Here is a 144,179-nt window from a genome sequence, read left to right as displayed (position 1 = left end):
ATAGTAAATAATATATTTTATAATATCTATGGCAATCGTTAATTGTCGAAATTCGTCGGTGACGGTTAACAATTCTAATAATTTCAGCAAATACTATTGTATTATAAATATAATATATTGTATATTTTGATTTCAGTGAACAAAAAAATAATATGCCACCAATATAAACGGACAGTTTGTTAAACCGTACATATTATAATGTAAGTTTTAAAACAAACTCGCAAATTTCATTATGATCAGGTTATTTTCATAAAATATTTCGATACTTTCAAGTTTCAGCTCATCGGAGTGAGATGATTAGATAAAGATGGATGAAGATAGCTGTTTCTTCGGCGATGGCGGCACTCTAGCTACGTTTCACCGGAAGAGTAGATGTTTACGAGTAAGTTTGTTTTCATATTATTACCTACTATTTTACATTTACTTTTTAGACTTAAATTAAATATTTATTGCCACGGACAATCTGTTAACTGGGAGACGTAGAAGCATTTATACGTTTACTCCCAAAAGTGCAATGTATAAAATACGCGAGCCCGAACCGTCCAAACCCGTCTTCGTTTCTCCACGCCAAGTTTAATACACGTACCTTTTTGCATATACTATACGTCGGGTATTAACTTAGATTTGCGCTAAGTATTTAAAACAATATAATATTATTAATATTTATATTTTATATACATTATACACCTCATATATTTTATTAGCATACTTACACATTTTTTAGTACAGTTTATACCCTCTTATAGAAATAGGTACCTATTAAATATTTTGAAATTATATATTATAACCATACACTTTAATATAAATTCGTTGTTATCAAGACTCATCGTCTTAAAACGTAGGTACTCTTTTAGCGAGGGAGCTTCGATCCACAAAAATTAAAATTGAGGGGATTGGCGGTTGTATATACTTCATAAATCTTTTTCGATTGAAATCGTGTAAATAATTTAATTAAACAATCGGGTATCACTAGTATCAATTGTATTATATTACGTGCAACGGTATAAGATCACCGGAACAAGATGGCAGAATGAAAATCGATTAAATAAAATATGAAATAATGTTGTAGTAGAAGATGGAAACTTCAGTTTATTCTAATTTATAATCCGAGTATTGTAATAACTATTAAATTCATCATTGAACGATTATTCAGTGGTCACTTGGGGATAAATTCCAAAAGTATAAATGTAAATTAAATTAAGAATCATTAAAAACAATTTTGTGAAAGGAACAACATTATTTCTAATATTAATGTCTTAATTATTATTAACAAATAAATACAAATACTGGATATTTTAATAGCTTTTAACTAATAACATTCAGTGTAAATAGTTTCTGATCGACGTACCTATATGTAAGTAACTTCTATAAAATGATTATTCACGAAAAAAAATCCTAACAATGTAATGCAAAGATTCTCATAAATTGATCTTAACAGCAGCCTAAAAACAGCAAAAATACATTTGTACAACATTTATATTTTATGCATCACACCTACCAAATTGAAATGTTGACAACATTTTAATTCCCTATTATGGTGTAGGTACCTACTAATACAAACAATAAATTATTATTCGAAAACACAATTTTGTATATTATTATATATTAAAATACTAAATACCTACAATGAAACTAAAAATAAACAAATTATTGCGTCATACTGAGTGCCTTTGGTATATTATATATGAAAATAGAATCTTTATTACGAATTCTTATCGATTACACCGACACAAAAAATATACCTAATTATAAAAATTAAAAAATTAAACAACACACATTATTGTAAAATCAATACAGTCATTCGATCGATCCGCTCAAAATCTAAAATCTAAAATACATCCGATACAATTAAACTTAACATATATTAGGTAAATCATTATTATACATTTTGTGTTCGGCAGTATTGGGAGAAAATGTTAGACTTGGAATTTTACAAATCTAGTTGCAGGTATTAAAGTCGGTACTGTACATTTGACTGTATACCTTTATGTTAACTCTTGGTTAACTCTATAAACCAGAAATCACATTTTTATTTAATGATTTATTAAAAAAACAATATGCTTTTATAAAAATATGCTTGTGCTTCTAATATCTATTCACCACCTTAATCAATACCTAGTTAAATTAATATGAAAACGAAAATAATAATTTAAATAATATATTTTATTATTATAATTTAAATTATAAATATTAAATTGTAAACTATTTTGGTTATATTGTCATATAAAATTTCAATGAACAAATTGTTCCTTAACACGGAACTCTTTGACATAAAAAGTTGTATTATATTATATCTATGGATTCATCATATTGACGTAATATAATATCTACCTATCATGTATATTCTATGGCAATTCTCAAAGTCGTTGCAGAAGACACAGTCGATTAAAAATTCTAAAATGTCAATTAACAAAACAGACATGAACAGAACAAAAAACATACTGCGTTCCGTATGGTTTTATTTTTTATAAATCAAAATAGTTTTAGTTCTGTATCTGGAGCATTTTCACATCGGCATCGCAGTGAACACACGTCACGGATTCAGTCGAAAGAGTCGATATTAAAAGTAAATTTGTTTTCATATTCTTTCGGGGCTTAAATATTTACTTTTAAGATTTAAAATAAATATTTAATGTCACGAAAAATGTGCTATCCAAGTAACGCACTACGCATATTTTAGACCCGAGCTGGAAATGTATAAAATACGCGAGATCGAATAATACAAACGCCGCACAGTGTTCCAAAAAGGATTTTTAGCAGGACAAAATGATTTCTTTTTCGGATGCTTAGTTTATTTTTTAACTTAGTTTTTGCAGTGTGCATCCATAAAGTCCGTAAACAAATTTCTGAAGTCTTATGATAAATTTTTTTTTAATTAAACAAATGTTTAGGTATTTGTCTTAATGATAAAACTAAACTATTAAGTTAAAACATAAAGTATGTTTTTTTGTCATTTGGTTTTATTGAGAGTTATAATAATTGTTCTCTAATTCTAAAGTTTATATTAATATAAAATTATACAATTATAATAGGTTCTATATATTGTATTAAGTATTGTGCTGAAACTTGCCGCAATCAAATTATGTAATAACGTTTAGATGACAAGTTAAGCTAATTGAAAACACTAATTTCTTCAAATTTCTACTATCCACTACTTTTTTTCCGTATCCATTAATAATATAAAATAATATATTTTAACATTTCTATATACATATATATTATTTAAAAACTTAACAAAAAAAAATATACCTTCCACTAGGATATCCATGATATTAAAGTAAAATAAACGATCTAACTTTATTCAACGAACAACGCTAACCATAAAATAACTATACGCTCAATCAATTTAGTTTGTTTTTAAAAATCTTATTTCCGACTATTAGTGTATTCAGTAGGTACCTAGTACCTACACTATAACAATAGCTATATACTACCTATCCTGACCACCCCGTGTATAGTCGTATAGCTCGGTATAGGTACCTATATAAATAGTGTAAATGTAAATACATATTACATACACGAATGCGTTAGGTACCTATTATTATGTCCCTAACATTTATTTTATTTTCTTGAACACAATGTTTCAAAATTTATTAACTAATATATAATTAATTGTCATATTATTTATAAATTATTGAAATACAATTAATACACCTACTATAATTATAAATTAGTAATAAGAATAAATTCGTGGATAAACTATTAAAATACAAACGAATAAACATTAAAGGGTACAATGTATTTCCGGTAGTCGGTTGGGTATAAAACTAATAAATCCTTGAATACAATATTAAAAAATACAAACTTACACATAATAGTTATAATAGGTATAATACAAATTAAACATTACACTTATAATATATAATATCTGTAACGCATTGGTCATAACTCATAACTATATTGTTGAACATTTTACTGAATGCTACGTATTATTACAGAGATGGTATTCGTCATTGAACATTTGCCAACTGGGGTCTGGAAATAATATATCATATTAAGCAGAGGGAAATGAGCAGTTAGCGGTGCAGAGTTTCAAAGACTAAGTTTTATAGCAGATTTCGATTAGGACACGGTGAATGTATTTTCTTATTTTTCAGTATGTTTATTTTTAGTATTATTAATTGATCAGGGGATGTATTGCCCGCAACTTTTAAATTATTTTTTACAGTAACTACTAGTATAACACTATGCCAGATATCAATAAAGTTGTAATAAAAATTAGGAAATTGGTCAGGTATGATATTTTTTTAAATAATTATTTTGAGTAGGTAATTCGCTCAATGATATTTAAATATTTTTACCGATAATCAAGTACGATGATTTGTAAGTAACTAGAGACTGAGTGAATAGGAAATGTATGGTATGGCGAAGATAAGGGGAAAGAGGTCAACAGGATTTCAGAATGTTTGACGTATGAAAGGGAAAGACGAAAAAGAAATGTAAGGTTAGGCTAGGCTACTGGAGTGTGTGTAGCAGATATGAGAATGTTAAGTTAGGTGTGTAATGGCCAATAAGGATGATAGAATAGAAAATTAATTAATTAAAGGTAGTGTAGTGTTGTGTAGTGGCATATATTGTATATTGTAATTTGTAGTGAAAACAAGAGAGATTGGATTGAGGTAGTTCGGTCACTGTATGATAAGGGTATAGTGAGAGTGAATAAAGAAATTAATAGGTGAATAGAGAGGTGAGAAGATTGAAGAAGAGGTGGATATATAGAATACTGATCTTATGGAGGCGTGAAAAGAGGGTAGCTATACCTGTATAGTTGTGTGAGAAGGGGGAAGAAGAAGTCTGAAAGGTCCCGGTGCCAATTTTTCAAATTTTCAAATTTTCCACAATTCTATAAAATATGAAAATTAAATTTTATATTTTAGTTGCCACCTCAATTATTAGACTTTTCCACTAATCTACTACCCGATAACTATTTAGGGAATTGATAGGGTGTATTTTATCTAAAAAATTACTTTACGGGAATAACTCTCAAGCTTTGTGGAATTGTCGGATTTTGATGACTATTTTTTTATCTGAAAGAAGAAGACTTCCTACAGCTCGCATCAATCTCTGATTTTGTATTTTATTTCAAATAGTTGTATTAAAAAATTTGTAAAAAAATGCTTTTTATCTTATATTTTGTTTAGATATATTATAAGTTTTGAGAATAAAATATTGAAAAACAGAGATCAATGCGGGCTATAGAATATTTCCCTCTAGCAATTCAAAATTTTTGAAATTTCGTTGATTTTACAAAGCGGTATTGTTATTCCCGCAGAGTCTATTTTTGAGGACAAAATGGCATCGGCACCGGGCGCCTGAAGGTAGAATAGTTAGGTTAAAAATGTCGAATACGTAGGTAAGGATCTTGAATTGCAAAGGCCACTCGACTCTTTGGCTGAAACTATACTGGTAACAACCTTGACTTATGGGATAGAATAAAAAGATCGGTGGCCGGTTGTGATGTCAGCGCACAATTTTTTTTCCCACTTTGACACACACTAGGGCTAAAATATCGGAAGGGAGGCTCTAGTCATCACCAGCTAATATTACATGAAAAGTAACCCGTGAGGGCGTTGCCCCCACACCACCATACAAATATTCGTTTGAAAATATAAAAATATAAAAGAATTTTTTTTATTTACTCGAATTTAATTTTTCACAATAATAATATACTGTTTGTACATATATAATATAGTTAAATGTAAATGTAATTAAAATTCAAAAAAAAAAATTAAGAATTACAGTTGAATTTTAAAAAAGTTTATTAATATATTAGCAAATATTAAAGATATCAATACGGGACAGTCAATGTTAAAATGTTACGACGTATGATCCTCCAAAAATCGTAGTATTTGGCGGTTGCCTATAAGAGAAATCCTTCGGCGTAGTCAAACAAATGAAAGGACCTATGATATGTTTGAAGGTAGGCCAAACCCATATGTTTTCGGGGGGACAAATGTATCGCGGTTTTTTAATCGAACTATCCCGTATCTATATTTTATCTATAGTATTTCAACCAACAATTACTCCCCGCTACAAACAACCAAAAAACAAAAAAAAACAGCTAATGGTCACAGTTGCTGGGCTTTAACACGGTCTTAAAGACTGCAAGCTAGAGTTGTACCAGTATAATTAAAAACTTAAATACAGCCAACCTTAATTAATGATTTTTTTACCACAACAAATTATAAAATGTCACAAAATATTATTTTATTAGGGTTTTATGAGGTTTTCAATCCTTATAAGTTGCTGTAAATAGAAAATGTAGAAAACAATAGTTTTAATTTAAAATATGGTTTTGTGTTTTAATATCCTGTTGTGAAATAATTCTCAAGGTTTCCTTCCCACATTTTTTTACATTGTACTAAATCTAATTTTTTTCTGCACATATTTACGAAGACTAAAACAGATATCTGACCGTTTTTATTTGTATTTATTTTAGACTTTATAGTTTGTAATTTAAAATTGACTGTAGACCCAGCTTAAACACAATATTATTTTAAATTAAACATTATTAATTTATGTCCTTCATACATGACTATCACATACTAGAGTCCATGCAGGACCTCTTCCCATTTAACTTTTTGCATCCTTTATCAATTTTATTCATTTTTATACATTTTCTAATACATATATATTACGGTGATACACCTCTGATCATAATAACTGTTCGTTTATTTTAATGTAAACAATACCTAGTTTTTGATTTGTAGTTAAAATGTACTGCGGTATTAAGCTTCCTGCATATTCTTTTGTTTAGTATTATTTCGCCCAGGTTCCTCATACAATATTTTTTTTGATTCATTTAACTATATAATTTAAAAACAGACTGGTTACCTATGTGCTTTCACGTTACCATTCAATTTATTTTTTCATTTATTTAACTCAAAGTAATTATTTATAAAAATAATTCAAACTTTTTTTTAACTATTTTAAATGCATTTTTGGTGGGTGCCAACGTTTTTTTAATTTTTTTTTATGAAGCAAACAGTTTTTGATCCTTGTATAGGTTTTTTAAAACTGACAACCAGTTGCCATCTGATTTTTTAAAAAGAAATTTTTTAGACAATTCCTTGATTTTAGCCTGCTTCTATAATTCACGAATCTAGGAATTCCCAGATTTCTAGACAATGTCTAGATTTCTCAAATTTGAAAAATCTAGGAATTTGCCTGAAACTAGGAATCGTCTAGAAATCTGGGAATTCCTAGATTCGTGAAATATAGGAGCAGGTAAAATCGAAGAATTGCCTGAATCTTGGAAATATACAAAAATTTTTTTAAATATCCGATAGCATCTGAATCTAGGAATTCCCAGATTTCTAGGAAAAGCCTAGATTCGGCAAATTAATTTTATAAATCTAGGAATTCACGATCCAGGAATTCCTAGATTCTTCAAATTTGCTAAATCTAGGCATTGCCTAGAAATCTGGGAATTCCTAGATTCGTGAATTATAGAAGCAGGCTAAAAAATCGAGGAAATGCCTGAATCTAGGAAATATACAATAATTTTTTTAAATATCTGATGGCATCTGAATCTAGGAATTCCCAGATTTCTGATAATTTCCCATTTTTTTAAAATCTAGCCAATTCCTCGAATTTTTACCCTGCTCCTATATTTCACGAATCTAGGAATTCCCAGATTTCTAGGCAATGCCTAGATTTAGCAAATTTGAAAAAAATCTAGGAATTCCAAGATTTCTAGTATATTCCTGGTTTCAGACAAATTTGAAATATCTGGGAATTTTCCTCAATCTTGAAATTATCTGGAAATCTTGGAATTTGAAAAATTTGAAACTTCTAATTCCTAGATTTTTCAAATTTTTTTAAATCTAGGCACTGCCTAGAAATCTGGGAATTCCTAGATTCGTGAATTATAGAAGCAGGCTAAAAAATCGAGGAAATGCCTGAATCTAGGAAATATACAATAATTTTTTTAAATATCTGATGGCATCTGAATCTAGGAATTCCCAGATTTCTGATAATTTCCCATTTTTGTAAAATTTAGCCAATTCTTCGATTTTACCTGCTCCTATATTTCACGAATCTAGGAATTCCCAGATTTCTAGGCAGTGCCTAGATTTAAAAAAATTTGAAAAATCTAGGAATTAGAAGTTTCAAATTTTTCAAATTCCAAGATTTCCAGATAATTTCAAGATTGAGGAAAATTCCCAGATATTTCAAATATGCCTGAAACCAGGAATATACTAGAAATCTTGGAATTCCTAGATTTTTTCAAATTTGCTAAATCTAGGCATTGCCTAGAAATCTGGGAATTCCTAGATTCGTGAATTGTTGAGGCCGGCTAATATACTAGAAATCTTGGAATTCCTAGATTTTTTCAAATTTGCTAAATCTAGGCATTGCCTAGAAATCTGGGAATTCCTAGATTCGTGAAATATAGGAGCAGGTAAAATCGAAGAATTGGCTAGATTTTACAAAAATGGGAAATTATCAGAAATCTGGGAATTCCTAGATTCAGATGCCATCAGATATTTAAAAAAATTATTGTATATTTCCTAGATTCAGGCATTTCCTCGATTTTTTAGCCTGCTTCTATAATTCACGAATCTAGGAATTCCCAGATTTCTAGGCAATGCCTAGATTTAGCAAATTTGAAGAATCTAGGAATTCCTGGATCGTGAATTCCTAGATTTATAAAATTAATTTGCCGAATCTAGGCTTTTCCTAGAAATCTGGGAATTCCTAGATTCGTGAAATATAGGAGCAGGTAAAATCGAAGAATTGGCTGAATCTTGGAAATATACAAAAAATTTTTTAAATATCCGATAGCATCTGAATCTAGGAATTCCCAGATTTCTAGGAAAAGCCTAGATTCGGCAAATTAATTTTATAAATCTAGGAATTCACGATCCAGGAATTCCTAGATTCTTCAAATTTGCTAAATCTAGGCATTGCCTAGAAATCTGGGAATTCCTAGATTCGTGAATTATAGAAGCAGGCTAAAAAATCGAGGAAATGCCTGAATCTAGGAAATATACAATAATTTTTTTAAATATCTGATGGCATCTGAATCTAGGAATTCCCAGATTTCTGATAATTTCCCATTTTTGTAAAATCTAGCCAATTCTTCGATTTGACCTGCTCCTATATTTCACGAATCTAGGAATTCCCAGATTTCTAGGCAATGCCTAGATTTAGCAAATTTGAAAAAATCTAGGAATTCCAAGATTTCTAGTATATTCCTGGTTTCAGGCATATTTGAAATATCTGGGAATTTTCCTCAATCTTGAAATTATCTGGAAATCTTGGAATTTGAAAAATTTGAAACTTCTAATTCCTAGATTTTTCAAATTTTTTTAAATCTAGGCACTGCCTAGAAATCTGGGAATTCCTAGATTCGTGAATTATAGAAGCAGGCTAAAAAATCGAGGAAATGCCTGAATCTAGGAAATATACAATAATTTTTTTAAATATCTGATGGCATCTGAATCTAGGAATTCCCAGATTTCTGATAATTTCCCATTTTTGTAAAATCTAGCCAATTCTTCGATTTTACCTGCTCCTATATTTCACGAATCTAGGAATTCCCAGATTTCTAGGCAATGCCTAGATTTAGCAAATTTGAAAAAATCTAGGAATTCCAAGATTTCTAGTATATTAGCCGGCCTCAACAATTCACGAATCTAGGAATTCCCAGATTTCTAGGCAATGCCTAGATTTAGCAAATTTGAAAAATCTAGGAATTTGCCTGAAACTAGGAAATCCTAGATTTGTGAATTTCTAGATTTTTCAAATTAATTTTATAAATCTAGGAATTCACGATCCAGGAATTCCTAGATTCTTCAAATTTGCTAAATCTAGGCATTGCCTAGAAATCTGGGAATTCCTAGATTCGTGAATTATAGAAGCAGGCTAAAAAATCGAGGAAATCGCTGAATCTAGGAAATATACAATTTTTTTACATATCTGATGGCATCTGAATCTAGGAATTCGTGAATTATAGAAGCAGGCTAAAAAATCGAGGAAATGCCTGAATCTAGGAAATATACAATAATTTTTTTAAATATCTGATGGCATCTGAATCTAGGAATTCCCAGATTTCTAGGCAGTGCCTGGAAATCTGGGAATTCCTAGATTCGTGAATTGTCGAAGCCGGCTAAAATCGAGGAAATGCCTGAATCTAGGAAATATACAAAAATTTTTTTAAATATCCGATAGCATCTGAATCTAGGAATTCCCAGATTTCTAGGCAGTGCCTAGATTTAAAAAAATTTGAAAAATCTAGGAATTTGAAGTTTCAAATTTTTCAAATTCCAAGATTTCCAGATAATTTCAAGATTGAGGAAAATTCCCAGATATTTCAAATATGCCTGAAACCAGGAATATACTAGAAATCTTGGAATTCCTAGATTTTTTCAAATTTGCTAAATCTAGGCATTGCCTAGAAATCTGGGAATTCCTAGATTCGTGAAATATAGGAGCAGGGTAAAAAATCGAGGAATTGGCTAGATTTTACAAAAATGGGAAATTATCAGAAATCTGGGAATTCCTAGATTCAGATGCCATCAGATATGTAAAAAAATTGTATATTTCCTAGATTCAGGCATTTCCTCGATTTTTTAGCCTGCTTCTATAATTCACGAATCTAGGAATTCCCAGATTTCTAGGCAATGCCTAGATTTAGCAAATTTGAAGAATCTAGGAATTCCTGGATCGTGAATTCCTAGATTTATAAAATTAATTTGCCGAATCTAGGCTTTTCCTAGAAATCTGGGAATTCCTAGATTCAGATGCTATCGGATATTTAAAAAAATTTTTGTATATTTCCAAGATTCAGGCAATTCTTCGATTTTACCTGCTCCTATATTTCACGAATCTAGGAATTCCCAGATTTCTAGACGATTCCTAGTTTCAGGCAAATTCCTAGATTTTTCAAATTTGAGAAATCTAGACATTGTCTAGAAATCTGGGAATTCCTAGATTCGTGAATTATAGAAGCAGGCTAAAATCAAGGAATTGTCTAAAAAATTTCTTTTTAAAAAATCAGATGGCAACTGGTTGTCAGTTTTAAAAAACCTATACAAGGATCAAAAACTGTTTGCTTCATAAAAAAAAATTAAAAAAACGTTGGCACCCACCAAAAATGCATTTAAAATAGTTAAAAAAAAGTTTGAATTATTTTTATAAATAATTACTTTGAGTTAAATAAATGAAAAAATAAATTGAATGGTAACGTGAAAGCACATAGGTAACCAGTCTGTTTTTAAATTATATAGTTAAATGAATCAAAAAAAATATTGTATGAGGAACCTGGGCGAAATAATACTAAACAAAAGAATATGCAGGAAGCTTAATACCGCAGTACATTTTAACTACAAATCAAAAACTAGGTATTGTTTACATTAAAATAAACGAACAGTTATTATGATCAGAGGTGTATCACCGTAATATATATGTATTAGAAAATGTATAAAAATGAATAAAATTGATAAAGGATGCAAAAAGTTAAATGGGAAGAGGTCCTGCATGGACTCTAGTATGTGATAGTCATGTATGAAGGACATAAATTAATAATGTTTAATTTAAAATAATATTGTGTTTAAGCTGGGTCTACAGTCAATTTTAAATTACAAACTATAAAGTCTAAAATAAATACAAATAAAAACGGTCAGATATCTGTTTTAGTCTTCGTAAATATGTGCAGAAAAAAATTAGATTTAGTACAATGTAAAAAAATGTGGGAAGGAAACCTTGAGAATTATTTCACAACAGGATATTAAAACACAAAACCATATTTTAAATTAAAACTATTGTTTTCTACATTTTCTATTTACAGCAACTTATAAGGATTGAAAACCTCATAAAACCCTAATAAAATAATATTTTGTGACATTTTATAATTTGTTGTGGTAAAAAAATCATTAATTAAGGTTGGCTGTATTTAAGTTTTTAATTATACTGGTACAACTCTAGCTTGCAGTCTTTAAGACCGTGTTAAAGCCCAGCAACTGTGACCATTAGCTGTTTTTTTTTGTTTTTTGGTTGTTTGTAGCGGGGAGTAATTGTTGGTTGAAATACTATAGATAAAATATAGATACGGGATAGTTCGATTAAAAAACCGCGATACATTTGTCCCCCCGAAAACATATGGGTTTGGCCTACCTTCAAACATATCATAGGTCCTTTCATTTGTTTGACTACGCCGAAGGATTTCTCTTATAGGCAACCGCCAAATACTACGATTTTTGGAGGATCATACGTCGTAACATTTTAACATTGACTGTCCCGTATTGATATCTTTAATATTTGCTAATATATTAATAAACTTTTTTAAAATTCAACTGTAATTCTTAATTTTTTTTTTTGAATTTTAATTACATTTACATTTAACTATATTATATATGTACAAACAGTATATTATTATTGTGAAAAATTAAATTCGAGTAAATAAAAAAAATTCTTTTATATTTTTATATTTTCAAACGAATATTTGTATGGTGGTGTGGGGGCAACGCCCTCACGGGTTACTTTTCATGTAATATCAGCTGGTGATGACTAGAGCCTCCCTTCCGATATTTTAGCCCTAGTGTGTGTCAAAGTGGGAAAAAAAATTGTGCGCTGACATCACAACCGGCCACCGATCTTTTTATTCTATCCCATAAGTCAAGGTTGTTACCAGTATAGTTTCAGCCAAAGAGTCGAGTGGCCTTTGCAATTCAAGATCCTTACCTACGTATTCGACATTTTTAACCTAACTATTCTACCTTCAGGCGCCCGGTGCCGATGCCATTTTGTCCTCAAAAATAGACTCTGCGGGAATAACAATACCGCTTTGTAAAATCAACGAAATTTCAAAAATTTTGAATTGCTAGAGGGAAATATTCTATAGCCCGCATTGATCTCTGTTTTTCAATATTTTATTCTCAAAACTTATAATATATCTAAACAAAATATAAGATAAAAAGCATTTTTTTACAAATTTTTTAATACAACTATTTGAAATAAAATACAAAATCAGAGATTGATGCGAGCTGTAGGAAGTCTTCTTCTTTCAGATAAAAAAATAGTCATCAAAATCCGACAATTCCACAAAGCTTGAGAGTTATTCCCGTAAAGTAATTTTTTAGATAAAATACACCCTATCAATTCCCTAAATAGTTATCGGGTAGTAGATTAGTGGAAAAGTCTAATAATTGAGGTGGCAACTAAAATATAAAATTTAATTTTCATATTTTATAGAATTGTGGAAAATTTGAAAATTTGAAAAATTGGCACCGGGACCTTTCAGACTTCTTCTTCCCCCTTCTCACACAACTATACAGGTATAGCTACCCTCTTTTCACGCCTCCATAAGATCAGTATTCTATATATCCACCTCTTCTTCAATCTTCTCACCTCTCTATTCACCTATTAATTTCTTTATTCACTCTCACTATACCCTTATCATACAGTGACCGAACTACCTCAATCCAATCTCTCTTGTTTTCACTACAAATTACAATATACAATATATGCCACTACACAACACTACACTACCTTTAATTAATTAATTTTCTATTCTATCATCCTTATTGGCCATTACACACCTAACTTAACATTCTCATATCTGCTACACACACTCCAGTAGCCTAGCCTAACCTTACATTTCTTTTTCGTCTTTCCCTTTCATACGTCAAACATTCTGAAATCCTGTTGACCTCTTTCCCCTTATCTTCGCCATACCATACATTTCCTATTCACTCAGTCTCTAGTTACTTACAAATCATCGTACTTGATTATCGGTAAAAATATTTAAATATCATTGAGCGAATTACCTACTCAAAATAATTATTTAAAAAAATATCATACCTGACCAATTTCCTAATTTTTATTACAACTTTATTGATATCTGGCATAGTGTTATACTAGTAGTTACTGTAAAAAATAATTTAAAAGTTGCGGGCAATACATCCCCTGATCAATTAATAATACTAAAAATAAACATACTGAAAAATAAGAAAATACATTCACCGTGTCCTAATCGAAATCTGCTATAAAACTTAGTCTTTGAAACTCTGCACCGCTAACTGCTCATTTCCCTCTGCTTAATATGATATATTATTTCCAGACCCCAGTTGGCAAATGTTCAATGACGAATACCATCTCTGTAATAATACGTAGCATTCAGTAAAATGTTCAACAATATAGTTATGAGTTATGACCAATGCGTTACAGATATTATATATTATAAGTGTAATGTTTAATTTGTATTATACCTATTATAACTATTATGTGTAAGTTTGTATTTTTTAATATTGTATTCAAGGATTTATTAGTTTTATACCCAACCGACTACCGGAAATACATTGTACCCTTTAATGTTTATTCGTTTGTATTTTAATAGTTTATCCACGAATTTATTCTTATTACTAATTTATAATTATAGTAGGTGTATTAATTGTATTTCAATAATTTATAAATAATATGACAATTAATTATATATTAGTTAATAAATTTTGAAACATTGTGTTCAAGAAAATAAAATAAATGTTAGGGACATAATAATAGGTACCTAACGCATTCGTGTATGTAATATGTATTTACATTTACACTATTTATATAGGTACCTATACCGAGCTATACGACTATACACGGGGTGGTCAGGATAGGTAGTATATAGCTATTGTTATAGTGTAGGTACTAGGTACCTACTGAATACACTAATAGTCGGAAATAAGATTTTTAAAAACAAACTAAATTGATTGAGCGTATAGTTATTTTATGGTTAGCGTTGTTCGTTGAATAAAGTTAGATCGTTTATTTTACTTTAATATCATGGATATCCTAGTGGAAGGTATATTTTTTTTTGTTAAGTTTTTAAATAATATATATGTATATAGAAATGTTAAAATATATTATTTTATATTATTAATGGATACGGAAAAAAAGTAGTGGATAGTAGAAATTTGAAGAAATTAGTGTTTTCAATTAGCTTAACTTGTCATCTAAACGTTATTACATAATTTGATTGCGGCAAGTTTCAGCACAATACTTAATACAATATATAGAACCTATTATAATTGTATAATTTTATATTAATATAAACTTTAGAATTAGAGAACAATTATTATAACTCTCAATAAAACCAAATGACAAAAAAACATACTTTATGTTTTAACTTAATAGTTTAGTTTTATCATTAAGACAAATACCTAAACATTTGTTTAATTAAAAAAAAATTTATCATAAGACTTCAGAAATTTGTTTACGGACTTTATGGATGCACACTGCAAAAACTAAGTTAAAAAATAAACTAAGCATCCGAAAAAGAAATCATTTTGTCCTGCTAAAAATCCTTTTTGGAACACTGTGCGGCGTTTGTATTATTCGATCTCGCGTATTTTATACATTTCCAGCTCGGGTCTAAAATATGCGTAGTGCGTTACTTGGATAGCACATTTTTCGTGACATTAAATATTTATTTTAAATCTTAAAAGTAAATATTTAAGCCCCGAAAGAATATGAAAACAAATTTACTTTTAATATCGACTCTTTCGACTGAATCCGTGACGTGTGTTCACTGCGATGCCGATGTGAAAATGCTCCAGATACAGAACTAAAACTATTTTGATTTATAAAAAATAAAACCATACGGAACGCAGTATGTTTTTTGTTCTGTTCATGTCTGTTTTGTTAATTGACATTTTAGAATTTTTAATCGACTGTGTCTTCTGCAACGACTTTGAGAATTGCCATAGAATATACATGATAGGTAGATATTATATTACGTCAATATGATGAATCCATAGATATAATATAATACAACTTTTTATGTCAAAGAGTTCCGTGTTAAGGAACAATTTGTTCATTGAAATTTTATATGACAATATAACCAAAATAGTTTACAATTTAATATTTATAATTTAACCCTTTCAGTCCCCAATGTCATTATAATGGCATTACAATAAAAATAAATGTAGAAATTATAATTGTGTGTATAACTGGACGGAAATTGGTTTATTTTGTCAACGAATATTTATAGATAATAATAAGAATTATGGTTATATATTTTATAACTAAACAATGGTCAAAATAAATTATGTAAAAAAAAAAAAAAAATTTGCCGGGATTTTTTTTTTTTTTTTTTCTTGTAATAAATATTAATTATTGATAATCAATTGGGAAAAATCCCATATTTTTTTTCCCGTGTCAACACTGATGTTATTGTATTATGCCGGTATTAAAATGTGGTTATTATCTTTTATCAGTGAGTGGTATCGTCTTAAGTAATATGCCATTATAATGGCAGTTGGGCCTTGGGCGTTTACAACATTTTGTGATAACCGATAATATTATTATTCATGTGCACGTGCATTTTGCCGCTGTAATTAGTTATCATTTACCGTTATTCTCCGAATCTCGTCCGGTACTCGAACGAGTAACTCGTTGTTACGTTACGAATTCTGTTTCTATTGCTTAGTGAAGAATATCAACTATATTAGTAAGTATTCTTTTAATTAAACCACATAGGTAGATAGTTTTAATCAGTTGATTCAATTTAATTTATGTTATAAACTCTAGTTTGTAATGTTAAAAAAGCAGCAGCAACTGCCCTACGGAGACATCATCGAATTGCTAGGTGATGGGAGAGATTCAGAACTATCATCATTGTCAGGCGACGACGATGATTTTGTTGATGACAATGAATACCCTCGTTCAGAAATCGAAAAGTCTAGCAAAGAACAAATGTTTGAAAATGTACTTGATGATTTTGAACTGTTTGATTTCGAAGATGATGAAGATTTCAACGTTTTTGGCATAAATAATGGTATGTAAAATATTATTTTATATTATTTATTTTTTTGTTTCTAATTATTTAAATTTTCTTTATGAAACAATTACACTGTATATTTTAGAAACAGTTGAAGATGAATATGAAGTATTTAATCTACCAATGCATCAACTTGAACAGCAATCAGATAATAATGTTAATGGTATGTAAAATATTATTTTATATTATTTATTTTTTTGTTTCTAGTAATTTTAATTTTTCTTATGAAACAATAAATTACACTAAATATTTTAGAAACAGTTGAAGATGAACATGAACCACTGCAACAAGGTGAACAGCAATCAGATAACAATGCTTATGGTATATAAAATATTATTTTGAATTATTTTTATTTGGTTTCTTTTTAAATTTTAATTGTTTTAATAGCTAGGCCAAGTACACCTGCAATACCACCACATCATATAGCAATAAGACCTGTAGTTGAACACGGACTACACCTCAATAACCTACCATATTACACAAAAAATGAAATTAAATGGTCAAATAGACCATTTGTCAGTAGTTTCTTAAAGATTTCGCCACCAGCTCCAGAATTATCAACTACTTATAGGACTCTATCACCAATAGAATATTTCAGTAAATATTTTCCTGAGGAAGAGTTTGAAAATATGGCCAAGTACACAAATATTTATGCCAAACAAAATAATTTCATAAATTATGTAGATACTACACCTTCAGAAATGAAGGTGTTTGTGGGTATACATTTGAAAATTGGTTGTCAAAAACCTAGTAGAATAAGATTATGTTGGACTAATGACGACAGAGTAAATATAATTGCTGATAATATGTCTCGAAATCGTTTTTTTCAGTTGAGGTCTTGTTTTCATGTAATGAATAATGATGACATTCCTGAAAACAATGTTGATAAATTTATAAAAGTTAGACCACTTTATAATTCTTTTTTAAAACGTTGTAAAGAATTGCCAGTAGAAACTAATCTAGCTGTAGATGAGCAAATGGTCAAATTTAAAGGGAAATTAGGTGTCAAACAATATATGAAAGGCAAACCCTGCCCTTGGGGTATTAAAAATTTTTTACTCTGCTCTGCTAATGGTATGGTTTACAATATGATTTTATACCAGGGCAGTTCAACTGAAATAAATCATGAAATACAAAAAAAATATGGCCTCGGGGGTTCCATAGTTTTACAATTAGTTGAACACATAGATAAAAATGAACATTATTTATATTTTGATAATTATTTTAGTTCTTACAATCTATTTACATCACTTGATTGTTTGGGAATTAAAGCAGCTGGGACAATTAGACTTAATCGTTTTGCTAATCCTCCAGTTGTGAGCGATAAAGAGCTAAATACATTAGGAAGAGGAGCCTCATATGAAGTTACCTCAACAGATGGAAAAGTTGGTCTGATTAAATGGTTGGATAACAAATCTGTTACTCTCGCTTCTAACTTTGTGACTTCAGGCAGCCCAGATATTATTAAACGATATGATAAAAAAAATAAATCTTATGTTGAAGTATGTCGCCCTGAAATTGTAAAATTGTATAATGATTCAATGGGTGGGGTGGATTTGCATGATCAACTCATTAGCTACTACAGAGTATTTATAAAATCTAGAAAATGGACTTTGCGTATGCTCTTTCATTCCTTTGATATGGCCACTTGTAATTCATGGTTAGAATATAGAAATGATGCTGAAGCAATAAATTTACCAAAAAAAAAAGTAATGGACTTATTAGGCTTTAAGCAAAATTTAGCTTCAACATTAATTTCTATAGGGAGTTCTGTAGTAACACCTTCCAGAAAACGAGGGCGCCCGTCGTCATCTAACAAAATTATAGTTCAACCTAAACCTCGCACAAAAAATCGTTTAATTGATAGATACCCTACTGATGTGATAAGAAAAGATAACATTGGCCATTATGTATACATAGATAACTTGAGAGATGCCACATTCTGTAAATTAGAGGGGTGTAAAAAAAGAACCCATATGGCATGCAAAAAATGCAATGTCCATTTATGTATTACTAAGACAAGGAATTGTTTTTTTGATTATCATAATTAAATATTTAAATCTTATTATAATTATGTACCTAAGTTTATATATATAATTATTAACAATGTAACAGATGATCTTTTATTTTATATTTATTTACCTAATGTTATTACTACTTAGAAGGATGTTTTTTATTTGTTTTATCGTTTTATGTAACTGCAAAGACTGCCACAGTATAACCATTGTGATAATGATTATAAACTTTATTTTTTATTGTCTTATTTAATTTTATATTAATTGTTCTAATTTTTAATTTTTAAAAATTGTTATTTATATTTTGTTTTTACGAATAAAGATTATTCATATGATGTAGTGCGTTATACGTTAAAGCCCAATTGCCATTAAAATGGTAATGTAAGTTATTATATTTAACGCCCAAATGCTATTATAATGACAAGTCACCAAAACTGAAGTTTGGGTAGTCAAAAAATTTCAAAATTCGAAATTTCTCTTAATTTAAGTATGTTTTATGTAAAGAACACATAAATTATTTTTTTTTATCATCAGATCATAATTCGGGCCTGAAAGGGTTAAATTATAATAATAAAATATATTATTTAAATTATTATTTTCGTTTTCATATTAATTTAACTAGGTATTGATTAAGGTGGTGAATAGATATTAGAAGCACAAGCATATTTTTATAAAAGCATATTGTTTTTTTAATAAATCATTAAATAAAAATGTGATTTCTGGTTTATAGAGTTAACCAAGAGTTAACATAAAGGTATACAGTCAAATGTACAGTACCGACTTTAATACCTGCAACTAGATTTGTAAAATTCCAAGTCTAACATTTTCTCCCAATACTGCCGAACACAAAATGTATAATAATGATTTACCTAATATATGTTAAGTTTAATTGTATCGGATGTATTTTAGATTTTAGATTTTGAGCGGATCGATCGAATGACTGTATTGATTTTACAATAATGTGTGTTGTTTAATTTTTTAATTTTTATAATTAGGTATATTTTTTGTGTCGGTGTAATCGATAAGAATTCGTAATAAAGATTCTATTTTCATATATAATATACCAAAGGCACTCAGTATGACGCAATAATTTGTTTATTTTTAGTTTCATTGTAGGTATTTAGTATTTTAATATATAATAATATACAAAATTGTGTTTTCGAATAATAATTTATTGTTTGTATTAGTAGGTACCTACACCATAATAGGGAATTAAAATGTTGTCAACATTTCAATTTGGTAGGTGTGATGCATAAAATATAAATGTTGTACAAATGTATTTTTGCTGTTTTTAGGCTGCTGTTAAGATCAATTTATGAGAATCTTTGCATTACATTGTTAGGATTTTTTTTCGTGAATAATCATTTTATAGAAGTTACTTACATATAGGTACGTCGATCAGAAACTATTTACACTGAATGTTATTAGTTAAAAGCTATTAAAATATCCAGTATTTGTATTTATTTGTTAATAATAATTAAGACATTAATATTAGAAATAATGTTGTTCCTTTCACAAAATTGTTTTTAATGATTCTTAATTTAATTTACATTTATACTTTTGGAATTTATCCCCAAGTGACCACTGAATAATCGTTCAATGATGAATTTAATAGTTATTACAATACTCGGATTATAAATTAGAATAAACTGAAGTTTCCATCTTCTACTACAACATTATTTCATATTTTATTTAATCGATTTTCATTCTGCCATCTTGTTCCGGTGATCTTATACCGTTGCACGTAATATAATACAATTGATACTAGTGATACCCGATTGTTTAATTAAATTATTTACACGATTTCAATCGAAAAAGATTTATGAAGTATATACAACCGCCAATCCCCTCAATTTTAATTTTTGTGGATCGAAGCTCCCTCGCTAAAAGAGTACCTACGTTTTAAGACGATGAGTCTTGATAACAACGAATTTATATTAAAGTGTATGGTTATAATATATAATTTCAAAATATTTAATAGGTACCTATTTCTATAAGAGGGTATAAACTGTACTAAAAAATGTGTAAGTATGCTAATAAAATATATGAGGTGTATAATGTATATAAAATATAAATATTAATAATATTATATTGTTTTAAATACTTAGCGCAAATCTAAGTTAATACCCGACGTATAGTATATGCAAAAAGGTACGTGTATTAAACTTGGCGTGGAGAAACGAAGACGGGTTTGGACGGTTCGGGCTCGCGTATTTTATACATTGCACTTTTGGGAGTAAACGTATAAATGCTTCTACGTCTCCCAGTTAACAGATTGTCCGTGGCAATAAATATTTAATTTAAGTCTAAAAAGTAAATGTAAAATAGTAGGTAATAATATGAAAACAAACTTACTCGTAAACATCTACTCTTCCGGTGAAACGTAGCTAGAGTGCCGCCATCGCCGAAGAAACAGCTATCTTCATCCATCTTTATCTAATCATCTCACTCCGATGAGCTGAAACTTGAAAGTATCGAAATATTTTATGAAAATAACCTGATCATAATGAAATTTGCGAGTTTGTTTTAAAACTTACATTATAATATGTACGGTTTAACAAACTGTCCGTTTATATTGGTGGCATATTATTTTTTTGTTCACTGAAATCAAAATATACAATATATTATATTTATAATACAATAGTATTTGCTGAAATTATTAGAATTGTTAACCGTCGCCGACGAATTTCGACAATTAACGATTGCCATAGATATTATAAAATATATTATTTACTATGATAAATCCATAGAACTTATATATTATAGTATTATACTCAGTACCTAAACGGTATATTGATAAATCGTATGTTATTTTACAGAAATCTTTATCATCTGCAATGCACCTATTCTGGTTTTCTATTTCAATTATAGTTTGCATGCCAAATTTAACTATACAAACTGGTCCGCAAGTTTATAGACATTCTAATACATTCTCCCACCAGTGCCAATAGACACAGTGTTTGAGAAGTTATATTTTTTTGGTACCTAATTAAAAAACAATATGAATTATTATAAATTACTTATGTAGGTACTTGTCCAAAACTCTACTACAGGGAAATCATTGGTTTTTATGGTATAGCCTTACGAAGTTCACGATTTTCGGTGTCTTACGCACCCGTACAACGCTTAAAGTTTACCGAGCTTAAGTATAACAAATTAATTTTTTTTTTAATCTAGGTAAATCAACGTTTTAAAATTGATGATGCAAAAATAATTCTTTTTTTGACCTCTCAAAGTATCAACTAGATTCACTTTCCTATCAGAAAAGTTACTGTTGAAAAAAATCCCAGGACTTTACTACTGTCCTAAAAGGTGATGACAGACACAAAAATAAAAAATAAAATAAAAAATAAAAATAAAAAAATAAAATAAAAAAAAACACACATCATTGTAAAATCAATACATTCATCGCTTCGCTCAGAATCTAAAATTGAAAGAGGGTGTTGGCGCCCGCAGGCAAATGCATTTTAGAAAACCAAAAAAAATGTGGAAAAAAAGTTACTGCAGGAATACACATTACAAAGTACAAACTAAAACGTCCAGAATCTTAAACAGAAAAAAACTATTAGAAATATATAGTTCATTAAAGAAGGATTATTCATAGGGTACGAAGTTATCAATGTTCAAGTCTATACGAAAAATTCAACTAGTCACATTACTAAAAAAAAATTGAAGGAGGGTGTGGGCGCCCGCAGGCAAATGCATTTTAGAAAACAAAAAAAAATTGAAATTAATTATATTGTGTGAATACACATTACAAACTTCAAACTAAAATGTCCAGAATCTTAAACAGGAAAAACTATTAAATATATTTAGATTATTAATGATGGATTATTCAGAGGGCACCAAGTTATCAATGTTCAAGTCTCTACAAAAAATTCAACTCGTCACATTACTAAAAAAAAAATTGAAAGAGGGTGTTGGCGCCCGCAAGCAAATGCATTCTAGAAAACAAAAAAAAAATTGAAATTGATTATATTGTAGGAATACACATTACAAACTTCAAACTAAAATGTCCAGAATCTTAAACAGAAAAAAACTATTCAAAATATTTAGTTCATTAATGATGGATTATTCAAAGTGCACCATGTTATCAATGTTCAAAAAGTAAATACAAAAATTTCAACTAGTCACATCATGACTAAAAAAAAATTGAAGGATGGTGTGAGCGCCCGAAGGCAAATGCATTTTAGAAAACAAAAAAAAATTGAAATTAATTATATTGTGTGAATACACATTACAAACTTCAAACTAAAATGTCCAGAATCTTAAACAGAAAAAACTATTAAATATATTTAGATAACAAAAAAAAAATGTGGAAAAAAAGTTACTGCAGGAATACACATTACAAAGTACAAACTAAAATGCCCAGAATCAAAAAGAAAAAAAAAATTAGTTCATTAAAGATGGATTATTCGTATGGCACCAAGTTATCAATATTTAAAAAAATTGGCAAATGTTAAAATCATGAAAAAAAAATTGAAGGATGGTGTGGGCGCCCGCAGGCAAATGCATTTTAGAAAACAAATAAAAAAATTAAAAACAAATATTATTGTAGGAATACACATTACAAAGTTCAACCTAAAACGTCTAGAATCTTAAAGAGAAAAAACTATTCAAAATATTTAGTTCATTAAAGAAGGATTTTTCATAGGGCACCAGGTTGCCAATGTTTAAAAAATGTATACAATTTCATTACCTAAAGATAAATTCATAAAAAAAAAATTGAAAAGCGCCAGCGGGCAAAAAAAATTTTAGATGGCACTGGCTTGTTTAGTTTAAAATATATGATATAATATAATCTTTATGATCTGTAATATATTCTGGTGTTCGATGAAAAATATTGAAATAAGCTAAAAATACATATTTTTTGGTTTTGAATATGAAAGCTGTGAGATGATCGATATGAATTTCGTGAGAAATCTAGAGGTACTAGAAAACTGAGACGAGTGTGTCGAATGAAATAAATAAAAAAATTGATTAACACAACAATTGGTTAAAAATTAATTTAATTCAAATAATGAGATGAACCTTATTAGATCATTTAAATTGTCCAGAACAAGCCCCCGGTTGATGGTCGCATGCCAATTTTAACCATATACTAGACCACAAGTTTATAGACATTCTATAATGTATTCTCCTGCCGGTGACACTGTTGGGGAAAATATATTTTTTTAGTAATTAAATTACGATACGAATTATAAATTACGTAGGTACTTGTCCAATACTCGACTACCAGAATTCAATTTAAAGAATGTGATATACCTAGGTAACCTATCGATCGATTCTAAAACAGAAACTTAACCTAGGCACAAATAATATCACAATATAAAATAGTGAAATGTGAAAATTTGAAGAAAATTTCCCTTAGGTATATCCCGTAAAACCCCCCCAAAAAAACGTACGTTTGAGGTGTTCTCTTAAAACCCAAATGTTTAATGCCCGTATCCCGTATGCATAGAAAATGCATGTTTCACATTTACGAAAACTAAAACTATCGTGACGGAACGGAATTACGAAGAACGTATAAGACAAAAATAATCGTCACCAAGTGGTAGGTATCTGCCAAGTGATCTGCTATGTACTTACAAATTATATTAAATAACATTAATCATTATGTATTTTCTTATTTTATTAGGTAGGTATAAAAACCTACCTTCCTACTTATAAAAGCATTACTTAATCATTGATTTAAAATTTTAAAAATTATTCTACTATAACAATAAATTAACAGTTGTAGGCAAAGTATTATAATTTAAGGTATTTTTCATAATTTTTGCACACCTATAACAACTGGGTTTTAAAAATTACTCTACGTCTAGCGGTTATATAAGTTTGTCTGACAATAAATATTTACATTAGGTCTACCGCTTCAACAGAGTAGAAGGACAAAACTTACGTAATTATTTATTCTTCCGGCGAAACGCGTTCCCTTCGAGTGTATATAATATTGTCTAGTGTCAGAGCTGTGCATCTCCGCCAAGGAAAATGCAGCGCGCGTCTTCATATATCCGATCCAAAAGTTCAGTCTGGAAGTATTGAGATTAATGGCATTTATAAAAATAGCCAATAGGCACCTAGTTCAAATAGTTCAATAACCAGAATGGAACGAAATATGTGAGTACGTATTGAAATCGCTGTTCGTCTCAGACGATTGTCATTTGCCATAGATTATTTATAATTATAACCTCACCGTCCTAATCATAGAAAATATATATAATATGGTCCTAACCGATGGATGATGGATATTTTTACATTGTCTTCAAAAAAACATTTATTTGTTTCTACTAGATGCAAATGCGGAAAATTGAATTCAAACTTATAATGTAGATAACGGTTTTTTTACTTGGTAACCATTCATTTATTACTTGGTTTATTAACAAATTCTAATTGATATAAAATAGTAATTGAATAAAAATAGTTTTATTGATCCCAATATTTAAAAATAATGTTTCGAATAAAATAATAAAAAAATTTTAAGAAATACCTATTAATTAATATGTATTACCTTAATAACAAAATAACTAAATAAATTCGTAGCTTAATAAAATGTCCAGAAAAATTAAAAGTCCAATTTAAACGAATATAAAATAGAATTTAGATAGGTGTATAGGTAGTGTATTCGTTATATTTTGAGTTTCATTATAGCACATCAGTCAATCAGATGCTATTTAATATTTTAAAATAAAAAACTTCGACAGTAATTCCATATTGGCAAGTGTTAACTGAAGACCGAAGTTATAGTATCGAACATAATGGGTACGTAAAAAAATAGAAATATAATTTAAAAAAATTACCTTTATTTAATTGTATTTAATTTTTTTTTAATAAGTTTTTATAATATTGACTTCAACCCATATAAATGTTCTTATTTCATTTTTCAATTCGTTGATAATATATGAAACGAATTCTTTGCTTGGAAAGCAATGTTTAGAAAATTCAGAAAATGCAGTTTATATTTAAATCCGTGGCCTAATTATAAATAATAATTTCTGATGCATTGATGCTGAAGAGTGAGGGAGGTGCACAATCAGCCGAACCTGAAATCTAACGTCTTAAACACTTAATATAAACAATTTTTCACACACGCGTCATGGTATGAAAATAAAAAATATTTATAATTCATATTTATACCGATTTTCTACCGATTTATACCGATCTTCTATATTAATAATAATTATAAATATATAGCAATAACAAATCATTTTTGAGTAGCGGCCCACCGCCGAAAGTTCCCAGTATCCCGCCGGCCCAGTCCGCCCCTGGTTCATATTGTAACCGAAAAATCTAAATAATCTATTATAAACACAGTTACTTTTTACAGATATTATAAGTTAAAATTTGGACGAAATTACATATTAAAACCAAAAATAACGATTTTAGTTATTTTGTTGTAATTTAAAAATAGTAAGTGTTCGCGGATTTATGAAACTTTTAGAGTATATTATTATAATTTATAGACACGATGACACTTTCAAATGTTATTATTTGGGCAAAAATGACTTTAACCTACTATTGTAGGTGCTGATGTCTAATAGTAAAATAAATTACTTTAATCTCAATATTATTTATTAGTTAACGATGTCTTTGTTCAGAATCGTTTTTCGTTTGTTCGTTTTGTATTTTAATAATTTATACATAGATATATTATTATTACTAATAATTATAGTAGGTATGTTTGTTTTATTTCATTAATTAATTTAATACTATACCAATAAATTATATATTAAATAATAGTTTTTGAAACGATGTGTTCGAAAAAATAAAAATAAATGTGATTTTAAACAGTGAAAAATGTATATGAAGTTTTTAAATTGAAATGCAACATTACAAACATGATTGTTTACTGGGACCGCTAGTTATATATATTTAGATATTTTACAGTATAATCTAGTACAGTTATTCTCAATTTTTTTTTGTCAAGAGGCTCCCTAAATTTAATGTAAAACTGTCAAGGCTAACTTAATCAAAATTATTAATGATTTTTTCTAGATTAGGTATATACTAAAATTACATGTACTTTTTCACACAGATAAATTATTATAATGTATAGTAAATTAATGTTTCAATATACTTTTGAAAAATATTAATAATAGTATTAAAATTTAAGCATTTAAACTTTTTCCATAAACGCTTAAAGTCTAAAGAAAAAGAGCACTGATCTAGGATGACCATATAAATCTATCAACCATTTAGCATATAGATATGTTTCTATCCCCAGGATCTCTGTTAATAATATATAATAATATATAGGTAATAGTAATACTATAAATACTATGAATATATTATAAAATCAATGGTGATAGGTACAACTGAGTAATAAATGCTTATAAAAAGGTATTCAAAATATATGCATTTTGGTAACACATAGGTAATATGAATACTAGTATTAACCTCAACATCAACATATTATGAATTGTATTTAAAATCCATATATTAATTAATAATTAATAATTATTATTTGTTAATTGTAACACTTTGAAAGCATTATGTATGATAATTTAGTGAATTAACTCTCACAGTTTTTATATATTTTTTTTTTAATAGGAAATTTAAAAATGACAGTATTTAATAATATTAATAATTGTTTTTGATTAAAAGAAAGTATTTAAATACATGCATATAAATAATTTAGAACATAGAATTAATTATGCAATGAAAAATTTTGAATTTTATTCCGTAAATCATGATATATTTTCAATTTTCTATAGCTTTGGTGAACTAAACTGTTCATTCATCTTCATTCGCTCCCGGTGGTGACGACTGTCTGTAGTAAAATTTTCAATCAAATTTTCAACGAATGGATCATAGCAGGAAAAAATTTTTCCTGCTATGATCCATTCGTGATTTTAATCGTTCTTATAACGCTGATAATACAATCTGTCGACCGTGGCGTGTTGTGATTAGAATTGATATTACCGTGATATCACCACAATATTACTCTATGATCTATGTATTAAACTCATGGATGTTCATGTTGTATCTCCGATAATTAGTAAATAGTAAGAACTATCAGGAAAAAACAATTAAACAATACATTAGATTATTGAAGTAATGAAGTACAGTATTATAAATTACAATTTATTACACTCAACAATAATTGCAAAGTTCCTAATGTAGGTACTACACTACTATAATACACTTTGAATATTATAATTTAGAAAAGTGAAACGAATCCTATGTCGTCATGAAAATGTGTTTTGAGAAACGTTAATACAACGTTACGCATTGATTTCAAAAATAATAACAACAATTATTATTCAATATTCTGCATTTTTTTCAAGGCGGTTTGTAACAGTGGGTAACGTGACTTGTTCCTACTCCGCGGCACCTAATATTTATACCTACCTACATCTACATAATAATATTATTGCCTACTTACCCCACCTCAAAATCGACAATCAGAGTACCTAATATGTCAAAGTTTTGTTTTTTGTTATAATTTTACTTGATTGTTGCGTGTTTTCCTAAAGAACCCGACTCGTCACATACTTGCAATGACTGGATATAGAAAGGTAATGTTGATAATCTCACTTTTTTTTTTTAAATATAATTTTAGTACTGGTAGTTATCCAAAAAATATACCTAGGTAAAACAGTACTTATGAATTTAATGCATTAGGTTTTAAACAGTAGTTTCTCTAATGCGTATGTACAGTAAATAGTAATTATGTTTTGTTGTCATAACAAAGTTATGCAGACCTGCTAAAAATATCATGAAATACCTATAAGTAGTCAATTTTATAATTGTTGGTATTAATGTATTATACATTTTATGTAATTTATAATTATCAAGTTGTAGGTGTACAAAAAATATGTCTGAGAAATAAAAGTATTAAGTCTAAAAAAATAGTTAACATATTCTAAAACTTTTTGTAAAAAAAATTCTATAGTTATAAATTATATACTATCAACAGAAGCAGTGACGTTGGCGTTCACAGAAATTTCCAATAGAAAGTTTGAACACCCAAATAACCCCTCCCCTGTGTATGCCACTAGTCAGAAGCTATAACTAAAACCTACAAATGTTTACATGTAGTACGTTTCTAAATTTTAGTTGTGTGAATACAATTTAATTTCTCAAACTTTTCTGGTTTTAAAATATATTTTAATATTTTATGATCCTATGATTTTCAATTAAAGATAAAGTATTATTCTAGACTATAAAAAAAATGTACTCATCCAATGTTTGTATATATTTTTAGGAAAAACAGGGAAAGGTTCACTTGAAGAAAACCCGTCCACCAAAAAAATCAAAAACATCAAATCCTTGTAACTGTTTGTCATATGTAATTTCATTTATTCGATTTATCTATGACTTTATTGTGTCATTAATATTTTACTATGTTTATAAAAATACACCATCAAAAACATTGCCCCCAGTAGAAGATCTATTGGTTCTCGACAGTTGTACAACTATTGTCAATAAAATTAAAAATAAAGAAGTTACATGTCGCCTTGTTGTTGAATGTTTTATCAAACGAATTGAACAAGTGAACCCAACATTAAATGCTGTGGTTGACACGCGGTTTGACAAAGCTTTAGTTGAAGCAGATGAATATGATAAACTTATTGAACTAGCTAACACAGAAGAAAAAATTAATTTAATTTTTGATGGCAAACCTTTATTTGGAATTCCATTTACATCTAAAGAAAGTACAGGAGCAAAAGGAATGGCTTGGACTTTAGGCCTAGTATCTAGAACTGGCATGAAAAGCAAAGAAGATGCAGAAGTTGTTAAATCATTAAAGACTGCTGGTGCAATACTCTTAGGCGTTACAAATGTCCCAGAAATAAACCTATGGTGTGAAACTAGAAATAAAGTTTATGGACAAACAAATAACCCTTACAACACAAATCATTCAGCCGGTGGTTCTTCTGGTGGAGAAGTATGTTTAAAATAATAAAATATGACCCAAAATATAATTTTTTATAAAAAATATGTATTTTATCATAGGCCAGTATAGTATCAGCTTGCGGTAGTCCCTTAGGTCTTGGAACAGATATTGGAGGATCTGCTCGTATACCTGCATTCAATTGTGGTTTATTTGGGCATAAGTTGACTACAGGTAAGGAAAATATTTATTTTTTACTATAGTATTAGATTGAGATTTTTTAATTTGTTTGATATAATATATATTGACAGCAAAATTCTTCCAGAGCAGCTAATGTTCATAGTATTATTATTTATAATGTTTATTAAAAATTCCAAAATTATTGCAGAGTCCATTGGTATAAATTATATTTTCTAGCTACAAATAATATTATGATCTTTAGTTTTGCCAAGACTGGATTGACTTAGATTTACTTTTAGTTAGGTTAGATTTACAGTTATTTAATTAATCATCTTACCTTCTACATGCACTAGAAGTGTTGTAGCCATCTTGTTCCATTGTTTCTCAACATTATTTTTTTTTTATTGCATTGTAATAACTGTCCTAAATATTTTATTGTGTTACCTAAATCACTTATGACTATTGTATGTAAAAATTTTTCTTATTTCATCAACAGCATTATGCGTACAATGTGAAACACAATAATTTATTTTATTTTGTTGACATCCACCAATCAATATTGTTTTTTTTTCATAATCGTTTTTACCATTTTTTAGGCTTTATAAATACAAAAGGTATGACATTTAGAAAAGGTACGGAAAAACAAACCATGGTCAGTGTAGGACCTATAACTAAATATGCTGAAGATCTAACTCCAGTAATTAAAGCTTTCCTGGGACCGGAAAAATCTTTGGAATTGAAAATTGGCCAAGAAGTAAGCATATAATATTTAATATTACAAAAAAATTCTAAAATTAATAATATAATTCATTATTTTAATGTTTTTTTTTAGGTTGATTTGTCTAGTTTGAAGTATTACTATGTTGATAAGCCCAATGATCCACGTGTTAGTCCCATTAGCGATGAATTACAAATAGTTTTAGATCACGTTATAGAGGATATAACGTCTATCACTGAACTACCTCCGCTCAAAGTCAAATTTTCAGGTACTCGTTATAGCTATAGCTTGTGGAGACATTCTATGACAAAGGAAGAATCAGATTTTTGTGCAACATTGGGAAACAATCAAGTAATTAATTTAAAACTACTTTAAAAATAATAATATAAATTTCTCTATAATTACAGATTAGAGTTTCTGTATGGTCAGAAATCCTAAAAACAGTTGTAGGACGTTCAAATCATTCTTTGGCTGCAGTATTAAAATTAATTGATCTACAATTACCAAAAGTAAATGCAGTTTGGGCTGATGCTGAGATTGAAAAACTTTCAAATGAAATATCGGTAAATGTATAGATATTTTAGTTTTAAATTTCTTAAATATAAGGCTGAGCTTTTTTTTATAGCTAAGATAAATTTGTTGGAGGAGGGGGTAAAGCAATTCCTTAACGGCAAGTCTTTCCTCCCAGCATATAAAAATACAAATAAAAAGACAATTGTTATAGTTTTATCAAATCATTATGACTTTTGATTTCTATATTTAGAGCTATAAGGTCACAGTTAAGCGGTATTCACAACTCGTTGTGTTGCATCGCGTACTGTACTACTGTATAATATTCAGTATGTATGTGTATGATATGATATATCATATATGATGTTACTTTCATGTTCAATATATTCATCTTAACCGCAACATAATGAGTTGTGTGCAGCAGCTTTAAAATATAATTCTATAATTTTAAACTCTTATAAATAAAAAATTAAACCATATGGCATATATCTATAAATAAAAATATTATGTCTATGAATTAGACTTATTCATAGAAGTTTTTTTAGTGTTCTTCAATTAAATGAAGGAATGATTGAGAGCAGTACTGTAGATCAGTGGTGTGAACCCATGCATGAATTTGCCTATGAATATACTACATAATTAATTTTTTAGTTTATCTTAATTAAAGGTTAATTTTTTTTTAAATTTTGTGAGCCATTGTTAGAATAATAGGCGCACAGTTTGAACTTGTACGAAGGTTCAATTACATCATGCTACTATACTAATTGAGATATTATGCTTAGTTTAATTTTAAATATTATATTATGTAAGAAAAACATTTACTAATAAAGTAATATTCACATTTTAGACATTGTTGGGTGATGATAGCGTGTTATTTTTCCCTTCGTCTCCAACCACAGCAAAACGTCATTGTGAGCCATTCTTGCATCCCTACAATTTCGCTTATTGGGCTATTTTCAACGTACTGAAGCTACCAGTCACCCAAGTGCCACTCGGTTTAGGTCTAAATGGTTTACCATTAGGAATACAGGTATCTCTTATTTTATAAAACTTATACTTGATAGAATAATATGAATACCCAACAATATTATCAATATAATCCAATTATTATGTAATAGGTGGTTGCTGGAATAAATCAAGATCGATTGTGTGTAGCCGTCGCAAAACACTTAGAATTAACATTTGGTGGATGGAAACCTCCTTTTGCAACAAGTACCATGATAAATTAAAAATACATTGTAGAATTTTTGATTATATTGGTTTTATTTTTTGGTTAGAGGAAATATTTTTATATAATGTTACACTTATAAGTTAGTTATTTGCTAATTTTTGGTTACCAATATTATTGTGATATTTATGTGAAATAATACTTCTTAATGTTGTGATGATTTTATATAACTATGTTCGTCGTTATAATATTATATTTATTTTACATAGTATACATTCCAAACAATAAATGGTGAACTTTTTCTTGTATTAATAATTTTAACTGTTTTTACTTGTATGATATATTAAACAGTAAAACTTCGATTTACAGATACCATCACGCTGAAAACTTCACAATGGACAGTTTTTAATTCCTTTACAGTAAAAAATATGTGTATTTTAATCTGTTATTAATGGTTGCTTTTGTGTGGCAAACATAATCTCAAATATTTTTTTCTTTATTTGTATGGAGGTGTTACTGTTAATATATATTTTTTTGAACATGGGCCAAGGCTATTACTACAATACTGAATACATTATTATATTATTTTATATAACCATACAATGTTATCTTAATCTGGATGTTTTTCAATTTTTCTGCTAATTTTAAACCTATAATACTATTTGTATTGGCATCAGATATACTTATTACTTATATAAATATAATACATTAAATTACTTTTTACAAGGTATTTAAAGACTGTTAACAAACTTAATATAATATGTAATGCAATGATATAATATATTATTATTTGGTATTAAAAGCAATATTATATGATGTTTGAAATTAAAATTATGTTTTTGTCTTTTAATATTCAGTAGTCAATGAATTTATAACAAACCCACAATGAAAACCGATTTTTGATCTTGTAAAAAATGCATGATTAATTTTTAAAAAGTTTATTTTTAACTACAATAATATAATAAAACATTGGTATAACACAATAAATATTGTTTAAAAAAAAATCCAAGTATAAAATAATTAAAATATAATTTAATAATCTTAAAATTGTAATAAAAAACAAATATAAGTATTGATATAGTTGTAGCAATATTATTTCTATTACAAATGTAGAAGATATTGAGCATGACCATTATTTTGAAACATTAACATTTATGAACTTATTATCAAGTATAAAATAAGTAAGTAGTAATTTGATAAAATGTGTAAGTTATTCCATAAATGTATATAAACACAATTAACAATAACTATATGAAATTATAACATTATTAAAATGTGTTGATAAGATGGAGACTTCTGTTAAATGCCAAATATTAATAAACAATGAGTATATAAATATAATATTATAAACCATTTTTGTTGTTTTAAATGGAATTATTGAGTCTTCAAAGGGTTTTAAAATTATCCATTAGAATAAAAATAATAAACCACATCTTATAGTAAGTTGAGAGCATAAACTAAAACGGGACTGACGTTGAAGCCATCAATTGACTCCAGAAGCCAAAGTTTCGAGCAATGTACAACTATACAAGCCAACAAATGAGCCATTAGATACTTTTATTTCAAACGATAAATCAAATTAAAAATATAAGTTGAATTTGGATCATACTATTTATATTTTATTGTTTATCGTTAAGACAGCCAGGATTTGTTTGATTAAGATTTCTCATTGCATTGGTAACAAGATGAACATTGCCAAAAGCATTGTGTAATGCAATCAAGGGTTTTATCCGCAAAACTATATTCTAAATTATAAAAATGAAAATGAAAACCAAACAAGAGGCTTGATGAAAATATATAGAATTTACTCACGTCTACTTTTATTCCGTTCTTGTGGGTCAATGGGGTTATAGATTGAAGCCTCCGATACTAAACCATAATAACATATTACTTCCATAAATATTTTATTATTATTAAAATTACTTGTTTATTACATACAGGTTTTTTGACGTCCATAAATTTTCCTTTTATATGTTGTAGGCGTAGGACTGTCATGATTTTCCTCTGATTCAAATTTTTCAAATTTATTATTAGTAATATCCATAAAAATAAAAATAAACTTACACCTCAACAAATATAAACCTTTCTTTAAAATGTGTATAAACAACTGAACCAAAAGTATAGGTGTAACATATAACTGTACAAGTAGCACAATTACAGTGGAATCAAATAGAGCGTTAAAAGCCATAGTAAAACAACAGTTAGTTTTCTACCATAAGGTTTCACTGACCCATTTAATAAGGTGTACAGTCACATTTCACTAAGCTTGGGTACCCAATTTCCTATTATGATTCCAAAAAAGTAATAATTGACAAGTAGATTCTCTGAAGTACATTGCAATTTGGTAACAGTTCAATTTATTTATATTTTTAAATATATACAATTTAAATCATACAAAAATAGCATGAATGTTTCAATTTAAAAATAATATTTAATTTAATGATAAAATAAATTAATTGTTATGACAAATAATAGTGAATAGTGAATAATTTATAAATCATGAATAATCTGTCTCAGTCTTACATTTGTTCAAAGGGGTTCACTTGTGATAAATTTGGTATTGACTAATGAGTTATAACTAATGTTATTAATTTTTCCACTTCATATTCTGAAAAAAATAATGTTCATTATTTTTAACTTTCATTACTCATAACATAATTTGATTCATTATATGCTATTTGCACATAAATCAAAAGCATATTTTTATAAGTTTATATATAATCTATACAATACAAGTCTCAGGACAAAATAAAATATTCATTTCAAATAGACTTTCAATATTATTGGATACTAGATAGTGGATAAGAAAAAAATAATGTTTAGTAATATTCAACAATTTCATAAAAACATTTTTAAATTGACTATTACCATATTCAATAAAAGTAATGAGAAAAAAAATATAAATAAATATGATATACTATATTCAACAAAAGAAGCGACCAGGGCGGCAACCGATTTTTGATGGTGCTAAACAACTGACTACCATACCACTAGTAGCCAATACATAGATGATGCCATACCCTGGTTGCTTCTTATGTTTTATTAGGGCAAATAAATAAATAAAATTTATAATTGACATGGTTAGTTGTTTTAATTAAATATATTAATTGTTGAATTGTATTAGACACAAAAATGTAAGATTCCAAGTGAAACTAGTGTACAATATGGGAAATAAAAAAGTTAATATTAATTACTTACTGGACTCTTTAAAATTACATCGGCATAATAATAGCTTTCAGATTGTTTTTGTAAAGTTGTCTTGTATACTAATAATCCCCTACGATCTTTTTTGAATGCAAAATCCTGAAAAAACAAATAAATAATAAATTACAAACTGATATTCTTTATAGTTAATAATTGTTACCATACATCAATTATTATATGGTGACAATTGAATTTCTTAGCCAATTCTAAACGTTCATCTGAATCTTTAATTATTTTTATATAACGGGTTAATGAAGATGATGGAGCACCATTATTGTGTAATAGTTTAACGGTTTCACCGATAGGTAATGATAAAGCCAATTTATCCTTTCCAAGCCAATTCTAAAATTAAATATAATATTATTTAAATTTTAATAATGTAGTTTTAAACAACAATAGTTTTAAGTAAAAGTTGTTATAATAACTAATTCAAACTTCAGTTACATGAAATACACCAAGAGCATAATATTGTGTAGTATATAAAAATAATTTTAATTATAAATAATGTATTTTAGACCAATATTTACAACTTTAAATCGGTAATTTATCATTTTTAAAGTTGATTTATTGTATACAATTACATAACTTAGTTAATACATAACATAAGAAGATTTAGTTGTTATAAGTTGAAACATAACAAACTAAATTACTTTGTTTAACAACATGTCATCCACAAGAATCCAATTTTGTAGTTGACAAAAAGTCATCAGCAATGTTGCTTCCAACTGTTTAGCACTCAGATTATATTCATTAGCCACCATACGACATGATTGTACATTTTGTTGCTCCTTACATTTGTCAGTTACTAACGAAACAACTGACACAAATTGTCCACTTTTTCCTAAAACATAATTGAATATTTAATTATTAAAAAAATTAAATAATTGGTTCTTCATATTTATTTAATTACCAACTAAATGAATAAGTTGTGATATAATTTGCTTATCATATTGTTCGTCTGATAGATTGGCACATACATTGAATCTTTGCAGACAGTTTTGTGGATTTCGACATCCAAATTTAAATAGCATCATCTAAATAAATAAAATATTTACAAATTATAATATATTTGAAAAGTATATCATAAAAAATATATACCATCGTAAAGGGGTTTTACAAAATAAGGTTTATTTTCAGAAAAATAAAAATGTATTTACAATAAAATACTGTACTAAAAAATCTAATTATATTTTTAAGATACAAAATAACAATATTTTTCTAAACTACTTTAATTTTAAGTGATTTTTTAATACATTTCCAAGAAACTTTAACCTTTTAAAATCTTTTTCATATACAGCCACACAGGCTTTTTAAAAGACATTTGTAAATTGGCCATTCATCCTAAATAATTGTATCTTACCATTGCATCTTTTGTTCGTCCCAACATTCTGTAAAAAAATATGTTTCACAATATTATATATTTGTTTAATTGTTTAGTAACATGAACATACTCTAAAGTGTCGACTAATTCGTCAATATATTGTTTAGAGTATAAATATTGAACATAATGAGAAGCAGCAATAGGATTATCACGTAATATACGCTGGAAAATACCTTTCTTCAAAGTGTTTGTCAAAAATATAACAACCTGAAACAGTACATCAATTATGAAAATATTTATATATTTATTTTAAGTTGAAATTCTATACAGTTAATATTGCATTTCCATCTTCTGTATCCAAAGCTTCTTTTAACAACATTATTTTTTCTTCTAAGCTGTGATATGGTTCTAGTGTATATGTATGAGACATTACAATATTTTCTATTGTAGATTTGACACCCTTCAATTTTTTCTATAAAAAGAAAAAAAATTTAAATTGTATGTAAATAATAAATATTAATACAATTTTAACCTACTTGAGTTGAATTTATTTTATTTGACTTTGAATCTTGCTTTATAAATACTGTAAAGTATAATAATAATTAATAAATATACAAAATATGATTCAGAAAAAAATACCTACTTACTTTTATCTAAAATTTCTTTTGAAAGTAGTGTATCCAATGATTCAACATTTTGTAATTTAGCTTTTGTTGATCCAATCTGTAAACCTAATTTATTTATTTTTATTAATAGGTTTAAACCGACAAAATAATAATAATAATAATAAAAATGCATATTAATAAATTATTATCATACATTTTATAATTTATTACCTTCACTTTCGGGTGGAATTTTCTGAATTAAATTCAATTCTTTTTCCTAAATGAAAATAATATTTCCATAATTAGTATTAATTAATAAATAAATACAATTCTTATTCACTTTCAATAAATATCTAACTGATTAAACACATTTATTATTTAAAATATATATAATTCTAATAGGTAATAACTAGATTAGTATGTTTATGTGTGATTACCTTCAACTTTTATGTGAACTATAGAATATTTCACTAAGTAGGTAATTTAATCAAACGTCAATTTCAACATAACATTAAGAATATATTAGTATATAAATCATGTAATACATTAATTACCTAATACCTTAACATTATTTGTATATAAATATATAATTAGATTATGAGGACATAAAACACACATGTGTTGTCTCCATCTTACAACACACCTAGCAAATTTACATTCAGCATAACTAATTTTGTGTTGTTACTAATTGTTAGCTCTAAAATTAGAGTAGATTTTTCAATTGACTTATTATCAAAGTAAAATGTAAGAGTATTGAATAGGTAGAGTACCTTGTAACATTGGTGCAAATAATGCGGGAGCTTGAGTCCCCCCAAATGTCAGTCAAGTCCCCCCAGTTCAAAATCTAGTAATTAGTACTAATTTTTATATCCTGTGGTACTAAGCAATATGGCCTATGGAGAGGGGGGCTTGACTCCTCCCAAAAAAATTAGTCAATTTGTGCTTATGCCTTGTAGGCATTTAATAATATTAAAGTTTTAAAAATTGTAATAATAATATTATACCAAGTGATTTGTTATAACTTATAACTAACTTTAAAATAAATTTCTCTAAGGTCCCAAGATAAATATTCCTACTTTCAACTTTGATAATAGGCCAATTCGCTCTATAATAAATTATAATAATATAACAAACCAATATAAGAAAATCTGCAGAACACAAAATATTTGTTAAGTTGTAGGTAGGTACATTTTTAAGATGGAGATAATACAAAGGATTTGTTGTCCTCTTAATAATAGGTAATAAGTTTGAACATTTTAGTAAATAAATTATGCACTAATAGGTACCTCATCTTCAAAGCTAAATCCTTCAAAACTTTTTTCATTCCAATATTCATCGTCCGTGGAGTTCATTGTAGTAACAAATCACAGGACTAAGTGATAATGTCCAAACAATACAAAAATAAATCAAATGACAAAATGTGTATGAACATACACACTTATCAAATATTTAAGTAGAACAGATTAACTCCCTAACTGAAACACACATCAAAGCCACTTGTGGTTAATCCTCCAACATTTCCAATCAACAATTATAGGTATCTGTTGATTAATAATAACCAGTAAATAAAATAAGAGTCTTCTGATGGCTACTGCTCAACCTAACTTTAAATGAAAAATAAATAAGAAGCTTCGATATGGGAAACAACGGTAATAGTAGCAATACGAAGTTCACGTAAAAATAAAAACACACGTAGATATTATATAAATAATAAGAATTAACAATGTTGAAACGCAAAATGATTAACAGAAGGACCGTCAATTGATGTAAGTTGGGCGTTTTTTTTTTTTTCGTCGCACTAGCGTCAAGAGATAAATCTCAATAAATAATCTTCATTTTAGTCACTATATTTTAGAAGACACGTCGACCTCCAGTTCCGAAAAGTGAACATTGAAAAAGGGTACAACACCACAAACGCAAGAGTATTTACCGTTTTGACGCTGGCTCTATAGGCCCGACCGGGCACGTTTGGGTTTGTTATTGCGAAAAGTTTGATAACAAACAAGTGCCGCCGATAACGATAATGGCACGCGGAAGGAATACGGATAGCGTTGAATTCTGTACTTCTGCACCGAACGCAGCTGATAATACGAGAAGAGATCGCTAGCGCGTGAGTGTGTCGACCGGTGCGTGTACGTGGGCGAGTGTGGATACACGGGGCCAACAACACAGCTGTATATTATAGTGTATACTATGGGTATATATATCATACACGACCGACCATCCACGCGCTCACGTTTTCTCCGCCATCCCCTCCCAAAAGACCGCGGCCGCGACTCACCCCGTCCGCGAATGTCGCGTGCGTGTGCGCGAGTGCGTGTGCACGCTCGTGGAGCGCAGACCCGCGCGCGTGTGTGCGTGTGTGAATATTTTGCCATTCTTCTCGCCAACTATCGTATACAATATAGGTATATAATATTATGTATACGTTGCATGCGTACTACCGCCGCCGTCGTCGCCGTCGTCGCCGTGCCAGTCAGCCGCCCGAGTACTGCGCTACTGCCCGAGCCCGAACAATCGTCTCGTGAATTCGGCCGAGTGCACACGCGCGTCACTCTCTCATAGTCCTGGCCCCGTGTCTCGTCGCCGACCCTCCCCGCCCCCCCGAAATTTCGTCAAAAATTCGAGATTGACGACGATCGTAATTTCACGGCGGGGCTACAAGAGTGCGGACGTCGAATTCGCGAACGTGAATATAGGCACGCCGAATACACCTAAAATACTACCCCCGGTCCCATACTACACCTGCAGTCATCACACTATCTGCCCGCCAACAACATTAATATATTTCCGGCCACCTACTCTCTGCACAGGTATATTGTAATAATAATTGTACTACAGCGTTATACTCTATAATTTCATCAGCGATGATCGCGCATCATGCGCCCCCCTCCCCCACCAAGCACGTCTGTTATAACTTAATATATTGTTTTCTACCCGCAGTGAATAGGGAAATACTCTTGATTTGATAATTTTTCGACGTGATTCCAGTAATATAGAACGACTTTAATACCTTGATTTTTAATTTATTATTTATAAACAGTATAATACCTTATAAAAAAAACCATTTCTATCGTTTTTCTGTGTTTTGACTGTTTTTAATTATTTTCATAATAATATTTAGTATACATACACCTAGTATAATAATATATCATAATATAAACCCACGTTTCGCGGTATCAGCACGCGGTGCACGCACATGCACGCGTGACCATATTTGATAATACAATATTGTATTGTTTTAATTAATTAATTTTATATAATATACCTCTAATGTTGTATTTCGACGTAATCGGGTTTCGCAAAAAAAAGAAGAAATAATTCGAAAAAAGTTTTTACAAATTATGTTATGAAATATCAATAGCGATACAGCAGAACGTTTAGTTATAAAATATCCACGCTTTTGTATAGTATCTATATTATAATATGACTTATAGTAGCTTATATTATAAATCTACCTACATTTAATCTATGTACCAATACAGTATTTCGATTTCATAAATGACTTATTTCAGAATGACACCCACAATACAATGTTTTGAAGACCAATCAATGCAAATACCACCTGCTTCGGTTCTACACAATAATTTATTTTTTCAAGAAAACCACCACCAGCTGACATCCGCCACCGATAGAACGAACTCAAGGCCTGGTAAGTTCATAATAGATCTGTACTATAGCGTCAACTTAGAATATTTAATAATTATTTGAATTATAATTATAATTTCCTAATTTTTAATATTTAGTTGCGTATTTTAAGTGTTGTAATTTAATATATGTACTATTATTATTATTATTTTCGAAATCATTGGTCAGCATTTATTTCAATAGAGCTATCTCTCAGTAGAGACGCAAACTTTTTTTTTAAACCATATTTTATTAGGTATACATCGCGAAAGTAATGCGAATACTAAAAGATTTAGGTATGATAGCCGATAGGTACCTATATAATATTGCTAACAAATAAGGGCCGAGATGGTACTCATAACCTTGATTGCAAACACATAATCGTAATTCGTAACAAATGTATGATAGTAACAAATTATTAAAAATGAATAGCCAATTTTGTTCGCATTTTATCATTGTTTTTCTTTGTGTTTATGATATATATAATATATACCTATGATTTATAATGTACCTAATCAATAACTTTATATAATACTTATGGCTATATCTAATTAACTGTAAAGAATATGACGTAAACAAATGCACTTAAATATAAAAATATTAATTATAATTTTTGCAAACCAATAACATACATTTGTATTGATTATGTATACGAATATTGTAATACGGAGTGATCCACTTAACATAAGACACTCTTTATTTCAGAAAACACTAACGTTTTTGAAAACATTTCTTCTACATAACTTTTAAATGGTTACAAAATAACATTTATGAAAAAGGTTAATATTTTTTATCTTTATAACTTAAGTTTTACTCTTTTGAATAAAAATTTACATTTTTAGTTTTATGTTTCAAAACAGTATATTATTCGGAGTATTTCAATCTATCGAAATCAAATTTCAAACAAGTAGTTTATTAGTTATGCCATTAGACATTTAACCTTTTAATACATTATATGTATTTAATGTGTTGACGAGCGGAGTAGTGGACTAACATTTTGCAAGGTAACCGTTCACCACTCCACTCCGCTCATCAACACTTTTTTTTTCTTTATTAATAAAATACACAATCTGTACGCAATAAGGCACAATAAGAATATGGGCTATAATACAAAAGGAAGAAAATCTTGAATGAAGAAGCCACCCACTGATGACACTTTCGTATCGACACTTCAAAATTTAAATACGTATAAGTTATAACTCATAAAACACTTTACAAAACTCGATATATTGGTACATATTTATACATCGAAATAATTCAAATTATATTTTGCTTTGGAATAAGCAATTAAAAATACACGTTGCTTTAAAAAAAAAAAGGGTCTTAGAAAATATTGGTTTTGAAATAATGAGTGTCTTACGTTAAATGGATCACCATTGTTGGGTAGTCCTACTTCTATTATTTGTCTTGTAGATTACAAAATACTCAGACACAAGTATAATATTTAAGAACCTTTTGTTAGTTTTTACCACAGAATAATTTGTGATGAATTTTGTAAAAGTTTCAATTTTAAACGCTTATAAAATTAAATTGTGGTAGGTATGTTGTACATACTTAGTCCCAATACTAAACTGCTACAAGACCAACTTACGTGGGATCTTGTATTACATTGTTAAGCTTTTTGTTAGCTTCTTCTTAGTTAAATTGTTATCAACATTTATGGAAAAAATCTAAATACATTGTAAATTTCGAATACTTATAAATAGGTAGCTTAAAAAAATAGTCTAAATGTTTTGAAAATTGTTTTGTGCACTATTAGTGATAATTTATTTAAATAATAGTGAAATGTTTCTAGTTTCTATAAATGTATTTTGAATAATAACGAAATTAGGGGAAAGTGGGGTATTACCTATGTGGGGCAAAACCGTATAATCAGGATTTTATCAATAATTGATATCATGGCGGAAAACTGCACACACGGATTTGAAGCGTTTTGTTTGTTTATTTATTGAATACTATAATGTGTTTTGATATCACATATAAGAAAAAAAAAAAATTTTATGTGTTTATAATCAATTATTAAAATATTAGCAAATATTTTACAAATAAAAAATTGTACAGATATGTTTTTATTACTATTCAATGATTTATTAAGTGCCAGTTGCATTTCTAGTTTGGATATATTTATTTATCAACTTAAAGTTTTTTATAAAGCTCGATTGATTTAAAAAAAAAAAAAAGTAGTGTTGGGGCAAAACTGAATGTATTTTTTTGAACAGTGAATAGTGAATACTATATTATACAACCATTGACGAATACTCAATACCCAGCAACCATACTATTTAAGATGTTTTCTTAGCTACATTTTCTAATGAGATTCTGTCGTTCGATTTACGCAGAAGCAGATTTACATTAAATGGTATAAATTAATAGATAGGTAACATTTTTATGACGCGATTTTAGTTTAGTTAAAATAGAAAAGTATTTTAATTATAAGTAAGGACACGTGGATATTTTTATAAATTATCCCCTCCAAAAGTATGATAACCATGTTTAATAAATAATAGGTTCAAATTTCTACACATAACATTTTTATTATTACCCAGTTAAATAAATAGTATAGTTAGTATAAACAATTGTCAATAACATACTACATTGCGATTTGCTGTAGAATTCATATTGCTAGTACTCAGTAAGCATTATTATGCAGTATATTTTAATAACAATAACCAATTTATATAACCTGTATTTATATTATGCTTTTTGTGTAATATAAAATCTGTAAACAAATGAACAACATAGGTACCTTTCGTGTAAATACGTAAAACGGGCATTTGGTTACATATTACTGAAAACACCAATATGGGCGACGGGTTTTCCAAATTTCGTGGGGCGCTTACGTAGTGCTTCATTAATTTCCTAACCCAACGAAATGGGTCATGGTATGGTTTAGCAGCACCCCACTAGTCGGCGACCATGGACAGCAGCATCATATCCTGGGAGACCGGGGTTGTAACCCCCTCTAAATTGTTTTAAAAAATGCATATAATCGACAATATTTATATCGACTAATAACAATTATCAATTAGTAGGTACTGTGTTTGATAATAATGAATAGCTAAATTCTAGCTGCTACATTGAAAAAAAAAATGTTATAGATTAAAAATAGTCTCGGGTAATGTCAATGTCAATGTTCATGTCTTATTTATTTTCTGCATGTAATTGATTGATTTATATGAATCTGAATGGTAATAAAATCAAGTTATCGGACGTGACCATATTATTATGTCACGTAATTATTACACGTGTTTAAATTTTAATGATCAGACGTCGAAAGTCTCGAAATGTATTTTTGGTGGTGTTATTTACAACGGGCTATTCTATATAGGTATTAATGTATTATAAATACTCACTATAATAGATTGGATTAACTGTGTGCACTGCAAACTGTGGAAAGTATTAATTTAATACCTTTTTAATTTTACTATTAAAACATGTCTGTGGCAGTCTGTCCAAAATGTTATCTACGATATATAGAGTCGTAGTGAAGACGTGAAGTAGTTCTACAACTTGTACTGTTGTAGTGTTGTCAGTTGAGTGTTGACAGTTAGTAATTACTATTATAACTACTTACTACTAAGCATTCCCGTATTTAGGGGGCAGGGTGGGCAATGGCCTTCCTGGTAGAACTTGAGGGGCGGTAAATTTTCATGAACTTTTTTTATTATTAAGCCAATATAGTTATGTAAAATGTTTTTTTTCCTTATGTATTGTGATTTGGTGGAGATTTCTCCAAAGTTTATTTTAGGATGGTATCCTCTCAAATCTATTTTTTATACTAAAAATAATAATTTCTTGGATACTGATAACGGCATGATTGCAGCCCGCAGCTAGCGTTATTGTAAATAAGTAAAACACAACATAATAATAATGATGTTCATTTTACTTTTACGTAATAAAATTAAGGTCAGAAAAAATGCAATTGAAATAAATAATACCTTTTTTTCAGTTTATAATTTATTTTTATAAACCATGGGTATAAACTATGAGTATAATTTTAGTATTTTAGTATAATTTTAGTATAATTTTCGAGAAAATCGATTTTGGTTTTTGGTGTAACTCTAAAACAAATGACCGTAGGGACATGAAATGTTGACTGAATGTTTATATTAGCATTTTCTATACACCATACAATTTTGAAAATATTTTGACTCTTTTTAAACTGTTTACGGACAATTTTTTTAGTTTTTTTTCTATAAATATCAATAAAATTTTATCTGTTGAGTAAAAAAGCTTGAAATCTAATAGAAGGCTCCTAGGTTATTGTTTCAAAGGCAGATGAAAAAAATTAAAAATCCTTAGTCACAGTTTTTATTTATAAGCATTTAAAGTTCAAATTTTGACAAAATATGAAAAAATTCACGAAAATTAGCAAATTATTTTGAGTTGAGAATTCATAAAAATTTTTCTTTTTAAATCTAAGATTTGAAAATGTAATATAAGATTACTCATAAGTTTGTCAACCTTTATCAAAAAAAAAAAAAATGTCTACAAGAAACTTAAATTAAATTTTTATGAGCGTCTGAAATTTATATTTTTACAACATTTGATATTCACTTCGATTTATCATGTAACAATTTTCTTATTTTATTGTAATTAAAAAACGAATGACTGTAGATACTTGAAAATTTCACTGAATGTTTATATTAGCATTTTCTATATACCATAAAATTTATAAAATATTTTGACTCTTTTTGAGCTGTTTACGGACATTGTCAGTTTTCAATTTTTTAGTTTTTTTTTCTATAAATATCAATAAAATTTTATTTGTTGGGTAAAAAAGTGTGAAAATTTAATATAAGGCTCCTGATATATCGTTCTAATAGCAGTTGAAAAATATTAAAAATACATAGGCACATTTTTTTTTTATAAGTATTTAAAGTTCAAATTTTGAAAACATTTATCAAATTTATAATTTATTAATTATTTTGTAGTTGAAAATGTATAAAATGTTTAACTTTTATGGCTTAGGATTGAAAATTTAAAACAAGGCTCCACGTAAATAGCTTATATATAAATTACTTTATTCACAATAATATCATCAAATATACTTGGTAATATCATAGGCTGACTGACCGTTTTCGCTCAGAATCGTTTTTCTTATACAATGATATTATATCATTGAATTCAAATTTAACACCATCCATTACAGTGACCCACTTGTAACCTACTGTACAGCAGAGCGACATCCACTTATCCACCTTTTTTTTTTTACTTATACTTTTTTATAAAAACTATCGATTTTCGTGAATTTTTTTCTTCAAAATTTGTGTTGTTCACGCATAACGATGGTACTATAATAAAAAAGTCGGTAAAATTTTCTGTAGAAGTTATAAGATTAAAAAAAACTTCAAAATCTTAAAATATTATTAAAAAATTAAAAATAACATTTTTGATTTTTTTTGTAAAAGAGAGTTTTTATCTTTATAATTTTTATGAAATCAGATATTACCTATTGTACTTACTGTATATTATATTGTTAATAAAGAAATTTAATAAAAAAAAAAACCCCGACGGATGGGAATTCGCCAACTCGTGTATAACTTTGAAAGTCCGACCGACAAATTCTGTTTGCATCACTGTTCTTAACTCATTGAAAAACAAAGGTTTCCAGAAAAAATTTTCAGAATCTAACCATATTTATGAGTCAATCAGTACCTTATATTTTAAGAAATAACTTTTTGGGGGCAGAAAAATATGTTGCCCCGGAGCGCAAAATGTTCAAATACGGCCCTGTTACTAAGTTTTACTAGACATGTTCATTGTTCAAGTTGAAGTATGATACTTTACAATTTTCAGTTAGTCAAAAAAATTAGTTTGATGTTTACCAAGGTTATAAATTCATCGAATATTTTTAGTGAACCTTAACAATATTTTAGAAGTGGAGTTTGAGTATACTAGGTTTTTGCAATTTTCCTAGTTCCGTTCCACATCTGTTAACATGTGGTCAGTTTCAATCGATAAACAAAGAGTACCTATAGGGCATGGGCTATAAGTATAGTATGCTGCGGTAGTAGCGTGCCATAGTATAATAGTAGGTAGGTAGTATAGTATTTACCTTGTCTTTATCTTCGTCTTTACCTATCTATTTTTTTAAAGTTTTATTGTAACACAAATTTATTTTTTAATTTAATTATTATCATTATATAAATTAAAAACACAATTTCTCTAATTTTATGAACAACGTACCAAGTTTTGTTATAGTTTGTAGTATTTGGTATTAATAATTATTGTTCTAAGAATGTTTAAAACAATTTATTGTATTAATGATGTATACACATAAAATGCGAACTATGCTCGAAATAGTTTTTGAAATGTCAATACTTAAATCGTAATAAGAAATTAATTCTATACTTGATAAAATAATTCCTTTATGTCATAGTAATAATAGGATACAATATATCTTAATAAAGAGGCCAATAATAGTAGGTAAGTTCTGGTAACCTGAGAGATAGTTGGGCATTTTGCTTTGGCATTAATTAATTTTTCGTTATATGCCCCAGTCACCACATATTTGAAACATTTCATTTTTTAATAAACTGCTACACCAAAAATAACTTTTATTGGTACCTGCCTGGCCGTCTATACGTTTTTTTAAATACACTAATAATTATCATGCGGATCTTGGAAAATTGGTAATTTTTATTTCGTTTATTTCCCGTTTTCATTCCGATGTGATAATAATATAATGAATAATGATAGATTTAAAAATAATGTTGGTATAAGAATTACTGATAATATTAAGCCAAATTTGTTAACCATTATAGCGTCATCTCGCGAATGATGGGCGTAGTATAATAATGATATATAATTAATAATATAAGGATAATCAATTGCATTGAAAATTTGAAGTGACGCAGTGTACTGTATACATATAATATAATATTAAATTTTGTTCAATACGTCATATTGTATACTTCAATATTATAGTAATATAGTATATATTATATAATGTACTAACTGTCAATGATGAGTCGTCATGTTTTTCGCCATTTATTGGAATATATTCTGTAAATGATAATTTGATGGGCACATGCGACTTTTAATTGTGTGTAATTTTCGTATACGGTTCACAAGTGTTTTTTAGTATTTTTTTGTTTGCAAGAAAATAATATATATTTTTTTGTGTGCTAGTATTACATTCGATGAAAACACAATAAACACATCTAACTTGCACAACATGACGTTATAATATTATATAATAATGTCATAAAAATATATACAGTCAATCCAATTTTATATATAGAATGAAATTCCCTCTTTTTTTTTTAATTTTTCAACTGGCACGATCCGCATTTTACTTTTATGCGTTTTCGTTTATGAAACGTTCGATCAAAACTGTAAACATCGGTATGAGAGGCTTTTTATAAAAGTTATAATTTAAAATAATGTATCGCAAATATCAGCGAATATCAGCGAAGAGCTGTAAAATACGTTTTGTACACTTTGACATTGCACAGTATATTATATCGCGGGCTCAGCGTACGTTATTTTATTTTTTTTATTAATAAACATAAACCCGGTACGCGTACATATAAAACGACATAAGTTCACTGGCACGCGGTGCACCGTCGTGTTGTACAGCTGCAGTCGCAGTCGGTGTAGGTATGTAGGCATAGGTGTCCTCCTATACATAATAATAATAATGTGTGTTGTTTTCTTTCCTGCGTTTCTGTAAGGAGGTCATCACCGTCTCCTTTTATCAACTCGTCACGGTGTTCGCGAAAAACCGGCCATCGCGCCCATCGGTCTTCCCCTCCCGCCCCCTCCCGATCGGTCCAACGAGAATGCGTTTCGCTACACGTGGCCCCACGTGGAACACAAAGCCGTGACGTCACCGAATTTCGGCAATACGATCCCAAGAGCGGTCGTCGGTCGAGTGTGCGTGTGTCCATGTGGCGCGCGCATGCGCGTGTGTGTGCATCCGGGTCGTCGCGTGTGCAACGTTCCTTTATACTCTGAAATATTTTTAAAAAAAATTGTATACATTATACGACCGTCGACGCCACCGTTATATTGTAGTACTGGCGAAGGTTTTTGCTACGCACAATGCGTGTGCGTGTATAATTGTAATGATGCGATGCACATACATATTAATATTATTATCATTTAGGTTTAGGTATTATACTATCGAGTGTGCAATGTGCATATTATAATATGTACTATAATAGCATAATATCATATTGTATATATTTTATTTTCACGTGGTTCCGATATTATGTAATATTATCGTTGAGCTGTTGAGTAATATTTAAATACCTACATTATAGTGTATAGGTTTAATTGTATAATATAGTATAATATTATTCAGTATTGTGTTACCATCCGGCATCCGGGAATTCAGGAAAAAAATCCAATAATAAAGTATTGGTGGAGAAAAGACTATAAAACTGAAAGCTTGAAATATTTTAAAATATTAATTATCACACTGTAGTATTAATAGTATTATATTACATTATTTTGAAAACTAATTATAAAATTCAGATATGAAATAGCTATGCAGGCCGAGCAAAATTAGCTTAGAACCGGCCGAGCCGGCAATAAAACAACCTAACTAACCTTTAGCGAGTAATAAAAAGGGTTAAAACAATCAAAAAAAAAAAATAAAAAAAAATGCTTTATGCACACGTGTTGCAGAAAAGAAAATTACACTTTCAGAATATTTGATAGCTATAATATAGTTAGAGAAACCGGAGATGTCGCTCTGCTGTATAGTTGGGTCGAGTCTATCGTCATCGAGTACCGTGTCACTGTTATGAGTTATGAGTTTATGACTAATGGATGTGTTAAGCTCTTAAATTTGAATCAATGATTAATCATTGCACAAAAAAAGATTCTCAGTGAACACCATCGATTAGCTTATATTTTGTTAATATGTTTTCTAAGGAGTAAGAATATTTCATTATATATTTATAAAGTAATAACTATTATAAGTAGAGCATGGATTTGTATATAAATATGTATAATTTTATTTATTGCAGATTTGTTAATTTTGATTAAAAATTACAAGTTTCCAAACACCCTAAATAAAATAAAATGTATTCATTTTTGCATATTTTTGTATATTTTGAAGTTAATGAATATTTTCTATATTATAATGTTCAAGCTATTTTACTCACAAACAAAATTGTATCATACATAAATCGAAAAAAAGACTAAAAGTAGAACATTTTAAATGTCTATAAATAGCACATCAAATCTTAATCCGTTTTGACGGAATTTTACGGTTTAGAGTAAAAATTCCTCTTTTCCCCTTATTTTACTCCAAATATGTTTAAATGTTTTAGACATTTTTTAAAACGAAGTAAAATTTTCTACCAGAAACAAACTTCAAAGTTGAAGATTGAAGCATTTTTATTTCTTACAGCTCCAAAAGTCAAAAGCTAATGTCGGACAAAAATTAAACAATTCATTTATCGCTCCACAAAATATTAAGATTTAAGTTACATTAGACCTGTATAATATAAATAATACATTTTTTAAATTTTATATTATTATAGTTTGCTCCCAAGTATAACTACCAAATAGTTTGAAGCATAAAAAGTCCGTGGTGAAAATGTCCGGTATATAATATAATTAAGTAAAAGGAGTAATACGATTGTTTATATATTATGTAATAGATTGATTTAGCTGTTTTGGTGATACACCTACATAGTAAACTAAATTATTATCTACAAAACATTTAAATATTACATTTTACGCGAACCTAAAAAATTTAAAAAAACCCTAACCCAGATTTTATTCCACTATCCCAGGACTTTTTTCCTCTACATTTTCTATCATTACACAATGTATACCTATATTATGATGGCAGTACTATGCCGTATACTGGATAGCATTGTTTGTTTTGTGTATTATTTATTATCGTTTTGGTGTTGAGGCGGATAAACAAATTATCCGCATATAGTTTGTTATTGTTGTTGTGGTGGTGGTTGTGTAGCGGGTAGCGAGGTCGTCGCGCACGGTCTCTCTCGGAGTTTTTGCACACACACGCGCGCCGCTCGTGTTTATTATTACATTATTACGAGGCCGATGTATAGCCAAAAAGGTAGAAAGTATGTACACGAAGAACAATCGACACGTGTGCGTAAAGCGGCCACGGCGGCGCCGTTGCCGAGGGGTCGCCGTGACGTTCACCAGCCCGTAACCCTCCCACCGCCTCCGCGCGCCGTAGTGACTCGCGAGCGTGTGCAAGCGCGGGTCGCACGTGGAGCTTGCTCGAACCCCTTCACGTGCTGGCGCTGGGCTGCTTTTTTTAAACGACCGTCCGTCGTCTCCCGTTCGTCGTTTTTGCAGACCGACCAAGGCTGCTCCCCGCCGTAGATATTTAATTACGGTAATTTGCCGTTAGCCGTTTTTTCTTCCACCGTGAATAACGTGATATCGTTTTCGAATAAATAATAATTATACGTTTCACGGCCATAATGATATCGACGACGACGACGACGACGACTACTAACTAAAATCAACTACACCTACGCCACGCGCTTTATCAGATCTCTCATTATCTCGTTATATTATTATTACAAATGTTTTTATCGCTCTTAGCCTCTTTCATTCGTCTTTTCCCGTTAGTATTTTACTTCTACAACTACAACAGTCGCACGGGACGAAAATGATATTATATCGTAATATTACTATACCGGCACGGTGTACCCGAACGCACACGCACACCCGCATTTATAATATTATGTATGTTTTTTTTTTTATATAAACGACGATTTGTGCTACAGGGACACGCCTTTCTTTGTCGGGGGAATCCGCGCTGCGGCGGCGTCGGTTCGAAGGTCGCACGTGGCGCGACTGCCGCGGTCACCAAACCCGTACGCACACCTCCCCCCACCGACCGCTCATCGTCGTGTCCTCCTCGCCCCCCACGCTGCTGCAAAATTGCGAAATACGTGCGATTGTTACGGGGGTGGGCTGGCGGGCGGGTGGTTGACCGGCTGTTCTTCTGGTTATTATTATTATTATTGTTGTTGTTATATTACTATTTTGTCAGCGGCCGATGACACGTGAAAACTGAGAGCAAAACTCTGTATAATATTATATACGACGACGCCTTTATGCGTGCAATAATTTATTTATGTTATGCTCATATTTCAATATGCGTACACTAGAGCTGTACTTCATAGAGGAGCAACTAGGATCAAATTTTTTTTTTTTTGGAGGGGGGCTGTTGTAGCCTAAAGCCTTCATATTTTATCTGTGTGAAAATTTTCCCTACACCATTTACATCATCTTATAAGTGGGTTTATATTTTTATAATAAATATAAATTAACGTTAATATTTGTATATGCATATTATATTTTAACTAACAGATTCTAATTTATTGTATTAATTAATATTTTATATTTATTAAAATACAATATATTATCATCATCTTCTAATAAATTTGAAACATCTCTATCACTAGGTAGTCAAATTTGATAAACAGTCTCGTAGCAATAGGTACTCTGCATACTCGTTCCTGGCTAATGTTTGCCTCGTTGAAATAAACATTTTCCGTGGCTACAATTATTATTTGAGCGGGGGATTATGAAAATATTTGTAGAGGTATAGCCACCCAAGCCACCGCAGAGTTGTAGTGAATTGGACGGAAATGCATGTGAAAAAAAAGCTTGTGATATTCGCTGATATTGTAACTGCGAATGCAACAACGACAGCAGCGGCGGCATCCGGTTGCCAAATTGTCGTCGGACACGCGGTTATGCTTAAATTGTTTATTTTGAAATGACTAATGTGTGTTTGCTATAATAGTTGCACCCATACTCGTACATATACGGTATAATAATAATAAGTTATGGCCGAGCGGTCAACGCGACGGATTCGGCACAGCCGGTCCGAGTTCGATCCTCGACCACTGGGCGGCATTTTTCTCCGTGCAAGTCACGGTGTCCGGAGAACAAGTGCCGCCATCCCCCCACCCCGGGGCACGGCAGAAACCTACGGGTGCCCCATTAGAAATTCTGCCAAACACAACACACGTGTATCAACCTACCCAATATAAAACCTACAGTGCCCTCCCCACACCCAATGGCCTATGTTGCCGCGGGTTACCCAATAAAAAAAAAAAAAAAAAAAAAATAATAAGTTATTACAATATTACGTACATGTAATAAAATCTGCTCGTGCACGTGTTATTTTTGCGCCGTAAAACTTTTTACAACTTGCGCCGCGGCGTCGAGTTACACGTGCGGAATATTATTATTATAACATTAGGTGACGAGGTTTTTTATTTTTTTATTATATGATCAAAAAGTTTAATCGCACACGTATGTGTAGTAAATTCTGCAAGGCGATTAACACTATTTTCCTATCGATATAATTTATTTGTATAATATTTCCTGTATAATAATGCCCGTGTACTATATAATGATATATTCATATTATACTGATGGACATTACGTCAGCATCACAAATAAATTAATAATTATAAATCGTTCAACAAATAGGTATAGTTATCAATAATTTTGTATCTATCGTCACAATTTTATTGATTTATGATTTCAACCTAGCCTGTTATTGTTATTATTATAGGTACCTATACTATATACTTCAGATTAGTAACTCATGCATAATATACATATATGTATATAATATGTGGTTTGGAATGTATTCATTTGATTTCAATGTGAACTTAAACCGAATTCGTGAAACTCAAATCTTCGAAAAAACATTTATTTACAAATAATAATATTATTATGTAAGTAAATATGTAATCCATTGTAGGCGTAATCATATTATCGTGCAACATAATTAGAAAAACTCATCTACAGTGTTTACAATTATGTCTTTTCCAGTTTCACTGCGTTATATAAAAGTTTAAGCAAAGCTGATAGGCTTCGTTTACCTTAATTCGAGGTGATGAATCTGCATCAATATCAAAATAGAAACCATGCGGAGTGCTATATTATATTTTATCGATCGTAGTATATCAATTAAAATGTGTCTTAGAGTCTCAGCACCTGCAATACTATTAAAACATGCAAATCACGTTCCACAGTTCTTTTGTCTATGGTTTAGTTTTCGTAGTTCTTATACACCTTGCTATTATAAATTGTTAGTTCAGTTTGTTGACCTGTTTTAAATAATAAGGCGTATCTTTGTTATTATTTTTTAATATGTTATATAATAATATACTCATATTATGAACCTACTTGTTTTCGTAAAAATTAATACAACCTATATTTTGACGATTTTAGAAAATTATAGGGAATAGGTTCTAGAAATAAAAACTAGTTATAAAACTATTTTTTTTTTTTACATTTTTCTATAGGTACTTATATAATATAATATTTATTATGCATAAATATTGAGAAACTTGTTAGTTTATCTTATAAACTAATACAACCCATGTATTTATACCTATATGTATATAATAAATTGTGTGGTCTACTGTCGAATTATCTTTTTTAAAATTATTCATCAAAATTAAAATTAAAATTGTATTATATTACTGCATTTGAATAATATTTTCTAAAATGTACTGTCGAAGTAAAAAAATCAATACTATCCTAACCCCTAATCTAACCTACGTAATATACCCATAAATATAATTTAGAGTAGATATACTAAGTACCTAAAGTATACCTATATAAGTTACTTATAATGATATATAAAATTGTTTTGAAGATTTTTAAAATATAATTGGTACTTGGTAGTTGTACCTAAATGCCTATATAGGATACCAGGTTGATTCACCAAGTAATGCCCACTCCCATTTATCTATATTTAGCATATACTTGGTGAATCACCCTGTATATTACGTGACTATGCATTAAGTTTTCAGTGTTTATACTATCCAAACGTTCTTATTTATTTTAATTTTAGTAAATATTAAATCGCAGTTAAATAAAATTAATATAATATTATGTATGATTATTACTATGTATATAATATTATATCTTATAAATGTAATCAAAATATATTTTTATCGTTAAGTTTTCTTTTTAATATTTGAACATCTTGATATAAATTATAAACTTATCTTAATAATATTCAAGTATAGTATATACAACTATTTTATATTAGGTATGAATAAAAATGGCATTCCAAGGATTACTTTTAAGTTTTAAAGATTAGGTTTTATAGGTTTTCTTTCGTCAATAAAATGTATTAAGTGCATTAAGTGCATTGTGTATATATATTTTATTCTTAAAATGTATTTATTTTATTAATAATTCAAAAATACATTTCTTTGTGCCATCATAAAAGTTGAATGCAATACGAAATTGTAATATAACTACAAGAAATATGTTCTACGAAGCATCAAATTTTATGACCTAAGTATTATACATTTATCCTTATAAGAAACCTGTTGTGTACAGAAAATTCTGCATTTCTGTCTAGACACTAACGTGGTTTTGTCTGCTAATATATAAATCTTAAAACTTACTAGAATTGCATTTTAACAATGCATTGTAAATTAATAATCCATTTTTATTTTCAATTACTATTGAGTATTATTCACTCATGTCTTACACAAGAATGAGCTATAAATAAATAAGTATTATTAGTACCTATAGGGATTTCGTTTAATAAAAAAAATTATTACATTTTAGTTTTTCTACACTTTGACACGTTTTTATTTACTTTTTAAATTTAAAAACAAATTTATAACTATGTGGGTACCTTGAACGTTGTATATTTTAAACAATGCAAATATCTCGTTATTGTTGTACTTACATTGTTGACATTCTTATGAATAACTAGGTATATAAGTATAAAACACATTTATAACATTAACGGTTATTCAAACATGCATTAAAACTTTATCATTTTATGACTAACAGATTACAATAATTATTATACGAATAAAATTCTTATATAATACGTATAACTTATAAACTATATTATGGTAATGTCAACCTTCTATTATAGGTAGGTACAATCTAATGTTTTATTAGAATAATAATGTATGTATTCTTTTGTACTCAAAATTTGTTCTAAATTTTGATATAAACTATTCAACTCGCACCATTAGAGGATCGTATACAATATACAAATATACAGCTTAATACAGGTTATCATTATCTCAATAAGAAATATGAGCTACCTACCTATATTGTATTTTTTTTAAATAGGTACTTGATGTATGGTGATAAACACTATCGCAGATAACCGATAAGACGTATTAAATTAATAATAAAAAAATAAATAAATTGTTATACTCGTATAATTATAGATTCTGCAGTTCTTGACTTCTTGAAAATAAACTTTTATCGAAACGTTTTCATGGCGATCGTCAAGTTTCATAAATGTGTAGTCACTTCATCAGTCATCTATATTATCTATCATTCACCAGAATTGCTTATTTTTTTATTAAATATTTTCTAAAATAAATATCCATCTCCCATGTACGTTGTAGAGTGATTCACCAAGCATGCCACTCCATTTTTCTTTTTTTAATAATGCAGTTATTCAAAATCTGATTTTTATAAATATATTTTGATATCATATTTTTTGTATTACTTAAGGAGTGTCCTGTGGAGGTACAACCTTCTGATTTTTAAATTAGAACACCCCTATTCAACAATAAATTATACATGTATATTTACTGCAGTAAATAATTTTTCCGAAATTTTTGGCTTATGAAAATCAACATTTTTACGACTAGTTTTTGAGTACTTTAACTTTGTGTTTTAAGGATAAAACGTCCATAATAATGGGTTTATAAGATATGGTCCATATGGTTATGGGGATTTGAAAATTGTAGGCATTATTGTTAATCTATCAATATTAATAATTTGTAAAAATAGTTCATAAATAGTAAATACTAGATCCAATTTTACGTCTATTGTATATATTTATGTAAAACCATTTTTAAAGACTATTATCCGTAATATACAAACATTTTAATAACTAATGAACTACTCATTCGAATTTTAACCTCCAATCTCAAGATCCCTGTTTGACCACCTCATTTAAATGCGAAATCAGAAAATCTTTTCTTATGTAGTTTTTTGAGATGAACGATGAATGAGTGAGCGGAGTGAGTGGCTTATATATATATTGATAACAGAAGTCAGAAAATGTTGAGAATAAATATGAGTGAACGTTGAATTTAGTATTATATATTATTAAACTAAAACATTGTTTTGATAAATGGATGTACCTATATAGTACCTATATATTTTTTGTCAGTTCATTTTGCTGTTTTTAAGGTTTTGGAAGACATTGATTAAGTTGAGTTGTAGTTGATTATGCCAGGGACGAACCGGAGATGGGTCATGGGGGGGTGTTACACCCCCCCCCCCCCCCACTCGGCAATATTTTATTTTCAGTCGGCAAAATGGAATTTATTTCCACCTGAATTAAAGTAATTTTTTTAAGACGAGGAAAGGAAAATCAAATAAATTGTTTAAATGTTAATATTGTTTTAACTCAATATTTTCGTAATGGGTTATGAAGCGGATTCGCAAAAGTACATCGAGACTGCGGGAATCGGCAGTCGACAGAAGATAAAAACCTAATGAATGGCTCATAACATAACACGCATACTTATAACGATATACCTAATAATATTATATCATGCATATACAGTAGAAAATCGATAAACCGTACCTATATTTCTTTCATCCGTCATCGCATTTAAGCAATGTGGGTATACGGCCTTAGATCATATACTATATTACTATAATATGATCTAACAGCATGTGGCGACGGTTGAGGCGGGCGATTATAATACGTTATCGAGTGAAAATCGAGTGGGATATCCAAAATACGCGATAATCACGTTTCAAAGAAACAGACGAATATTACCGATTATCTTGTATCGTATATAATGTGTGTGTTTGATATCCGTGCAACTGTAGTTGACAGCAGTCTGTTCCTGTTGTACACCTTATTCGGTATTTTAATAATTGTGCTTACTTCGCAAGTTATTTTCCGGTACAAGGCTTTGAAAGTACCACGAGTTGTAAATTGTAATTTTTCATTTAAAACCTTCCCAAGGCTTAAAATATCTTATATCTACATAATATGGTTCATCACTTTTATAATATACGAAATATAGATTATAAGTAGATAGATTAATTAATATAGATATAAAAGATATAGATTTTAAAAATATTGTACATATCTCGTTTCACTCAGAATCTAATATTTTTTATTAAATTGAATGAAATTTTTTAATAATTAGATTAAAACCATTGGTAAATAATTAGGTACCTATACCTACATTTTATGCAAATACAAATATTGAGATTATTTTATATTTATATAGGTTATGATAGAAGAGGACGATTCTTATAATGTAGATAATGATTTGGCAACAATAATAACAAGTGATGAATTATAATTATTATTTATTACCTATTTCATATTATGTTTGTTGATGTTATTTCATTCTGATATAAATTAAAAATAATAAGTTGGGTATTTCTAAGTTTCAACTTCAAATTTAATTTAAACACACATTGGAAAATAAGGTAATAAAGAAATATTATAAATGTATAGCATATTGTAACTAAAAATAACTTAATAGTTAACAAAAATTTTGAATTTCAAATTTTAGTCGGCAATTTTGAAGTATTCACCCCCTATGATTTTTTTTTGAGATCGTCCCTGATTATGCCATTATGCCGGTTTATACTTTCATATGAATATGTCAGCCACATACCTAGTATCAAAGACGAAATAGACAATTCAAAAATTAAAAGTTGAACAATTATAACGAACGGGAACGAAACTTATCTCTGGGTGTAAATAGTAAATTAATTGGTGATCTGGTACATTTCCTGAGGTACCTACTCGTATGTGCAACTGCATTATGAAGTGCACGTGCCGGTTGATAACCAAATACCTAGATACAAGGCCGACGGTATGTATACCTAAATCAAACAGCCTTACTCATCTTAATTCATTATAATTTTCGAATAATATTCTTTTCATACTTTCTGCCTGATCGCGGCTCGTAGCACATCAGATACATTAGCTATATATAGGTTAGGTTAGAAGCACAACCTACAGGCAAAATGACAAAATATTTTTGTTTGTTTTTGTATTTATTATATTATATGTGCATAATTATACATAATCATTTGATTATAATATACGTATCCACTGTATTGTATACGTATAATTAATTAATTTTACAAAAACAATTATTACAAATCAACACTGACATTTTATGCATTTTTGCTTAATGAACAAATTTTTATTTTTATAATTTTATTAATTTTTATTAATACGATTCAATTTTCAAATGGGAAATAGACAATGGTTGAGTACTTAATCAAGTTTAAATTTTATATGTAATTTCAAATTTACATATCTACAAGATTTTATTTTTATATCGTATAAAATGTATATAATACGGTATAATACATACAATTATTATAATATACAAAATGTGATACACATTACACATATAATACAAAAATAAAATGAAATACCGTATTTTTACATCACTATATATACGTGATACGTATACATTATTTAAAAACTGACGATAAAACGAATTGCAATATCGATGAACTCCGTATACCAGATATAAGCTCAGTTAGTATTCGTATCAGCTAGGTATTACTAATGTAATTGATTTGGCTGAAATAAATAAATATAAATAAATTATACCTACGTCAATCAAATAGTTTTTAAGCTTACTATAAAATATATTTATATATCCGAAAACAATTTTGTGTTCATATTTTGAAGTTAGATATTTAAATTATCCCAAACGTAGGCCTCGAGCACCTGTTTTTTTGTCTGTTGGCTCAATTGCAAAATTTAAAAATATTTATAATACACAAAAAAGAATTAATTTTACCTCATCAAACAGGTCAGGTTCAATCGACAAATACATATAGTAGACCTTATATATTTTATTATACATTTGCGAATATCATTTATTTTAGGAAGATGTTGTTTTCATATTGTATGCGCTATTATTCTTGAAAAGTGACAACAATATAAATTTAACAAGATAGTATATTCCTAACATTTGGCTTACATAAATTATTTTCTTCAAATGTATAATGTTTAGATGCGTATGTAGTAAACTGATAACAGTTCAAGTAATACTTATCTCGATTAGTATGCAAAACAGAACAAAAAAAATTCGATGAGGACCTGGGATGAATGTAGTTTTAAACATTTGAATATTTATAAAATAATAAAATAAATACAAATCATACATTGAAAGCTTAGTAGGTATATATTTTAACCTATACCTACTTATACCATAAATTAATACCATACCCACATATAATTATGTTTAAATTTGTTATTTTGATTTTGAAAACTGTCAAGCATTTTTCATCCTATATTTAATTATTTTTAATTGTTATCAATTCAAAACCACTACTGTAATATTTTCCTCTTGTTTCACACATGTGTAGTACACTGCAGTAGTGAGTAGGAATATAATCTTATATTAACTTCTATTTTAAACTTACAACCTGACAACCTATAACTACTGTTTTCATTTTAATTTTCCGACTATTTTTCTAAAAATGTTGATACGCATTTATCTTTAGTGGTCTTTAAATGGAAATGTAAATCCATCTTGATTGGACTAGTGGCTAAAAATCGTTTTACGCGTTTAAAATATTAGCGAAGAAGAAAAGTTTCGTCTAAAAATACTCTACATTTTCATTATTTTGCACCCCACCTTTCCATTCTCAACACGCATAATTTATTGTTATTTAAAACGCATGACGTACACAATATTAACGTTTTTTGTAGGTAATTGCATTGGTAGTTGCATGACGTAAGTGGTATATAATGCGTGTACTTGCATAATTGCATATGACGTATGTATATGGATATATGGTGCATAATATGTAACGCACGTGTGTGTACAATATAAATATAATATCATGCAACGATTATTCAATTGTATATTGTTAACATTTATTATTTTGCACACACTTGGATTCGTAATAAAATTATGAATTATACCTACTGGCAACCACTTACTCATCATTGCTGAAAACTGATAACAACACCATAATAAATGCTGGTCAATAAATATAATAGCTGGTCACTACTAAACGATCTCATTTATTATTTTTTCAATTTTATAGAATTATATTATATATAAAAATTTTTTTTGAGGTGACTGATGTTTTTTTTTTGAGGGGTGAAGAATGTTTTTCTTTTCCCACAGTCTTACTTTCCAAATGCGTCTATGCTCATATAAATAGTGCAGTCTTATTATTCAACTTATCAACAATAATTTATCTATTATTATAGTATTATAACTTATAAGATATTAGTTTAACTACAAAAACGTAATCAAAGATCAGTATTTATCTACTCATACGAATGAATTTAAAATTACATAGGGAATATACAGAAATACAGTTCATAAAAAAACAAAAATGAAGAACAGTTCATAGATTTGATTATGATTTCTTTATCGTTGAATATTGCCCTCTCAAGGCTATGTTTGCAATTACTTATTGTTTTTAACATTTGGCGGTACCAAAAGGGAACCGGAAAATTAATCTATTCATTACTTTGTTTCCCAGTAGCCATAGAATTATCACTTAATTAAATAAAACCTATACAGAAACTCTCGTACAACATCGACTATAGGTACCTATTAATTAGTGTTGATTGAAATTGTTGTAATCTTTGAAAATCCAAAATCTGGTATACGAATCAGTCGCTATAGTGTTTTACACTCTATTAATCTTGGGTTAATTTTGGAATAATGTGACTACGGCGGAAATAATAGAAAGAATCATCATTCATCTGGCATCTGTCAACTTATTTAACTCGTTTTTTTAAGAAAATGTAATTAACTTCACCTCCTATTAACCATTAAAAAATTGGAAAATATTGATATGGCTACAGCCTTCCAGGCACTCGACAGCTTGGTATAATGAATTTCAAAAAACTGAGAGAACATCATTGCTTATACTTTTAAGTTATGAGTACCATTAATTAATGCAATGAATGAAATAAAATAAAGAATATTGTGAAATGAAAAATATTTTTATTTACAGATGTTCGAACTAACCATCAATGGACCCCTTGTCTAAGGAATCGAAATTCAACGTTTAGCAATAAAAGAAATACCTCCTACGCTTCAGCATTAAAGGTAAATTTTCAACGTCGCTAATTTGTACATTACTAATTAATAGCTCATTACAATAATTACAATAGGTACTATAACTAGTATAACTTAACTATATTTTATATACAAGTATACAGTGAAGAATATAGCAGTAAATTTATACAGTACCTAGCTATTATTTAATATTATATTTAAAATATAAACATGTTTACACAATTATTTACATGGTATGAAATCAGTGGCGGATCGTGGATCTAGAATTTGTTTATATATATTTATTTATAAGTAGGTACCTACTTATAAAGAACAACTTCGGAGTGAAAACAAAATTAACCTATTTTTTGGTAATAGTTAGGTATAGGTTACATCTGTACTTTATTTAACAGTAGTTCTACGTGACAACTGACATCTAAGTAGGTAATTTAAAATAAAAAAAAAGTTCAATATGCGGAACAGTGGGTGATTAATATATATCCCAAGCACCCCCTCCCCTAAATCCGCAACTGTGTGAAATCTCAAATCTTTAATGGCGGTTCAGCGTTTGCAAAGGATCGGTAAAAATATTTCCTAATTCCTATCGTTTTACGACTTCAGTTTTTAACATTTAATATTTTAGCAGTAGTTATACAAATTCAATTTGTTCGCGCATGGCCACTCCGGCGCTGCTCTATTCTAATTTGACATCAAATATTTGATTTGAACGTTGGTAAATTTACGATTTATCGATGGCTATCCGCAGGAACGTCTTGACGATTACTGGGGATCAGGGCAGAGTAAAATTGTCGGGCCTAAAATGTCATTATCGTCAGTTGCATATATTATATATGATATATAGGTAAAAGGGGGCAAGGGCGCAAACAGAATTAAACCTATGGTGCCTTGTGATTTGTACCTACAACAATATGAATAAGTAAATTAATTAATAAGACAACACGTCAAATACCTACTTATTACGTTTTAATATAATAATATTGATAAATTAATGTCAATAAAATATATATAGTAGGTAGGTTAGGTTAAAATATAGTAGTATAGTATTGGTACCTATTATGCAGTATAAAAATGTATTATAAATTAACCTTCCTACTTTTTAAATCAGCAATTCCTTTTTCTATAGATAATATAGCTAAGTTAGTAACTTTTTCTCGGGACAGTTCTTTAAAGATGTTTTTTTTTATAATTTTGAGCTTTGAGCTTTGAAATTTTAATTTCAATCATTAACTCATTTAAAATTCGATACATAAATTTGACGTTAATTAATATTTGTAGGCAGGTAGTAAAAATTAGGTACAAAAATTGAATGTATTAAATATAAATAATACATTTTTTTTTTTTTAATTATTATAAACTATAGTTAGGTACCTACTAATGGTACTAGTACTTATCCCAGTTAACATTATCTTATTTGGGCAACAGGGATAAGTGCTCAAGTCTCAAGTTATGACATACATGGGGTATGTGCGTCTTAATGTAAAATACTTGTATAGGTACCAAAATAACATACAATGCCCAGTGGCCAGTACTCATATAAATGTATTAACTATTGGTTTTATGTTGTTGTAGCCGGATGACATGAAGAGGTTACTGCGACGGGATAACGGATCACCCTCATCATCAGATGTGGAGGCGGTGGCAGCGGTAACCGAAGAGCAATTGAACGCAATACGCAAGAGACAAGCCCTGTTGCTAGTTGCCATCCAGACGATGACGCTGTTTCACCACAACCAAATATTGGAGCACAAGCTGTCTGCGTTACACCGGAAAGTGGTGCAGTTTCAGAACAGACAAAGGCAAAGGAACGTCAGATCAGCCGCTGCTGAGGAATAGTAGTTTGTCATCGTACCTATATGATGAGGAGGAAGAGAAGGAGGAGAATGTCACTGCAGTCACATCGAGTTGATTTTTAGTCTAATTTCGGTAAAACAGACAACACACACACAAACACACACATACCACTCGCACATAAGATAAGGAATTATTGTATATATAGGTCGATTATATTATAATTTTATTTATTTAGGTATTCATTTAAATGTTATTATTATTATTATTATAAGTAGTAGTAGTAGTAGTATAGGTATTCGTTTATATTATAATTATTATAGTTTATACCATGCGACGGTGTTAACTGTTAAGTATTAAATATAATTGTGGTCTATAATATATTGTACATAGGTATGTTTATGTTATAGAAACATCGGGTAGAGACAAATATCCTCCAACACTACTATACGCGCGTACCAGTGATATTTATAACGAACAAATTACATTTTAATTGCTAAATTATTTTGTATTACTATTTAATAATCTAGACTGAACTAAATGTGTAATAAACCAAATACCAATGAGCATTTATAAGTTAGGATATTCTGATAGGCGCATCGCCGTCTTGGCCGTAGCTACTCCTGGGATTTAATCGTTAAATTCCAATTTTCAATATTGTATATTATGGTACCTACTACCTATATATAATATATCTAATATACGTCTTATTCTTAAATAATTATAAATAATAATAAAAGAAAAAAATGGTTGTGAGTATGGAAGTTACCTCCAAAGATTTATAATGCGATGCAGATAGATACATAGTAGTGGAATTGTGTGATCCAGAAATACCGAGCATAATCTGTTTGTGTACTGTTCAATCTAAATGGACCTGAAGTTGTATAACCCTATCGTTTCATTTCCGTTGTCGCACGCTATCAAGTTGTATTTTTATTTTTTGCTCATTACGGGTTTAGATTGTTTTTAAAATTGAATAAATACCATATTATAAAAATATAAACAAAAGTCGGAGTGTACTCTTATGTATATAATTCTAAATCTTTTGTTAAGACAATTTATTTTTTATTATATAGTTTGGAATTTAAAGAGAAAATTTATAGAAGTATATTATTATGATAGGTTATTATTTATTTAAGTAAAAATTAAGATGTACTTAGTATAATTATGTGAATATTTTAAGAAAGACCTAATTGTATTTATTTATTTTTTGCTTTAAAATTGTATTACACTTATCAATACATATAAATTTTACCAAAAAAATGTTATACCAATGTGACCCACAGGAAAGTAAGAATGTTGAATGACAATCAAACAAAATTGAAACATACTACCAAAAAAAAATGTATAATCCAATGACAACACTGATAACTTAGACTTTAGACAATCATACCTACATCAGTTTCCGACTTGCATATCATCCAAAATTAAGTTTTAAATTGTTTTTCTCTTGTACAGATCTAATTGACAAGTATAAAAGGCTTGATCGAGGGTTACTATAACAATAATGTTATAATGATTATTGTTTGATTTATATTTTCAAAGCCTCACTATATTCAATATAATTAATAACCTGTCATATATAAGTCAACAAATGGTATCATTGTATGATATAAATATATTACAATTTATTTGATGTCTGTATAATATTATAATGTGTTAATGTTACTTAAAAAAATAATATTATTGGTAAATTGTATAGCGTAATTGGATATGGGAATAACTGATTTAGTATTATTATGATAAGTATGTAAGGATAGAAATATTGTAAATAAAATAAATAAATTAATAAAACTGTTCCTTGATATATAATTCTAAATAAATGATATTCAAAAATAAAAATAAAATAGAAACAATAGATATAATCAATATTATTACATTTAAATAATATAATAATATGAGTGTTTGCTTAATAGAGTACTTGAATATTATATAGATGTTTGCAGTAATAATAAAGTATGAAGGCAATTTTAATTGGTCTCTGGAGTATAAGAGAATAGTATCAACATCACCCACAAATGAAGTATCACCTGAAAAATTGGTTGCATGTATTAATATAGATAATGTAGGTATATATATTTTAAAAACAATTACAACTCTGTAATAAAATATTTTCAATACTGTATGCCTATTAAAATTGGTTAAGAGGATCATACAGGCAGTATATGTTATCTCCATCTTAAATAAGTTAAATTTGCACTCAGCAGTCATCAGAATACATTTTGTGTTGTTGGTTTTAATATTACAGAAAATGTAGGATTTACCTAATATTTTACATTAGATATTAAATCTTAAAATATTATAACTAAAATCTTACTTAAAATATTATAAAAAAAAAACAAATGTACAAACACAGAAAATGATCTTTAAGTTTGATATTAGGTTAATTTACTGTTATATTAAAACTAACAAGACAAATGGATTCAGCTGAATCCAAGTTTGCTATGTTTGTCAGACAAAGACAACACGGCCACTTAACAGTTTTCATTGTTTTTTTTTATATTAACTTTAAAGAAACATGTACATTACTATTAAAAAATAATATAATATAAAACGCCCACATATTTTTAATATACATTTTAGAAAGAAAAATATTTGTGTATTTCTGTATTTGTACAGAAGTATCAATCATTATGTTAAATTGTAAATTGTAAAGTGTAAATAGAAAATATGAATTAATCAAAGCTGTTTATTATTAATTTGTTATTATTGTTGACAATATCTTGTGCTTTTAAACTGTTAATAAATATTACATGACAGAAAAAATTAAACTAGTTTAAATTGTATTTTTTGTTTTCATTTAAATTATTCAAATGATTTTGATTAATTTTCGGAATTTAAGTAATGAAGCTAAAAATGCTGTAATATTGTACATCATAATATACAATACATGCCACAAAATATTTTTATTTACTCAATTATATATAAACTAAAATAAAAACCATTACAACTTTATAAAGTAGACAGTAATTTATATTGAAAAATACTCACCACATAAACAAATAATATAGTTCTTAATAGTGGATATCGTCGTAAATACATTCCTGTTCTTAAACCAAACGAATCTAGGCTGGTATAAGCTCGTTTAACTCCTCTTGCTACACTAGTATCAAATGCTTTTTCTAACATGAAATGAGGCACTTTGGCTTTAGCTAAAATCAAAATCTATGTTGCATAATCATAGTGACAATATTATTAGTAAAAACATTCTTACCATCATCCGTATCATTAACATTGATTATTACATTTGTCTCTTTTTTCAATCTTGTCTAAAATTATTTAAGAATAGTTTTACAAATAAGATATTAAAAATATGTTGTCATAAATATTGTTCTTAAATCATACCTCTAAACTCTCAATTCTTATTGCCATTGAATTATTTTCAGCTAATACTTGTTCTAGGTCAGCTTGTTTACATGCCACAGCCTTTTTAAGTGATAACATCTGCTCATTCATTACTCCCTGACCATTAGTTATGTCTGCATGATTATTACAACTATCATCTGTAAACGATTCTAAATCAATATTTGCAAGCCGTTCTTTAAAACCACTAAGATCGTGTAGTGACTTCTGTAATCCACAATCAATAGAGAGTAAATTACTCTTCATGGCATTTAATTTGGTTAATATGTCTGAGCGTTCTAATTCTGAAGTGCTTACAGTGCTTTAAAAAAATTTAAAAATTATTAAGATAATAGTGTTATTATTGACAAAAAATTAAATAAAAATTATTACCCTTGATCAGCAGTTGCTTGTATATTAACAATTTCTAAATCATTCAAACATTCTTTTAATTTTAGGGCAACATTGTTCAAATTTGTTTTGGTGAATGCAGTCATTGTATTGCATTCACTAGATAAGTTTGTTAATATTTCTTTTTTAACAGTGTTTTTATTTTCAAATTGAATATTATTAAGTGCCATTTCCAGATTTAATTTTTCTGAGGTTAAATCATTAATCTTTAATTCATCCACCTCAATTCTGCACAATATTAGAATATTTTAATTTTATAAATCAAATTAAATTTGAAATAACACATTTTGTACATAATAAATAATTATTAAAATATTATTAATTAATAAAAGGTACTAGGTTTACCTTTTGAGTAACGTTGATATTTCATTTTGTAAAATTTGGTTTTCATGTACTAAATTATTGTCAGAAACTAAATTATTTTCCCCAGTTACTGAATCTCGGGTTTTAGATTTTTCTTTCAACCGGAACATTACATCTTGAGCATTTCGTAATTGTATATGAGCTTCCTGCAGTTCCTTTTCCAAATTAGCGGAATGTCTTTTATTCACTTCAAGTTCCATTGATATTTGATTGATATCTGTAAGTAGTTATATTGTATAAAAAAAATGAATATTAAATGGAAATTCTTCGGTAAAAGTAATTACCTTTATCTGCAGTTTTCAACTTGTATTGCAATAATGACATTTCATTATTTAACGTTCTTATTTCGCTTTTTAACATATGATTTTCTTCGGTCAACGGTTTGGATATTGGATCAATTGAATTATCAATGTAAGTAGTAGACTGACCCTCATACTAAGTGTAATTACGTACTGTTAGATTCAAATAATAAATTATAAGCCAGAAAACGGTTATAACAAACTTGAGATTGGATTGTTGAATCATGACTATTTAAATACTGCAGTAGATGCTCATCTGATATGCGAGAATCACTTTTAGGTTTCTTAATTAATGACTTTGTGGCAGGCGAACTGGGTACAGACGTAATGGGTTTATTTTCGATTTCAATCGACACATTTTCCGATACCGGTGTTCTTAAAAGAAAAAAATAACCATACTATTATGTATATACTTTATTAAGTGAATGTACTGAATCCAAAAAAATACTTGAAAACATCTTTCAGTGGCTTTTCCTTTTGATGTTGTAAAACTACCGCTGTGTTCTGGTCGATTTTATCCAGATAATGTTCAGCTTTACCGGCCAAGTCTATGAGCCATGACATGTCTTCAAGTTAGTAGTTATCCAGAACTCGTTAATGTTCACTGTTCAATTAATACATCGTCAACAAAACAATAAAACTTTAAAACCTTGAATAAAATGTTAAAATAGTTAATAATATTAAATAATAAATACTTCACTATTGTATTGATCACTGTAACAAAGCAAAATAATGCATAGATTAGTATTTAGTACACATATTTTGTAACTATGTAACTTCTTGTCTATAAGTACTATTGTGCCGCGATAAAGAAGCAGTAACTTCGTGATAAAATATTTATAATAATCATAGATGAGATATCTAAAGATAATAATATTATAAATATTGTACTTTATGCATAAATTACCCACCAGTCAACATTTTAGAAAGTAGATGACGTGATTGAGGTCAGTTCTTCCCTTGCAAGGTGTATTGATATCAATACACCTTGTTCCCTTGATAATATTTGTTATTTATAGCTGATAATATTAATCAACAATTTAATTTATTCTGTGCTAAGCTGAAAACAAGGTGGATTGATATGATTGTTCAATCCGCCTTAGGGCCTGTTTAATGTTTTACAATAATAGTTTAAACCTCGGTTACGCCTAACCTACTGATTTTACCGGCCGAATTCGGTGGTTTAACCTTAGTTTAACGATTGTAATACGGGCCCTTAAAGATCATATTATACAATGTAACACGATTTAAGATATGGAGGTTACTAAACGAAGCATTATTTTTGATGATCATTGCATGACTAAATAATTTATTCAGTAATGGCCGGATGGCCCATTGATTGCCCAGACGCCCAGTGCTTATCCTCGATTACGGCCTGCGAGAAGAACAGCTAGCGCCCAACCGGAAATTAATGTAGTTAAACAATTATATTTTCATGATTCATCACTCATGAATTATAATAATAGTTAATAATACCAGTATAATACAATATTAATATCTTTAATCATGCTGTAAGTTCAACACATAACAAATTAAACAAATAATTTGTCATGCTGTAACGAGTGTAACCAATATTATATCCACGATGTAGAGAAGATAATATCTGGATAACATCATGAACCGTGATTATATCCGTATGACTATATATAAAATACATGGGTACCCTCATAACACAGTTTTTTTTATAGACATTTGAAGTTAAAATTTGGAAGGAATTAGATATTTTAACAAAAAATAACAATTTTAGTATTTTTATTGTAATTTAAAAATGTTACTCTTGGGTATATTTGAAAATTTTAAAGTATATTATTATATTTTATTCACAACATTTCATTTTCAAATGCAATTTTTTTGGGCAAAATGTAATTCAACCTACTGTATTACTATTGTAAGTTGTAATGTATCATAAGTAAAATGAATTACTTTAATAGCAAATAGCAATAATATCATAAAATATATTTATGAATATAGGGTACCTACTTGTACTTCCTAATTTATTGAACTACTAAACTGCTGATTTACTGAACTGGGACCATAGCAGCTGTAGTGTGGGCAAACAAAAAATGGGGCGAAACTCCACAAGTGACATTATAATACTCTCTACCAAATTCCAGCTTGCCCTGTAGAATTTCACCTCCGAGTTACCTGTCGTAGAAATATCCCAACCATAAAAACTTAATCAAAAATTATGAAAATTTGTACACGGCATGAGTTGTACCATACTTAAATATCGTTAAAATGTTGAGTCTCTACCATGAAAACCCAAACAGCTATAAGTTATAACGCAGTTCAGTCATTTCTTCACATAATATGTAAATCAGTCATCAAATATCAATAATAGACAATGATATGCGCCGTCATTCAGGATAACTGCTAAACTGCTCTCAAACCAGCAATACTTTAGTAGGCTGACAGACCATCTTCGCTCAGAGTCGTTTTTCGTGTACAATAATTTTATATTTCAAATTTAACGCATCCATTACAGTGCCCATGTCAGCCTGGTACCTATTCCTTACAAAATCTTCTCGAGATTGCAATATTCAGATTAGTGAAACGTGAATAATTTGTTGGAGCCGGTGTGAGCAATGTAAACATTGTAAACACATAATAGATTACACGTAACAAAAAAACAAAATTTAAGATGGTAGGTATTATCTAATAAATTTTGTGACAAGACTAAGAAGCCAACAGGGCCGGCGCTAGAAGAATTAGCGCCCTGGGTGATCCTTTGCCAATTGGTAAAAGTGAACTCAGATGTTCACTGTAAAGCTCTATGGAATTTATAACAGCACTATCTCTTTCTGAGAGTGCTTGGTGCTCCATGTAAATCTTGACAGCATGCCAACAGATTTTCAGAAGATAGTAATTGTTCCAAATTGTAAAGAAACTCCTATAATTGGCAATATAGGTGATACTGATTAGTGATGATATTTAACAAATATGTTGCCAAAAAAATATAATATGCACAGTCAACATTTCTATAGGTGTTTGTCTGTATCGTTTTAAAATTCTAGTTATGGATCTTAACACTTTTATATTTACTATTACCAATTGATTAACATAATAACTAAAAATTAATTCAACTTAACTATACTACACATAATTTACATAATAAGTAATTAATAAGTAAAATCTGGATGTATTAAAAATAATTTTAAACAAATATTTATTTTTTTTCTAGAATCAGTTACATATTTTATTATATATTATTCATACAAATATTTGCAGAACTTCCAGAAATTAAATAATAAGTACATCAATTGAACAAATGTATTTACATATTATATATATATATATATATTTTGTTTTGGTAAAAAAATATTTAATGGTAATGGTATACAGGAATTAAATACAAATTAGTTAAATTTTAAAGATAACTAGAAAATTAAATGGTTTTCTTGGTTTTAATATTTATATAATTATTAGTTAGTACTTATTTCATATAATGTTGATAATAAACCAATAAAATAAGTCTCTAAAGTACTAAATAAAAAGGAAATTTGTCTAACATTAAAAAAAATAAATCAATAACAATCAACAACCACTAACAAATGTCCTATTTGTATTATTTAAAATGTTAAAATAAATTATAAAATAAAAAGTATATTATAAATCAACTGGTTTAGTATTTATTTCTAAAAATTACTCTGTTTAAATTATATATATATTCATTACTCATCCAACAAAATTATTTGTTATATTGAACTTAATTTCTATTTAAAGAATATGCAGTTCTAAATCCTAATCGTTAAAATATTTATAAAGGAAACAAGAAAATGTATGCGAATAAAGATTCACGTGAATACATAAATATAGAAAATAATTTATTAATCAACAGTTAGTATAATAATTAATAAGTAAAAATCAAAACAAATCATTACCAAATATTTATTTCAAATTGATGAATAAGATAAATTTCTTAGAATCAACAAAATATACCAAGTTTTAATAATTACTAGGTATAAAAAATCTGAATTGGTTTTAGTAGGTACCAGGTACCTACTACCTACTATATGTTTTGATGACAGAACTCAAAGATATCTTAAAATGGACTAAATGTTGGAAATGTAAGATAAATAATGCTGAATAAAATATTTAATTTAAAACTATGGCTTTGGGTGTTTAGGGTTTTTTTTTTGGTTCATTATTAAGGTAGTGCCGGTTATTAGCAGGGCTGCCGCTGCAGATGAACTCTAGTCACGCCTATGATACACTAGTAATTAACTTATAAAGGTATGACCACTATGACGTATATTAGGTATATGCATTGTTGAGCATTAAGAATTTGTATGAATTTTTTTATCAATAACAGCACATATTAGATACCAGTACTTTAGAATGAGTATTTTATTCACAATATGTATAAGGAAAAAGATTTTAGTATAAGTCACAAATTTAAATCTGATTCAGCTAATACATTTTTTCTAGGCAGAAACTTAGTAAAAACCTCAGTAAAAACTTGATTGACTTTTTTGATTTGTGTTGATGTTAAAAAATGTTGAAATGGTTTAAAAACTATAATTAGCGTTGGATTTTTAGTAATCAGAAAAATAGAAAACAGTAAAAAATGTTGAATATATAGAATTTAAGCAGAAATAAAAAAAAACAAGAGAAATTAGTGAAAAGTCAAAAGTGGATACAAAGATGAATCTGAAGTCACAAAAAAAATTAGGAGAAACAACTCATTTTTATTTTAATTCACAATAAAACTTTTTGACTATTATTATTTTTTTGAGAATCTTGGGAAATTTGTTGAGTAATTTAGATTACGCCAGAACATACAATAGATAACTATTTTCATTTTTCACTTAGTTAATATTTAAACAAATGTTTAAAATACTGTAATATATTTACTATCTAAAATCAACCACATTGACCAGCAGGTTGTCATCCAATACATAATGTTCAGCAATCTAAAATAAAATATAATACATTTTTAAGTTTTTAACTTGATTGTAACAAAATTATGACAGTGGCCGAATTAAACTAAAACTGGTAGTTTAAATAGTTTGATCGACCTACCTACCCACCCCTTAAAACAACTATGAAACAGACTAATTATATATAAATAATTTAATGACATTCCTGTGTTAAATAAAATCAAAGTGGAAAAAATTGGAAGTATACTCTATTATTTTACCCACCCACCCAGCCAATTTTTAAGAGAATATAATTGAACTACCTGAAGCACGTGTTTGGCGCCGCTGATGATAAATATTGGTCATTAATGTAATTAGTCCTCTATTTTTCCTCACAGTAATACATTAGCAAGTTTCAAGAACCATAATAGTATAATAAAAATAAAATATTTCTTTTTCTGCCCTAACTCTCAGTACAGAAAAATAAAATCTGTGATTTAAAAAATTGTATCAGTCAGTTGGTGATTAAAATATACAAAATACAAATTGTACTACCTAGGTAATCATATAAGAAACACTTATTTAATAATAAAAATGGATTAATACGTACAGCATAAATATCACCCTCTGTGTTATGTGTGTGGAAACCACTGAAAAATTTGCAATCAGCTATAACTTGTAAGCCATGATGAGGCGTCAAAAAGAAGAAATTTGATCTGAAAATAATATAGTTAAAATTAAAATATTTATCAAAACACAATGAAATAATATTACTCATTATATTTAGGCGCACAAACAACTGCAATAGCTTCTGGCATCATTAATTGATATGAATAATGCGTATGCAAGTCTACACTTGACATAAATGAGGTTTGTGATGGATGAGTCTGTTAAACATAAATAATAATTGCTTAAAAATTTAATTAACAAAGAATTTTTAAGAAAGAAAAAATGCTCAACACTTATAAAATAGATAAGACCTCAAAAGTTAATGACCTAAGAAATGTTAAATAATGTTATAAAAAAATTTAAGGGGGACGGAGTGGCCGAGTGGACTAAGGCGTCGATTGCAATGCACAACATTGCCGGTTTGAACCTCAGTCACAGGCGGCACTTCTCTCCGGGCAGACATCTATTCTGTCTGGTGTGAGGCCGCCATCCCCCGACTGGGCGTGGAAGATACCTACAGGTGCCCAAATCAAAAAATCGACCAAAACAAACATACACATGTAAACAAACCTTTAAATAGCACAAAAACACCCAAAATATTTTTATGTCTATTAAATTCTAATATAGAATATTCAGTGAAAATTTCAACTCTCTACAGTTATTAATTTTTGAGTAACAACAGAAACTGGTTTTGTATAAAAATGTCTGTTTATTCCGTTATTTTGAAAAGTACTTGGAATTTTTTACTTTAGACCCCCCTTAAAGCACTAACTATATCCAATTTTCTATCAGAAACAACACTCAAATCAAAGTATTATTCTCTATTCTCTAATATAATATAATAAAGAGAAAACAAATCCATACCTCTGTTTAGAATGTAAAATGCATAATTCGCTAAATATTTAGATTTGTATATTATTTAATAATATAGAACTAGAAAATAATTGTCTAAGATTATAAAAAAAGTCATTAATTTTGGGCCTTAAATATATTATTGATTAGATAATTTGTATTTTCCAATCAATCTTACATGTATCCATCCTAAGGTGATGAGATCTTGCTTATCTTGAAATTCAAAAATATCTTCTTCATTCATCGTAGTACATGAATCTGATGTACCACTTTGTTTTGGAATCATCAAATGAGTCACGATTAAACAGTTAGAACTCTAATAATTATTATAATAAAAATGTTTGTTAAATGTGTACTAGACAACTCAACATAAAAATACAAACAAACTAAAATTAATCTACAATACCATTCAAGAAAAATTAAAAATTAAATTACCAATTTTCCTGCTAATATACCACAAGTCTCCAAGTTATTAGATGTATTACGTTGTGCTTGTTCTAGGAATCTTCTAGTTAAATTGCCTGGGACTATTATTTGGCGAAGATTATATGGATTCGAAGTGTTCTTATTCAACATTGGTTTGGTACTTCTATCAACAATAGGCTTATGTCTAAAAAAATAGTTTCAAACACAACTTTTAATATTAAGTATAATAAGTAAAATGTTTTATTAATATTATTTAAGACTTAATAGTAAATATTAAATATAAGTTAATAATTTACTTAACCAGAATATTCTAAGACCTATTGATTTATTATTAAATAGTTGTATGAAAGTTTTAAAAGAAAGATGGAAGAAATTATTATTTTACTATTGTACTAATAAAATGTCAATATTTATAAATTTAAATAAAATTATATTTAATAATAAATAAATAGCAATACACTCTCATCATATTTAAAGCAAAAAGGTAAAAAGTGGTTTTATTAAAATATAATTTTTATTGTTATTTTATAAAAATTAATACAATTAACCAATTTTCCTCAGAAATATTAAAAACCAACTAAAAGCATTTTACTTATAATGCAGTAAAAACATTTTTAATTATATTAATTATTAATATCACAACAAATAACATTTTAACTATTAATTATTTAAAAAAATAATCAAAGCAATAAACTTCTGTCGTTGTAATTGTTGTAGTTAAAGCTAAGTATTAATATACCTATAATATAGGTATGATAATATATGAATTGTATTATTATGAAAATATTAAACAAGATTTCTTAATTTGTTTATCATAGTTCAACTGATTTATTATTGTTATTAGTATTTACTATTTAGTACATCAACAGTATAGTAAATTAATACTCGGGTTACAATTGTATTAATGCTAAAGTATAACAGTCATAAAAATTCTTAAAAAATGGAGTAATGGGGATTTAGAAACACAAGACAATGTTTCATTTAAAGCAAGCAATTTATTGCAATAAATGATATAATATTATATATTATAAAAGATTGTTAATCATGTATGTACTGTATAAGGTAAAATGTAGACCAGTGGCGGCTTTAAGAGGAGGGCCCAAGGGACCATGCCTCCCCCCCAAATTCCAAAAAAAAAAGAACAGGCGAATTACCTACTATGCAATAGAAATTAACACAATATATTGTATAATATTATATTAATATACTCGATATCATTTAATAAATTGTAAATTTTTCTTAGTTATCTCATATGTTTATGAGTATGGGAGTACATACTTAGTTTTTCAATAAGGACTCTCAAGTTCTCTATTTAAAATTCTAATTTAGTCTGATAGGCGCTCTAAAATTAATATTTTTTTACAACAACATAATATATTTTTACAATTGTCTAAATTAATAAGATTGGGTAATGTGGCCATGTGGGTAATATATTTATACATGGTACTGATTTTGAAGCATTTGAATGTATTTTAATTTATTCAATATTGTTTATATATTTGTATCCTACATATTTATTAAAATAATATGACATCGAAATGCATTTTTAACCTAAATAATCAGTGTCATATTAAAAATAACTACTTACTGATTGAATTGTATTTTTGAATTTGAATATGTAGGCATATTTGAAGGTAAAGTATTATCATTCAATTCAGTAAAATTGATTAAATTGTGATCTGGTTGTCTGGAAATAATTTTAAATAAATACATTTTTATGAATTGCTTGATTTTATTAGGCCTAATTTAATTAGATAATAATAATTTATATTTTTTGAAATGTTACTTATATGTAATTTTGTTTAAATTAAAACTTACCTAAATTCAAATGATGTAGGATTATTTAATTTAGGTACGGTGGCATTATCTAAAATTGAGTTTAAATGTTCTTGAGTGACATTTTTACTAGATGGTGTATTATTCTTTTCTATATTTAATACTTTTTGTTCACGTTTTTCTTTAAATTCTTCTAATGCCTATGAATATAAAGATTGTTAGATATATTATGTAACAATAAAATATATATGTATTAAATTTATGAAAATATGAAATACAAATTTCCAAGAAAATTATATCTAAGGTAGGTAATAAAAAATTAACAACAGGCAACAATTTATGCACATGTTATATCTCGTTTATTGTATTTAAAGACTAAGTTTTTAGATATTATTTTTGATTAAAAAAAATTATTAGAGCTATTCGTTTAATCGATTTCTCATTTTGTTGTAATTCAAAAATGAATAACTGTAAATACATGAAAATTCAATTTAATGTTTATATTTTCTATACAGCATAACATTTTGAAAATATTTTGACTCGTCTTGAGTTGTCCGTAAACAATCATTCATCAAAACAATAATTTTCAGTTTTCAGTTTTTTAGTTTTTTTTCCATAATTGTCAATACAATTTTATTTGTTGTGTGAAAATTTACTACAAGGCTCCTGATATATTGTTATTATAGTCGTTGAAAAATATTAAAAATACATAAGCATAATTTTTTTTTTTGTAAGCACTTAGTTTGAATTTTGACAAAATGTTATAATTATTTAGTAGTTAAACAATTTGTATTTATTAAATATTTAAATATTAACTTGTAACAGAAAAGAATCAATTGGTTCAATAAGTCAGATAAATTATGATGAATATTTCTTATAAAGAATTATTATGTTATTAAATTGAATTTATCAAGTTTATGATTTTTTCCTTTTATTTGAATGGATTTCCATTTTGACTAATTTATTCTTTAAATAATTTGTGAGTACTAATTTAGGGAACGGATTACAATGGATTGAATTAAAAGTCTCTTTTGATATGCTATTACCTAAATACACATTTAAACTTTATTGAATCAATTCAAACGTTTAACCTACCCAGTGGTGTACGCAGGAATTATCGATGGGGTGGGAGGAGGGGAGGGGGCTTGAAAATTAATCACAATTTTATTTTTATTTTGAAAAACTTTATACAGTTTTACCTTTTCAAGTAGAAAAAATGCTCTTATCATAAACTTCAATGGCGGCTTTTGAAAGAAAATTGGATCTAGTTCATACTTTTAGGTCAAAATTGAAAATTCTCAGTATTTTTTAAAATAATCAGGAAAAACAAGAGACTAAATTAGGTGTTGCTATTAAAAACATTTAGGTAATTGTACTGTATGTAAAAATGAGTGTTCAATAGAAATATACTATCTTAAAATTATATTTACTTTTTGTTCTTGATACAACTCATATTCTGTACTATATTGTTCTAATAATTTAGCTTTTATATTTTCTGTTTTCGGAAGGACATCACGAAGTGCCCGATAATTTAAATTACGCTCTTCAATTGGTACATTTTTGTAATCTGGATGTTCATTAATAGTTTCCAAAAATAATCTAAAATAAAAATAAAAATGTATATTAAATTATTAAATAATTCAAATGATGCAATGTTGGGTAAGTTTATAATAAAAAAAAAACATTTATCTGGTTTCACATTCCTTAAAAACAACCAAACTCATTATTCTTTTAGTTTTTTTGAATGAAGTTTATTGGTATGTATAAATGTAAATAAACAAAAACAGTTATCAACCAAACTAAAGCTGGTAAATCTATCATATTAAGAGGACGTTGTACCACATATGATATTTTAACTTTTAAGTGAGTTATGACTAAGTAAAATATTAATATCAAAACTAACAGCCTACTATTGAAACTGATGAACAAAAATTTGCTATGTTGTATGTGTGTAAGACGGGGAGAACATAGTGGGTACAATGTCCTCTTAAACTGAGCAAGTAGTTATTCATTGAATTCAGTAAACATCCAAATTTGTATTGGTGCAGCATTTCAGTTTTATTTTATTAATACATGGAAATATGGAAATAAAAGTTAGAAATATTTCCCAATATTTTCTTTATTTTAAAAGCTTAATAGCATTTATTTAATATTAAAATATAGTAATAAAGTAGTAATTAGCTAAATATTAAAACCTTACGTCATAAATCTCATGTAAAGAATATACGCTTGTTCCAAATTGTTTTCTTTAATATACACATCAGCCATACTGATCATCTCTCGCCCAGATCGGTAATATCTACAACAAAGTAAAATTATTGTATTTTATACTGTAAAAGCATGTATATACTATATAGTGCAAAATCATACTTTCTAGCTGCTATACTTGTGTTCAACTCAATTTTTGAACTTAACATCAACAATTGTTGAATCCTTTTTTCTGGTTTTTCTTTAAAATTGTCTATACCAGTTTGATTGTGACTCATGTTTGATTTATATTTTGTAATCAAATTCAATTTTTTATGAAATGTTTAACTATCTTAAAAGACAACAAATTGTATAAATAATGCAAATGACTGTGAATAATATGAGATTCGAGTGCATAGTAAGAATAACATATTTTTTTTACTTTTAATCTATGAGGCACGTTAGTACGTTACCTTGTGAGTTGTGATAATACTTGATAAGGTAAATAATTATAAATTTATGAGTAAATAAATAATCAAAATATGACATATACAATGAGTAACCGATTTCGAGATCTATGGTTTATGACGTAAAACCTTGTTAATCCTTAATTTTAACTTTGTACACTGTAAAATATGTCGTACGAAAATAAACGAATTAGTACGAATTTTCAATGCATAGACAAGAATAGTATGTAATCGTACTATCGTAGACGGCACCTTAGCAACATAATCAATAACATTCTTTTCAGTTTGTCCATTGAATCTTGATATTTGATAGTGGCATAGAAAACTCTGTGATAGTAATAACTGGGTAAAGACCAAAGAATTCTTTTATAGGTCTATGGTAAAGACAAGGTGGAATAATATGAACTTCAAACGCTCATAAAAATGTAATTTGATTTGCTTGTAGACATATTTTTTTTAAAAAATGCAAACAAACTTATGAGAAAACCTTGTATTACATTTTCAAATTTTAGATTAAAATAGAAAAATTTTTATGAATTTATAACTCAAAATAATTTGCAAATTTTCGTGAAGTTGACGTATTTTGTCAAAGTTTGAACTTTAAATGCTTATAAAAAGAATTGTGACTATGGATTTTTAATATTTTTCAAATGTCATTGAAACAGTACATTAAGAGCCTTGTATTAAATGTTCAAGCTTTTTACCCAACAAATTTAATTGAAATTCATAGAAAAAAAAACTAAAAAAACTGAAATTGATAATGTCCGTAAACAGCTATCAAAACAAGTCATATTTTATGGTGATGTATACCAAATTCTAATATAAATATTCAGTGCAAATGTCATGTATACAGGGTGATTTATTAATCGTAAAACACTCATCATCTCAAAAAGTATTAATGTTTTTGAAAATATTTTTTTACATAGTTTCAAATTGTTAAAAAAAACAACATTTTTATTAAAAAATTATATTTTATATATTTTTTATCCTTATAGTTATAATTTTTTAATTTTTTTACTTTTTTGAATGACAGCATAGTTTTAATTTCATTTTCCAAAGCAGAATATTTTTCTAAGTATTTTAATACATAAATATCGAATTTAGGACGAGTAGTTAATGCGTTATAAGTATTTAAGGTTTAGACAAGCGGAGTTGTAGTGTACACACATTTGCGGGGTAACCCCAACCGCTACACTCCGCCAATCAAAACTTTAAATGCTTATACCTCCTAGACTACTCGCCCTAAATTAGATTTTTATGAATCAAAATACTTCGAAAAATATTCTGCTTTGGAATATGACTTTAAAACTCTATGCTGTGTTTCAAAAAAGTAAAAAACTTACAGAATTATATAGATAAAAAATATTAAAAAATATAATTTTTTAATAAAAACAGTTTTTTAACAACATGAAACTATATAAAAAAATAACATACATCCTACTTTCACTATTTTTTTTAGATTCTGAGTGTAGCGATGAATGTATTGATTTTAGGATGATATCTGTTTTTTAAATTTTTTTATATTTTTTAAATGTTTTTTTGTGTCTGTCATCATATTTATAGTCATTTAGGACAGTAAAAGTGCTTAGATTTTTTTTCTGATAGGAAAGTGAATCTAGTTGGAACTTTGGGGGGGTCAAAAGTAAAAATACCCAAGTAGTTTTCAAAAGCACCGTGAAAAACAAAAGAAAAATTAAGGAAAAACGGCAATTTATACGCAAATTTGATTTTGGTTTATGGTATAACTTTAAAAAAAATGACCGTAGATACACGAAACTTTGAACGTTTATATTAGCATTTTATGTGCACCATAATACATTAATACCATCACACAAATGTTTAAAAAAAAAAAAAAAGGAGGGACGGAGTGGCCGAGCGGACTAAGGCGTCGGTTGTGACGCACACCGACGCTGGTTCAAACCTCGGTTCATGGGCGGCATTTTTCTTCGGGCAAGTCACGGTGTCCGGAGATAAGTGCCACCATCCCCCACCCGGGCATGGCAGATACCCACGAGTGCCCACTAAAAAATCTGCCAGAACTACACAAACGTGTTACACCTATTGTTCCCTCCCCTACAAACAAAAACAAACAGCTAATGGCCATAGTTGCCGGGCTTCACGATCAATAAAAAAAAAAAAAAATGTTTAAAATATTTTGACCTATTTTGAACTGTTTACGGACATTTTCAGTTTTGATTTTTTTTAGTTTATTATTCTATGAATATCAAAAACATTTTATTTTATCTGTTAAAAATAAAGAAAAACGTCTTTTTTTTGTTTTAACGTAATTCTATGTCATCGATCCATAATCATTATAAACTTCCGCGTACAATGACATAAAATACACTCTGTATATATATATACTATATAGTACTATAGTATCTGTGATTATCTATGAAGCAGGTAATATTTCTTCATCTATGGTATCAACCGAACTCTGATAAAGGCGTATGACCTGGTCGATGGTCGTATAAATGACACGTCTTTGCTGTACATAAATATGAAGCGACGTGTTGTAAACATAACCTAACGATTATTTCTGATAACACATAATTGATTGAGTATACAAAAATTAAAAATATTCAGCCGGCTACGTCAGACTTCATAATAATTCATTTTTATTAAATTTTTCTCAGTTTTATTCTCTGTGATGGTTTAGTATAGTTAAACAAATTGGTTAACGCATTTATCTGGTGTGTGTGGTTTAGAGCGCTCATCATGAAAGTTGGTAAGAGATCACTACTGTTTGAATATTGTTCTTTAATGTAAATTATTTTGATACAAATTAACATTGTTTACTGTTTTAGTATTTTTGTTTTTCGTGGTCACCAGTTGTCTTTGCCTTACGTCAAGTCTATCTGTCGATACATACTTGACATCTAGGGACAAAGACCAACTAAAAAGTGTGCTGCTTTCGGGCTTAGAATCTGAAAATTTGTCTGATGTCTTCTATGCTGTGTCAGGATTGCAACAGCTTGATCAACAAATACCTGGTGTTCAAGTGAGTGTCCACTAGAGATAATTTAATTTGGTCAAAATAAACTACATTAACAGCTATATATAATATATATATTATATTCAGCTTTTCTTTTTTTTTCATTCCTTAAAAAAATGTTTAGGCTGACATTTAATTACTTTATGGTTTACTCATTTTTAGTGTTTATTTATTAATTAATTTATTAATCTGATATATATCATATTATGTCAACTGTACATTAGTAGTTATATGTAAAAATGTTTTGATAATTATACAAAAATTATCAAAAAAAGGTAAAATAAATTTTAGGTAGGTACCTATTACATTCTAATCAGAATAATTAAAAAACTCATTTATATATAAGAATTATCTTTTTCTATACATAAAAATATATTTACTTAAAATGAAATAATATTTTTTTTGTAGTTATTATAATATTATAATTATATAAGTTATTAAATTAAATAAAATGTATTAAAATAGCTTTGTTAAAGAACAGTTTTTGGTGTTAATATGTATAGTTACCTATAATTTTGGTTTTCTTAATACTGAGAATAGAAAATACTATTCTAAATGATAACATAATATATTATCATTTATGTATTAATAAATCGACTCAGCCATCTCTTTATATCCTGGATTAAAAATATAAAAACATTTATATAATTATTATTTTTTACTGGTTTCTTCAGTTGAGAACATATTTAGACATATTAAGTACGTAAATACTATAAAATTTCTTTATAAGTATTTTGAAAAGTTGATTAGCTATTATACAATATTCCATTCAACATAAGAAATAACCTCGACATCTGACTTGTGCGCAAGGGCGGGGATTTACAACATGGCAGGCGTACAGATGGCTTACTCAATTCAACTGAGTCAATTGGGGGACATACGATACAGCCACCTGACAAAAACTGGTTGCTACCAAGGTTACTTCTTATGTCATATACCTAGTGTTTAAATGGAGTAACTCACAAGTCATAATACTACACTACAAGCTATACTAAACCAACTTCACCGTTGTTTAGTTGTTAACCATAATAGAATTAGTATTAGGATTTTTAATGTTTGATTACAGCTACTGTTCGGTTGAACAAATCAAATAATTATATTTTCTACCTCTAATTTCTCATTATCATATAAAAAATAATATATGGCCAAATGCTCATGACCATCCCATATTTTGAGTGGCCCATTAAAATTTTCTTGATAGCTCGCCGGCCCAATCCTACCCTAATGGTAGTAGACCATATAGCCAAACTCATTACTAAATACCTACATAATTCTTTGTATTAAATTATATTCTATAAAATGTATGGTGTGTATATAACTCATTTAGAAATGTTGACATAAATCTATGATTTAATATTCTGATTTTAAAATATTTATTTGAATTAATTACCTATGCGTAATGTTTTTGTTTGTATTATGCTACATGTTTCCAAGTCAAATTAAAATAATAGTTACATTTTTCAACTATTACCCAAATTTTTTTTTGGTACAATTAATTATATGTTACCTATATTTATTATGTTTGCGTCATAGCTAAATATATTAGGCTATTATTTAATGTGCTATTCAGTATTAATTTAATAATTATATTACATTATTCAATGTTTACTTTGGGTGTTTTAAAATTGTTAAACTCGGTATTTAGGTACTATTTTTTTGTGTTATTTACGAACTAAAAAATATAAAATTTAATTGGACTATTTTTTACAATCAATATTATTTTAGTTATTCTATATATTATATTTCTAATTTAAAAACCATAACATTTTGACCCGCTGTGAGTTTTAATTTTTTATAAGGCCTTTGAATAAAAATGTTTGGAGAACCCAGATCATTATGATTAATATAATGTGTAAAATGGCTTTAAAAAAAACTAGAGTACAATTATTGTTTAATTTACGAAATCCTGTAAAAGTGTAAAACCGTCAGTGAACTTTATTGTTCTCACTAGGGCTGTATAATAATAATTTTGCTAATTTAAATTACCAACTAATTACCAATAGAAGTATATATTTATACAATTAATTAAAATTAATTGAATACTCATCCACTTCATTGCCTGCAAAGATTTGAATTACTTTAAATTTTATTCCAAATATCGACCTATAGTATAGAAAATATTCGTTAATCGATACTAACCCCAGACTAATATATTGGTCCATGTTCGATACTATCTTGATACATCTAATACAATCTGTAGTTTTAACACAATTGATCATCAACCACTAGAAGTGACTATCATACACCCCTAGTCCCCCCCCCCACAAAAAAAAAAGTGAAAAGACATGATAATTTATATAAATACACAGAGTTATATAGGGATTAGCATTATTACTTATTTAGTGTGTTAATAATTAATTTGCTAACTTTGATTTTTTGAAGTGTATAAACATAAAATGTTAGTACTGTAATTATTAGTTATTAGTTTAATATTAATAAAAATTAATACAATTAGTCATAAATATTTTAGATTCTGAGCGAAGCGATGAATGTATTGATTTTACAATGATGTGTGTTTTCTTTTAAATTTTTTTTAAATTTTTTATTTTTGTGTCTGTCATCACCTTTTAGGACAGTAAAAGTGCTTGGATTTTCTTCAACAGTAACTTTTCTGATAGGAAAGTGAATCTTGTTGGTACTGTAGGGGGTCAAAAGTAAAAATTTCCCAGTAGTTTTCAAAAGCGACGTGAAAAACAAAAGAAAAATTAAGGAAAAACGGGAATTTTTACGCAAAATCTGTTTTCGAGAAAATAGATTTTGGTTTTTGGTGTAACTCTAAAATGAATGACTGTAGATACTTGAAAATTTCACTGAATGTTCATTTAGCATTTTATATACACCATAACATTTTGAAAATATTTTGACTCTTTTTGAGCTGTTAACAGACATTGGCAATTTTCAATTTATTTAATTTTTTTTTCTATAAATATCAATAAAATTTTATTTGTTGGGTAAAAAAGAGTGAACATTTAATATAAGGCTCCTGATATATCGTTCTAATAGCAGTTGAAAAATATTAAAAATACATAGGCACAATTTTTTTTTGTAAGCATTTAAAGTTCAAATTTTGACAAAATTTATCAAATTTAAAATGTAATAATTATTTTGTAATTAAAAATTTATAAAATGTTCAACTTTTATGGCTAAGGATTGAAAATTTAAAACAAGGCTCCACGTAAATAGGTTATATATAAATTACTTTATTCACAATAATATCATCAAATATACTTGGTAATATCATAGGCTGACTGACCGTTTTCGCTCAGAATCGTTTTTCTTATACAATGATATTATATCATTTTACTCATATCACTTATCCACTTTTTTTTATTTATTTATTATTAACTAATACTTACTAAGTTATTAAATTTATTTTTCGACAGGCCGTCTGTAATAAATTAGTGAAATTAGTTGGGAAATCAAAATCATTAGATGCTGTATATTTTTCAACAAGTGCATGGAATGCAATTGCCATATGTTCAGGAAAATTAGTTGTTGATGAATCAGTCCAAGTAATAAAATTTGTTCTATTTAGATAACTTGTAAACTGTTATTATAAATTATCATATTTTCAGGATGTTTACACTATGTTAGAGAAGAAAGATATTAGAGATGTTCACATGTCTGATTTATACTTTGGAGTCAGTATTTTGAGTAACCTTAATCTTAAACCCAAGGATATTACTAAACTTATAAACATCATAAAAAGGAAAATGAAGCCTGATGATACTATTACTGAGTATGTCCTAGAAAAATTATTAATTATCAAAATATCATCAAATAAAATATTTTCTATTACAGTTTTGGATATTCAATACATTTATTGGCAAGTCTTGGCCCAGAAGGACGTTTCGCTTTCAATCGTCTATCTGATGCCATTATGCAAGTTGATCAAGTTGATCGTAAATTCTTACAATTCGAAGGAGGCTTGTCTGTCACCGGTAAAATTATATACAAAATTCCATTTTAATCAGTGTTTTTATATACTATTTTAATTTTAGCCCTTGTGTTGACTGGAGTATACAAATTTTGTGATGCTGTGCAATGCAATACTTCATTCCCAATTCAAAATGATCAAGCTCTGATGTTTAGTAATTACTTTTTGTCTCGTAAATCTGTACAAACACCTAAGGGAGCATATTTCTTACTTAGTGCTCTTAAAACATTATCCAATAACAAAGTATGTTGATTACTGACTTTTATTAATTTATGCAATAAATAATATAGTAACTTTTGTTTTATTATTATTTTAATATCTATAAAATATTTACAGTACCATTTGCCAATTGCTGCTACACTAGTAAAACCAATGGGTGATCTAGATGATACACAAAAAATACTTTCTGTTCGTTTCACCAATTTGCTTGGAGAACCATTGCCAACATCTCTTTCGGTTGGTGTTGAATCAGCAATGTTAAATAACAAAGTTGTAATGTCTAAAAATAAGTTCAAATCAACTACCGACAAGTAAGAGTTTATATCTTTATTTGTAGGGACGTATACAGGTGTTTGGGGGTTCACCCCCCTTCAAAATATTTTTTTTGTGTCCGTGCCTGTATATTTGTATAATAAATTATTACTTGTATAACTAATAATAGTATTTTTTTTACTAACCAATTTTGTATTTTGTTTTAAGGACTGTATATGAATTAGATTTTAATGAACCAGATTTGTCTATTGGAATCTATAGTATAGTGATTAGTGCTACACCATTAGAAAAAGTTAAAATTCCACTTTTGGGCAATACAGCTATTCCACTTGAGGTGAAAGTATCAGCTTCTTCAGTGAACATTGTTGATTTTAAAGTTGGGACTACTGATAATGATCAACAAACAGGCCCATCACTCCAAACGTATGAATAATCTATTAAATATTCTATTCGGCCAATTATTTGTTTAACATTATACATTTTTAGTTTAAAGTATGGTGAAAAGTTGCCAACTCAATTAAAAGCAGACCACATGCAAAGAATTATAGTACGCTTTGCTATTAAAGATTATCAAGTTAAGAAACATGTACTAGTACACCAAGCATTTGTTAGGTTTACAAATATTAAGACTGGATCTCAAAGTGTATTTGTCGCTGAATTAGACTCTCAAAATAGTTATAAATTAGATATGGTATGTTTTTTAATTTTATTTAATAAATTGTATGTTAAATTAATATTTTTTTTTTTTTAGGACTTAGGCGTTAAATCAGTATCATTCAAACATGCTACTGGTTTATATTCTATAGATTTAATTATTGGTGATTCTCTGTTAAAGAATCCTATTGTTTGGCATTTTAGTGACATCAAATTGAAATTTTCTGAAGTTGAATCAGATGCATCTGAACCTTTTGCAGATTTTTATAAGCCAAAAAAATTAATATCTGTAAGTAAAACATTTCGTGCTTAAAGCATATATATTATAATTGAAGAATTATGCCTAACACTATGTTTATATATGTTATAGCATACTTTTAGAGAACCTGAACCTAGACCGCCTCATATTGTATCCCTTCTTTTTACTGTATTATCTCTTGCACCGCTGTTGGTTCTTTTTGTTCTGGTTAGTATTAATTACAGTTATACTTTTTATTGACTACTTGTTATTAAAATTTAACTTTTCCAGTGGGCTCGCTTGGGAGTTAATATAAAAAACTTTCCATTCAATTTCAGTGCCATTGGATTTCATTCGGCATTAGCTAGTAAGTGGCTTAAATCGCCTTAATTAGTTATTATTTATAGTCTATACTAACTAAATGCTAATTATTTTACATATTTTCCAGGCATATTCATACTTTTTGGTATGTTTTGGGTATACCTAGATATGTTCATAACATTGAAATATTTATGTTTATTGGGAATTTCAACATTCTTGTTTGGTAACCGATTACTGTCATACATTGCAAGAAGAAGAAGCAAGTAACTTAGGATTGTTATAAGTATATTCTATGATAATTCTATTGAGTGGGTTGTCGATGATAAAGTCAAAACGATAAAATATTCATTCCGTTGTGTATAAGCAAATGTCAGTTTCAATATCTTTTTTCACTTTTTCTAGGATTGAATCTATCTTCAAAATTGTATTGTTAAATCTCAATGAGATGTACATATAATTAATAATGTATTAAATGTATGAATATTAGAATATGAAAACATGAATTACACATACATAAATTGTGTATATATATATACACACGTATATATATGTATTTACCTACTTAATTTTAAAGTTTACAAATAATATTTTCTGAACAAAGCATTTTTATATAAACATACTTAATTTTATTTGTCAATATATTGGGTTGAAGAATTTAAATGAAGCTAATTTAAATGTATTGTTTTTATTTTTTATTTTAAGTATTATTTGTTCTTTGCAAATTATGTAGTAAAATTTGAAACAATATTTTGTTGTCTTTCTGTTGAGTAGTATTGTTAAAAAGAACGAACAAACAAGAAAATCAGTAAATAATAAATAAAAAGAAATCCAGGAACTTACTTCTGCTGTATAGTTGGTTTTGTGTATTCCTCGTTATTGAGTTTATGTAGATAATGTAGTGTTAAAATTGAAGACACGGATAAAAAATTGTATATGGAATAGTACATAATAAATAGTATATTATAGTATTATAAATTATAGTACCAGCATGGATTGTCTCCATCTTACAAACAGTTACATCTGTGTTCAGCGGTTCTAATTTTGTGTAGTAAGCTTTAATATTGGAAGGAATTGACCTATTATCAAACTTAAAAGTTAAAAATAAAAATATTTTTTTTTTTCCCAAGGTTTTTTTATAATATTTTAATTTTTAAGAAAGTTGAAAATTTTGAAATTGTAATATTTTACATACCTTTTTTTTTTTTTTTTATTAAGAAAGATAATTTTACAATCTGTACACAGTAATTACAATAAGCAAATGAGATATAAAACAGAATAAAATGACATGAATATCGTGTTGAGGAAGAAACCCAATGGTAACACCTCTTTTACTAATTTAATAGGTCTCTACACCATTTACGCTTAAGTCTGCGTGGCGGGTTTTTTGGGAGGGTGATGGAGGACATGTGTGATATTAAAGTATTGCTATGCGTGCTTAGATTTTGGTGAAAGCGTTTGTACATTGTTTTGGCTAGTTCAGTGGTAGTTGTTATTTTTAAGTCATTGTGTAAGGTAGAGTTCGAAACGTACCCGGGGGCTTTGGTTACTAACCTTAGCGCAATTGATTGAAAAGCCTGAATTGGCCTGATGTTTGATGGCTTGGCTGGACCCCAGATTGCTATTCCATAAGACCAGACTGGTCTTATGATTGACTTATATATAATAAGTTTGTTTTGGAGTGGTATTTTGGAGTTAAGGAGTGGTCGGAGGAGGTGAAGTCGATTGTTTGCTGATTTACGTTTTTCTTTTAGGTGGGGGCCCCAGATTTTACATACCTACCTTTAATATCTCGCTTAAAACTTCAAATATTGTATAACACCAATGAGTAAAACACATGATAATATTTAACCTTTAAGCTTGATAGTATGTTACTATATAAAATTGGAACTGTTAAACACAAATTGTCTATATTGATCGCTTGTAATACGGATACAACACATGTGAGTGCTACGTCCTCTAAAACATAAGAACCATTTTAAGAAGCATTAAGTTGCCAAGATTTTTTACCTAGAAGAAAACAACATTTTTCCAATGTAAGTAGGAAAACAATTTTAGGTCAAACATTTAAAATGTTCATAAATACTAAATAGCTCAAAAAGATCATAAACAGTCAAATTGGTACTCTTGCATTATAACCCAGAAATGGAACCAGATAAGATAACATGGGGGAGGCGAATTTTAAAGGTAACACGTGGCGTAATTTGGGGGGGGGGGAGTCAAGGTGGGCATTTGCCTAGGGCTGATTTTAAAAGCAGCCCAATGGGCCAACGTACCCAGTGGTTTTTGATTAACCATTATTATTTATTATTATAAACGCCTGTAGACTCAAGTACAGAAAATGTAATACACGGTTCCTCGTAAGTTGTTAATGGAAATTAAAAAAAAAAGTTGAGTGTGATTCCACAATATTTTTATATGGACTTAAGTTAGAATTTTGATAAAATTCGTAAAAATCGCGAAAGTTTGCAAATTATTACGAGTTGTAATTCATTTAAATAAATTTTTTGTAGTCAAGATATGGAAAATTTAATAACAGATTCTTCACAAGTTTGCCTAGCTTTATCAAAAAAAAAAATGTCTACCATAAAGTTGAATTAGATTTTTTTAATCGTTCGAAGTTCAAATTTTTACATCAATAGCTGATTTCTCATCGAGTTTATTTTGTTGTAATTCAAAATCAAATAACTGCAAATACTTGAATTTTCATCATATGTTTGTTTTATAATATTCTATACATGATACAATTTTCGGTTGAGCTGTTTACGGACATTTTCATTTTCAATTTTTTTAGTTTTTTTTTTTCAATAAATTAAATATTAACAAAATATTTTTTCAATGTCAATAAAATATTGTTTGTTGCCTTGTTGGGTCTAAAAAATTTAAAATTTAGTGCAATGCTCCTCACACATTGTTACAATTTCAGTTTAAAAATATTCTAAATACATATACCTAGTCTTGATTTTTTATAAGCACTTTAGGTATAGTTACACTTACTAGTTCAAATTTTGATAAAATGTATCAAATTGAAAACTTAAAATTATTTTGCCGTTTAAAATTTATAAAATGTTTAAGTTTTATAGCTAAGGATTGAAAATTTAAAAAATTAACAATATTAATTAAACTTACCGGCTACCTACCGTATTAATAATAACTTTTTAAATATAATATAAAATATCCTAGGTTGACAAACCGTCTTCTTCTCAAAATCGTTTTTCGCATACAATTCAAATTTAACACCATCCATTACAGTGACCCATTTGTAACCTATTTTACAATACAGAGTAACCCACTTACCCGCTTTTTTAAATTTGAATATAGTTTAGTTGAGTTAAATTTTATTATATTTATATGATAAACTTATTAACCACCCAGCTCTGCTCAGTATGACTAGATGGGTGGGTTCCGACCATAGGCGTGCGCAGAGTTTCAAGTCGGGGGCTGCGAATATTTTTGCCGGCCCATACATGGGTATTAAGTTAATATTTTTAAGCTCAAAATCAAAATTTAACCTTTGACCTTTAAATAAAACTATTTCAAACGATAATCATTGGTTAATCATAAATTGTTTTTGCTCAACACCGGTATACCATATCAACATTTTTCCTACTGATGCCAACAGTTTCATTTTTTTCTCTCGGATTTTCTCTGCACAACCTTTACGTTTATTTGAATTCATTTGAATTATATTTTTAACAACTAATATTAAAAGTATAAAAAGATTCAAAATAATTAAAATTGCACTGCACCAATCCTTGTATAGTTGACAGTTGTATAAATATAATACACTAATACTTATATAATATTATAAGAAAAAAATAAAACTGTTAAACGTATGTTAACAACAAAACAATGTTGCATAAATGCGTGATATAAGATATTATACGCGACTGCCGACTAGTGCCGACTACTGACTAGGCGAGTATGCATCAACAACAATCAACAGCAAATATGACAATGACAAATCGAATGTAATAAAGTATTAACTGCAATAGAATGAGGGAGTGAGGGACAGTGGTAAATTGATAATGAAATTATTAATAGTATCTGTGTACTGCATCGTTATGACGGAACACGGGAATCATGTTTATTTTTAGTTTTCATTTTTCAATCAATTATACTATTGTCTATTACTATATAGATAACTTCTCATATTATGCATTTATGCACATGATAGTATGATACATCTGTAATAAATAATGGTCATAGAATACTGTAGAACTGTAGAAGTCTGTTGTCGATGTGTTTTTTTTGTCTTTTTGGATAACCAACTCATTTTTTATTGTCCATTACCGGTGTGTTGGCCCAGCTTGGACCAGTTCGGCCCATGCAATATTCAAACCGTCCAGGGGCAGCAAGAGCACACCTTGCTGCAATGCTGCCCCTGTGCGCACGCCTATGGTTCCGACTATTATTTATCCTAATGCCGATGATTTTAGGCACTGCCTGTGTTTTTCAAACATGTACCTATGTGGCTATGTATGCAAAATTCAAATGTGTCATAAATAAGTACCTACATACAATTTAATTAGTTAAAGATATTATATAAGATTATATCTAATTTCGTGAAAAAATTAACTGCTGTTGTTCCAGCTCTTGCCACTTCAGTCATCCTATTATCGAAACTATTAAATTGATTCCTACAATTTTTAGTGAAAATTTTCCGACAAATTGTAAAAACATTAGGTTTTTTTCCTAAAAATGTAACCAAGTATTACGTAGTTTTCTTTAATTCAATTAGGTAGGTACCCTAACACAATTATTGTTTGATAAACGTAAGTACAATATCAATCGAAATAACGAAGAGTGATACCGAGGTTCGAGATGCTTCCTGTAGCCGCTGAAGAAGCATAATACGGGCTAGACCCTTTGTGACCAAACACAGAACCTTAGTATTTACTTTATGTTATAGAAAAGTATATAGGGAAGCATTAAAAATATAATTTGTATACAAATTACCTATTTAGTATAAAAATTAAAATACATATCTATATCATTTTTGTCATTAATATTATTTGATTGGTGGACGGACGGTGGTCGTTTAGTTTGGTTGTGATGGCAACTATATTATATTTAATATTATATATACCAAAACAAAAATAAACAATTTTTGTACAACTTATAATTTCAATACTTTTCTATATGTATAACATAAAGAACCTAAATGTGGACAAAATATGTGCATGTTTAGTAACTGTATATTAAAATAATTATTTACAAAAGTTATAAACTGTAGTTTTTATAGATAATATAACCTTCGTATATTTTAAATATTTTTCTATATGTAAGACATTAAGTACATACCTATTAAACTTTTTGGTTTGGTCGAATACGTATTTATGCAACGTATTCCCCCTAACACAGGTATGAGATAGCTGTAGTTTAAAGTAGTTACCTATCTATTAGGCATTAGCTGATAATATGCATACCATATAATCATTAGGTAATGGCCAATCTATTATATTAGGTACTTAGGTAAACTTTGTCACTACATTACTATAATGACATAGGTAAAAATATTTGGAAAACGGATGGAAATGGTCAAAGTAAAACGCAAAAAATACAAATTTTTTATTTCGTGTTCCAAACGAAAAATGTCAAATTACATAGAAAAAAATAATATGTATATTATTATCTTTTTCTGCGACATGGGACGTGAAATGTTCACACGCACGTGTAATGTGTATTACCTATGTAAAATTATAATAATTATTATTTTCGAAAACGGACTATAATAAGACACCGTGCGTGACGTAATTTATTTTAATATATTATTAAATAATTTACTTATTAATAGTTCACATTTCACACCGTCTCACGTGTATCATAATATAATTATACATATATATATATTGCGTTTTTCCGTTTTAGATGAACATATTATAGTATTATAATACCTACCTATACATAATACAGCAGTGTAGCCATTGGTGCAATAACATATCAATTAAATTATTGTACCATTAAGTAATCTATAATAATATTATTATTCAGGGAATTTTAAATGGTCAAATCTGTACAACCGATCGTATGTCTAAAAATTCTTAAAATATTAGCTAGTTATGACCTTCAAAATGCTTATCCAAATTTATTTACGACTTACATAAAGTACTTGGATGTTGGATCAATACTTGTATCTTCAATATCTGCGGGAAAATCCTTTTCAAAGGTTAATTGCTAGTTAATTTAATTTTAAAAATTATTTAAAATTCAATAAATTATTTAATAATAAATTATGTCTAGTACCTATTATTTTAATATTTGGGTAAAGCTTAATAAAACTAGACTTGTCCTCCTTATGCCCCCCTCAATAGACACGGGTTTTTGTTTTTTAGGTGGTGGGTGTTTAAATTTCGTTGGCCTCATAGGTAAAAAAAAATTTTATACAAGCCATTGTAACACTGAGTTAAACCCAACCAATTTATATTGAATTGTATTAGATACTATAGTATCCAAACAAAAAGATAAAAAAATATATAAATGTAAAATATGTTCAACCTATCGCCCAGACTCTAGGGTTTAGATTACGCTAAAAACTGTCGTAAATACTGATGATAAGTAGAATATAAAAAAAAATTGTTTTACGTACTTCACACATAATGTGTTCGTTGGCGTATTGTATAGGCAAAATAGGACGTACATTTCACCAGCCCCCCCAAATATAATTTTTGACATTTTTTTTTTGCGAAACATTAGTGTGCCATTAGTGTGAATTTGTGTGACTATTTTCAGAATTTGTGCGATACTGGTTTAACCGTAAATTCAAAAATATATATGGGGGGCTGTAGAAATGTTCCCCAGCCCCCCCTCATAGAAAAAATTACAATTTTCAAAATTTTCTTTTGCCAAACATTAGTGCGTCATTAGTGTGAATTTGTGCGACAACAACCAGAATTCGTGCGACACCCGTTATACTCGGAAAAATCGTTTTTCCATTTTGAGCATTTCCCCAGCCCCCCCTCATGGAAAAAATTACAATTTTCAAAATTTTCTTTTGCCAAACATTAGTGCGTCATTAGTGTGAATTTGTGCGACAACAACCAGAATTCGTGCGACACCCGTTATACTCGGAAAAATCGTTTTTCCATTTTGAGCATTTCCCCAGCCCCCCCTCATGGAAAAAATTACAATTTTCAAAATTTTCTTTTGCCAAACATTAGTGCGTCATTAGTGTGAATTTGTGCGACAACAACCAGAATTCGTGCGACACCCGATATACTCGGAAAAATCGTTTTTCCATTTTGAGCATTTCCCCAGCCCCCCCTCATAGAAAAAATTACAATTTTCAAAATTTACTTTTGCCAAACATTAGTGCGTCATTAGTGTGAATTTGTGCGACAACAACCAGAATTCGTGCGACACCCGTTATACTCGGAAAAATCGTTTTTCCATTTTGAGCATTTCCCCAGCCCCCCCTCATGGAAAAAATTACAATTTTCAAAATTTTCTTTTGCCAAACATTAGTGCGTCATTAGTGTGAATTTGTGCGACAACAACCAGAATTCGTGCGACACCCGTTATACTCGGAAAAATCGTTTTTCCATTTTGAGCATTTCCCCAGCCCCCCCTCATAGAAAAAATTACAATTTTCAAAATTTTCTTTTGCCAAACATTAGTGCGTCATTAGTGTGAATTTGTGCGACAACAACCAGAATAGTATAAGTATAGTACTTGTGTACATTTTAATTGAATGACAAAACAGTTTTTTCCATTTTTCAAATCAATTACCTGTATTTTCCTTTATTTCCTATGCCCATACTATTATGTACTATACTTGTGTATATTTTAATTGAATGATGATACAAATATAAAATACATAAAACGTAGGTAGTATACTATTTTATTCCTCTTTTACGTAATACTTAATATACCTTCCATTCTAATTTATTATTTATACATATTTTATCATACCTTTTTTTATCCAATAGATAATGATAAATACTTAATATACTTGCTTACAGTCTCTTCCGTGTTTGAAATTATGCCATTGATATTTGTTATTAAACCATTTAATTTATTGACGTGAATGATGTGATTATATTTTTAATACCAAAAGTCCGAAATGTAAATTTATCATTTTCTTTATAAATCTATATCAAATATTTTGGTAAGAATAAAAGTATGTTTATAATATTTATATATTTTTGTATACAGTATTATACGCCAGGGTTTTTTGGTATTTTACCAAGTAAATTTACCGGTAAATTTACCAAATTTACAGTAAAATTGGCAAGTTTTTATCAAAATTCAATTTATAGTGTACCTGTTGAATTTTTTCACAATTGTATGTAAAGAAGGCAAAATAAATATAAAATAAAGTATGAGTATTTAATTTCTTTATTAAAAATAATAATTAATAATTATTAATTATAGTAAAACACTAAAATATAAAATAAAAATAATTTTGATCTGTTTCAATTAATTCGTGGTATAACAACTGTCATTACTCATCATCATTTAAAAACAATCCTAATTTGTAAGAGTACTGATAGATAATAATATTATGCAAGTCCTCACTCACTTCTAGTTTTAGCTACGAGTTAAAACTAAAATAGCCAGTTTAGACGTATAAAATTTATAGGTATTTGATGTCACGATCAAAACAATATTACACACGTTTACTGCAGTGAATACATGGTAAATTCGTAATATAATTTATTTGAGTGTTATTTTTTTTCTAAAAGATTAAGCCAAAATGTGATATAATTATACGAATGAAAAGATTATGAGGTACTCTTAAATATATTTGATTAGTTCAGTCGAAAGAAAATAAGTTCATTAATATTTATTTAATTATTTTAAGTTAAACCAAAAATTAATAAATATTGCCGTGTATTATAATATTATATGGCCGCCGCCGCGGCGAACGAATCCGTAACGTCATCCGCAATGTCAAAATTTAACGTAACTAGCGATCGAATAATCATAAACAAATTTTAGTTGTATCATTACCTTAGTTAGATTATATTCTAGGTATTTGTTATGGTAATAAAATAATTATCGATTTTAATTATATTTTATAAAAATATATAAAAAAAAAATTATTATCAGTTGTATTGTCCTTTAAACAATCTTAAAATATGTAATACTTACTGTTTTTGTCCTGTATTATTTCATTTTTAAATTTGATTATTTAATAATTAAAAATATTAATATTATAAACATACTTTTATTCTTACCAAAATATTTGATATAGATTTATAAAGAAAATGATAAATTTACATTTCGGACTTTTGGTATTAAAAATATAATCACATCATTCACGTCAATAAATTAAATGGTTTAATAACAAATATCAATGGCATAATTTCAAACACGGAAGAGACTGTAAGCAAGTATATTAAGTATTTATCATTATCTATTGGATAAAAAAAGGTATGATAAAATATGTATAAATAATAAATTAGAATGGAAGGTATATTAAGTATTACGTAAAAGAGGAATAAAATAGTATACTACCTACGTTTTATGTATTTTATATTTGTATCATCATTCAATTAAAATATACACAAGTATAGTACATAATAGTATGGGCATAGGAAATAAAGGAAAATACAGGTAATTGATTTGAAAAATGGAAAAACTGTTTTGTCATTCAATTAAAATGTACACAAGTATAGTACATAATAGTATGCGCATAGGAAAAACGGTTTTGGTCGTGTTTGGGGGGATGTACAAAATTAAATTTTGGTTGTACAAAATTGTACAAAAAAAAGTAAATAATACTGTACAGTTTAAAATTGAACTTTTTAGATTTTCGACATTGGCAGTGCTGGGGAAACGTTTCTCCAGCACGCGCATAACAAAACCGGGTTTTCTCGGGTTAGGAGGGTTGTACAAAATTTAATTTTGGTTGTACAAAATTGTACAAAAAAAAGTACATAATACTATTAAGGTTTGGTATTATGATTCGAAAGTGGCAGTGCTGGCGAAACGGACCTCGTTGACACGCTACATATTATACGCGTCCCAAAGCAGTATTGTTTCATCGCTGGCTTAGTGGCTATCTGATAATCGGTGAAGTAAAATATATTATAACATTACATTCAATTTCAATTTACCTACATTAAATACAATTGTATTCGGTTCAACTCAGTGTCTTGTCAAATACTCAAATGTTTTAACCTTAAACTATAACATCAACATTATAATTGATTGTACTTATCTATATAAGTATCTTCATGATACACAAATCTCAAAAAATCGTATTTAAAATTATACTGAAAGTACAATAATGTTAAGTACAAATTCACACTAATGACGCACTAATGTTTGGCAAAAGAAAATTTTGAAAATTGTAATTTTTTCTATGAGGGGGGGGGGGGGGGGCTGGGGAAATGCTCAAAATGGAAAAACGATTTTTCCGAGTATAACGGGTGTCGCACGAATTCTGCAGGTTGTTGTCGCACAAATTCACACTAATGACGCACTAATGTTTGGCAAAAGAAAATTTTGAAAATTGTAATTTTTTCCATGAGGGGGGGCTGGGGAAATGCTCAAAATGGAAAAACGATTTTTCCGAGTATAACGGGTGTCGCACGAATTCTGGTTGTTGTCGCACAAATTCACACTAATGACGCACTAATGTTTGGCAAAAGTAAATTTTGAAAATTGTAATTTTTTCTATGAGGGGGGGCTGGGGAAATGCTCAAAATGGAAAAACGATTTTTCCGAGTATATCGGGTGTCGCACGAATTCTGGTTGTTGTCGCACAAATTCACACTAATGACGCACTAATGTTTGGCAAAAGAAAATTTTGAAAATTGTAATTTTTTCCATGAGGGGGGGCTGGGGAAATGCTCAAAATGGAAAAACGATTTTTCCGAGTATAACGGGTGTCGCACGAATTCTGGTTGTTGTCGCACAAATTCACACTAATGACGCACTAATGTTTGGCAAAAGAAAATTTTGAAAATTGTAATTTTTTCCATGAGGGGGGGCTGGGGAAATGCTCAAAATGGAAAAACGATTTTTCCGAGTATAACGGGTGTCGCACGAATTCTGGTTGTTGTCGCACAAATTCACACTAATGACGCACTAATGTTTGGCAAAAGAAAATTTTGAAAATTGTAATTTTTTCTATGAGGGGGGGCTGGGGAACATTTCTACAGCCCCCCATATATATTTTTGAATTTACGGTTAAACCAGTATCGCACAAATTCTGAAAATAGTCACACAAATTCACACTAATGGCACACTAATGTTTCGCAAAAAAAAAATGTCAAAAATTATATTTGGGGGGGCTGGTGAAATGTACGTCAAAATAGGTACATAAATGCAGTGTCTATTCGCCAAGAGAAAGCTACAAACACGCTCATAAAAAAATAAATTATTTGTCTTTGTGGTAAACTTTTTTTTTTTTAGTTAGAAGTAGAACAACTTATGATGAATTTCTATCTCAAAATAATTCAAAATTTTCGTAATTTTGACAAATTTTAATTTCAGACGCACGTAGAAAATATTTCGAGTCTTCTTTTTAAATTATACTAATAATAACTTATGAAGAACCTTGTATTGAGTTTTATAGTTTTTGGACCTAGCGGAACATTTTTTTTGTCAATAATGTCAATAACCAAAGAAAAACTAATAAAATTAAAAAATGTCTTATTCCTTAGGTTAAAAAGTATACAATTATTGAAAATGTTATGGTGCATGGAAAATTCTAAAATCCATGTATCTACAGTTATTTATTTATTTATTTTTTAGTTGGAAAAAAAAACAAAATCTATTTTTCCAAAAACTGGTTTTGCTTAAACACTTTCGAACTTTATTCATTTTTTTTTTGTTTCCTGGCGTTTTAGGAAACTTGGAAATTAGTGATATCATTAATTTTAAGTAAATTATGATCATTTTAAAATGTACAGTTTCAAAAAGGTTATAATACTTACATAAAAATAGTAATATTAATAAAAGCCACGTCGTGCCCTAGATGAAAATCTTACCTTTAAATTGTATAGTAGTTTAATTCACTCTAATATAAAAATTAAAAGCAGACTATTGAAACTGGCAAACGAAAATTTGGTATGTCGTACATCCGTACGTGTCTAAAAGACGGAGACAACACATGCGGGTACGAGTGTACGACTGTATTATAGTGGTATTTCTATACCAGTACATTATATTATTCTATACCTACTATCTTCTATAGAGTATTCAATTTTATAGATTTAAGCATTTAACACTTATTTATGATAAAAATTAAAATGGATAACATATTATAAGTAATTGCCCTGTTGCCATAATTATTATTTATTATACTACCACGGCAAAAATAACACCCACCACCGTTATACGTGTTTGGCGCTACTAACTCTTGTAGCTATGTATATAATATTATATAGTCTAGTCATATATAAATATAAGCAATATGTTTTTATGTTTTCCCGGTTTTGGTAATGTGTTTTCCCCAAGTCTTCTATTTTATACATAGGCTATAGGTGTTTACATTATTCTATATGTATTATCACAACTAGGGGGATGTGAAAGGGTCTTGAGCACCCGCAAGTTCTAATTTAGCATCCCTTGATTTTTTAGGACTAACTATCATTATTATAGTGTAATACCATAAATTTTGTTTTTGAAATATGAAATATTATAGCACCCCACGTTTTAGAGTTCTATAGCTGCGCCTATGTCTATATGTGAAAACAGTTATAATGAAGTAACTGTTTAACCGTTTGATAAACTTATTCAACCTAGGTATATACTTCAAAATTCCATAAAATATATAGACTATGTATTGAGTATAAAGTTTACGGTTATATCATTTTGAACATTTTTTTTAGCCTTAACAAAATGTTATAACAGTTAGATAGTTAAATTACTGTTGATTGGAATACAATGTACTGATGTAATAACTATAGTACTAGTAATTTACTTATATTATAGACTTACGCCACGGAGGCACGGACTAAGATATATATCACTTAATGACGCTTAATGAACTGTATGCGCTGCAAGCAAAAGTAAGGTAATTATATAGTGGCTAAGGCCTAAAGAATGAAGGATACTTTTACAGACTTACAGTCATACTAGTTATTATATTTTAGACATCCATAACACATCCATATTTTTTCATCTATTTTATAACAACCAATTAAACTGTGCTGTCATTACCTATTAATACTAAAATACTAAAATGAGTGAATGCAAGTTAAACGCATTTATATGTGTCTAAATTATACACAGTGTATACGACTATATATATCATGGTTATGCTACCACATTATCCAACATTTATCTATATAAAATGTCAACATGTTGACCATCATTTATGTTTTCAACAATACGTTTAGAATTGTGTACGCTTGCTTAATAACTTTAGAAATCAACGATCTGGATGCTCTTTCGCTCGAAAACAAAGCTGAACTTAATGTCAGATCTCGTTGAGTGCGTTGAAACATAATCACGACGAGTTGCTTGTTTTTGTTGGGCATGTCGTACCACGTCATGTTATAAATGTGATTAGACAAACGTGTGTGCTGTAAACAAAATATATAACAATAATTAATTGTAGGTGTGCGACATTTTATTTCGTATAATGTACAGTATGTAGTTATATAATCGAATATACACAATGTTTATAATCGAATTTTAATAATGGATGAGTTTATAACTAAGCATACTGCACAGTATTCAGCTGATTTTGAAACACATATTTTTAATAATATCATTGAGAATGACTGGAGGATGTATTGAGGGTATCATAATTTTCGACCTGGTACCTACTTATAATTTTAAGATAGTCACATTTAACCTAAATCAAAAATACCAGTCTAACAAACTGAAAAGTTATAGTAATGGCTTTATAGTTTATACCTATATATACTAAGTACTAACTGTACAATTGTACAAATACCTATATTAAAATTTGATAACCATTTTTAATCCGTGAATGTAAGATAGTGGTTGATGAAACGTTTATGAAATTTAAAGAATACTCACTGTAATAGTACTTTTCTGTTCTAGAATAATGACGCACGAGAATGAACATTTATTTGAAAATTTGAATATCGTATTACAATATTCAACTGTTTTCCGTTAGATATACTGGATGTATATTGTATGTAATAATTGTATTAAAATTGAATCATTTATTTTAAATTATTATTCTTATTTTTTTTTATTTTCAGAATCAAATCAATTATTGACCATAGTTATTATTGTTTAAATATTGATGCAATTTTATAGACATTATTGGAAGTTGTTGTAACAATCTTAGGGCCGTTCTTACAATGTCCGGTTAAAGTTAACAGCTGACACTTAACCAGCTGAATTCTGTCGGTAATAAAATCTGTTATCAGTCGGTTAGCGTTAACCGGCACTTTACCGGACATTGTAAGAACGGCCCTTAAAATTAATAATGACCTCACTAGTTAATTGCTATTTTCCATAAATGATTACTCATCAGAATTAATTATTAAGAGGACGCCACACCCACATGTGTTTTCTCCGTCTTACAAATGCGTGACATGTCAAATGTACGCTTAGAAATTCAAGTTGTATGCCATTAGCTTAAAAATTAGACTGAACCGATCTATTATGAAACTTGATGGTTTTAACATTATCTGTGTTTTGTTGTAAGTTTTTTACGATAATTCAGTTTTTAGGAGAGTTATAAGCATTTATAATTTACATTTATTATACTCACTATCATTCACTTAAAAACTGAATTATCTTAAAAAAACTTACAACAAAACACAGGCAATGTTCTTACTATCAAGTTTTATAATAGATCGGTTGACTCTAATTTTTAGGCTAACGGCATTCTGAGCGTAAATTTGGTATGTTACACGTTTGTAAAACGAAGACAACACATGCGGGTGTGGCGTCCTCTTTAGGTAATTTATTAGATGTGGTATTTTTGGTATTTAAATTTGAATTTTATTAAAACTTAAATAAACAAATTAAAAATTGTATTATACCTAATTTATCAACCAAAGATTTGGGTAAGGCGTGGAATGTGGAAATAATATTATATTATTCACCGGGGATATAGTCAAACACATTCCCGGCTTAAGGGTAAAAAGAGACGAGCAAATATTCAACAAATTTGTTAAAAGATTGAAGAATGTTATTATTCCTATTTAATTTTGCTAACTAAACATTAAAAATATTTTACCAAGCTTAGGACGACTTCTCCGACGTGACAGTGAAAACACATTGGGAGTAAATTAAATAATAACGAACCAGCGATTTTCACCTTATAACCAAGGGAAGCATTTACCTAGTAAAAATATACAACAATATTATTTTATAAAATATATACAGTTATATTGTTCATCGAACAAACAATTAGATTTAAATAATAAATTATTAGGTATAATACTTTTGTTAAATTGTAAATGAGGATGGCCAGTATTACTTGCACTACGATTATTTCAATTAGGATCATCCACTTGAAGTATGACTTTAAATCATCTAAAAATCTAAAACATAGAAAGTTATAAAAGTATGTCTACAGGGTTAAGAATATTTAACCCAAAAAATTATACTTTAGATTCTGAGCAGAGAGTGAGAGAGAGTAAGAAATATATATGCGAGTATTAATTGGTTTTACAATGATATGGTCCTCGTATTTTTAGTATATTTTTATATTAAATATGATACTACTTTCATTTAATATTTATAAAGTTATAAATTATTATTTATTACTTCTATAGTTTAATAAACGCTGAACATTTGTGATCATTTATCGGTATTATATTATTATGTTATATACGTGTAGTTTGTTTTTATGGGCTCAAAAAATTATATCATATGAAATTTTTGGAACAATTTTATCCTGGAAAAATGTAAACAAATGTATAAACATACAATTACGTTACAAATTATAATAGGTTGGGCAAAATAAGTCTGTTTGAATAAAAGTTCAAAGTTATTTTCGAGTATTCACAAGCGACAACGCCTATACCATTTTAATGCTTATTAATTTTGTATCACTAGGTACGATATTAGTTTAAAAATACAGAAGTAGGTACAGATATATAAATAACAATTTAAGGATGTATTAGCAACTAGCTACTAGCATTATTTAAGAATTACACTATTTTACATTACATGGATTTTATTTAAAAATAAATAAAAACAATCAGTTTTAAAAAAATTAATACTTCTTTAGTTTTTGACAATCATTATACTAAAAACTAAAAAGGCCGAGTTATTATTATACAAATAAAGTTATTTGTCTACTATAATTTGGGAATATTTGGTGTCTTGGAGCCAAGTCTGCGCACAGGGGAGCCCATTTGGGCCGTGCCCACTCCGATGACGAGGATATACGTTATAATATAACTTAAATATAATAATATTATTATTTACGTTATATAAACGTTATCTATGGTAAATTAAAATATTTTTAACTAAGCTGCTATTTAATTATAATTAAGTTATTCTATAATACCTAGCTAATATGTTAAAATTAATTTAATTTAACTAAATTAACTTTATAAATTATTGTCAAAAATGTTAATTAATTTATTATCTCGTTGATGCCCACCTTACTTACACATATAAAAATAATATTATACATTATTAGACATGCGTCATATTATTATTTTTCACTTAGAAACTAAAAATAGAATTTTAGATTGACAAACATGAACAAATGTAATAAAATATTTAAATGTATAATGTATATATAAATTCTAATCCAAACACTTACACCATATGTCCATATACTTATTAGTTACTTCCAACATATTCCATACATTATAATAAATAATAATGTATAGTTTATACCTAAATATTTTAGCACTTGACTGTTATATAAAATAAAAACAGTGTTCGAACTGTCGAAGTAGGTGGATGGCATCCCTCCGTTTTTTTTAAATTTACACTTTCCATTCATTCACTTATTTTGAGCCACTTCGACCACTGAATAAAGAAGTATATTATATTGTATTGTCTTAATAAATTATAATACTTACTTAATAATTATTTGATGGTGACGAATACAATCAATAAAAAGTGTTTCGAACTGTTTATCCATTTTATATTTAAATGCATCGTTAATTTCATCTAATAACATTTCAAACTGGGTAATTAATTCATTCAAAAATACCATAAAACCCAAATTGAACGAAAATACCGAAATGCATAGAATAATAGTAAATATGACTTGCAGTGTATAAATGATTCCATACGTACTTAATTTATTAGTATCAAAAATCTATAGAAATGAAAAATATTCATTAATTTATATGATTGTAAAATTATATCAATAATGAATTACAAGTTATACATAGGTATACAATATAACTATACGCGTAATACATACGAAAATATTATTATATTATACGCATACAGCACACCTATATTAGTTATTAGTTAATATTATTATCAACTACTTTTATATAATAAATAATAATAGTAATCATTACTCAACACATAAAATGTTTTATTTTTGAAAAACTAATTCAAACATCATTAATATTAAAATATATGCATTAATATTGTAGTAAATATGTTATTATTAGTGAAAGATTATTTTACTATAGTGTTGATATAGCAAAGAAAAGATCGATGTACGCGATCGGATGTTTAGTAAATATTATATTGAGATATAGTTTGACATTTATGCCATAAATAATTGGACCTGAACTGTCCTTTGCAAGAATCAGGTACCTCCATCCACTGTTTTCAAAATGAATGTTTTTACATTTTCTGATTAAGAGTACCTACCCAATTTTGTCTACAGCTCGATGCAATAAACAGGCACATTCGTTCGTTGGATAAGCTAATAATCATACAAATGGAGATGTCTGGTTACAGAGTTCTGTGCAATAACGTGGTATAATTGTATGCCTTCTGATGAACTACTCCAAAATATTGAGATACCTGGTTCTTGAAACGGACCCTTAATTTATTTATTTATGATGGATTACTATGTTTTTCTGTGTTATGGGATTATTAACCTATTTATGGGAAAACGTCAAATGACGGTTCCTACCGGTATAAAATATAAATTACTGTTGTTGTAATTGTTGATAACAATAATAACATGTCCTTGTATAACGGAAGCAATTGACAAAATCATAACAATTTTGATTCTTTGAATTTATGAACAATACTACTCTTACTCATTAGTCATCTAGTATATACTAACTTACCGTAGGCCAAAACAAGATAAAATGTGCTCGGTTGTCCAATGGTAGTTTGCCCATATCGTTTATGGTCGATATTAATGGCCCAAATGCAATAGACAATGATAACATTGCTAAAGGTATTGATATACTTTTGACTGTTTTTATGTTTCTTTTATAAGCCGCATTTGGATGCAATGCTCTTTTGTTGGACCATTGGATAAATTTGGTTTGTATACAATTGTAATTGGACATAATGGCTTCTTTTTTTATTATAAATACCACACAAATTGAAGTGAAATATATACTAACTATCATGTACTGAATTAATTCCATAACAAAAGGCATTCTAGAGTTTCCTTCCAAAATAGTTAACGCTGCAGCCACAAATACCTGATAATTCATACACAAAATTTTACAATTTATATACGCCATTAAGAATTAAGATGTATCAGTGACGTACCCAGGATTTTTCAAAAGGCGGGGAGGCTAAACAAAGTAAATCAGAATTTGATATCCGTTACCTAATACTAGGTCATTACTGCTATATCCCATAAAAGTAATAACCTCTACAAATAATTGATAATACGTACAATTTTTCTTCAAAACTGTTTTTAGAAATAATAATATGATGGTTTGTACTTAGCCTTTTATAGTAATTTATGGTATAAGATTTATACTATAATACAGCCAATGAAAGGGGGCTGAAGCCCTTTTAGTTTGTAAATTTCATCATATTGCTGCTCCTAAGTTGGGGTACAATGCCATTTAAATAGGGAAGGGGGAATAGTGAATTACTATTTAATTTCTGTTCAATAACATTTTGTAATACTCAAAAAAACTTTTTAAATAACTCTATATTTTAATATACTAGTAAACTATGGGTGTACTATTTAAATTTTAATTAACACAATATAGGTAATATAATATAATAATTTTAGATTCTGAGCGAAGCAATGAATGTATTGATTTTACAATGATGTGTGTTTTTTATTTTTTTATGTGTCTGTCATCACCTTTTAGGACAGTAAAAAACAAAAGAAAAATTAAGAAAACCGTAATTGCGGGTGGGCAAGGGGGGCACTTGTCTCCCCCCAGAAATGTTTGTGGGAGCAAAAGTATCATTTTGCCCCTCCAAATAATCCACATTTAAAAAGTAATTTTAACAAGACTGTTAACATAATATTATAATATTAAAATATTTTTTTCCTCAAATTACTTTATAAAAGTTTATATTTATTTTAGGTTTCTCTTGTTAAATAATATTATGTTGACGTAGGTATGCAATCGTCAGTGTTACTGTGATTTGTGAACACGTTATTATCTTGAAATCGCGATTATGACTACAGGAACGGCCGAACGGGTGGTTGTTCCCCCCCCCCCTAGATTTTTATCCAGTTACGCCACTGCTTACAATATTATAATGATATGTATTTTTTATTTTGTGACTACATGAAGATAATTTTTTCAAGTAGAAATAATGCTTCTGGATTTAGGGTGGTAAGTGATGAAAAAAAAATTATAAATATGAATTCTTAATTGAATACTCTGCAACTATATAAATACAAACATTTTTAACCAAATATTTAATTAAGCATTTTCTATACAAATGATATGCATTTTTAAAAATGTCGGTCTTTAGTGCTATTGACAATCATTTGACATTTTCGAATTTGTTATTAATTTTTTGATTTATGTGCCTATAGAAAAATTATTGTTTGTTAGCGAACAATGAACTGAAAACTTAATGCCGGCCTTAATAAATTGTTCTTACTGCAGTAACATGTTATTAAAATAATGTGAATACACTTATACACAGTCGCAATTTTTTTAAAGAGGACGCGTCGCACCTGCATGCGTTGTTTCCGTCTTACACACGTACGGCATAACAAATTTTCGTTCGCTAGTTGCAATAGGGTATGTGGTCAGTTTTGATATTAGAGTAAATTGACCTATTATCAAACTTTTAAGTAACAACATTATCTATGTTCTCTCATTGGATTTTTACGATATTTTAATTTTTAAATGAGTTATGAAATATGAATAGGTAAAACATTAATATTTGAAAATGCTCATAATTCACTTAAAAATTAAAATACCGTAAAAAACCGATGAGAGAACCCAGATAATGTTGTTACCTAAAAGTTTGATAATAGATCAATTGACTATAATATCAAAACTAACAGCACACTATTGAAACTCACGAATAAAAATGTGCGATGTCCTCATAAGAATCTTAAATTAAAATGTCGACAAAATTCGTTAAAATTACGAAAATAGTTAAATTCTTTTATTGTTAAAAATTTATTAAATTTTAATAATCAATGTTTGAAAATTTAAAATAATATTTTATCTTGTTCTGACTATACAATATTCATAATAAATATTAATTATTAGACATAGTTTGCATGTATTCTTGTTCCACTATTATATTATACAGATAGTTATTGATTTCCATATCTATAATATAGTTATGTTTAATTTAAATAAGAAAATTATTTTATAAAATCGTTATATTTTAACAATAATTGGCACCCCCTTATAAGAAACTGAGATGGCGCTTCTAGGCTGTCAGCTAATAATATTACCTTCAATAAATATTTTGTAATTTATGTGATTTTTTTAAAAAAAATGAGTTCAACCATTTCAACCTAACCATATTATACTTATATAAAAATAAATTACTAAAAACAATATATATATTATATAAAATATAATATATAAATTATTTATTTATTGATTTATAATTACATAATAGGCATATTGTTATAATAATATCACTTGAAAATATGGCTGAAAGACCGTCCTCACATTGGTTTTTGGCATACAATTATTTATCGTTGAATCAAAATTTAAAACTTTCCTAATACAAACACTTATAGGTACTCAATGACAAGTTTCAATCGACAACTAATGTAACATCCCCAAATTGTTAAATAGATAGTTTGCTAGAAATAGTAATAGTAGGTAGTATAATATGATGTCTAATCCAATATATTATTTTCAGGAGATAGAAAAGGATTTAAAAGGAAAACTGGGAACATTTTATTACGTTAAAGTTGATTTGTGTTCGGAAGAAAACATTTTGGAATCTTTTAATTGGGTAAAGAGAACATTGAAATCGGTTGACGTACTAGTTAACAATGCAGGTGTTTAGAAGCAAAGTGATTTACTGGGTAAACTAAATTAATGTATTAATATTCAAAGTATGATTAATAGTATGTATAAGTGTATAACGTATGTGGTGTGTGTAGACGTTAGTAAAATGTAATAAAATATATAAAATATTAAGAAGGATACACTGTATATCAATATTACTATTAATTCAAATGTAAAAGTGTAAAATGAATCATTTGATGTGGTCTACCTATAGGAAGAAATATTTAAGCCATGACATAAATAATACAATTACAACGAATCAGGCCCGTTGGGGGGGGAGGTATATAGAATATAGATAGGTTCATCAATAATTAGCAAATATTATATATTTATGTTTCTTATTAATTTTGCAAGTACATTAAAAGTGTTTTAGTTTATATCCACATTTTTTGGCAATGGGGGGGGGGGGGGGGGGTAATTAATACTATATTAATATACCTACTCTAAATAGCTACGTTCCTATTCGCAGTTTCAGATTTTTTTCCATGGTAATATGTAATTATAGAATAAATAAACAGTGCTCTCTTGGAAGGTGGTCAAAGGAGAAAAAGTGGCATTAATCCACTATTCCCTCCCCCCACCAACTATAAGTTTTTATGATTATTTTGTCTGTAACTGAACTATATTCCTGTATACATTTATATTAATTAAATTGTATATTATTTATTAATTTGCATACATAGTAATTATACTCATAATAAGTTAAAATTTACGTTGTATTATTTTTATAAATTTATATTATATTTTGTCATCTAAATGTATGATTAAAATTGTTTATCCGTAAGAGTTGCGTGTGCTGTCTCCGTCTAACTCATACCAAAGGACATAGCCCATTTTAAGTTTTGAATAATCCATTTTACTCTATTATATTTAATATTTGAGTAATTAGAATATTTTATCATATTCACATATAAAGATGTACCTAAATATCAATTAGGCCATCATGTAGGCTTTTAGATTCTGAGCGAAGCGATGAATGTATTGATTTTACAATAATGTGTGTTTTTTTTTTTTTTTTTTTTATTTATTTTTTATTTTTTATTTTTTATTTTTGTTTCTGTCATCATCTTTTAGGACAGTAAAAGTGCTTGGATTTTCTTAAACAGTAACTTATCTGATAGGAAAGTGAATCTAGTTGGTACTTAGGGGTCAAAAGTAAAAATTTCCCAGTAGTTTTCAAAAGCGACGTGAAAAACAAAAGAAAAATTAAGGAAAAACGGGAATTTTTACGCAAAATTTGTTTTCGAGAAAATCGATTTTGGTTTTTGGTGCAACTCTAAAACAAATGACCGTAGATGAATGAAATTTTGACTGAATGTTTATATTAGAATTTTCTTTATACGATATAATTTTGAAATAACTTTGAGCTGTTTACGGACATTTTCAGTTTAAATTTTTTATAGTTTTTTTTTTCTATAAATATCAATAAAATTTTATCTGTTGGGTAAAAAGGCGTGAAAATTTAATGCAAGGCCCTGATATATTGTTACAATAGCAGTTGAAAAATATTGAAAATATATATGCACATTTTTTTTTTTATAAGCATTTAAAGTTTAAATTTTGACAAAATGTATCAAATTTAAAATGTAATAATTATTTTGTAGTTAGAAATTTATAAAATGTTCAACTTTTGTACCTAGCTAAGGATTAAAAATGTAAATAGGTTATATATAAATTACTTTATTCACAATAATATCATAAAATATACTTGCTAATATCATATAGGCTGACTGACCGTTTTCGCTCAGAATCGTTTTTCTTATACAATAATATTATATCATTGAATTCAAATTTAACACCATCCATTACAGTGACCCACTTGTAACATACTGTACAGCAGAGCGACATCCACTTACCCACATTTTTTTTTTATTGGATAAAAATAGAGTATTTACAATCTGTATTATATTATATACAATACACTAAGTAAATTTGATAACTAATATAAGGTACATCGTACATAACATGAAATGGCGTGATGAGGGAGGCCCACCCCTCTAACTTGGGGTAATATAATAATTATAAAAATATTATGACTATGCATTTTTGATTTTTTTATTTGGTATATGAAAACCTTATGAGGAACCTTGTGTTAGGTTTTCAAGCTTTTTTTCCAAAAATAAAAATTATATCATACACGAATCGAAAAATACTTAAAAAATCAAACATCTTAAATATCTATAAATATCATAAAAAGGGTCAAAATATTTTTTAAATTATTTTATGTCAATTAAAACTAAATGCTAATACGAATGTTTGGTAAATATGTCAAGTCTCTACAGTTTTTACAGGTAATTTTAACTCCCCAAAATACCAATTATATCCAATTTTCTATTAAAAACTCTAAAGATTGAAGATCGCATCAGTTATACAGTTCTAGAAGGTGATGACAACCACATCAGTTCAAAAAAAAAGTCATTATAATATTCATACATCATCGCTCCGCTCAGAATCTCATATTGTGTAAGCGTTTTATAATATCAAATATATATTGGTAAAAATTAAAATGGTATAGTACAATAATATTATTACTCACTAATATCAGCCAATCAAAAATATAAAATTGCATTACAAATCTTGAAATACAACGATATTGACTTGTGTCCAAAAAAAAAGCCAAGGTCATAAGGATTTGATAAAATTTTCGTTGGTAATATTTTTTTTCAATTGATGTCATTTTATTTATTTTGACAACTGCTTGATAAGAACATTCGGAGAAAAATGTTTATTTTAAAGAACCTAGTTAAATGACTAATATTATTTAAGGCATTAAGATAATAAGAGGGTTGCATAAAGAATTGATCTATTCAGGTAATTTATTATTTAAAATAGGTAGGTATTATAATTCTGGCTGTCAAACTATGTTTTATGTGAGAATATATTTTGTAGACACATTCTCATAAAATATTTAGGTGGATTTATTTAAGTGTTAACAAAAATCCTAATAACACAAATCAGGTTATACGTTTCTGTTTCTATATACCTACCTACTTAAACTATATAGGTGGGTATGGATAAATAGTTAGAATACCTTATGTTAACATTAATTTGCTACTTATTCATATTATTATAATAATATGTGTCCACCTATGTGTATATGTTGTTAAAGTTATCTACCAATATTATTGTTGTTTTTATAAAAAAAACTTATAAGTATATAGGTACCTAACAACCTAACATTTCAATTGATATGGTCTGTAGAACGTAACACTATTCGATCTTAATTTACCTACCTTTTATTTTCTATTAATAAATATTATATAGTTATGTCGTAAAGTTTTAAAATATGTTGTAAGGGAATATGGAGTGTATGTCGTGTCAAGATTTTTTGACACCAGCATGTGTTGTCTCCATTTAACAAACGACTAACCTTATAGTATGTAAAATATCACAATTAAAAAAATAGTAGTTTTAAAAAAAACTTTTATAATAGTTTGACAATTTGTTATGATTGTATGCTAAATTAGTACTATGTTATGGCTGTATGTATTTGGTGCTAGACAAACGTGCAGTGCGTATTCGCTGTGACGCTTTTAAGTTACCTAGCTTATATAGGTACCTACCTACCTATTATAGTTATATTAAATTAGTAGGTATGAAATTTACATGAATTTTATTATTGAAAATTATTTTTAACAATAAAACTTGTGTTCGGTTTTTAACCTAACTCATGATAGTTACCTACAGAGACCACCAGGGGAGAGATGTTGGACCTGGAGTACAGTAGTAGCCCGTTGAAATGTATTTATAATTTTTGAATTTTTGATGGGAATACTTATTGTATAGTAATTTTTTAATTGTTAAGCTGTGGGTTAACAATTTATTACCTAGAAATCGTGAAGGGGACACCAATCAATATCGCTTTTAAATTTTAATGTGTTGTATTTATTTAGAAGTTTTGTAAAAGGGCCAAAAAAAAAAACATTTAGTACAGAGGCTTAACATTTGATGTGGTAGTCTGGTTGCCTATAAATATATGTGTTTATATAATATGTTTATATGTATGTGTTTTATCAAATTGAAATGTTTGTGTATTCTGCAATTTGAAAAAACACAGTGGGTGAAAGTATGGTACCTAGTTAAGAATAAAAAAAAGAGGGAAAGTAGATAACTGATTTGCTCATTGACTATTGAGTATGCACTGTAATGGATGTGTTAAAACTTCAAATTTGAATTCAAAGATAAATTATTTATACGATGAAAAACAATTTTAAGGGAAGACGGTCCAATGTTTTGGTAACCAAGGATACTAAACAATTATTTTAATAATATTATATTACAGTTTTAAAAAATGTTAATAAACTTTTTTTAACGTAAATATGTTTTTGTGCTGGGTACAAACATTTTTATTTTCTAACCGATTTCGCGTAAAGAACTTTATATCACCATAGAAACGAATACAATTTAAAAATTACCTAATTTTCAGAAGGTATATATTATTTTAATTTATGGTTACTTATATTAATACATATTTATAATTCATTAATTTTCATAGATGTTGAATTGTTGATGATTAAATAATTTTTTCTACTAGAAAGTGTCTTTAGACAAAAAAAAAAATAAAATAAAATAATTCATACAACGTGTCATTATTAAATACATCGCTCAGAATTTAAAACATTTAAAATTAATTGAAAACTAGATCTAATTCGTCAATTTATTTATATTATACCTACATACAATTGAGATATTGAATTTTAAAAAAAATTATCTGTAATTTTTAAATACCATTATATGTTGTAGTAATATATTATTATCATATAATATTATACCATATGACTATTATGATACCAAGCAGCTGTACCTATATTATAGTATTAGTTATATTTAACTACTTATGTGAATACTTAATATTTAATAGACTTCCGCACATTTTTATCATAATCACTTGAATAGTAATCGTCATGCATAGGTCTATTACTATTCAAACAATCTATGATAATCAGTGGCGACGTGGCGTATCCAGAATTTTTTTTTTTTTTGGGGGGGGGGGGGGGGTTAATAAAAGTGTAACATATAACATTTTATTGAATTGTGTGTATTCATTACAATAAATCATCATACATTAAATATTTTATAAGTGTATAACTATTTTATAACGCTGACTATAAAAAGTTGAAATATGTAAATATTTTTTTTTTCAAACTATAAATTTATATTCTATTTTCGTTTTGGTTTTTTGTAAGTTCATCTAAAACATCATTAATATCCACGTTAATATCACGATGAATATTAAGTAAGGCTAAACCATTTAAACGTATTTGTCCAGAAAAATTTCTCAAATAAGTTTTCAAACGACGGAGTGTTGAAAACGATCGTTCTCCTGTGGCAGTAGATACTGGAAGTGTAATAAATATTTTAAGAAGCTTAGATATTATTGGATAAACATCTGGACAGGTTTGGAAGTATACTTCAATAGTATTTTTGTTCTTGAGTTCAGCAGATGTTAAAGTTGAATATTTAGTGTACCACAAATCTAATTCTCCGTTTAATAAATTATCATTTAGATTTGAATCGGTACATTCATCAACTATATCTTGATATGTTTCTATTAATTGTTTGAATTTACCTTTAATCTCTTCAGATATTTTCATTTCTATCTTGGGTAAAATACAATCAAAATTATTCAAGACAATCCTGTGTGATATAAATCTATCGCTCAATTGGTCCAGAAAATTATTTATAAAAGGTATGAATACTGAGACTCTCAAAAAATATTCTGGATTATCTGATTTACATTGACATGGCAAACTAACAGTAATATCAAATTTTTCACACAATGTTATCACAGATAAAAATAATTGTTGAAACTCTACATCACAATTTTCTCTAATTTCCTGAATAGTATTTTGAACATTAGATGCAGCTTCTAGTGCAGTTTTTAGATCAAGATTTACTGTTTGAAGATATCGGCTGAGAGGAAAACTTATGGAAAGTATTTTCACTAAAATAGCTAAAGCTGTTTGAAATTTTAACTGTCTTATCGCAGTAAGTAGATGACTTGCAGAACTAGAAGTGTCAGAATCTGGCCAAAGTGTTATTTTATCTAGTGCATGTAAAATGGCTGGTTGAAGTTCTTCAAATAATATAACTGCATCATGGCGATCGAACCATCGAGTTGCACATAAATTTTTTAGTTTAAAACGATTAGTCTGTGGAAATATTTCTACTATTGATAATTGCAAAATACTTTGCCTTTTTGGATAACCGAAAAAAGTACTTACACTTTGTATAGTACCCATACAATTTCTTACTTCTGGGACTTTACAGCTAAAAGTTATTGCTAAATTTAAACAATGGGCAATGCAATGTAAATAAAAGTATCATAATGTCATGTAATTCTAATGTTTTGCTAATTATTAGTCAGTTTTATACGTGCGTCGTACACTATACGAAAAGTTATCTTGAAAGTTACAAGAATCTAAAAAATATAATATTTTGACGTGTAATGGTGACCGCTGGGTGCCGCGTGCTGTGTCGGTCGATCATTAAATTAATTAACTCATGAGTAATGAATAGGTATTATGATTTATGAATATAATTCGTGGCATCGATGTCTTCATACGGGTGACTAATGAGTAATGTTACCCTTTAATATTTATGAGTAACTTATTATACAATATATTAGTTAAAATTAATTAAAATTAATTGAAAACTAGATCTAATTCGTGAATTTATTTATATTATACCTACATACAATTGAAATATTGAATTTTAAAAAATATTATCTGTAATTTTTAAATACCATTATAATATTATATGTTGTAGTAATATGTATTAATGTACCACAATATTATGTATTAACTCAGTAATACCATTCTACACGCCGTAGTTCGTAACTATCCGTCTTCTGACATGTTTATTATTATCATATAATATTATACCATATGACTATTATGATACCAAGCAGCTGTACCTATATTATAGTATTAGTTATATTTAACTACCTATGTGAATACTTAATATGTATTAATATTTAATAGACTTCCACACATTTTTATCATAATCACTTGAATAGTAATCGTCATGCATATATTACTATTCAAACAATCTATGATAATCATTATTGTACTTATAAAAACTAATTAAGAACTCATGAGTAATGAATAGGTATTATGATTTATGAATATAATTCGTGGCATCGATGTCTTCATACGGGTGACTAATGAGTAATGTTACCCTTTAATATTTATGAGTAACTTATTATACAATATATTAGTTTTTATCTTTAAAAGTTTAAACATAAATTCAAAGTTCTTTGTAAATATATCTTATTTTTTTCTGATAATATTTTTTATGTTCTGCGAACTTATAATAATTATTATAAGCCGAATATCCGTAATGAACAAAATATTTTTTTGGATAGTAGGAATATTTAAAATTAACATAATTCATCATAAAGGGAAAATAAATGGGAAAATAAAGAAAAATATGAGTTGATTTTAAGTTAATGGAGAGGCAAATGAGTTAAGTTAAAGTTAAGATAATTAAAACACGAAGTTAATAAATTATAATTAACATAACTTCTAACTTATTAACTCCTTAATAATGCCCAGCTATAGCTAAACGTAACTTTTTTCCTGATCAAAAAGTCTTAGATATTGACAAGTGATGTCGTGGTGACTGTCTAGCATGCTCATGAAATATTTGAGTAGGTATTATGATTTGTAAATAAAGAAATATTTTAATTACTTAAGTAAAAGTACGTAACGAAAAATAGAAAATTTAGATTTCAATTGTTTTTTTTATATTTTACATACGATATTTTAAGTAATTTTCGTGGTACCTATGTTAGATGGATTTGTTATTTTTACCATTACACAAAATTAACGGAACTATGAACTCTATTTTTAAAAGAGTTGTTTCACCAGCAGCTAAATAGCTAATAAATTACTATTTACTAGAGCACTTTGATTGTACACACGCGTGACGCGTCATAGGAACAGTAGAGTATAGAGTAGATCGACCCTATATTCGAGGTTTGAAATGAAACACGTAATTTTTATGAAACCATTAATATGTCTCAATGCCTCATACCTAAGAACAAATGTTTAATAAAATTTAACTAGCTCTTTTAAACACATAAAACTTTTAAATTTGCAAAAACCATTTAGGAACCCGGAGATGGTTAAGTTCTCTTCTAGCAAAACCATCAACAATCATTCCTTTTCCAACTAGTTATCTAGAATATAATATTTCCTCTCGGTTTTCAGAAGAAGTGCCCGTTACTACAGCAACTTTTTCTTCCCAATTTTTCATTTTTGGTTAAATAAGTATAATATTATTAATAAAAACTTTACAGTAGTACAGTACATAGTGTCATCTATCTTTCGTTCTGTATTATCACGGAGTTCCATTAAATTTAACTATTTTTGATTACTTTACAAAATGTTTGATAATAAATAATAATATTTTGGACCGCTACATATAGCATCTACATTAATACGTGTGCCGAAGAAGTCTCGTTCCAACGCCATCTCCGTACATACTGTGCATTGCTTCCAGCTATAAGTCGTAACGCGTTGGTAAAGTAATGTATATTAAAATTAAAAAATATAATATATTTACATACACTTGTAATTATTCGGCGTGTTATTAATTGGCCAACTTTGATTTTATAGTGTATGTCATAGGCTATGGGGTATACAAATTATAAAATATTATTACTGTTAATAACATTTAGTTTTTAAGTAGATACTCATTATATTTATAACTAAATCATAATAATAAATAAAATGAATTGTATAAAATACAATAAAGTTAAATGATACATTTTATCATTAATCAATACCATTGATTATCAATAGTACTAGGTATTTATGATTAATGTTAATACTTTCCTACTAAATCATCACATTCATATTTTAGGCTGTCTGTAATGAATTAGTGAAATTATTCGGGGAAATTAAAACCATTTTTATGGTTTATTTGTTTTATATTTTTAATAAATAACATTTTTTCTAAAAACATATTTTATTATTTATTTATAAACGTCCAACAGCTCAAAGTAACATACCTACTAAAGAAATCGTATACTATTACATAGCTACATTATATACCTACTACCTACATCAATACAAATATTAAAAAGAGAAAAACAAATTACAAAATAAACATTAAAATAAAGAATAATACCTATCTAATAGATTTCTATAATATTACAATAATAATATATTGAAACGGTTTTTTATTTTGACAAACAACAATCTGCATTACTGAGTATTACAATATGAAGTTAGATATACTAGCAAACGAGGCAATCACCTCGTCCTCATCCTCAACCATTACCACCCTCCCATACCAAGACATCAAAAGATGTATAAATATACATACTTCCAAAATGTGGCAAACATCCTGGGATGAAATACCAATCACCAATAAACTTAAATCGATTAAAAAGAAAACCACTAAATGGCACACTCAGCCTAATGCTTCCAGACGATCCGAAATCATTAATACCAGAACAAGAATCGGCCATACCAATCTCACCCACATTCACATCATAAAACATGAAGAACAACCTCTCTGTAGTCAATGTAACGAACCGCTCTCAATAAAACATATAGTCTTAGACTGCCCGCTATACGTCAACGCAAGAAACATCCTCAACAAACCATCAACGATGGAGGAAGCTCTAGGAGAACACAACACGCACTTGATACATACCTTCTTCAAATCCATCGGCATTGACACAAAAATTTAATACAAAGATAGAACTACACTGCTAATAATATAATGTAAATACATAATACCTCTGTAAAATCCATATAATATACTATAATTGTAACGCAAAATTTATTTAGAATTTAGAATTTTGTAATTTAGTTATTAATTTATTTATTTGTATATTCACTAATTAACGATAATGTAACCACAACCACAGGCTAATGACCTAGCTGTTGAAGCCTTTAATACTAATAAAAAAAAAAAAAAAAAAATATGAAGTTGTGACGAGTGTTGATGGGTAGTGACACAGGCCTTGGGCATAGGTTAAGATGGTATGATAACATTAATCACTATTGAAAGGTATTTAAGATTCATAAGAATTATGTGAAGGTAATAATGGACTTTTTTAAAATAGATAAGTTATCAACCAGGCACAAGTATAAAACTTGTATGCAATATAATACATGTTATAAGATATGCATATTGCATACATAATATTGTATATATATTTTTAAAAAGTGATATACTTACCTATTGGTTATTACGCATATAAATCGTTTATATTGTTTAATATTGAGGTACAGATCACGGATGTGTGTTAATCATAATTGATATCTATACAAAATTCTTAATAAAAGATAATGTATTATCGCCTGTTGGTCTTATGATAATTTCGGCGACCTGTAAAAATTAAAACTTATAAACACGAAAAAAGTACATGGGTACCTAGTACCTACTAAATTATGTACTAAATTGTGGGACCAAACAAAACAATCCAACATCATCGGTTTGTGTGTGTAGGGTGAGGGGGTCTTAAGGCAAAATTATTTGGAAAATGGTCATATGATTCAAACCAATTATTTATTAAATAGGTACTAGTACAGAAAATTAAATGAAATAATGGTGGGGGTAATGGCATGTTTTTAAAAAAAGATGTGTTACCGAAAAGGTGGATATAACTTATAACTCATAATTATCTCTCTTATTTTAGTTGTTTAGTTTTAAAATAATTTGGATATAAAAGTTACGTGTATTACATCAGCAATTAACTATGTTGATAATAATAATAGCCTATTATTACCAATGTTATTAATATTACCTACCTGCAATATGTATTATAATTTATAATATATGATTTAAGATTATTCTGAGACAAAAATAATGTAGAAATTACATTCACTTTTATATACCAAGCGCCACATTATATAAATTAATAATTATAGACAATAACAAGCTCTAAAAAATTTAAATTTCAAAACCCAGATGTAACTTATTTATGTTCTTTTAAAAAAAAACTAGTTGTTAAAGAAAGTATCATGTAGGTATCTAAAAGAATTATAAACTTAAATAATATCAACCGTCGGGTAGCAACAAATAATAATAAACTTAATATTCAACTAGCTGATTTTGCAGGGCGTGGCGTTGTTCGTTACAAATGAAATGCTCCTAGATTTATCCCTCCTTAAATTCTATTTAATGTAAATTGCACAGATTTTTAACACAGTTATTTGTGTTGTTTTGATCAATGGCAACCATATTATATATTTACAACAAATATTAGATTTCCGTTGCAAAAACAAAATTTTTGTGTTAGCCAATCTTTAAAACGCAATTTTCTTATATCTAATCTCAACCTTAAGCGGCCCCTACATGATCAATAATATTGCAAAATAATTGGATATTGTGCAATATTATTGACAGTCTAGTATAGATATTGAAGGATTGTACAATACATGGTTGGAAATTTATTGCACAAAAGGATGAGGCTTGACAGACTTTGGGGGGGGGGGGGGGGGGAGTAAAACGTCTAAAATCGACATTATTTCACAGCTAATTAATTTCGTAAATTAGACATAATCAGCATTTAAAAATCAATAAGTAATTAATATAGTATTATTTATTTTAATTCATCTATTATTAGGCATATTATTTTTTCAAATGTATGGGTACTTACACACTATAGTCTATAATTACACAAATAATGTGTGATAAAATAATATAATTAACTATATTTCCTATATTCAAACTTAAAACTCTTTAAACATTATAAAGATTATAATTTTTTTTAATTTATTTTTTTTCCTCTAAACATTACTTCAGCTTTACAACAATTTAGAAAATAATCTTGGTTTAAGTAATTTTAAAACTAAATCTTATGATGAATTTCTAACTCAAAATAATTTAAAATTTTCGTGATTTTGTCAAATTTTAATTTCAGACGCACGTAGAAAATATTTTGAGTCTTCTTTTTAAATTATACTAATAATAATTTATGAAGAACCTTGTATTGAGTTTTGTAGTTTTTTGACCTAGCGGAACATTTTTTTTGTCAAGAACCAAAAAAAAAAACTAATAAAATTAAAAAATTTCTTATTCTATAGGTTAAAAAGTATATAATTATTGAAAATGTTATGGTGCATAGAAAATTCTAAAATCCATGTACCTACTGTTATTTATTTATTTTTTTTTTAGTTGGAAAAAAAAACAAAATCTATTTTTCCAAAAACTGGTTTTTCTTAAACACTTTCGAACTTGTGTTTGACTGTATTATAGTGGTATTTCTATACCACTATATTATATTCTATACCTACTATCTTCTAAAGAGTATTCAAGTTTCTAGATTTAATCATTTAACACTTATTTATGATAAAAATTAAAATGGATAACATATTATAAGTAATTGCCCTGTTGCCATAATTATTATTTATTATACTACCACGGCAAAAATAACACCCACCACCGTTATACGTCTTCGGCGCTACTAACTCTTGAAGTTAGCTACCTATATAATATTATATAGTCTAGTCATATATAAATATAAGCAATATGTTTTTATGTTTTCCCGGTTTTGGTAATATGTTTTCCCCAAGTCTTCTATTTTGTACATAGGCTATAGTGTTAACATTATTCTATATGTATTGTTACAACTAGGGGGATGTAAAAGGGTCTTTAGCACCCGCAAGTTCTAATTTAGCATCCGTTTTTTTTTTTTTGGAACTAACTATCATTATTATAGTGTAATACCATAAATTTTGTTTTTGAAATATGAAATATTATAGCACCCCACGTTTTAGAGGTCTATAGCTGCGCCTATGTCTATATGTGAAAACAGTTATAATTAGGGCCCGGATTTTTAGGCAAATGCATATTCTTCTACGTTTAACTTATAATAATTCTGATTAAATATCTTGACGTTTCGTAATACGTAGATTATAACTTATAATGAAAGAACTGTTTAACCGTTTGATTTATATGTATTTATAAACTTATTCAACCTAGGTATATATTTCAAAAATTCCATAAAATATATAGACTATGTATTGAGTATAAAGTTTACGGTTATATCAATCAACATTCATATAATATAATGTAGTTAAATATTTATAAAATATTTGTAATAATAGTTGGTTTGCTTTTACTCTATACATTTCAATCAGATTTATTGCCTTTGAACTAAAACACGCATAATTAACCAACTATGAGATTTTTGAACATTTTTTTAGCCTTAACAAAATGTTATAACAGTTAGATAGTTGATTGGAATACAATGTACTGATGTAATAACTATAGTACTAGTAATTTACTTATATTATAGTGCAAGCAAAAGTAAGGTAATTATATAGTGGCTAATGCCTAAAGTATTAAGGATACTTTTACAGACTTACAGTCATACTAGTTATTATATTTTAGACATCCATAACACAAATAATTAAAATAAAAACAAATATTATGATTTACCAAACTATTTATAATAATACCATATTTTTTCATCTATTTTATAACAACCAATTAAACTGTGCTGTCATTACCTATTAGTACTAAAATGAGTGAATGCAAGTTAAACGCATTTATATGTGTCTAGTGTCTAAACTATACACAGTGTACACGACTATATATATCATGGTTATGGTACCATATTATCCAACATTTATCTATATAAAATGTCAACATGTTGACCATCATTTATGTTGTCAACAATACGTTTAGAATTGTGTACACTTGCTTAGTAACTTTAGAAATCAACGATCTGGATGCTCTTTCGCTCGAAAACAAAGCTGAACTTAATGTCAGATCTCGTTGAGTGCGTTGAAACATAATCACGACGAGTTGCTTGTTTTTGTTGGGCATGTCGTACCACGTCATGTTATAAATGTGATTAGACAAACGTGTGTGCTGTAAACAAAATATATAACAATAATTAATTGTAGGTGTGCGACATTTTATTTCGTATAATGTACAGTATGTAGTTATATAATCGAATATACACAATGTTTATAATCGAATTTTAATAATGGATGAGTTTATAACTAAGCATACTGCACAGTATTCAGCTGATTTTGAAACACATATTTTTAATAATATCATTGAGAATGACTGGAGGATGTATTGAGGGTATCATAATTTTCGACCTGGTACCTACTTATAATTTTAAGATAGTCACATTTAACCTAAATCAAAAATACCAGTCTAACAAACTGAAAAGTTATAGTAATGGCTTTATAGTTTATACCTATATATACTAAGTACTAACTGTACAATTGTACAAATACCTATATTAAAATTTGATAACCATTTTTAATCCGTGAATGTAAGATAGTGGTTGATGAAACGTTTATGAAATTTAAAGAATACTCACTGTAATAGTACTTTTCTGTTCTAGAATAATGACGCACGAGAATGAACATTTATTTGAAAATTTGAATATCGTATTACAATATTCAACTGTTTTCCGTTAGATATACTGGATGTATATTGTATGTAATAATTGTATTAAAATTGAATCATTTATTTTAAATTATTATTCTTATTTTTTTTTATTTTCAGAATCAAATCAATTATTGACCATAGTTATTATTGTTTAAATATTGATGCAATTTTATAGACATTATTGGAAGTTGTTGTAACAATCTTAGGGCCGTTCTTACAATGTCCGGTTAAAGTTAACAGCTGACACTTAACCAGCTGAATTCTGTCGGTAATAAAATCTGTTATCAGTCGGTTAGCGTTAACCGGCACTTTACCGGACATTGTAAGAACGGCCCTTAAAATTAATAATGACCTCACTAGTTAATTGCTATTTTCCATAAATGATTACTCATCAGAATTAATTATTAAGAGGACGCCACACCCACATGTGTTTTCTCCGTCTTACAAATGCGTGACATGTCAAATGTACGCTTAGAAATTCAAGTTGTATGCCATTAGCTTAAAAATTAGACTGAACCGATCTATTATGAAACTTGATGGTTTTAACATTATCTGTGTTTTGTTGTAAGTTTTTTACGATAATTCAGTTTTTAGGAGAGTTATAAGCATTTATAATTTACATTTATTATACTCACTATCATTCACTTAAAAACTGAATTATCTTAAAAAAACTTACAACAAAACACAGGCAATGTTCTTACTATCAAGTTTTATAATAGATCGGTTGACTCTAATTTTTAGGCTAACGGCATTCTGAGCGTAAATTTGGTATGTTACACGTTTGTAAAACGAAGACAACACATGCGGGTGTGACGTCCTATTTAGGTAATTTATTAGATGTGGTATTTTTGGTATTTAAATTTGAATTTTATTAAAACTTAATTAAACAAATTAAAAATTGTATTATACCTAATTTATCAACCAAAGATTTGGGTAAGGCGTGGAATGTGGAAATATTATTATATTATTCACCGGGGATATAGTCAAACACATTCCCGGCTTAGGGGTAAAAAGAGACGAGCAAATGTACAAAAATTTGTTAAAAGATTGAAGAATGTTATTATTGCTATTTATAATTTTGCTAACTAAACATTAAACATTTTTTACCAAGCTTAGGACGACTTCTCCGACGTGACAGTGAAAACAAATTGGGAGTAAATTAAATAATAACATACCAGCGATTTTCACCTTATAACCAAGGGACGCATTTACCTAGTAAAAATATACAACAATATTATTTTATAAAATATATACAGTTATATTGTTCATCGAACAAACAATTAGATTTAAATAATAAATTATTAGGTATTATACTTTTGTTAAATTGTAAATAAAGATGGCTAGTATTAATTGCACTACGATTATTTCAATTAGGATCATCCACTTGAAGTATGACTTTAAATCATCTAAAAATCTAAAACATAGAAAGTTATAAAAGTATGTCTACAGGGTTAAGAATATTGAACCCAAAATACTCTATAAAATTATATTTTAGATTCTGAACAGAGAGTAAGAGAGAGTAAGAAATATATATGCGAGTATTAATTGGTTTTACAATGATATGGTCCTCGTATTTTTAGTATATTTTTATATTAAATATGATACTACTTTCATTTAGTATTTATAAAGTTATAAATTATTATTTATTACTTCTATAGTTTAATAAATGTTGAACATTTGTGATCATTTATCGGTATTATATTATTATGTTATACACGTGTAGTTTGTTTTTATGGGCTCAAAAAATTATATCATATGACATTTTTGGAACAATTTTATGCTGGAAAAATGTAAACAAATGTATAAACATACAACTACGTTACAAATTATAATAGGTTGGGAAAAAAAAGCCTGTTTGAATAATAGTTCAAAGTAATTTTCGAGTATTTACAAACGGCAACGCCTATACCATTTTAATGCTAATTCATTTTTTATCATTAGGTACGATATTACTTTAAAAATACAGAAGTAGGTACAGATATATAAATAACAATTTAAGGATGTAATAGCAAATATCTACTAGCATTATTTAAGAATTACACTATTTTACATTACATGGATTTTATTTAAAAAAAAATAAAAACAATCAGTTTTAAAAAAATTAATACATCTTTAGTTTTTGACAATAATTATACTAAAAATAAAAAGTCCGAGTTATTATTAAACAAATAAAGTTATTTGTCTACTATATATTGGGAATATTTGGTGTATTGGAGCAAAGTCTGCGCACAGGGAGCCCATTTGGGCCGTGCTCGCTCCGATGTGGAGGATATACGTTATAATATAACTTAAAAAATAATATTATTATTATATACGTTATATAAACTGTATCTATGGTAAAGATAAAATATTTTTATCCAAGCTGCCCTTTAATTATAATTAAGTTATTCTATAATACCTACCTAATATGTTAAAATTAATTTAATTTAACTAAATTAACTTTATTAATTATTGTCAAAAATGTTAATTAATTTATTATCTCGTTGATGCCCACCTCACTTACACATATAAAAATAATATTATACATTAATATATTGCGTCATATTATTATTTTTCACTCAGAAACTAAAAATAGAATTTTAGATTAACAAACATGAATAAATGTATTAAAATATTTAAATGTATAATGTGTAATGTATAATGTGTATATATATTTTAATCCAAACACTGACACCATATGTCCATATACTTATTAGTTACTTTCAACATATTCCATACATTATAATAAATAATAATGTATAGTTTATACCTAAATATTTTAGCACTTGACTGTTATATAAAATAAAATCAGTGTTCGAACTGTCGAAGTAGGTGGATGGCATCCCTCCGTTTTTTTTAAATTTACACTTTCCATTCATTCACTTATTTTGAGCCACTTCAACCACTGAGTAAAGAAGTATATTATATTGTATTGTCTTAATAAATTATAATACTTACTTAATAATTATTTGATGGTGACGAATACAATCAATAAAAAGTGTTTCGAACTGTTTATCCATTTTATATTTAAATGCATCGTTAATTTCATCTAATAACATTTCAAACTGGATAATTAATTCATTAAAAAATACCATAAAACCCAAATTGAACGATAATACCGAAATGTATAGAATAATAGTAAATATGACTTGCAGTGTATAAATGATTCCATACGTACTTAATTTATTAGTATCAACAATCTATAGATATGAAAAATATTCATTAATTTATATGATTGTAAAATTATATCAATAATGAATTACAAGTTATACATATACAATATACCTATACGCGTAATACATATTATCATATTATACGTAGGTATACGGCACACCTATATTAGTTATTAGTTAATATTATTATGGCATACATATTATTATCAACTACTTTTATATAATAAATGCTAATAGTACTCAATACTCAACACATAAAATGTTTTATTTTTTAAAACTAATTCAATCATGATTAATATTAAAATATATGCATTAATATTGTAGTAAATATGTTATTATTAGTGAAAGATTATTTTCCATATTAAAACAAAAAATTTCACTATTATAGTGTTGATATATTAAAGAAAAGATCAATGTACCCGATCGGATGTCTAGTAAATATTATAATAAGATATAGTTTGACATTTATTCTATAAATAATTGGACTTGAACTGTCCTTTGCAAGAATCAGATACCTCCATCCACTGTTTTCAAAATGAATGTTTTTACATTTTCTGCTTAAGAGTACCTACCCAATTTTGTCTACAGCTCGATGCAATAAATAGGCACATTCCTTCGTTGGATAAGCTAATAATCATACATAATATGGAGATTGGAGATGTCTGGTTACAGAGTTCTGTGCAATAACGTGGTATAATTGTTTGCCTTCTGATTAACAACTCCAAAATATTGAGATACCTGGTTCTTGAAACGGACGCTTAATTTATTTATTTATGATGGATTACTATGTTTTTCTGTGTTATGGGATTATTAACCTATTTATGGGAAAACGTCAAATGACGGTTCCTACCGGTATAAAATATAAATTACTGTTGTTGTAATTGTTGATAACAATAATAACATGTCCTTGTATAACGGAAGCAATTGACAAAATCATAACAATTTTGATTCTTTGAATTTATGAACAATACTACTCTTACTCATTACTCATTAATAATCTAGTATATACAAACTTACCGTAGGCCAATACAAGATGAAATGTGCTCGGTTGTCCAATGGCAGTTTGCCCATATCGTTTATGGTCGATATTAAAGGCCCAAATGCAATAGACAATGATAAAATTGCTAAAGGTATTGATATAATTTTAACTGTTTTTATGTTTCTTTTATAAGCCGCATTTGGATACAATGCTCTTTTGTTGGACCATTGGATAAATTTGGTTTGTATACAATTGTAATTGGACATAATGGCTTCTTTTTTTATTGTAAATACCACACAAATCAAAGTGAAATATATACTAACTATCATGTTCTGAATTAATTCCATAACAAAAGGCATTCTAGAGTTTCCTTCCAAAATAGTAAACGCTGCAGCCACAAATACCTAATAATTCATACACAAAATTTTACAATTTATATACGCCATTAAGAATTAAGATGTATCAGTGACGTACCCAGGATTTTTCAAAAGGAGGGGGAGGCTAAGCAAAGTAAACCAGAATTTGATATCCGTTACCTAATACTAGGTCATTACTGCTATATCCCATAAAAGTAATAACCTTTACAAATAATTGATAATACGTACAATTTTTCTTCAAAACTGTTTTTAGAAATAATAATAATATGATGGTTTGTACTTAGCCTTTTATAGTAATTTATGGTATAAAATTTATACTATAATACAGCCAATGAAAGGGGGCTGAAGCCCTTTTAGTTTGTAAATTTCATCAAATTGCTGCTCCTAAGTTGGGGTACAATGCCATTTAAATAGGGAAGGGGGAATAGTGAATTACTATATAATTTCTGTTTAATAACATTTTGTAATACTCAAAAAAACTTTTTAAATAACTCTATGTTTTAATATACTAGTAAACTATGGGTATACTATTTAAATTTTAATTAACACAATATAGGTAATATAATATAATAATTTTAGATTCTGAGCGAAGCAATGAATGTATTGATTTTACAATGATGTGTGTTATTTTATTTTTTTTGTGTCTGTCATCACCTTTTAGGACAGTAAAAGTGCTTGGATTTTCTTCAACAGTAATTTTTCTGATAGGAAAGTGAATCTTGTTGGTACTGTGGGGGTTCAAAAGTAATTTCTCAGTGGTTTTCAAACGCGACGTGAAAAACAAAAGAAAAAATAAGATAAAACGGAAATTTTTACGCAATATCTGTTTTCGAGAAAATCGATTTTGGTTTTTGGAGCAACTCTAAAACAAATGACCGTAGATGAATGAAATTTCGACTGAATGTTTATATTAGAATTTTCTATACATAATAAAACTTAAAATAATTTGAAACTTTTTGAGCTGTTTACGGACATTGTCAGTTTTCAATTTTTTTAGTTTTTTTTTCTATAAATATCATTAAAATTTATTTTATCTGTTGGGTAGAAAAGCGTGAAGCAAGTCTTACACTTTTTAAATTACAACAAAATAAGAAAAGATTTTGTTGAAAAGTGGTTTTCCTTAAAAATTCACGTTTTTCCCTATTTATTTTAATCAGTAATTTTGAAAAGTACTGGGATTTTTAATTTTGACTCCCCAAAATACCAATTATATCCAATTTTCTATTAAAAACTCTAAAGATTGAAGATCGCATCAGTTATACAGTTCTAGAAGGTGATGACAACCACATCAGTTCAAAAAAAAAGTCATTATAATATTCATACATCATCGCTCCGCTCAGAATCTCATATTGTGTAAGCGTTATATAATATCAAATATATATTGGTAAAAATTAAAATGGTATAGTACAATAATATTATTACTCACTAATATCAGCCAATCAAAAATATAAAATTGCATTACAAATCTTGAAATACAACGATATTGACTTGTGTCCAAAAAAAAAGCCACGGTCATAAGGATTTGATAAAATTTTCGTTGGTAATTTTTTTTTTCAATTGATGTCATTTTATTTATTTTGACAACTGCTTGATAAGAACATTCGGAGAAAAATGATTTATTTTAAAGAACCTTGTTAAACCACTAATACTATTTAAGGCATTAAGATAATAAGAGGGTCGCATAAAGAATTGATCTATTCAGGTAGTTTATTATTTAAAATAGGTATTATAATTCTGGCTGTCAAACTATGTTTTATGTAAGTATATATTTTGTAGACACATTCTCATAAAATATTTAGGTGGATTTATTTAAGTGTTAACAAAAATCCTAATAACACAAATCAGGTTATACGTTTCTGTTTCTATATACCTTATTATAATAATATGTGTCCACCTATATCTATGTGTATATGTTGTTAAACTTATCTACCAATATTATTGTTGTTTTTATAAAAATACTTATAAGTATATAGATACCTAACAACCTAACATTTCTAATTGATATGGTCTGTAGAACGTAACACTAGTCGATCTTAATTTACCTACCTTTTATTTTCTATTAATAAATATTATATTGTTATGCCGTAAAATTTTAAAATATGTTGTAAGGGAATATGGAGTGTCGTGTCAAGATTTTTTGACACCAGCATGTGTTGTCTCCATTTAACAAACGACTAACGTTATAGTATGTAAAATATCACAATTAAAAAAATAGTAGTTTTAAAAAAAACTTTTATAATAGTTTGACAATCTGTTATGATTGTATGCTAAATTAGTACTATGTTATGGCTGTATGTATTTGGTGCTAGACAAACGTGCAGTGCGTATTCACTTTGACGCTTTTAAGTTACCTAGCTTATATAGGTACCTACCTACCTAATATAGTTATATTAAATTAGTAGGTATGAAATTTACATGAATTTTATTATTGAAAATTATTTTTAACAATAAGACTTGTGTTCTTATCAACATATGTTTTTAACCTAACTCATGATAGTTACCTACAGAGACCACCAGGGGAGAGATGTTGGACCTGGAGTACAGTAGTGGCCCGTTGAAATGTATTTATAAATTTTGAATTTTTGATGGGAATACTTATTGTATAGTAATTTTTAATTGTTAAGCTGTGGGTTAATAATTTAATACCTAGAAATCTTGTAGGGGACACTAACCAATATCGCTTTTAAGTTTTAATGTGTTGTATTTATTTGGAAGTTTTGTATAGGGCCCAAAAAAAAAAAAACATTTAGTATAGGAACTCAACATTTGATGTGGTAGTCTGGTTGCCTATAAATATATGTGTTTATATAATATGTTTATATGTATGTGTGTTATAACCAAATTGAAATGTTTGTGTACCTATACTGCAATTTAAAGACAAAAAAAAAATTAAAATAAAATAATTCATACAACGTGTCATTATTAAATACATCGCTCAGAATTTAAAACATTTAAAATTAATTGAAAACTAGATCTAATTCGTGAATTTATTTATATTATACCTACATACAATTGAGATATTGAATTATAAAAAAAAATAATCTGTAATTTTTAAATACCATTATATGTTGTAGTAATATGTATTAATGTACCACAATATTATGTATTAACTCAGTAATACCATTCTACACGCCGTAGTTCGTAACTATCCGTCTTCTGACATGTTTATTATTATCATATAATATTATACAATATGACTATTATGATACCAAGAGCTGTACCTATATTATAGTATTAGTTATATTTAACTACCTATGTGAATACTTAATATGTATTAATACTTAATAGACTTCCGCACATTTTTATCATAATCACTTGAATAGTAATCATCATGCATAGGTATATTACTATTCAAACAATCTATGATAATCATTATTGTAATTATAAAAAATAATTAATAACTCACGAGTAATGAATAGGTATTATGATTTATGAATATAATTCGTGGCATCGATGTCTTCATACGGGTGACTAATGAGTAATGTTACCCTTTAATATTTATGAGTAACTTATTATACAATATATTAGTTTTTATCTTTAAAAGTTTAAACATAAATTCGAAGTTCTTTGTAAATATATCTTATTTTTTTCTGATAATATTTTCTATGTTCTGCGAACTTATAATAATTATTATAAACCGAATATCCGTAATGAACAAAATATTTTTTTGGATAGTAGGAATATTTAAAATTAACATAATTCATTATAAAGGGAAAATCAAGAAAAATATGAGTTGATTTTAAGTTAATGGAGAGGCAAATGAGTTAAGTTAAAGTTAAGATAATTAAAACACGAAGTTAATAAATTATAATTAACATAACTTCTAACTTATTAACTCCTTAATGCCCAGCTGTAGCTGAAAGTAACTTTTTTCCTGATCAAAAAGTCTTAGATATTGACAAGTGATGTCGTGGTGACTATCTAGCATGCTCATGAAATATTTGAGTAGGTATTATGATTTATAAATAAAGAAATATTTTAATTACTTAAGTAAAAATACGTAACGAAAAATAGAAAATTTAGATTTCAATTATTTTTTTATATTTTACATACGATATTTTAATTAATTTTCGTGATACCTATGTTAGATGGATTTGTTATTTTTACCATATGTAAATATATCTTATTTTTTTCTGTTAATATTTTCTATATTCTGCGAACTTATAATAATTATTATAAACCGAATATCCTTAATGAACAAAATATTTTTCTGGATAATAGGAATATTTAAAATTAACTTAATTCATAATTGGGAAAATAAAGAAAAATATGAGTTGATTTTAAGTTACTGTAGTGGCAAATGAGTTAAGTTGAGATAATTAAAACCCGAAGTTAATAAATTATAATTAACTTCACTTCTAACTAATTAACTCCTTATTAAGTAATTTACGTGGTACCTATGTTAGATGGATTTGTTTTTTTTACCATTACACAAAATTAACGGAACTATAAACTCTATTTTTAAAACAGTTGTTTCACCAGCAGCTAAATAGCTAATAAATTACTATTTACTAGAGCACTTTGATTGTACACACGCGTGGCGCGGCATAGGAACAGTAGAGTATGGAGTATATCGAACCTATATTCGAGGTTTGAAATGAAACACGTAATTTTTATGAAACCATTTAATATGTCTCATACCTAAGTACAAATGTTTAATAAAATTTAATTAGCTTTTTTAAACACATAAAACTTTTAAATTTGCAAAAACCATTTAGGTACCCGGAGATGGTTAAGTTCTCTTCTAGCAAAACCATCAACAATCATTCCTTTTTCAACTAGTTATCTATAATATGATATCTCCTCTCGGTTTTCAGAAGAAGTGCCCGTTACTACAGCAACTTTTCCTTCCCAATTTTTCATTTTTGGTTAAACAAGTATTATATTATTAATAAAAACTTAACAGTAGTACAGTACATAGTGTCATCTATCTCTCGTTCTGTATTATCACGGAGTTCCATTAAATTTAACTATTTATGATTAGTTTACAAAATGTTTGATAATAAATAACAATATTTTGGACCGCTACATATAGCATCTACATTGTACCGAAGAAGTCTCGTTCCAAAGACATCTCCGTACATACTGCGCATTGCTTCCAACTATAAGTCGTAACGCGTTGGTTAGGTTAGTACTAGGTATTTATGATTAATGTTAATACTTTCCTACTAAATCATTACATTCATATTTTAGGCTGTCTGTAATGAATTAGTGAAATTATTCGGGGAAATTAAAACCATTTTTATGGTTTATTTGTTTTATATTTTTAATAAATAACATTTTTTCTAAAAACATATTTTATTATTTATTTATAAACGTCCAACAGCTCAAAGTAACATACCAAAGAAATCGTATACTATTACATAGCTACATTATATACCTACTACCTACATCAATACAAATATTAAAAAGAGAAAAACAAATTACAAAATCAACATTAAAATAAAGAATAATACCTATCTAATAGGTTTCTATAATATAACAATAATAATATATTGAAACGGTTTTTTATTTTGACAAACAACAATCTGCATTACTGAGTATTACAATATGAAGTTGTGACGAATGTTGATGGGTAGTGACACAGGCCTTGGGCATAGGTTAAGATGGTATGATAACATTAATCACTATTGAAAGGTATTTAAGATTCATAAGAATTATGTGAAGGTAATGATGGACTTTTTTAAAATAGATAGGTTATCAACCAGGCACAAGTATAAAACTTGTATGCAATATACATGTTATAAGATATGCATATTGCATTTGCATACATAATATTGTATATATATTTTTAAAAAGTGATATACTTACCTATTGGTTATTACGCATATAAATCGTTTATATTGTTTAATATTGAGGTACAGATCACGGATGTGTGTTAATCATAATTGATATCTATACAAAATTCTTAATAAAAGATAATGTATTATCGCCTGTTGGTCTTATGATAATTTCGGCGACCTGTAAAAATTAAAACTTATAAACACGAAAAAAGTACATGGGTACCTAGTACCTACTAAATTATGTACTAAATTGTGGGACCAAACAAAACAATCCAACATCATCGGTTTGTGTGTGTGTATGGTGAGGGGGTCTTAAAGCAAAATTATTTGGAAAATGGTCATATGATTCAAACCAATTATTTATTAAATAGGTACTAGTACAGAAAATTAATTGAAATAATGGTGGGGGTAATGGCATGTTTTTAAAAAAAGATGTGTTACCGAAAAGGTGGAGTACAATTGTTGGGACAGACCGTACAAATTCATGCAAATTATATATTTTATATAGGGAAAATAATGAAAGCATTACAATTTCGATTTTGAGTTTTGACTGGGGGTAGTATACTGTGGCTATGATGGTGTTTTTGATAAACATAGTTATCATTTGCCGCCTAACAATAATCGTTCAAATTATGTTAATATTTGTACGACTTTGACTACGAAATAACATACTAAATTATGGTATAGTCTAACAAGTTATCATATATAAATGTATAATTTTTAACCACGTGGGGGTTGAAATCACATCACCATGATCCCTCGAACACTCTTTTGCTTCGATAACGAGAAAACAAGGTCGTACAAATTCGACGTATAGGGCTTCGATCATATAAAACTAAAAAGGATGAGGCTTGACATACTTTGGGGGGAGTAAAGCCCCCCCCCCTCACGACTTACACCAATGATTATAATATGTATGCTTAAAAATGTTATATAAAAATTATTTTCTTCTTACGTTGACACGCTGCGGTGCACTCAATGCGTAGATAATAGCTTCAGCAATGTCAATAGATTTCAACATCTTATTCACTCCTAATTTGCTTAACTCTTCTGTCATTTCGGTTTCTACTGCACCTGGGCTGATACTCTGAAATTAAAATGATATGTTTTTAACTAAAACTATGTATTTAAAAATTTATAAAACTAGGTACGGAATATTAATTTTTCACTTCGAATTTAAAACTGAAATAGAATATCTTGTAATATGGGTAATTTTGAAACAAATTTATTGTTAAGAAATAGAATAAAAAAATAATAACTGTGAGGATTTAATACGCAGTACATTTTTGTGGTGTTATAACTTATAACTCATAATTATCTCTCTTATTTTAGTTGTTTAGTTTTAAAATAATTTGGATATAAAAGTTACGTGTATTACATCAGCAATTAACTATGTTGATAATAATAATAGCCTATTATTACCAATGTTATTAATATTACCTACCTGCAATATGTATTATAATTTATAATATATGATTTAAGATTATTCTGAGACAAAAATAATGTAGAAATTACATTCACTTTTATATACCAAGCGCCACATTATATAAATTAATAATTATAGACAATAACAAGCTCTAAAAAATTTAAATTTCAAAACCCAGATGTAACTTATTTATGTTCTTTTAAAAAAAAACTAGTTGTTAAAGAAAGTATCATGTAGGTATCTAAAAGAATTATAAACTTAAATAATATCAACCGTCGGGTAGCAACAAATAATAATAAACTTAATATTCAACTAGCTGATTTTGCAGGGCGTGGCGTTGTTCGTTACAAATGAAATGCTCCTAGATTTATCCCTTCTTAAATTCTATTTAATGTAAATTGCACAGATTTTTAACACAGTTATTTGTGTTGTTTTGATCAAATATATCTAACAGGTCTAAAATTATATCCTATCAATTATCATAAAAAAAACACGTGTATTATGTTTTTTCAAATAAATGCTCCATAACTATATTTATGTAAAGTTTCTATGACAGTTATATAAAATAGGTACAATACTGAAAATTATATCCAATCATAATAATTATTTTGGTAACCAATGGCAACCATATTATATATTTACAACAAATATTAGATTTCCGTTGCAAAAACAAAATTTTTGTGTTAGCCAATCTTTAAAACGCAATTTTCTTATATCCTATATTATCCCAACCTTAAGCGGCCCCTACATGATCAATAATATTGCAAAATAATTGGATATTGTGTAATATTATTGAGTCTAGTATAGATATTGAAGGATTGTACAATACATGGTTGGAAATTTATGCACAAAAGGACGGGCTTGACATACTTTGGGGGGGAGTAAAACGCCTAAAATCGACATTATTTCACAGCTTATTAATTTCGTAAATTAGACCTAATCAGCATTTAAAAAGCAATAAGTAATTAATATAGTATTATTTATTTTAATTCATCTATTTATTAGGCATATTATTAAAGTTTCTATGACAGTTATATAAAATAGGTACAATAATGAAAATTATATCCAATCATAATAATTGGATATTGTGCAATATTATTGACAGTCTAATATAGATATTGATGGATTGTACAATATATTAAAGAAACATGATTCAAACATGGTTGGAAATTTATTGCACAATATCAATTATTGTGCAATATTATTGATCGTGTAGGGGCCGCTTAAGTCCAGCAGTCTCGTCTGGGTGTGGACGAGAGAGTGTATCGGATATTCGGACATCTTCTTTTATAAACTATTATTATATTTATTTATGAGTCAGTGCTGTATCGGACCACTTTATTAATATAGTAGGTTAAATAGGTATAATATAGATAACATATAAATTAATATATAACCGATTAATCAATATGGTATATTGATATCGATTACTACATAATTGAGTTTTAATAACTAAGGATATAGACAGATAGCTTTGGTGATGAATGATAATATATTAGTTTATACAGCCTACCTGCCTATATAAACCCAAATACTAATATTATATTACCGTGATTCTGATGGGTAAACCTTTCATGCCCATCAATTCTCTTAAATTTTCTGTAATTGAAGTAACACTATGTTTGGTAGCAGTATAAACTGAAATATCCTTCATATATGGAATTTTAAAATGACCTGCAACACTACAACATAAGTTGATTATATATTACATTAATAACATAATTAACACATAAGTTATTGAGCAGTCACTAATATTAGACGAAATTTAAAAGTGTTTTTTTTTTTTTTTGATTTTACGTTTGTTTTAACGGTTGTTACGGTAGGTTCTTAACTACTATGAACCCGGGTGGTCACCCATCCGGGAGCTAGTAGCTGTGGCCGTTACTTACTCCCAGTCGCATTCCGCGACTGTTAGCATCCAACGCGCCACGCCAAGCCACAATTTAAAAGTGTGTTATTCTAATTAAACCTTTATAATTATGTATAATTTTATATCTTCACATTTTTTTTTATATTTTAATGGTTTTTTGCCAAACCACATTTCAATTATTATCTACTACACAGACACAGTAAACAATATTTTGTGTTGTTACGTCTTATACTCTTATTATAGTTATTATCATGACGAAATAACTATTAAATAATTATTTCGTCATGGTTATTATTATTCATTGTTAGGTATTGAGAGTAGCTATTTTTGTTATTATCAGCTTAGTAGTGAACGGTGGTATATATTATTCTAGTGTTTATCTAGAAATCATTTAGATTTGACCGATTTGGGACTATGTGTGTAGTACGAAAATTTGGATATTTTAGGGACTGGTTAAGAGCTTGGAAATAAATTACAATTTATTATTATTATCTGATATTTGGAGTTATTCCATTAATATTCAACAAATTATTAGATATCTATCCAATCAAACTATATAATAATTAATAACTATTAACACTAGAATCCTGAACCATAATACTGCAGAGCAGAGGTATTTATTTTCCTTTGAAGTTTATTACAAAATACATAGACCTATTAACTAGGTTAATAGGTCTATGATAAAATATAATAACATCCATACTATTTTATTGAATTTATATTTAAATAATTACCTGTTAATATTTATTATGTGACCCTCTTTGATTTTTATTTCCTCCATGATTTGTATGGCCTCTCTGCTACAAATGGTATAACCTATGACATTAGTGTCAAACATTTGTTTCCAATCATTCGTGTTTCCTGGAAGTTTTAATGATGGTAACAGTTTTTGTTGAAATTACAATTAAATGTCAATAATAATATTTTTTCATTGATATCGATTACACGTAACTACTACCTACTTCTCAACATTTTATTTACATTTTAAATATGAAATTACTAACAACAAAGTGGGAAAAGTAGGTAACCATTCTGCTGTAGTTGGTGTAGATTTTACCGGAACGATTCTAGTTTAGCAACCTATCGATTTTTAAAATTTTTTTTTTCCAAAATGTGTGGTATTTAACGCTTAATAGATTGGTAAAATCAAAACTTACCTAACATACTTACTTTTGAAGTTTTTGCGTGTGGTATGGGCAATGCCTATACGCATGTTGCGGCACTCGTCGCTACGCTCCTGGGCGCCGTCGCTCCGCTTCACAAATCGAAAATATCGCTCGACTTGCTATGCAAAACCACCTCAAGTAGGTAACAAGGTCAATAAATATGTAAAAAGTATATTTGAAGTTTAACTTCAAAACGAAGTTTGTCCGGGCTTTTTTTTTACATTCTTATAAAACACCCTAAAGCATACATTTTGGAAAAAAAAAATTTTTTAAAATCGATAGGTTGCCAAACTAGAATTATGCCAAAATGATTCTGAGCGAAAACGGTCTGTCAGCCTATATTAATTATTAAATGTATGATTTTTATATGATATTATTACTATTAAAGACTAAAATAATAATTTTTACTATTAATAACCTACTATTTTTAAATTACAACAAAATAGTTAATTGCCTGTTACACCCACGTTAAGCTGCGTGCATCTGGTTAAAATGGTTAAATCTAAATATTGAAACATTTAATATTTTATAACTCAATCCTAGAGAGTAGTCTACATTCAGAGTAATCCATTTAAATCAGTTAGGTATTATTAATATTTGAATAAATCCTTCTAAGTTCTATTTATTATTTAAAGGTAAGAATGTTATTTAAATATCCCATTGACTTTTATTTTAATTTCAGAGCTATTTATGAGTATTTTGAAATTTACAAAAAATTATAAAGCATTTTTAAGCACTCGATGAATTATTTTCTATCCTCGTCGAGTAAAATTATTAAACAATGATTGAAATTTATGTCATGGTTTAAATATTTCTTCCTATAGGTAGACCACATAAAATGATTCATTTTACACTTTTACATTTGAATTAATAGTAATATTGATATACAGTGTATCCTTCTTAATATTTTATATATTTTATTGCGTTTTACTAACGTCTACACACACCACATACGTTATACACTTATACATACTATTAATCATACTTATACTATGAATATTAATACATTAGTTTAGTTTACCCAGTAAATCACTTTGCTTCCAAACACCTGCATTGTTAACTAGTACGTCAACCGATTTCAATGTTCTCTTTACCCAATTAAAAGCTTCCAAAATGTTTTCTTCCGAACACAAATCAACTTTAACGTAATAAAATGTTCCCAGTTTTCCTTTTAAATCCTTTTCTATCTCCTGAAAATAATATATTGGATTAGACATCATATTAAATATTAAACTATCTATTAAACAATTTGGGGATGTTACATTAGTTGTCGATTGAAACTTGTCATTGAGTATCTATAAGTGTTTGTATTATGAAAGTTTTAAATTTTGATTGAACGATAAATAATTATATGCCAAAAACCAATGTGAGGACGGTCTTTCAGTCATATTTTCAAGTGATATTATAATATTATACCTATTATGTAATTAGAAATCAATAAAAAAAATAATTTATATATTATATTTATATATACCTATATATTATTATTAGTAATTTATTTTTATATAAGTAATATGGTTAGGTTGAAAAGGTTGAACTCATTTTTTTAAAAAAATTCACATAAATTACAAAATATTTATTGAAGGTAATATTATTAGCTGACAGCCTAGAAGCGCCTTCAGTTTCTTATAAGGGGATGCCAATTATTGTTAAAATATAACGATTTTATAAAATAATTTTCTTATTTAAATTAAACATAACTATATTATAGATATGGAAATCAATAACTATCTATATAATATAATAGTGAAACAGGAATACATGCTAACTATGTCTAATAATTAATATTTATTATGAATATTGTATAGTCAGAACAAGATAAAATTTTATTTTAAATTTTCAAACATTGATTGTTAAAATTTAATAAATTTTTAACAATAAAAGAATTTACATATTTTCGTGATTTTAACGAATTTTGTTGACATTTGAATTTAAGATTCTTATGAGGACATCGCACATTTTCATTTGTGAGTTTCAATAGTGTGCTGTTAGTTTTGATATTAGAGTCAATTGACCTATTATCAAACTTTTAGGTAACAACATTATCTGGGTTCTCTCGTTGGTTGTTTACGGTATTTTAATTTTTAAGTGAATTATGAGCATTTTCAAATATTAATGTTTTACCTATTCATATTTCATAACTCACTTAAAAATTAAAATATCGTAAAAACCCAACGAGAGAACATAGATAATGTTGTTACTTAAAAGTTCGATAATAGGTCAATTCACTCTAATATCAAAACTGACCACATACCTAACCTAACCTAACCTAACCTATTGCAACTAGCGAACGAAAATTTGTTATGCCGTACGTGTGTAAGACGGAAACAACGCATGCAGGTGCGACGTCCTCTTTAAAAAAATTGCGACTGTGTATAAGTGTATTCACATTATTTTAATAACATGTTACTGCAGTAAGAACAATTTATTAAGGCCGGCATTAAGTTTTCAGTTCATTGTTCGCTAACAAACAATAATTTTTCTATAGGCACATAAATCAAAAAATGAATAACAAATTCGAAAATGTCAAATGATTGTAAATAGCACTAAAGACCGACATTTTTAAAAATGCATATCATTTGTATAGAATATGCTTATTTCAATATTTGGTTAAAAATGTTTGTAATTATATAGTTGAGTATTCAATTAAGAATTCATATTTATAATTTTTTTTTCATCACTTACCACCCTAAATCCAGAAGCATTATTTCTACTTGAAAAAAGTATCTTCATGTAGTCACAAAATAAAAAATTCATATCATTATAATATTGTAAGCAGTGGCGTAACTGGATAAAAATCTAGGGGGGAAACAACCTCCCGTTCGGCCGTTCCTGTAGTCATAATCGCGATTTCAAGATAATAACGTGTTCACAAATCACGGATAATAATTTTTTTTAATAGTCACGAATAATGCGATTATTGCAATAACAGTAACACTGACAATACCTACGTCAACATAATATTATTCAACAAGAGAAACCTAAAATAAATATAAGCTTTTATAAAGTAATTTGAGGAAAAAAATATTTTAATATTATAATATTATGTTAACAGTCTTGTTAAGAATACTTTTTAAATGTGGATTATTTGGAGGGGCAAAATGATACTTTTGCTCCCACAAACATTTCTGGGGGAGACAAGTGCCCCCCTTGCCCACCCGCAATTACGTCACTGATTGTAAGACTAAGTATACAACTATATATATATATATATATATATATCACTCAACTCAGAATCTAAAATGGTCTGTTACCTATTTGTACGACTCTATAGTCCCTACAAATTTGATAATCAAGACATTGTCCTGCAGTGTCAGACTGAAACATAAAAGGCCGTATAAAAAAGCATTTTTTGAGGCCCCTCAATTAAATACAGATGTCTTGATAAATTTACGGTGTTTTGTGTATTATTTAAGCAATAGAAACTAGTATCTATAGATACGTAATGTGTTACGTATATGATATACGTAATGTACGATGAAAAAAATGTGAGTCCCCAACCAATGTTCTATGTTCGCAGTCGCATTCACGGCCCTGTCGTCATAGTCAGAGCCAAACTGAAAATTCCATATGCAACTCACGCATGTCACAGAGCATTAATTAATTTTACAAAAAAATTTACGCTAAAAACCTAACACATTAATTTAATTTACCACTTTAGCGTACCTGAAGTTTATCTTCTCTTCTAGCAAAACCAACAACAATCATTCCATTTTCAACCAGATGTCTACAAGTCTCCTTTCCGATTCCAGAAGAAGCACCTGTAACTACAGCAACTTTTCCATTCCATTTATCCATTTTTGTTTTAAAATGTATATATTTATATTTGTTATAAAAATTACACGTCTACGTCGACCAGTGGTTATGAGCGTCGAACAACAACTGAAACATCATTCTAAACAGCTGTAGTTTTAAATGTGTATTGCGTAAATAGATAGGCATGTAAAAAATATAGAAGGGAATAATCTGTAACATCCTAATTGGTTGTATATGAACACAATTTGCTGATGCGTGAAAGCCAACAATATTATCCACATAAATTGTAAATATTATGGTGTTTAATATTTAATATCAGATATTAATATATTATTTGTAATATTTAATGACTGATTGAGATAACGGCTAAATATAAAACCTATTATTAACATCAAGGTACCTATAGATGGATTCACCTGGATTACACTATTTTTATTCCATAGTAACCTAGATATATTATTGTTGATGACAAACATTTTAAAAACTGCTGTTGTGACAGTAACTAACTATATTGATACAAGATAGAAGAAAATATTGTTATTGTGCATTTGAAAGTTTTATAAAATTATAATAATTCATTTAGGTACACAAAATTCCTAAGCTCGGTATGAGTGTATGACATACTAAAATATAGTCTCAAACATTTCAATCTTGTTTGAAGTTATTAAAAAAAATTCAGAATAATATACAATAATAATCTATATATATAAAAATAAGTGTACATTTTGAATACATTTTATAACTTATGTTCTACCAAAGCGATTTCGATAAAAATTTCAGGACATATTAAGATTGATATGTAGATAGTTCTGTGAAATTTATACGCTGTGGGATAAGTGGTTCCGGAGTTATGGCCTCTTAAGTGCACACCTGGCGACATGGCCAAAAACAACAACGTCTATACAATTATTTTTATCTATATATATAACCCATAGCAACCATTAAAAAACAAAAATTTCTATCGTAAATCTTAAAATTCCTGTTTGAGGCACCTACCGGGGGTGATCACTTCCCTTTTTAAATTAGCCTATGACACTCACAAAGAATGTGGCTTTGTATTGGTGAAAGAATTTTCGAAATGGGTTCAGTAGTTTTGGAGTTTATCCCGAACATACAAACAAACGCTATCGTTTTATAAATTAGTATAGATAAAAATGAATGTTTGTGTATAGATTAGACCGCTGGGAAGAAGATAGGCTAATTTAAAAAGTGTTAAATTTGTTTTTTTTTATTCATCGGATTTTAGTACGGTTGCGTTAGGCTTTTGTATTAATTGATTATATTAATCCTCCGTAGGTGGAATTAAGTAAAAATGACAAACTTGGTACAATTTTGATACTTTAGAGTTAAATCATACACTTACGTACAAACAGCTCGAGGTCCGCGTTCTACCCTAGGTAGATTGCCTTACCTGATAATATACTACTGAGAATCAAACTTTTTATTCCGGGCAACAGAAAAGTTAAGATAAATTTTGAACACCATACACCATACACCGAATATTAAATAACGAATTGAACAAAGTTTGAGTCATATAGAATTGGTACATTTAACGGGCAACGAAGTGCCAGCGGGATCAGCTAGTATAATATATATTTTAATACACAATAAATTCCTTTTTTTTCTATAGAAAACCGAATGCACACCGAATATTTCTTGTATTTTGTTTTAAAATGTTGAGCGGAGCGATGAATGTAGACTGATTTTACAATGATGTATATAAAACCAGTTTTCAACAACATCAATATAATATGTTTTCACCAAATTATAAAAGATCAGAGGTTCCCAAACTGTGGGTTATAGCCCAAAAGTGGATCGCGATTATAATTTTGATGAATCATGCTAAGTTCTGATATAATTGGTAAACGGTCACTTTGTACGGCCCATTGTTCAAAATGTATAACGCGGACACTTTGTACGGTCGGGTAAAAAGGTACATTGCAGAACGCGGACACTTTGTACTATTATATACATAAAGTATATATATTATAAATATAAGTTATATACCT

General features: G+C 28.0%; 12 protein-coding genes and 2 long non-coding RNA genes across 20 annotated transcripts in view; 5 read left to right on the top strand and 9 right to left on the bottom strand.

Annotated features, from left to right (window-relative positions):
- Positions 1 to 4,063, top strand: part of LOC132943944 (uncharacterized) — a 7,739-nt gene extending 3,676 nt beyond the window's left edge. Inside the window, exons 2-4 of the long non-coding RNA XR_009664394.1 lie at positions 137 to 200; positions 274 to 382; positions 3,939 to 4,063. This is a non-coding gene — a long non-coding RNA (uncharacterized LOC132943944). The remainder of the gene's footprint in view (positions 1 to 136; positions 201 to 273; positions 383 to 3,938) is intronic.
- A 9,914-nt stretch (positions 4,064 to 13,977) lies between these two features.
- Positions 13,978 to 25,195, bottom strand: LOC132943922 (uncharacterized). The gene is made up of 4 exons (XR_009664389.1): positions 24,683 to 25,195; positions 21,321 to 21,384; positions 21,139 to 21,247; positions 13,978 to 14,102 (listed from the first exon to the last, which is right to left on the bottom strand). It is a non-coding gene; the product is annotated as an uncharacterized LOC132943922 (long non-coding RNA).
- LOC132943331 (piggyBac transposable element-derived protein 3-like) lies at positions 16,106 to 19,263 on the top strand. Of its 2 annotated transcripts, XM_061012286.1 has the most exons (5): positions 16,106 to 16,438; positions 16,519 to 16,765; positions 16,854 to 16,931; positions 17,024 to 17,089; positions 17,156 to 19,263. In XM_061012286.1, exons 2-5 carry the CDS (start codon positions 16,525 to 16,527, stop codon positions 18,817 to 18,819), a joined length of 2,049 nt encoding a protein of 682 aa, XP_060868269.1. In that variant the 5' UTR covers positions 16,106 to 16,438; positions 16,519 to 16,524; the 3' UTR covers positions 18,820 to 19,263. The 2 variants fall into 2 exon arrangements, with proteins under 2 accessions (XP_060868269.1, XP_060868270.1); XM_061012287.1 differs by lacking the exon at positions 16,854 to 16,931 and having other exon boundaries at positions 16,106 to 16,765.
- Positions 25,196 to 27,737: 2,542 nt separating the features above from the next.
- LOC132943854 (fatty-acid amide hydrolase 2-A) lies at positions 27,738 to 32,413 on the top strand. Its single transcript, XM_061012980.1, has 8 exons — positions 27,738 to 28,298; positions 28,988 to 29,671; positions 29,740 to 29,851; positions 30,394 to 30,551; positions 30,630 to 30,866; positions 30,923 to 31,078; positions 31,873 to 32,055; positions 32,144 to 32,413. Exons 1-8 carry the CDS (start codon positions 28,281 to 28,283, stop codon positions 32,252 to 32,254), a joined length of 1,659 nt encoding a protein of 552 aa, XP_060868963.1. The 5' UTR covers positions 27,738 to 28,280; the 3' UTR covers positions 32,255 to 32,413.
- Positions 32,414 to 32,850: 437 nt separating this feature from the next.
- On the bottom strand, positions 32,851 to 34,388 carry LOC132943858 (uncharacterized). The gene is made up of 3 exons (XM_061012987.1): positions 34,132 to 34,388; positions 34,006 to 34,062; positions 32,851 to 33,938 (listed from the first exon to the last, which is right to left on the bottom strand). Exons 1-3 carry the CDS (start codon positions 34,379 to 34,381, stop codon positions 33,850 to 33,852), a joined length of 396 nt encoding a protein of 131 aa, XP_060868970.1. The 5' UTR covers positions 34,382 to 34,388; the 3' UTR covers positions 32,851 to 33,849.
- A 135-nt stretch (positions 34,389 to 34,523) lies between these two features.
- LOC132943856 (spermatogenesis-defective protein 39 homolog) lies at positions 34,524 to 39,452 on the bottom strand. 2 transcript variants are annotated; one of them, XM_061012984.1, is made up of 13 exons: positions 38,883 to 39,452; positions 38,610 to 38,798; positions 37,555 to 37,600; positions 37,366 to 37,449; positions 37,255 to 37,301; positions 37,047 to 37,190; positions 36,849 to 36,985; positions 36,758 to 36,785; positions 36,308 to 36,431; positions 36,048 to 36,238; positions 35,563 to 35,739; positions 35,392 to 35,496; positions 34,524 to 34,801 (listed from the first exon to the last, which is right to left on the bottom strand). In XM_061012984.1, the coding sequence occupies exons 2-13, from the start codon at positions 38,673 to 38,675 to the stop codon at positions 34,781 to 34,783; spliced, it is 1,170 nt and encodes a 389-aa protein (XP_060868967.1). In that variant the 5' UTR covers positions 38,676 to 38,798; positions 38,883 to 39,452; the 3' UTR covers positions 34,524 to 34,780. The 2 variants fall into 2 exon arrangements, with proteins under 2 accessions (XP_060868967.1, XP_060868968.1); XM_061012985.1 differs by having other exon boundaries at positions 39,254 to 39,452.
- A 270-nt stretch (positions 39,453 to 39,722) lies between these two features.
- LOC132943857 (uncharacterized) lies at positions 39,723 to 66,547 on the top strand. Its single transcript, XM_061012986.1, has 4 exons — positions 39,723 to 40,136; positions 40,839 to 40,975; positions 61,909 to 62,003; positions 63,543 to 66,547. The coding sequence occupies exons 2-4, from the start codon at positions 40,840 to 40,842 to the stop codon at positions 63,804 to 63,806; spliced, it is 495 nt and encodes a 164-aa protein (XP_060868969.1). The 5' UTR covers positions 39,723 to 40,136; position 40,839; the 3' UTR covers positions 63,807 to 66,547.
- On the bottom strand, positions 65,547 to 69,660 carry LOC132943855 (golgin-84). 3 transcript variants are annotated; one of them, XM_061012983.1, is made up of 10 exons: positions 69,088 to 69,660; positions 68,625 to 68,780; positions 68,380 to 68,551; positions 68,162 to 68,312; positions 67,860 to 68,094; positions 67,497 to 67,742; positions 67,107 to 67,425; positions 66,976 to 67,030; positions 66,753 to 66,913; positions 65,547 to 65,791 (listed from the first exon to the last, which is right to left on the bottom strand). In XM_061012983.1, exons 2-10 carry the CDS (start codon positions 68,738 to 68,740, stop codon positions 65,732 to 65,734), a joined length of 1,515 nt encoding a protein of 504 aa, XP_060868966.1. In that variant the 5' UTR covers positions 68,741 to 68,780; positions 69,088 to 69,660; the 3' UTR covers positions 65,547 to 65,731. The 3 variants fall into 3 exon arrangements, with proteins under 3 accessions (XP_060868966.1, XP_060868964.1, XP_060868965.1); XM_061012981.1 differs by lacking the exon at positions 69,088 to 69,660 and adding an exon at positions 68,872 to 69,079; XM_061012982.1 differs by lacking the exon at positions 69,088 to 69,660 and adding an exon at positions 68,877 to 69,079.
- Positions 69,661 to 71,979: 2,319 nt separating this feature from the next.
- Positions 71,980 to 79,675, bottom strand: LOC132943742 (STAM-binding protein). The gene is made up of 10 exons (XM_061012824.1): positions 79,129 to 79,675; positions 78,959 to 79,057; positions 78,189 to 78,357; positions 76,801 to 76,958; positions 76,571 to 76,669; positions 74,992 to 75,166; positions 74,735 to 74,872; positions 73,810 to 73,922; positions 73,646 to 73,751; positions 71,980 to 73,089 (listed from the first exon to the last, which is right to left on the bottom strand). Exons 1-10 carry the CDS (start codon positions 79,242 to 79,244, stop codon positions 73,030 to 73,032), a joined length of 1,233 nt encoding a protein of 410 aa, XP_060868807.1. The 5' UTR covers positions 79,245 to 79,675; the 3' UTR covers positions 71,980 to 73,029.
- A 2,283-nt stretch (positions 79,676 to 81,958) lies between these two features.
- Positions 81,959 to 88,796, top strand: LOC132943340 (dolichyl-diphosphooligosaccharide--protein glycosyltransferase subunit 2). The gene is made up of 13 exons (XM_061012297.1): positions 81,959 to 82,140; positions 82,220 to 82,413; positions 85,791 to 85,919; positions 85,983 to 86,146; positions 86,209 to 86,348; positions 86,409 to 86,587; positions 86,681 to 86,874; positions 87,044 to 87,259; positions 87,323 to 87,527; positions 87,588 to 87,779; positions 87,861 to 87,956; positions 88,020 to 88,095; positions 88,177 to 88,796. Exons 1-13 carry the CDS (start codon positions 82,131 to 82,133, stop codon positions 88,314 to 88,316), a joined length of 1,935 nt encoding a protein of 644 aa, XP_060868280.1. The 5' UTR covers positions 81,959 to 82,130; the 3' UTR covers positions 88,317 to 88,796.
- Positions 88,797 to 101,246: 12,450 nt separating this feature from the next.
- Positions 101,247 to 119,682, bottom strand: LOC132943371 (odorant receptor 85b-like). 2 transcript variants are annotated; one of them, XM_061012338.1, is made up of 6 exons: positions 119,486 to 119,682; positions 106,157 to 106,522; positions 104,975 to 105,216; positions 103,375 to 103,474; positions 103,168 to 103,272; positions 101,247 to 101,527 (listed from the first exon to the last, which is right to left on the bottom strand). In XM_061012338.1, the coding sequence occupies exons 2-6, from the start codon at positions 106,475 to 106,477 to the stop codon at positions 101,318 to 101,320; spliced, it is 978 nt and encodes a 325-aa protein (XP_060868321.1). In that variant the 5' UTR covers positions 106,478 to 106,522; positions 119,486 to 119,682; the 3' UTR covers positions 101,247 to 101,317. The 2 variants fall into 2 exon arrangements, with proteins under 2 accessions (XP_060868321.1, XP_060868322.1); XM_061012339.1 differs by having other exon boundaries at positions 103,411 to 103,474.
- LOC132943599 (52 kDa repressor of the inhibitor of the protein kinase-like) lies at positions 114,442 to 118,573 on the bottom strand. The gene is made up of 2 exons (XM_061012630.1): positions 118,534 to 118,573; positions 114,442 to 115,571 (listed from the first exon to the last, which is right to left on the bottom strand). Exons 1-2 carry the CDS (start codon positions 118,571 to 118,573, stop codon positions 114,442 to 114,444), a joined length of 1,170 nt encoding a protein of 389 aa, XP_060868613.1.
- A 2,691-nt stretch (positions 119,683 to 122,373) lies between the features above and the next one.
- On the bottom strand, positions 122,374 to 130,075 carry LOC132943309 (uncharacterized). The gene is made up of 6 exons (XM_061012246.1): positions 129,596 to 130,075; positions 127,831 to 128,196; positions 126,599 to 126,840; positions 124,976 to 125,075; positions 124,769 to 124,873; positions 122,374 to 123,127 (listed from the first exon to the last, which is right to left on the bottom strand). The coding sequence occupies exons 1-6, from the start codon at positions 129,734 to 129,736 to the stop codon at positions 122,918 to 122,920; spliced, it is 1,164 nt and encodes a 387-aa protein (XP_060868229.1). The 5' UTR covers positions 129,737 to 130,075; the 3' UTR covers positions 122,374 to 122,917.
- A 3,587-nt stretch (positions 130,076 to 133,662) lies between these two features.
- On the bottom strand, positions 133,663 to 143,855 carry LOC132943308 (farnesol dehydrogenase-like). 2 transcript variants are annotated; one of them, XR_009664337.1, is made up of 7 exons: positions 142,081 to 143,855; positions 139,436 to 139,604; positions 137,983 to 138,109; positions 136,928 to 137,060; positions 134,908 to 135,039; positions 133,981 to 134,130; positions 133,663 to 133,796 (listed from the first exon to the last, which is right to left on the bottom strand). XR_009664337.1 is itself a non-coding variant. In XM_061012244.1 (7 exons), exons 2-7 carry the CDS (start codon positions 142,210 to 142,212, stop codon positions 134,065 to 134,067), a joined length of 759 nt encoding a protein of 252 aa, XP_060868227.1. In that variant the 5' UTR covers positions 142,213 to 142,296; positions 143,534 to 143,855; the 3' UTR covers positions 133,663 to 134,064. The 2 variants fall into 2 exon arrangements, 1 of the variants encoding a protein (XP_060868227.1); XM_061012244.1 differs by having other exon boundaries at positions 133,663 to 134,130; positions 142,081 to 142,296; positions 143,534 to 143,855.
- Positions 143,856 to 144,179: the final 324 nt, after the last annotated feature.

Source organism: Metopolophium dirhodum, chromosome 4 (genome assembly GCF_019925205.1).
Source record: "Metopolophium dirhodum isolate CAU chromosome 4, ASM1992520v1, whole genome shotgun sequence".
Taxonomy (NCBI): Eukaryota; Metazoa; Arthropoda; class Insecta; order Hemiptera; family Aphididae; genus Metopolophium; species Metopolophium dirhodum.
Note: the sequence above shows the minus strand (reverse complement) of the source record. Positions and strands in the feature narration are given on the sequence as shown.

Bases quoted from the DNA above. Each gene is read 5' to 3' on its own strand.
- LOC132943854 (XM_061012980.1), top strand. The intron at 29,852-30,393 runs GTAAGGAAAATA...ACCATTTTTTAG, and splicing joins TGGGCATAAGTTGACTACAG to GCTTTATAAATACAAAAGGT. The intron at 32,056-32,143 runs GTATCTCTTATT...ATTATGTAATAG, and splicing joins GTTTACCATTAGGAATACAG to GTGGTTGCTGGAATAAATCA.
- LOC132943371 (XM_061012338.1), bottom strand. From the start codon at position 106,477: ATGCCTTTTGTTATGGAATTAATTCAGTACATGATAGTTAGTATATAT. The intron at 103,273-103,374 runs GTATTATACCTA...TATTTTTACTAG, and splicing joins TCATTTACAATTTAACAAAA to GTAAATGCTTCCCTTGGTTA. The intron at 101,528-103,167 runs GTAAAATATTTT...TTTTGTTTACAG, and splicing joins GAGAAGTCGTCCTAAGCTTG to CACACACGTTTGTCTAATCA.
- LOC132943856 (XM_061012984.1), bottom strand. From the start codon at position 38,675: ATGAACTCCACGGACGATGAATATTGGAATGAAAAAAGTTTTGAAGGA. The intron at 37,601-38,609 runs GTACCTATTAGT...ATTTTCATTTAG, and splicing joins GATTTAGCTTTGAAGATGAG to GAAAAAGAATTGAATTTAAT. The intron at 34,802-35,391 runs GTAAGTAATTAA...TATTTTTTTCAG, and splicing joins ATGTAATTTTAAAGAGTCCA to AATATGAAGTGGAAAAATTA.
- LOC132943855 (XM_061012983.1), bottom strand. From the start codon at position 68,740: ATGTCATGGCTCATAGACTTGGCCGGTAAAGCTGAACATTATCTGGAT. The intron at 68,552-68,624 runs GTATTTTTTTGG...TTTTCTTTTAAG, and splicing joins CCACTGAAAGATGTTTTCAA to AACACCGGTATCGGAAAATG. The intron at 66,914-66,975 runs GTAAGAATGTTT...TTTTGATTTTAG, and splicing joins TGTTAATGATACGGATGATG to CTAAAGCCAAAGTGCCTCAT.
- LOC132943331 (XM_061012286.1), top strand. From the start codon at position 16,525: ATGTTAAAAAAGCAGCAGCAACTGCCCTACGGAGACATCATCGAATTG. The intron at 16,932-17,023 runs GTATGTAAAATA...TAAATATTTTAG, and splicing joins ATCAGATAATAATGTTAATG to AAACAGTTGAAGATGAACAT. The intron at 17,090-17,155 runs GTATATAAAATA...TTGTTTTAATAG, and splicing joins ATCAGATAACAATGCTTATG to CTAGGCCAAGTACACCTGCA.
- LOC132943309 (XM_061012246.1), bottom strand. From the start codon at position 129,736: ATGACATCAATTGAAAAAAAAAATTACCAACGAAAATTTTATCAAATC. The intron at 128,197-129,595 runs GTGAGTAATAAT...ATGAATTATTAG, and splicing joins TTTTTGATTGGCTGATATTA to GTATTTGTGGCTGCAGCGTT. The intron at 124,874-124,975 runs GTATAATACCTA...TATTTTTACTAG, and splicing joins TTATTTACAATTTAACAAAA to GTAAATGCGTCCCTTGGTTA.
- LOC132943858 (XM_061012987.1), bottom strand. From the start codon at position 34,381: ATGGCTTTTAACGCTCTATTTGATTCCACTGTAATTGTGCTACTTGTA. The intron at 34,063-34,131 runs GTATGTAATAAA...ATTATGGTTTAG, and splicing joins TTATGGACGTCAAAAAACCT to TATCGGAGGCTTCAATCTAT. The intron at 33,939-34,005 runs GTGAGTAAATTC...TTTATAATTTAG, and splicing joins AGAACGGAATAAAAGTAGAC to AATATAGTTTTGCGGATAAA.
- LOC132943599 (XM_061012630.1), bottom strand. From the start codon at position 118,573: ATGGTTGAGGATGAGGACGAGGTGATTGCCTCGTTTGCTA. The intron at 115,572-118,533 runs GTATATCTAACT...GTTTAAATTTAG, and splicing joins GGTGATTGCCTCGTTTGCTA to CAATAACTTTTAGCTGTAAA.
- LOC132943742 (XM_061012824.1), bottom strand. From the start codon at position 79,244: ATGAGTCACAATCAAACTGGTATAGACAATTTTAAAGAAAAACCAGAA. The intron at 73,752-73,809 runs GTAATATTATTT...TATTATTTTCAG, and splicing joins TGTGCGCCTAAATATAATGA to ATCAAATTTCTTCTTTTTGA. The intron at 73,090-73,645 runs GTACGTATTAAT...ATTTTATTTTAG, and splicing joins CAGAGGGTGATATTTATGCT to ATTGCTGAACATTATGTATT.
- LOC132943340 (XM_061012297.1), top strand. The intron at 82,414-85,790 runs GTGAGTGTCCAC...ATTTTTCGACAG, and splicing joins AACAAATACCTGGTGTTCAA to GCCGTCTGTAATAAATTAGT. The intron at 87,528-87,587 runs GTATGTTTTTTA...TTTTTTTTTTAG, and splicing joins ATAGTTATAAATTAGATATG to GACTTAGGCGTTAAATCAGT.
- LOC132943308 (XM_061012244.1), bottom strand. From the start codon at position 142,212: ATGGATAAATGGAATGGAAAAGTTGCTGTAGTTACAGGTGCTTCTTCT. The intron at 137,061-137,982 runs GTAATTATTTAA...CTTATGTTGTAG, and splicing joins CACATAATAAATATTAACAG to TGTTGCAGGTCATTTTAAAA. The intron at 135,040-136,927 runs GTAATATAATAT...TTTTAATTTCAG, and splicing joins GTTTACCCATCAGAATCACG to AGTATCAGCCCAGGTGCAGT.
- LOC132943857 (XM_061012986.1), top strand. From the start codon at position 40,840: ATGACACCCACAATACAATGTTTTGAAGACCAATCAATGCAAATACCA. The intron at 40,976-61,908 runs GTAAGTTCATAA...TTTTATTTACAG, and splicing joins TAGAACGAACTCAAGGCCTG to ATGTTCGAACTAACCATCAA. The intron at 62,004-63,542 runs GTAAATTTTCAA...ATGTTGTTGTAG, and splicing joins CCTACGCTTCAGCATTAAAG to CCGGATGACATGAAGAGGTT.